The sequence below is a fragment of the Rhododendron vialii genome, chromosome 10a, assembly GCF_030253575.1.
Source record: "Rhododendron vialii isolate Sample 1 chromosome 10a, ASM3025357v1".
Lineage (NCBI taxonomy): Eukaryota > Viridiplantae > Streptophyta > Magnoliopsida > Ericales > Ericaceae > Rhododendron > Rhododendron vialii.
Genome location: NC_080566.1, coordinates 23938260 through 24082438, shown reverse-complemented (window position 1 = coordinate 24082438; position 144179 = coordinate 23938260). Strand labels below are relative to the sequence as shown.

Sequence of the window (144179 nt, the reverse complement as noted above, 5' to 3'; positions counted from 1 at the left end):
TTCCAATTTTCGCACATTTACCTTTTACCTCATCTCTCGGCTTAGGTCATATCGGGGCTCCTCACTTGTTTTCTCGCTCAAGTTTTATATGGCTCCTTACTTGTCTTTTCACCCACTCATACAGCTATGGCTATAAGACAAATTGGGATTGCTCACGGCACCGGAGGCAAACTGGCCTCATTTACCCGGTCGGATGCATCAGCGCGGGATGATCTATCCGGAGACGTCCGTGAACCAGTGGTACACGTTCATGAAGGAAATGCTACCGAATGAGATCATCTGGAGGCATGAGGCCCTAAACATTGCAGACATGGCCCTTAATTCTGCAGGTTTCGAGAGGATGGTGATAGCTGGGCTGACCGCTTTCACATTCTACATTCCCGGTCGCATTCTCCGTCAGCTAGGGATAAGTCAAGGACTGCACCGAGCGGGAATCGAAACTTTCAATATCCCTGCATTCACTACACAGAACTTGGCCGGATATGAGCACAATTGGGGCCTGCGGCAACTTGGCAAAGCAAAACCAAATTTCAGCACATAGCTCATGCACCGATGCATAGCGTGGCTAAGAAGGGAAATCGCGATGAGACAAAGTGACGACTGACTCCCGACAGACTCTAATGATCTAGAATAAACTGTGAGCCTGTTAAGGCCTCTAGCATTTTATTTTGTTTTTATGCTTAACTGTTTTAAAGGATTTGCCTAGCTGTGTAATAGAAGTAGTAGTTTGAATAAAATCGAAAGATTAAAACTTTCTCCTCTTGATCCAAATGTTGAGCACCACGCCACTTTGAATGTTGAAGAAAATTCCAAAATGGCAAACCACGGATCAAGTTGATAGAATGTGACCGAATCTCACGAAGAGACTGCCTACGTATCCTCTTTCAAGGAATCAGGTCAAAACGTAGTTCAAGCTTAGGTTTGCTCGAGTATTTTGGACTCTCCTTTTACGCTCTAACTTTTGTCTAGAACCGCCCATTCGGGTTTTCGACCTAGCGAGCTTTCGAATATTGCCTATTTCTTTTTGCTTGAACCGCCTTCTCAGGTTTTCGGTCCAGTAGGCTTGCTCTAATTTTTGCTTGGAACCGCCCACCCTTGTGGTTTTCGGCCCAACGAGCTTCTCTCAGGGGTAGTAACGCTTGAGTTGATTTAGGTTTACCAAAGTGGAGAATTCATTGCCGTCGAGGTCTATGAGTTGAGTTACTCCCCCGTAAAGGATGGTCTTGATAATGTAAGGCCCTGAATGCTTCAGACAGAACTTGCCACGGGGATCGAATACAGGCACTCGAATCTCCTTTGTAACCATGTCTCCTTCAACCAAGTCCCTAGACTTCACCTTCTTGTTGAAAGCCCGTGCGATCCTTCGCTGATACCCCTGAACATGGTATAAGGCCCGGAGTCTCCTCTCATCAAAAAGCATGAGTTCCACAAACCTCCTGCTGAGCCATTCAAATTTCGTGAGTCCGCACTCTGCCATGATTCTCAATGACGGCACCTCAAGCTCGATAGGGAGTACCGCCTCCATCCCGTAAACTAAAGAATAGGGTGTCGCGCCTGTCGATGTTCGAATTGACGTCCGATACCCCCAAAGTGCTAGAGGCAGTTGTTCATGCCAGTCCCGGGCAGACTCAGTAGACTTTTTGATAATCATCTTAATATTCTTGTTTGCCGCTTCGATAGCTCCATTTTTTTGAGGGCGATAAACAGTCGAATGATGGATTTGGATTTTGAATTCTTTGAATAATTCCAAAACCCTGCCTTTGAAATTTGTCCCATTATCTGACACGAACGCTTGAGGTACACCGTATTGATAGATGATGTTCTTCTTAATAAAATGGGCAACCTAAACTACAGTTAGGGTTTTGTAGGATTTAGCTTCCACCCACTTGGTAAAGTAATCTATCGCCACCAAAATGAACCTGTGACCGTTCGAAGCACACGATCTGATCATGCCTATGACATCAATGCCCCATACAGAGAAAGGCCAAGGAGAAGTCATGCTGAAGAGGTTAGAAGGGGGAACATGCATTAGGTTGGCATGGATTTGGCACTTATGACAACGTCGTACATAATCCACACACTGAGATTCCATCGTGGACCAGAAATAACCCTGTCGTAGGATTTTCCTAGCAAGCATGACACCACTCATATGAGGACCGCAGACTCCTTCATGAACCTCCTCCATAATCCTTGCAGCTTCAGAGCCATTGACACAGAGTTTGTGCATCCCACAATGGGATCTCTTGTATAACTTCCCTCCACAAAGGATGTACTGGGCAGCTATCCTTCGTAACGCGAGTTGATCCTTCTTAGAAGCTTCAGTCAGATACTCCCCACCTTCAACAAAATTCCATATGTTGTGGTATCAGGGTAGGCCATCATCTACATCATCGATGGCGTTGACATACTGATAGGTAAGACAGTCCCGCTGTTCAATCAAAATATGGCGGAGTTTGACACCCAAAGGAAGTTCAACCATGGAAGCCAAGGTTGCCAAGGCATCAGCAAATTGATTCTTTAAGCGGGGAATATGAGTAAGAGTAACTTTATTAAAACGAGGAATAAGAACCTCCAAGTCCTGATGATAAAGTTTCAACTTCTCTTCACGAACTTTCCAGTCCCCGTTGGCTTGAGATATGACAAGATTGGAATCACTAATGACCTCGAGTTTTTCCACACCGAGGGTAAGAGCGGCCTCTATACCCACAATACAGGCCTCATACTCAGCTTGGTTATTTGTGACATCGAACTTGAGTTTGAACGCAAGCGGAATGTGAGAGCCATCAGGTGTAATCAACAGTAATCCGATCCCATATCCCTTCTGGTTGGCTGCTCCATCAAAGTAGAATGTCCACACGTCTTCGACAACTGTTAGCACTTCCTCATCTGGGAATACAAAATCTGAGTCCTCTGGTCCAACAACAGGGTGATCGGCCAAAAACTCCGCGACTGCTCGTCCCTTAACGGATTTCCTCGTAACATACTCAAGATCGAACTCTGCCAACAAGAGCAACCAACGTGCTAACTTACCAGTAAGTGCTGGCTTCTCAAATAGATACTTGAGAGGATCCATTCGAGAAATCAATTTCACTGGATAAGCCAGCATGTAGTGTCTCAACTTCTTAGAAGCCCAAACAAGAGCCCAACATGTCTTTTCCAGAGCTGTGTAGCGTTCTTCACATCCGACCATCTTCTTACTTAAGTAATAAATGGCCTTTTCGACACCCTTATCTCCTTCTTGAGCTAGTAAACACCCCATAGACGAAGGATTCACAGACAAATAAAGTATCAAAGGCTTCCTGGGAATCGACGGCATGAGGACCGGAGGATTCTGCAAGTAATTCTAAATGGATGTGAAAGCTGCTTGACACTTGTCTGTCCATACAAATGGAGTGTTTTTCTTTAGAAGACGAAACATCGGCTCGCAAGTCAAAGTTAACGTGGCAATGAATCTGCTGATGAACTGAACCTTCCCCAAAATGCTCCGTACTCCCGTTTCAGACTCTGGTGGCTTCATTTCAAGTACAACCTCAATCTTCGACGGGTCAACTTAAATCCCACGAGTAGTGATCAGAAAGCCAAGCATTTTACCTGCTGTGACTCCTGTAGGGAGGTATTCCCGAGCACATACATTTAGTTGCCGAACACGTGATATTCGGGAGCACGTGGTGAAGTACGACAGGACTTACCACCGTGCAGTTCGGTGAACAGCGATATGGACCAATGATATGGGAAGTCATTGATCCATGCAGTCTGTTCGGCAAAATTAAAGGCCAATGATATGAGAAGTCATGGCTATAAACTGACTGTTCGGCAGTTAGAGACATTCCGATTACATTGGACCAAATTACATGTGAAGTAGCTGGTCCAAGCAGACTGTTCGGTTATGATACAGCCGAACAGATAAAGTAAGAACCAAGCTCGTGATACGAGGGATGACGGGACAGTCATCATGCAAGGCAATAGTCCAACTAATTGATAAAAGACCAGTTACAAGTGAAGTGATTGGTCCAGACAGTCTGTTCGGCTATGAGATAGCCAAACAGAGAAAGAAATCCAATCAGATGTTAGAGTAAAAAGAACACTTTGGAAGGATCCAGAAACAGTGGTATTCCGTTAAAGGATGAGATCCCATGAATATAGGATCTGAGAAAGATACCCAACGAGTATGGGATGTTCAGCTCATTATGGAAAAGAATCCAAAGAGGACTCTTTTCTAATGAGCTGATAAAGGAAACGAGAATCCTTGATATCCTGGGTTTCCTATACGAGTTGGGAATCCTATGGCAATAGGGATGCTTGGGCGCCAAGCATACCAATGTCTATATAAATAGAGTAAACCTAGAGGTAAAAGGTACGCAATACTTTGCATTCTTGCTTTCCTACTGATAATTAGGGTTTGACTGCTAGTACGTGATACTAACTTTGGCATCGGAGGGCCTTTGCCACGAGAGGCAAAGGTGCGCTCACCCCCTGTCTATTTTGTAGATTAGGGTTCCGACGAAGAATTAGGGTTCCAGTGAAGAGGCACGAGAAAGTCGTTGCAGTCCAATTGATCGGAAGCATCAATTGTTTTCATCCCCCTACAATTGGCGCCGTCTGTGGGAAAACAAAAGAGTTCCCTTTTGAAATACGACCATGGTGGAGGTAAATCCAGCAACACCGCACGACCCAAAAGATGTGTTAGATGAAGGAAGGGACAAATCACCACCTGGGGCTCCGAGAAAGCCCCAGGGTGGGCACAGGAGGACCATGAGTAAGGAGCGCCCCCTTACCGTCCATTACAACTCCAAAAATAGAGATGGAGAGGCGGCTTCGAGATCCATGAGAAGGAGTAAATCCCATCGAAGGGATGAATCGATCGCGCACTCCAGGAGTGTGCACCGTAGCGACGACGTTCTTGATAAAAAGAGGCAAGAAGTCAGGGAGTATGCTCATCTGATTAAAAAATGAGAGCATGAGATCAGAGAATTAGAAAGAATCAGGGAACATCCGGAGGATTCCGGACTATCTCGAAGAAATTCTAGAGGTAGTGGGTATGCTGTGGTACAATACAGAAAAGCTCCTTCACGAGGAAGAAGGAGCAGAAGCAGAAGCAGAAGTCCAACCCCAAAGCGACATAGGGCTTCTCCACGTAAAGAGAGGAGCAAGACCCGAACACCCGAGAGAAGGGTTTCTTCACGAAAAGGGAGGAGCAGAGACAGAAGTTCCACCCCCGAAGAGGAGGGAACAAGGAAACACCATCGAGACAGGTACGAGAGACCTGATGCTGATTGGGCCAAAGCCACGGCTCACAAGTCCAAGGAGTTCGAGGATGGGACAGTGACTGCACGAGAAGCAGCACACAAGGCATTAAGTAATATTGCGGCCTCCCCATTTACAAAGAGGCTACAAGAGGCTAGGTTGCCGAGCAGAGTGAAGCACGGTGCGTTCGTACTTTACGAGACAAATACGGATCCCGTGGCTCACATACAGCATTATCAACAGGCTATGTTTATGCATGAAGGGGATGATTCCATCTTGTGCAAGATGTTTCCCTCCAGTCTTGGCAAGGTGGCTTTATCCTGGTTTCATAAACTGGCCCCGCGATCCATACGAGGATGGAGGCAGTTGGTCGAGGAATTCACTGCTTGGTTCTTGACAAGCAGAAAAGCCCCAAAGACCTTTGAGAGTCTTTCCACCATGAAACAGGAGGAGAACGAGCAGATCAGGGATTATGCAAAGAAGTACTGGGAGACTTTCAACGAGATTGAAAGTTGCAGTGAGAAGTACGCAATTGCTACCTTCAAGACTAGTCTGCCTGTTCGGGGAGAGTTGCGTCGTTCATTGAATAGACATCCGGTAGCCACACTGGCTAAATTGATGGAACGAATAGAGCAACATGCCAGAATGGAGGATGACATACTCCGTGAGGATGGCAGGACGGTTGCCGAACAGCCGAAAGCAACTGCCAAAAAGGTGGATAAGCCAGAGCCCAAGACTTATAGAGAGAGAAGGGAGTATGGGCAGGCTAAGAAAGAGCCGTACAAGGATAAGCAAGCTCCTGACCCCAAATCTTTCTTTTCCATCACTACGGTTTGGAAGGAGCCAATTTATAGGATTCTTTATCGAATAAAGAATCAGCCATATTTTAAATGGCCACCAAGTCTAGGCGGAGACAAGGATGCAAAGCGTGCTACGAATCAGCATTGCAGTTACCATAAAGATTGGGGCCATATGACCGAGGACTGTGAGATGTACAAGAGGCACCTTGATGATTTGGTCTCTCGGGGCTATCTCAAGGAATTTATCCAAGAGGATCCTATGGAGAAAGGGAAAGCTATGGAGCTGGGTTACGAGCAAAACCCTAAAGGAGTAATCCATATGAGACATGGGTTGGCCACACCTTATACAAGAAATGAGGTTAGGCTGTTGCAAAGGCAAGTTAAGCACGGTCAGCATGTGATGCGACTGGGAAACAAAAGAAGACGAGAGAATGATGTGTGCGAGGAGAGCATATCATTCACTGATGATGACCTAGGAGAGGTCCAAATACCCCACAACGATGCATTGGTTGTAACCCTACGAGTTGGGGAATATGACATTGAGAGGATTTTAGTGGACTCTGGAAGTTGTACAGAGGTGATGTACTACGATGCGTTCAAGAAGCTGCGGTTAGCCTAGACAGACCTAGAGCAGTCTACAACACCTCTGATTGGGTTCGGTGCAGGAGCAGTCTGGCCTCTTGGAAAAGTAACACTACTTGTTCGGGCTGGGTCAGTGGTGCTGAGGACTGATTTCTTAGTTGTCGATGTTCTTTCTTCCTATAACGCGATTATAGGAAGGACATGGTTGCACAAGATGAGAGCAGTCTCCTCGACTTATCACCAGATGGTGAAGTTCCCAGGATCAAATGGGGTTGAAGTGCTCAGAGGCAATCAGAAAGTTGCTCAACAATGTTTGATCTCCATTATTAAAAAAGCCCCAAAGGTCCACCATGTCCATACATTAGAAGTACCAGATCAACCAACTATCGAAGATGTTGGAAGAAGTCCGACTGAAAAGGTGGTTGAAGGCTTGGAAAAGATTCAGATCAACGAGACTGATCCTGAGAAATATTTTTTAATTGGGGAATCATTGCCAGCAGAGGAAAAGGCTGAATCAATAAGATTTCTGAAGGAATATCTTGATGTATTTGCATGGGTACCAGAGGAGATGCCCAGAGTGGATGCAGATGTGATCTGTCATCATTTAAACATTGATCCTCAGCACAAGCCGATCATTCAGAAAAAATGGAGGGCAGCCGTGCAGCATGTGGATGCAGTAATTGAGGAGGTCGATCGATTATTGGAGGCTAAAGCAATACGTGAAGTCTACTACCCAGAGTGGTTATCCAACACCGTTGTGGTGAAGAAAAAGAACGGGAAATGGCGTGTCTGTGTAGACTTCATAGACCTAAACAAAGCATGTCCAAAAGATAATTTTCCTCTTCCAAGAATTGACCAGTTGGTTGATGCAACCGCTGGTTACGAGCGAATGAGTTTTCTTGATGCATATCGAGGATATCATCAAATTGCTATGTTTGGGCCTGATCAAGAGAAGACTTCGTTTATCACACCACGAGGGTTGTATTGCTATAGCATTATGCCTTTTGGGCTAAAGAATGCTGGGGCAACATACCAAAGACTTGCAACTATCATGTTCAAGAAGCTCCTTGCAAAGACTATGGAAGTCTACATAGATGATATGGTGGTAAAGAGTCAAGAGAAACGGAGGCATATAGCTGATTTGAAAGAAGTTTTCGAAATCTTGAGGAAGTACAAACTGAAACTCAACGCTTTGAAATGTGCGTTTGGAGTTGGTTCAGGAAAGTTCCTGGGTCATTTGGTAACCATGAGAGGGATGGAGGCTAATCCCGATCAGATTGCTGCCCTACAGAGGCTACAAAGTCCCAAAACCACAAAAGAAGTCCAAAGGCTGACTGGAATGGCTGCAGCACTTAACAGATTCATCAGCAGGTCAAGTGATAAGTGCGACCCTTTTTTCAATTGCTGAAAAAGAGGGAGGGATTTGAATGGGGAGCAGAGTGTGAACAAGCCTTCCAGGACCTGAAGAAGTATCTGGCCGAGCCCCCACTTTTGTCAACACCGCAACAAGGTGAGTCTTTAATTCTGTACTTAGCTGTTTCCGAGCATGCAGTAAGTGCAGTTTTGTTGAGGGACTTAGGGATGGAACAAATCCCTATTTATTATGTTAGTAAGACACTACTAGATGCAGAAACGAGATATCTGCCGTTAGAAAAGCTTGTCCTGGCACTTAGGACAGTCACAAGGAAACTGCCACACTACTTCCAAAGTCACAAAGTTGTGATTTACACAGAGTTTCCATTGAAATCACTGCTACGAAAAGCAAACTTCTCGGGAAGGATCTCGACATGGTCTGTCGAATTGAGCCAGTATGATATCGATTATTAGCCACGAACGGCAATCAAAGGCCAAGTATTGGCTGATTTTGTGGCAAAGTTTTCTCCCACGGTGGCTCCCCTGCCTCCTACGAGAAAGGAGCAGGCAACAGAGACATCACCCATGAAGAATCAACCCTTAGCCGAACAGGATTCTATGGAATGGAAGCTATTCATCGATGGATCAGCATGTAATACTGGTTCTGGAATTGGTGTTGTCATTTTTCCTCCTGAAGGAGTGCTGATTGATCTATCTGTTCGGCTTGGATTCAGTGCATCGAATAATGTAGCAGAGTATGAGGCACTCTTGGCTGGGTTGCGGAGTGCAAAGACCCTAAAAGCAAAACGGGTTAGGGTGTATTGTGATTCACAGCTCATGGTGAACCAGCTGTCCGGCGAATATGAAACTCGAAATAAAAAGATGATGGCCTATGTACGGGCAGCCAAGGACTTGCTTGATACCTTCGAGAGGGTGTATATTGAACAGATAAGCTCTGGACAGAATGCTCATGCAGATTCATTAGCTTGGTTGGCTGCAGCTGTCCCAACTGAGTTCAAAAGGAAGGTGGCAGTAGAATATCTTAATGAGCCGAGCATTGGGAGGGACGTAGACTTGGTCTTGGACGTGAACCAAGGACCAAGTTGGATGGATCCAATCATGGAGTTCTTACGAGACGAGATACTCCCTTCTGACAAAAAGGAGGCTCACAAGATTAGAATCAAATCTGCTCGGTTCTGGCTGTCCCCAAGGGATAAGTTATACAGGAAATCCTTTACAGGCCCATATTTGCTATGTGTGCATCCGGAGATGGTGCAGAAATTTCTTCATGAAATCCCCGAGGGAACATGTGGGAGCCATGCTGGAGGCAGATCCATTGCCCACCGAGCAATTACCCAAGGCTACTGGTGGCCACACATGCAGGAAGATGCAAAGGTGTATGTGAAGATTTGTGAGAAGTGTCAGAAATTCTCACCAATGATTCGAACACCCGTCGAGGATTTGGTACCTCTGACAAGTCCCTGGCCGTTTGCTCAATGGGGGATGGACATCGTGGGTCCACTACACAAAGCAACTGGGAATTGAAAATTCCTGTTGGTAGCAACTGATTATTTTACTAAGTGGATTGAGGCAGAACCACAGGCTAAAATCACTGAACCCATGATAGAAAGGTTCGTGTGGAAAAGCATTATCACTCGCTTTGGGGTCCCTTACTCATTGATCACAGACAACGGATCCCAATTTCAGAAGAAATTCAAGGCTTTTTGTGCCCAGTATGGAATACGAAATTATTATTCCACCCCAGCCTACCCTCAGAGTAATGGGCAAGCAGAGGCGTCTAATAAAACTATCCTTGATGGGATCAAGAAAAGGTTGGACAAAGCCAAAGGGAAATGGCCAGACGAGTTACCCTTAGTTTTATGGGCTCACCGAACAACGCCTAGGAAGTCTACGGGAGAGACCCCCTATTCCTTGGCCTATGGAACAGAGGCTGTTATACCTCTTGAAGTTGGTCTACCGACCAATAGGACTGCACTAGTCGAAAGTGGGGGCAGTGACAGGGCCCTTGAAATTGAGCTTGATCTCGCCGAGGAGAGGAGAGAAAGGGCATTGGTCCATCTGGCTTCTTACCAGGAACAGCTGATGAAAAGCTATAACAAGCATGTTCACCCTCAAGAGTTTGGTGTTGGGGACCTCGTACTACGAAAAGTGCTCGGCAACACCAAGGTGGCTAATGAAGGCAAGTTGGGGGCCAATTGGGAAGGCCCTTATCGAGTCACCGAGATTGTAGGTATAGGGGCCTACAAATTGGCAGATTTGGATGGTAATCCACTTCCGAGGCCTTGGAATGTCCATAATCTATGAAAATTCTTTGTTTAAAGAAGCATTAAGTTCTGTTTTAGATTTGCACTACGTACTTGTGTGGGGATTACGAATATAATTCCCTTGTTCTAGTTTTGATTATTATAGTTGCAAGGGGTACGAATAACGCCCTCTTGAGTTTTACAGATTATGAATACAATCACTTTTTTAGTATAACTGTTGTGTTCTTGGTATTTGTTTGAAAAATACGAACTACGAGATTAGTTTTCCTCATTTGTATTGGGGAGCAGGGTATACATTTAAGTACCTGACACTTAAACGTTTTCAACCACAGATATTTTTTGAGTACGTGATACTTAGAAATTCATGAGTACGTGAAACTTAAGATATTTTTTGAGTACGTGATACTTAGAAATTCATGAGTACGTGAAACTTAAGATATTTTTTGAGTACGTGATACTTAGGAATTCATGAGTATGTTTAAGTACGTGAAACTTAAACATGTCTTGTTTTGTTTAAATACGAGAAACTTAAACATGTCTTGTTTTGTTTAAATACGAGAAACTTAAACATGTGTTGTTTTGTTTAAGTACGTGAAACTTAAACACTTAACAAGTATGAAAAAACTTGTATATCTAAATCTTAAGTACGTGAAACTTACAACAATTGAGTACGAGAAACTTAGAAACATTCAAAAGTATGAGAACCTAGGAAAGTTTTTTAAGTACGTGAAACTTAAATTCAGAATAGGACATCATGTTTGGAGGATTTGCTAAAGCCACAAAGGGCCGAATACCTGTATTACCAAAAGTATTACCATACTAAGAGAAAGTATGGTACCACGCAGGGTAGAGATGCTATGGTCACGCAGGACCAGCCAGATAGTTTAAATCAAATAAGGAACACAAAGCCCTACCTGCTTGCTATCTTAATCCAGGTTCTGAATCTCTGGAGGGACATCAGCCCCAGCTAAAACAGCAGCAGCAGCAGTATTTTCCTCTGGGATGACAATCTCAGTGGTCACTTCCTGAACAGATGATTGCTCAACATCATTTTGTGATTCTACCTGTATTGCTTCATCAACGTCTGCAAAGTCATCAATCTGTTGGTCAACATCATCAGTTGAGGCTGCCACTTGGCGGCTTGGTAGCTCGTTCTCTTCCCATAAGGGGGAATCCTCGGCAACCCCCACCTTCGTCAGACAAGCTTCCCAGCAAGATGCCCAGATATGGTCTTGAATGGCTGGCATCTGCTCCACGTAGCTGGCCGTTGTGGCGTCAAAGCCCTTCTAGTATCCATCTTCATAGGCTGCCTTTTTGGTACTATCAATCTCGGATAGTGCTTGGCTAAGACTCTTTTCGGCAGTTTCCAGCTTCTCCTTGGTCGCTGCTGCTTCCGCCTTTGCCTTGTCTCTCTCTCTCTCCAGCCTTGTCATTGATTGAAGTTGCCTTGTGTTATCTCTCAACAGCCTGTTGCGCTCTTGTTCAACCTCTTGAAATTTTTGATTCAGTGCAACCATCTTTTGAATAAACTATGGGTTACCAGAGAGAGTGAGTAATCAAGTATAATACTAGGTTTGCAACGTATTTGAGGAAAGGTTTTAGTTATTACCTTAATACCACTGACGAGACCAGTGGACACTAGCCGGTCAGGTGCAGATCCAGATTCCTTCTGCATATCAACAGGGAGCAGCAACCCTTGAGCTAGGGCAAGTGCTGTTTCTGATGAACTAGCACTGTCCTCAACATGAACAGGACGGTCTCCCCTAGTGAATGGAGGAGTCCATGTCTGGGGAAGTACTTGAGCAGTTGGTGACACAGGGAGATGGGTTTCTGTATCAGCTTGTGAAACAGAACCAGCTGGGTCCTCAGACCTAGGCCGTTTGTCCCGATGAGCGTTAACAGCATCAAGGGAACCATCCTCTTCCCGAGGAGAAGATGACGATCTTGCTGATCCCCCCTATTGCGACGTGATCGTGGGGGCGGGGCGCCAGTTGATGCTACCCTGCTAGTAGCACCACGTCCCCGTGTGGAGACAGTGAGTAGAGAGCTAAGGTTAATGGGTTGGCGCGTCATCGTACCTGGGATTGGAGGCGATCGAGAGTATCCGGAGGAAGATGACTGGCTAGTATTGCAGAGGGGAATGGATTGTTCTTCTGGGATCACTTGCCTTCGACTAGCAGGTCTTCTTAGCACCACGCGTGTCTGAGGTACGCCTTCAGGAATTGCAACTTCGCCTGGTTGTCCGACAAAAGTAACACCAGCTTGAAGTCTTAAGTTCTGTGGTTGGGGAGCAATGGAGGTTGAAGCAGTGCTGGTGCTAGGGTGAGCAAGCCTTCTATCTATAACCCCTCTATAAGAAGGGTCGTACCCCAGTAGCACTTCCGCGTTACGACCCCGACCAGCTGTAGAGGTGCCCGGTTCACCTGTGTACTTTAAAATCTTTTTGATGTCCTCTGTTCGGACGTTGCTTGGTACACGTCTGGGACGCCTGTTAGCGTTTTCAGCTGCAAGATCGAAATTGAAACAGCAAAATTAAACACAAAGAAAAGCTACGAGAAAGCAGTAAACCAATATTGTAAAGATCAAAAATATTGAGGAGCATACGTGGGCATCCCCATATGTGGGGGCAGTGGAGGCCCACCACCTGACCATCCTCTCCTAGTGGCTCAAAGGCTCCAGTAACGTAAAGAAATTCAATCTCATGATCCCGAGCAGAATCTGGCAAGTTGAGCACGAGACGCTTGTCTGCTTTCCTAACTTTGAAGTAAAAAGTGTTATATTCAGGGTTTAGTACAATGCTGTACCACCACTGGATGTCCCAAATTCCTAGCTGGGTCCCCAAAATTCTATTCAGAGCAACTACTCCCATTATCAGCCTAAATACGTTTGTTGATACTTGCATGGGGGAGAGATGGTACCAGCTTAAGATCTGGCGGAGTAATGGGTGAAGGGGAAATCGGACTCCACCTTCGACAATGGCCACGATTGGGATACACATTCTATCCCAAGAGCCACCATCCCTATCTGCTCCTAAGGGGGCGAGTTCGAGCCCCACATTATCAGGGATGCTATACTCAGACTTAAATGCCGTCATGGCAGTTGGGGTTTCACAGAGTATCCTAAATTTACTGGGTCTAGGAGGGTTATCATTATCATCCGCCATGGATATATTCGAAGAGAAAGTAAAACTGGGAATGGGTGCGATTGAAACCCTAGAAACGACCCACAAATCTGAGAATGAGATCTCAGATGGAAACCTAAGCAGAAGAAATGGAGTTAGAACGAGAATCTTACAAGAAAACTGTGACGATTCCCTGGAATGCAATTGAATTTGCAGACGGCGGCGATGGCGGAAGGCTTAGAGAGAGAAAAACTGAAAGTTTGAGTTTTTTGGGTGAAAACCCAAAAGGAGCCCTTTCAGGGGTTTAAGGGCGAGTGACGGAGACAAAACGTCTCCTCTTACGCCGTTACAGATTAAAGTAACGGAAAGCAAAGACCGTTCTGACGCCGTTTCAAAGAACGTCAGTTCGAAATTAATGATTGGCATACAAAAACGTGCCACGTGGAGTCATTACCCCGAAATGGTATAATGACGGAGGCGCCAAAAGGTATCAATGAAATATTGAAATTATGACTGGATGGGATCAGAAGAGTCTGGTCTTAATAAAATTCTGTTTCTAATCTTCATATATTGCCCCCGAACAATGGTAAATAGATGAAGCTGGGGAGCAATTGTAGGGAGGTATTCCCGAGCACATACATTTAGTTGCCGAACACATGATATTCGGGAGCACGTGGTGAAGTACGACAGGACTTACCGCCGAGCAGTTCGGTGAACAGCGATATGGACCAATGATATGGGAAGTCATTGATCCATGCAGTCTGTTCGGCAAAATTAAGGGCCAATGATATGAGAAGTCATGGCTATAAACTGACTGTTCGGCAGTTAGAGACATTCCGATTACATTGGACCAAATTACATGTGAAGTAGCTGGTCCAAGCAGACTGTTCGGTTATGATACAGCCGAACAGATAAACTAAGAACCAAGCTTGTGATACGAGGGATGACGGGACAATCATCATGCAAGGCAATAGTCCAAATAATTGATAAAAGACCAGTTACAAGTGAAGTGATTGGTCCAAACAGTCTGTTCAGCTATGAGATAGCCAAACAGAGAAAGAAATCCAATCAGATGTTAGAGTAAAAAGAACACTTTGGAAGGATCCAGAAATAGTGGTTTTCCGTTAAAGGATGAGATCCCATGAATATAGGATCTGAGAAAGATACCCAACGAGTATGGGATGTTCAGCTCATTATGGAAAAAAATCCAAAGAGGACTCTTTTCTAATGAGCTGATAAAGGAAACGAGAATCCTTGATATCCTGGGTTTCCTATACGAGTTGGGAATCCTATGGCAATAGGGATGCTTGGGCGCCAAGCATACCAATGTCTATATAAACAGAGTAAACCTAGAGGTAAAAGGTACGCAATACTTTGCATTCTTGCTTTCCTACTGATAATTAGGGTGTGACTGCTAGTACGTGATACTAACTTTGGCATCGGAGGGCCTTTGCCACGAGAGGCAAAGGTGCGCTCACCCCCTGTCTATTTTGTAGATTAGGGTTCCGACGAAGAATTAGGGTTCCAGTGAAGAGGCATGAGTAAGCCGTTGCAGTCCAATTGATCGGAAGCATCAATTGTTTTCATCCCCCTACAACTCCAAAAGTACATTTTTGCGGATTGAGACGCATTCTATACTTACGGAGTCGTTGGAAGAACTTTCGAAGGACAAGGATGTGCCCCTCACAAGTTTTTGACGTGGCAATCATGTCATCTACATAGACCTAACTTCTTTATGCATCATGCCATGCAAAATGGTCGTAGCGGCGCGCTGTAAGTAGGACCGGCATTCTTCAAATCAAACGGCATGACCAAATAGCAGTATATATGTCCCCCATTCAGTGATGAATGTTGTCTTCTCTTAGTCTTCTGGTGCCATGAGAATCTGATTGTAACTTGAGAAAACATCCATAAACGAGAGCATGGCATGTCCCGCCGTATTGTCAACGAGCACATCAATATGCGGTAGGGGAAAATCGTCTTTAGGGCTCGCCCTGTTCAAATCCCTGAAATCGAGGCATACCCGGATTTGTCCATTCTTCTTAGGAATCGGCACAATGTTGGCGACCTAGGTAGGGTATTGAGAAACCATAAGAAAGCCAGCGTCGATCTGCTTGGTGACCTCATCCTTGATCTTCTGCACCCAATCCAATCTCATCCGCCTTAGTTTTTGTTTTATGGGTTTAGCATTTGGCAGTAGAGGAATTCGATGCTCCACTATCTCTGGGTCAATGTCGGGCATGTCTTGATGAGACCATGTGAAAATATCACCGAACTCCGTGAGCAGTTCTTTGAAGTCCTGGTATTCCTCTGGGGACAAAGTGGAGCCCACTTGAACTATTCGGGGATCATTTTCATCTTTCAAATTTAAAGAAACTAGTTCTTCTTTTAATGGCTGAGCATGCCTTTGATCTTCCCTTTCGATGAAGGCACAGACTTCCTTGGGAATATCCCCATCGAAATCTATCCCTTCATCATCAGGGTCGACACAGTTTAAGTGTAAATCATCAAAGTAGTCAGAAGTAGATTCTTTCATTCCTAAAGACCCCTCAGGGCTACCAAGTACAGCAGAGTTAAATTCAAAATAAAAGCTATGACGTGGAGGGCCAAGAGGCACAAACTCCTACTCAAAGCTAGACTCAGAAGACTCTATGTCAGACTCAGACTCAGACACATCATCAATGCAAGTTAAGCGCGGTTTGAAAATGCAATTTTTAAGGCTACCCTTGGCTTCTATGATAAGAGAGGTGGGATCCTCGAGGGCATCGGGCCCGAGCATGAGCACTTGGGCTTCTTCAGCTTCCTTGGCCAAACTGACTTGGGAGAACTCATGAAACAGTTGCTCCAAGCTTCCCTGATTGAAAGATCCCAGCCAGTCAGTCTTAACCTTCGGCTGGTTGAGCTTTTTCTTGAATTCCATCCTTGCTGGCTCTTCATTGCTATCCGACCAGGTGTCGTTAGCGAAAATCTCAAAATCCGGTTGCAGTTCCCCAGTCTTTCAATCGATAAAGGGCTCAGCCAGCCCTGTGTAAATAGTGTTTCCCTTCTCGCAGATGAAGTAGCTGTCGGGATCACCATAAAGGGTTCGAGGTTTTCCTGCACATTTTCTTCTTTTGGCATCATTGGCTGAGGCGATGTACCCCAAACCAAAGTGGCCCTCGCAGGAAGGAAAGGTAGGAAATTCCGAGATCCCTTATTGATGAACCCCTAAGCCCAACCCAGGTAGATAGGACATCCTCCTCATAATTTCCAAAGCAACAGAGCTTATGATAAAGTGTCCATCCACGTTGATGGCCAAAACAGAGCCAGATGTGTCGAAGGAGAAACCTCCGAGATCCACGTCCTCTTCATCGTGCATAATTCCCAAAACTGGAGTACCATCCTCCTTGAGTGGGCAAATGCCTGAGTCCCCGCAAATCGTTAACGTGCCAGTAGGAAGTCCTAGCATGACTTTTTGGTGGAGAGTAGATGGCACAGCCATGATTTCAGATCTATGGAGCCACGGTCTACCAAGTAGAAGGTTGAAAGTGGTATGGATGTCAACAACATGGAATTCAACATCCATTTCAAAGCCCTCCGCATCGAGCTTAAGTATCAGTGTACCCTCGACTACACGACGAGTGCTATCATATGCCTTAACGGCCAGATTGGAAGGTGCAAAATCCTTTTTAGACAACCCTAGACGGTAAGCCACCCTTAAAGGGCAAACATTGGTTGCTGAACCGTTGTCGATGAGAATAGTCGGAACCCAGAGCCCTCGACATTTGACAATGATGTGCAAGGGGCGATTGTAGGACATGATGAGTCGAGGTAGAACCAAGTCGTATAGGCTGAATAGGGTCTTCATGGAGATCACCAATGATTTCGTTGAAGAGATCGAGGCCTGTCTAGAGGAGTTGAAGAGTTGGATTAGGACGAGAGGGTTCACCAATGAACATGAGTTCTACTTCTGGCTCCGATGGTATAGTTACGACCGGTTTGGGCTGATTCATTGGGATTATATGGTCAGTGGGGTTGAATATGGTGGAGCAAAGGTTGATTTGGGTGGACCTGAAGGATATGTGGTTGATATATGGAGCAGCATTGTGCTTTGGCATGGAATTGGAAAGGATGTTTGGTTTTTGTGATGGTGCAGGTGGAGCCTGAAGGGTCCCTTCATCTATAAGGTCCTGAATCGCATGACGGAGACAAAAGTAGGAGTCTATAAACTGACCAGCCCCTTAGTAATAGGCACAATAGAGATTGGCTTTGAAACTGGGTGAAGGATTTTTGGGTAGAGGAGTTGGATCAAGGGGCTTCAGATGACCCGATTTGATCAATTTTTCCATAACAGAGGATAATGGAGCCTCGAATATGGAGAAACTACAGGGTTGGTTACGAGGACGGTTGTTCTGTGGAGTCTGCACTTGATTGACGTCGGCGATGTGATTGGTAGTGTTGGAGGAGGCATTGGTGCCACTGGTTGCTACATTGGAGAAAGTCCCACCCCCAAATAGTGCATTGGCTTTGCTAGAGTATGCCCAGATTTTGATTTCGGAGGGTTAGAGGATTCTCCTTTTGATAGAATACCACTTTGCAGCGCATCCTTGATGGGCAGGCCAAAGTCGAATAAGGTTTCAAAGTTTGCCGACGCTTGAACAAGAACCAAATGCTTAGCATAATCTGGCTGAAGATTGCGGGAAATGATGCGGAGTTGATCCCTCTCACTGGGACGCTCAATCATTAGAGCGGCTTTGGCCCTCCACCTCTTGACAAAGTCCGCGAAGGACTTTTTGGCTTCCATCTTGGTGGATTCAAGTTCTCGCGTCGTCATTTTCAGCAAGGAGTTATAACTGTATTGCGAAATAAACGCAGCAGCAATATCCTTTCAAGTCCTCCTTTTGGCTATGTCAAGCGACAAGAACCAATGGAAAGTCGGACCAGAGAGAGTCTGAGGGAACAGTTGCGACATGGCTTCGGGCTCGACTGACAAGATCTTCATAGCAGCGTGATAACTATAGAGATGAGTCTTAGGGTCACCACTGCCATCAAACTTGGCTAAGTCTGGCATTTTGAACTTGTCGGGAAGCTTGGCATTGGGATACAAACATAGATGGTCCAAGTCGATTCCCCCGGCACTGATCCTTTCAGATTTAGAGACAGATTCCTCTAGCTCGGTGATCTTGGCCATAAGAGCAGCCAAATCAGGATTTTAAGCAGGCCTAATGATAGTAGGGTTCAGGTTTGTGGCTATTGGGCGAGCTTCCCTTGGATTGGGCTGACCTATGAGCCGCCCTGCATGATTCGAGTCCTCGACAAAGATGGGTTCTGCATGAACATCCTCATCGACCTCACCTCCCACTTCTGCTACTAGTGGAAGACGAGTGTTAAAGAGGTCGTTCAAATGAGTAACATTGGCATCTGTCTGAGCGGCCCTCTGTTGCATGGTGGCGATGCTATTCTGAAGGCTTGTGAACATTGCTTCCACAGTGAGTAGTTGGGGTTGATCTGCCATGATTGGTATTTCAGAGGAACTTGATGAAGATGAAGGAGTTGGCGATGTTGAGCGTTTAACTTCCTGAATAACTGAAGACGAGCCTGACTGAAGAGTAGCCAATAGAGAACGCGGAGAGTCTTCTGTTGCGATTGACTGGGATTGTAACCTGACTAGCCTTTGAACCGGATTCTGATGCAGACGTTCCCAAGTGGGTTTGCCTTTTTGCTTCGATACTCTCCGTGGTGGTGCAATGATTTAGAACATTGCTTGCAGTAAAGTAAGAAAAGGCTCAATATGGGTCCTACAATAACTTTAATCTAAATAAAAGACTAAAGCGAAAGCGCAATCACCGTTGTCAATGTTGTCCTAGACTCTAGAGCTAGAGGGCAAGTCTGTCTTGAAATGTTCAGACACTGCGAGAATCCTCGAAAATCCTTTCGAGGGTGTATCCTTTGAATAGATTGACGAACACTACGGGATGTCAAAATAGCCTAAGCTTTGACTATTCCATTCTCAAAATTTCAACTTTGAACTTGGAACAACTCGGTGTAGATGACGTGATACCGGAACCGAGGCGGCGTAGGCGACACAGCGTCATAGCCTGAACGGTGTACGTGCTGCACACGATAACCAAGGTGGTATAAGAATCACGGCATTCTCTCCGTTGTTCCTTGTTTTCTGTTTGAAGCCTCAATCGGGTTTTAGACAAAGGTTTAGAAAGGTTTGATATCCCAAAGCCTCGCTGATCTAAGGACTTTGAAAATTGATAACATGCACCGTCGAGATGCATGACTCTTAATCGGGTCCGAAGCAGTGTCCTAACATTTTAAGACAAACTCGAAGAATTGAGAACCTAGAAGCCGCCCTAAACATGCTCCTACGTAAACGGTAGGTATGTACAGTGCATGCGATAGGGAAAGCAGTAACACGAAGACAGTATATGGGGGTTAGATGCAAGTAAGTATTACCCTGCGGGTTCCTGTCCTAGTTTGAAGAGTGCTAGTGCTTTGTATATGCAAAGGCAGGTTTTGGCTTCTAACGGGTTCCTCGGACTAGAGCCAAGATATACCTCCCGCTGCCCATGTAATCGCAGAGCAACAGTCAAACGGTAGAATGACTCATCATTGTCGAAGGTTGTTGGTCATTTGGGGTCCTCGAGCTCCGGTAAACTGTGCCGGATTGCCAAAATGATCCAACGAGGCTTATCCCACATCGATGCAAATGAAGAACGCTGAAAATTGATTTTAAGAAAAGAAGAATCACAAGATTGCAAAATGCCTTTTCAAATTTGGCTCACTTTATTTAGTCCATTTTAAAAGGAAATTACACAAGTGATCAATCAGAAAAGTCCCAGATTGGATTGGCCGGACATGAGGTCCTGTTAAATCACCATTTCGACCTTCGGCAGCGCGAAGCTCACCATTTTGATAGACTTTTAAAGGATTGTTCATAAGTGTATTAAACTTTCAAGCATGGATTAATATTGGTTCGATTATTCCCCAGCAGAGTCGCCACTGTGGGCAGCATGCCCTTCGAAAATTTTCGGTTTTTCGAATGCGAGGGCCCGGAATCGAGGGAGCGCATGCGCGGACGGCGAGCGCTCGCAAAATACAGAGTCGCCACTCGGGTTTCGAAGGTCGAACACCCAAGGAACTGTATTTTGAAGCACCTGTCGCGCTATTTGATTTGAAAAATTTAAGGAACCAGTCCGTCATAACCATATCTGGGTTCGGGAGCCAGGTTACGAGAGGGGAAGGGTTTTAAGGCACCCCTCTCGCCCAATCCGGAGATCGATCTCTACTTAAGCATTTTGCAAAAATATTTGCGATTCTTCTTTTATTTAACCAATTTTTAGCCAATTAGGGTGGGAAAACAGTTAATCGGGGATATAAAGCTATAACAATTTGCAGGATGTGAACAAGATTGCACGGATGAATGATATACGAGGAAATAAATGGGATAAGATTCAACACTGTGGCTGGACATTAAAACAGTGCATTGGAATGAATCTGATACAAGCAGTAGCCAACTTGCATGCATGAATCTGCCTGCATGCAACTCAACCGTCGCGCATCAGACTCATACCATCGCGCGATGGTCAAGTCCCTCCAACAGGTTCAATTTTACCACCTTCTGGGCTCTGGAAGGACCAGTGCACACCCAGGATCAAACCAAGCAGTTTATATGTATTAAAAGTAAGTAATAATTACAATAAGGGATAACAGGAATAAAATACGACCCCCAAACAGTGGGGGTACCAAAATAGAGGCCTTTAGACCAAGTTGCCCATGCAAGGGCCATTGCTTGAAATAGGCTGACAATCGCGCGATGGAGTCAGTTCATCGCCCGAGTGTCATGACTGGACTTCCAGGAATTGCTTTGCATGCCTAGGCTCTGAGACATGTTCAAAAGCAACCTATGGGCATTCCTAAGCTAATGAATAAGAGTTCTAAGTTAAACTACAAATTTTATCATGCAAAACAGTGAATCAGTTTTAGTCATTCTTCACAGTTATTCATAACACTGATAAACAGAAAATAAACTAGCATCCCATCCCCATAAGGACCATCGCGCGCTGAGGAGAACCGTCGCACGCGTGACTGGGTGCATCGCGCGTGGGAGTGCCAGTCCATGATTTCTTGTAACCTTGCTGACTTTAGGACCAGGACTGGTATAGATTACCAGCCTTGGCCCTGACAGCCCTCCTCAGGGATCAAAACAGTAAACAGTAGGGAATTATACCTTTGCTTGAGTGTTTTGAAAATGGATTGAACAAAGTGGTGTAGCTCGGAAAATGAGTGTATGGATGTGGTTAGAGTGAAGAGATATCAAGTGTGCTAGGGCTTGTAGAGTCTTTTTTGCTTGAGAATTGGTAACCTTAGTCTTGGAAGACCAATGGGGTATATATAGGAGATGAGAGAATTCTTGGTGGGTGGAGGGCTTGGCCTAGCAACCAGCCAACAAGGCTGGCCAGCTGCCCTTGGTGGAGAAAGAGGCCAATAAGGTGATAGGAGTATTTGTGAGGGTCGTGCAACCCATGCACCTGCAAAACGCTATTCAGTCGACAAAAATGGGGTTCTACAGATCAGTAGCCTCCTGATCATCACATAATCAAGCTGGAAAAAGGTGAAAGTGACAGGTGTTGACTATCGCGCGAGGGAGTGACTTCATCGCGCGATGGTCAAACCACACCCCGCGATGGTCAACAGTCAAAGCTTTGACTTTGACCAACACCTGGCATGCAAAGCATCGCGCTGGAGATTCAACTAATCATGCGATGGTCAATACCTAAAGTCAGGGTTTTGATTTAGGGTTTTGGGTTTAGGATACATTCCACACACTCCAAGCTCAAGCCATTTCACTCTCAAGATTGTTTTTGATCTGACTCATCATCGGGGAAACAAGAAACCGAAAAAAAACAACGTAAAACAATTGGGAAACCAGATCGGGGTGTCTATAGGTGATTGACTAATTTCCTTCTCAAAACCCTAGGGTTAGGGTTTATTCTTCGGGGGTTTGATCGTTGGATTGCAGCTGCCTTCGGAGGTTTAGGGCTTTTGTAGAGGAGATATGGGAGAGTGGTTTTGCAGGGATTCGTGGCTTGAGAGGGTGAATTGTGTTCTTAATTTTGGAACCAAAGGCCCCTTTATATAGGCACCGAATGACATCACTTCAACCAATCACAATGCATGATTAAATCGAAAGTATATATGCAGAAGATCTCTTTTCATAATCTCCTTTTGTAGCCCGAAAGCATCGGAATTTGGTTGCTAGGGTTTTGAGCATCAGATCAAACGATTGATTGAACATTCTAGAATCTAGAAAAAGGACAATCTGGGGGCCGAAGGATAGATGTGGCAGTCGAGGAAAGGATATTGCGGCTAAGGAATGGACCTGGCGGCCAAGTAATCAATATCTCAGGGAGAATTTCAAGCAACATGTTTCATGGGTGACAGAATGAAGTTGAGGCCGTGAGATCAATCTTACGGCCAACAGATGGGTTTTCCTAGGATTCTATATTTCTGTCGTAAAGGCTATATGGCTCTGAATTTGGTCCTCTAAGCGGCTAAAAGTACTCACCAAAAGTCCATGGGTTTACGAGAAGTCAATCAGCACTCACTATATCCATTCATCAATTTGAAAAAAAGGATTTGACTAGACTTGAGAACTCGTGGGAGATTCCATTCACGGATTGTCTTTACTTTATCACTGTCCTCCAAATCTGGGATCCGGCACTGGGATGGTTCCATCACTGATTAGGTCTTGGGTCTTGTGTTTTAGCCTCCAGCATTCATCGGTGGTGTAACCAAGCATTTGGTGATAGGCACAACGAGATTTTGGGTTGTGTGAGGCTAATAGTTTTTGTGGAAGAGGAGTTGGTTGGAGTGGTTTGAGGACTCCATTTTTTAGAAGGTATTCAAGTATAGTAGACAAAGGGACTTTCCAGTGAGTAAAGGTTCCAAGTTGGGTTTTGTGGCGACTGGGTTGAAGATCAATAAAGGTACGAAGGGTTTTCTTAATGGAACCTTTGCATGTATTGCCGCTTTCATTTTTTATCACACAAGTCTTGGCATCATGGACTTCCACTAAGCTTTTGAACATTTCAGGGAGCTCCATCTTTGGAGGTGAGCGCCCTTCATCAATGTCGTTCCTGGCAAAAAAGTTGAGCGCCCTTTATCGATGTCGTTCCTAGCATTTTGCCCTAGATTTGGATTCGAGACCATGAATGTGAGAAGGTTGTCCATCCTTTGCATTAGAGTCATTATTTGGGTCATCTGCTTGTCCATTTTCTGACTAATTTCCTCCATAGTCTTTTTTAGCTCAATCAATTCTATTTGATCGAAGAAGGTGGTATGGCTTTATGCAAGACAAGCGGCCTAGTACTGGTAGTAAAGCAAAAAAAAATGGATTCAGAATGTGCCCCTATTGTGTTTGTTTGAAAAAGAAAGATGGTCATGCATATGTCATCAGTAGCATTGTCCTAGGAATATGCCCCTAGATTGGACTCTATCTTAGTCTCACTCAAGGCATTGCACAAGAGCTTTGCAACAATCACGGGTAGGTCGTTGTCAGGCAGGTTAAATTCCATCTGTTGGGAATTAGAGCCAATCTCCTTATCTAAGACCATCCAAGGCAGAGCAATAAGATTGTTGCAATCAAGATGCTAATGTTCTTGAGGTTAGACCGGGCTGGAGGGAGCCGTTCAGGCACGACGAACACCGGAGGTATCCCAAACTTCATGGATTTAAGGTCTCATAGACCGTCCTTGGAGACTTACCATGATCCAAGTCTCACTTAAGGCGCTTGCGCTAAACATTTTCTGACAATCCGGATAGATCTTTATCAGATAGGTTAAATTCCTCTCGTTTAGGAATCAGAGCCAATCTCCTTATCTATGTTCATCCAAGACAGAGCAATACGATTGCCAAAATTCAAATACAGATGCACTTAAGGCTAGACTAGATCAAAGGGAGCCGTTCAGGCACGGCGAACATCGGAGGTATCTCAAACTCCCTGGATTTAAGTCTCCTAGGCTGTACGAAGCGGTCCTCAGAGGTTGTCTCGATCCTCAGTGTTTCTTTTGACGATGTATCCTATATTGAAAAACAACAAGGCTTGGGGGATGTCAGAACGAGCTGAGTCATCAATTCATTCTTCTTTCAAAGTTTCAATTTTGACTTTAGGAACAACTTAGTAAGAATAACGTGACACCATAACCGATGTAGCATGAGCGGCGTGGTGCTGTTAGACAAAATGGTGTAAATGGCACGACACTATAACCTAGAGGGTGTAAGTGTCACGACATTATCAATTGATCGTTCCCTCATTCTCGATTGAATCCTTGATTGAAAAATGTTTTGAAGACTTAACAAATTTTGATTTCCCTTAAGGCTCATTGTTTCATGGACTAGCTCAAACAATGTGCATCCCATGGGGCACAACTCTTCATCGGGTCTTGGCAACCCCCATGGACCGTAAGGGAGCGAAAAAGAAGCTCTAGGACAGATGTAACAGTAGAACTATGCATGCGTGATGCAACATGATGATGCCATGTAGAATGTAAGCAGGAAAAATGCAGAACGTAAGCAGGATACGTCACATAGTCCTAACCACGGGGTTCCTGTCATAGTTTGGAAGGTTCTATGGTTATGTACAAGGGTAGAAGGCCAAGTTTTGGTTTGAGAGGGGTTCCTTGAACTCAGAGTCACAAGTATGCTTCTCACTGCTGAACGTACGCTGAGCAGTGGTCGATGGCAGCATGACCTGTAGACACCCCAATTTGGCTCAACAGGTATTTTGGGTTCCACCTTGTAGACCATCCCGATGATGAATAGGATATGTGGTTGTTGTGGTTGACTTCATAAAAGCCTTAGGAACTTTGTGGAACTCTTATGGAGATGAAGGAACACTTTGGAACGAGTGATATGAGTGCCAAACGACACTTAGAGTGAAGAGAAATTTGTTGATACGTGTTTTAACCTCAGTAGCACTATCGATCTTAAATTAATTCTAATTTCAGCCCATTTTTCACAAATCAAACTTCCTTATTTATATGTTTGAAGTCCACCATCTTATAGTACTTTCAAAACCCTCTTTATTAATATATAATAAGCCTTAATCCAATTTAAAACGAGGGTGATATTAGGATTTTACCAAAACGATCCATTTTCTCATCCACTAAAGGTAAAATCGTTATATCTTTTGATGTACTAAATATTTTTGATTCAAACCACTTGGGTTAGAAAGTAGACTTAACAAGCTTTTCAATAGTCCAAAGGACACAAAAAATCGAGTTCGGGAGTGTCCAGAGCGAGCCCGCGAAGTTTGGTCTTTTGCTGGAAAATCCTTTTCTCAGCCGAGACATCCATTTGGCAGCTAGCAGATCATTTTTTCCAGATTCTGGAATGTGCAACAAGTTTTTAATCCGTTCGCCCAAACCCTAGCAGCCACAACCATTATTTCGGGACTACGAATACACTTACCATAGAGGTCTTAAAGCCCTAAACTTCCATATAGTTAGGTTAATCTCATCCGTTTGATCGGCCATTCGAAACCTTATAAATAGGGGTTCTCTAGAGCTCTGAAATACACATCTCTCCACTCCATCAGCCACCCCTAAATTCTGTAGGAATCATCTCCAATCAATCCTCCACAAAAGCCATAAACCCTTGTGAGTAGCCACATCCGAGAGTGAAAACCCCCAAAGAACCCACTTTGTTCTAGGGTTTTGTGAAGTTGACCACCACAATCAACCACTATTATCCACAATCAATAGCAATCCAAGGAATCAATCTTTGAAGGATGAAGGTGGTGAGGCCCAAGGGCCTATGGTTTGATTTAATTTCTGTCCTTTGCACTTAATCTACTGTTTCTATTAACTATTTTATAATTTGGTGTGAGGAAGAACACCGGCCAAGACTTTGTTTAGTCAGCTGGTACATTAATCCAGTGGGATCCCATGGCCGTGACATCCATTCACCGGCAATGGAATCCATCCGCTGGGGCAGATTTTACTTTTGTTTGTTTATGTTGCATATGGTTTACTTACTGTCTTGGGTCACCTATTAAACTATTTAAGGGCTTAATAATCGGTTTAATTGCATAGGATTAAATAAAGCAAATATTTAATTGTGTATTGAATAATTATGGGCCGGTCTTATGACCGGTCAAAGAGGGGTGCCTAACACCTTCCCTTCATCGTGCTTTTGGCTCCCGTACCCGCAATCTCTACCTGTTTTCTTAGTTTTAATAAATTAAGTGGCGACTCTATTTTGATGGTAACCGTATCGTGTGGAATATAAGCGAAAGTTGAGAATATAAGCATTTTATTTGAAATCCCATAAATACTTTTCAAGTTTGGCCCTCTTTAATCGATACTTTGAAGAGACTACACAAATGAACCATTGAAAAAGTCCCAGGTCAGAAAGGCCGGATGCAAGGATCCAGTTAGATTCGCCATTTCCTTCGTCAACAAGCATAAAACATTTTTGTTTTTGGGGGATTGTTCACGAGTGTATTAAATTCAAAGTATGGATTAATTTATCCCCAATAGAGTCGCCGCTGTGGGCTATCGCGCCTGAAAAATTTTGCCGATGGGCTCGATGTTTTCGAAATGGTTTTAGAGTCGCCACCCGGGTTTTTATAAAATGGTTTGCCACCTGAGAATCCTGAAACTTGAAAATGATATTCGAGTTTGAAAACAAACCAAAGATTTTGAGCTCAGGAGCCAAGTTACGAAAAGGGAAGGATTTTGTTCGGCACCCTTCTCGCCCGACACGAGGACCGGTCTCTACTAAATATTTGCGTAATTTTTAGAAAATGCTTATATTCTCAACCTTTAAAACACGTAGCAAGTAGAGTGCATGGTGTAGGCATGTGATCATATGAGTACAATATGCAAAAGAGTAAAAAGGAGTAAAAAGTTGCATGCAACGAATGAAAAGACTGCAAACTGTCAAAAACTACAGAAAATGGCAACAACTCCTTTGTGCTGGGGTCCTTGTGCCCAGCGCAAAGCACTTGTCCAGATTAGTTTCTAAAAATGTTTTCTTTTTATGCAAGTAGTGGAGTAATTGGTAAAATGTATGGATAATGGCTTTTGAAAATGTTTTGAGGAGTTTCTTGATGAAGTAATAAAAAAACAGTATTGAAAACGAATAATGAATACAAGAAATGAACGTAAAAGCCCCTGGACCCCACTAATATTGAAATGATCAGCGAGCCCAGGAGAAAGAGCTTTGTACTTAGGAGTGAGTGCCCAGCACAAAGCAGTTAGTGAGCCCATGAATAGGTGTTTTGCGTTGGGAAGTGAATGGCCAGCTCAAAGCACACGCGATCACATTTTTTTCATAACAAGATCCCACGATCGTGTTAGCCTGTTCGTATCTCTTCTTTGGGTTCCTCGTTTCTTCAGATGAACTGAAACCAGAAATGTAGGTAGCTTACTACCTTTTGAGTGCTTGAACAAGACTTTGAGGCTTGCTTTGGATGGTTTGATTGATGTTTTGAGTTAGAGAATGATGAAATGGAGTTTTTTACAGTGGAGTATTGAGGAAATGGAGAGTTTTTGGATGGAAATGGGATTTTTCTCTTCTAATAGTAGATATTTCAGATTTTTCTTCAAGTATATGTAAAGAAAACCCAAAATATATGTATTCTAGAGAGAGAAAGGAGCTCCAAACTTGAGAAGAGAGTTTCAAGAGTGGGGGAGGTGTAAAGTATATTGTGTTGTTTGTTGGGGGCCCTTATGCTGTGTGAATATGGCTCTAGACACCTCTATTTATAGGAAAAATGGAAGAGGAGCGTCTATACAGGCTTAGAGTTGGCTAGATGCTCTTTAGGGGTAATGATGAGATTCCTTCGGCAGTTAGAGCTTCAGAAACAAAAAAAGTGTGGGCTACCAGAGCTCGAGAGACCCCTTTTCAGAGAGGCTCCTAGCGTGCGCTACCAGATTTATTAAAAATTGAAAGAGTCACCATTGTAGGGGGATGAAAACAATTAGTGCATAGAACTGCACTAGATTGCAACGACTATTCTTGCCTCTACACCAGAACCCTAGTTCATCGTCTGAACCCTAACCTGCAAAATAGACGAAGGGTGAGCGCACCTTTGCCTCTTCGTGGCGAAGGCCCTCCGATGCCAAAGTTAGTATCACGTACTAGTAGAGAAACCCTAATTATCAGTAGAAGAATAATCGTATTGCAACGTATTACGTACCTTTTACCTCTTGGTTTACCTTATATTTATAGATTCATGGATGCTTGCTGCCCAAGTATCCGTGTTGCCCTAGGTTTCCTACCTCGTATAGGAAACCCAAGATATCTTGGATTCTTATTCCCTTTATTAGTTCATTACTTTAGCCCTCTTAGGACTCTTTTCCATAACTAGCCGAACATCCCATTCTTATTGGGTAGCTTTCCCAGATCCTATATTCTCGGGATCCCATTCCTTAGTTATGTTGATTTTCCTTCCTCTTCTGGAATGCCCCTACCGCCTTATCACTTAAGACTATCTCTCTGGAGGATCCCCTCTGGTCGGCCATCTCATTACCGAACAGACCATCTGGACCAGTGACTTCACATGTAGCTAGTCTTTTATCAATTACTTGGGCTAATGTCTTCTCAGGAGCTCTCCCTCTGTTCGGCCCTTCTCTTTGCCGAACAAGATTCTCTGGCCGGCGACTTCGCATGCCACTGCTCTTATTATATTTATACCATGGTCCCTCGTACCACGTTACTAATTATATCTGTTCGGGAATACCTCCCTACAATTGCTCCCCAGTTTTGCCTTTTGCCACTGTTTGAGGACAATTGGTAAAACTATGAATAGACCTTTGAGTTTAAGCTTTCTACTCTTTAGATTCTGTGCAGACATGCCATTGATGTTCTTCGTGCTTAAATCATTACGTCGTCTCGAGGCAAGAACTCCACGTGGTGTATTTCGTAGAACTTGCATTTAATTTTGACTAACGTCCTGGCCAAACGGCGTCTGAACAGTACTACTTTCCGTTTCTTTTTATGTAACGGCGTGAGAGGGGACGTTTCATCTCCGTCGCTCAGCTTAAAACCCCAAAAAAGGATGTTTTGGGCTTTTCACCCAAAAACTCGTATCTCATCCTTCTCTCTCTACAACCAGGCGAGAACTTTCTTCCCTTTCTTCTGCCATTGCTGCCGTCTGCAACTCAATTGCATCTCAGGCAACCGCTGCAACAGCTTTGTAAGACTCTCATCCTCGCCTTTTATTCTGAGATTCGTTCTCAGATTTAACCTTCTTGTTTTAGGGTTTTGATCACACCTAGTTTCAGTTTTTCGTCCAGTTCATTTCTTCTATGTCCATGGCGGATGATAGTGAAAACCTTCCAAAACCTAGCAAGTTTAGGAAACTCTGTGAAACCCCTACTGCTATGGCGGCATTTAGGGCTAAATATAGTGTCCCTGATAATGTGGGTCTGGAACTCGCCCTTTTAGGTGCGGATAGGGACGGTGGTTCGTGGGATAGGATGTGTATCCCTATTGTAGCCATTGTCGAGGGTGGAGTTTGTTTTCCCCTTCACCCATTACTTCGCCAAGTGTTGAACTGGTACCGTCTTACCCCTATGCAAGTTTCGGCCAATGTCTTTAGGCTGGTGATGGGGGTTATAGCCCTGAATAGAATTCTGGGGACCCAGCTAGGAAGTTGAGATATTCAGTGGTGGTATAGCATCGTGCTAAACCCTGAATACAATACGTATTACTTCAAGGTTAGAAGAGCAGAAAAGCGTCTTGTACTAAATTTGCCAGATTTTGCTCGTGATCACGAGAATGACTTCCTCTATGTTACCGGAGCATTCGAGCCAATAGGGCAAGATGGCCAAGTGGTGGGCTTCCATTGTCCCCAAGTTTGGGGCTACCCACGTATGCTCTTGATTTTCTTGACCTATTCGTAATTTTTCTCTACTTCTGTATTCCTGCGCTTTCTAACTCTTGTTTGTGCTTTAATCTGCAGTGGATAATGCTAATAAGCGTCCAAGACATAAACCAAGCTATGTCCGAACAGCTGAGATCAATAGGGTTTTGAAATATACAGGTGAACCTGGTACCCTAACAGCTGGTCGGGGCCATAACGCAGACGTACTACTGGGATACGATCCTGCTTACAGAGGTGTCATTGATAGGAGGCTTGCCAACCCAAGAACTAGTGTTGCCTTGACATCGACCGCTCCCCAGCCATGGAACTTAAGATCCAGTGCTGGAGTGACAATTGTCGGGCAGCCAGGTGAGGTTCTTATCTCAGAAGGCGTCCCATTACCTAGCTTGAGACTCCGAAGATCTTCTCAAAGATAGGCTGCTCCTCAACGATAGCCCGAACAGCCAGTTCCCAATCGTGATACCAGCTAATCATCTTCCTCTGGCTATTCTCCATCTCCTCCAATCTCAAGTACTATGACTCGTCTGCCCCTAAACCTCAGTACCCTCCTCATCGTCTCTTCTCGAGGACGCGGTGCTGGGATGTCAGCATCGACCGGGCATGCCCCGCCACCACCCCGCCATAGCGGGGGTGGTTCCAACCGGTCCTCTTCATCTCCTCGAGGATCCGACGTGATTCATGAAGCTAGTGATGCTCATCGGGACAAACGTCTTAGACCCAAAGATTCTGGGGATGCTATGGCACAAGCCGCAGCTTTAGTTCATTAACCTCTTTCATCGAATACTCAAGTGCTTCCTCAAAGCTGGGCCCCCCAACTCATTAGGGGTGACAGGCCCATTCACGTCAGGGACAGTGCTAGCTCCTCGGAAACAGCACTCGCACTTGCTCAAGGTCTGCTACTTCCTATTGACATGTAGAAAGAGTCTGGGTCTCCACCTGATCGGCTCATCTCCACTGGTCTCGTCAGTGGGATTAAGGTAAAGTATTCTTACTACTTTAAGCATGCTCCAAGTTCCCCTTGTCCTTTATTGTAATATTTTCACTATTTTTGGACATTCTTAGTTCATTCAAAAGATGATTACACTAGGCCAGAAGTTCCAAGATGTAGATACTGAGAGGATCACGTTGTTGAACGATAACACTAGGCTGCTCCATACAATCTCAAGACTGGAGAGAGAAAGAGACAAAGCCAGGGTTGATTTTGATGAGGTGAAGGGCAAACTCGAGACAGCTGAAGACAGCCTCAATCAGGCTTTGTCAGAAATGGATAGCACCAAAAAAGCTGCTCATGAAGAAGGCTACCAAAAGGGATTTGATGCTGCTACAGCCAGCTATGTGGAGCAGATGCCATCCATACAAGACCAAATCTGGGTCGCCAACTGGGAGGCCTGTTTAACAAAGATTGGTACTGCTGAAGACTCAGTCCTCTGGGTGGAGAATGACTTACCAAGTAGGTGTGCTGCAGCCTCTCAGGAACACGAGGAAACCCCAGAGGATGATGTCGAGCAGCAAATTGAAGATTTTGCAGACACCCTTGCTGAGTCTCATGATGCCCATCACGTACAATCACCTATCCAAGATACGATCAATGAACCTATTAACCTGGAGGAAAATGCAGCTAGAAGTGGTGCTGTTACTGAGATCGATACAGAGGTTCCGGATGAAACCCCTCTAGAGGTCCAAAACCTGGACTGATAGGTAAGTATATATCTTGAACTGTTGATACTTTGGAGAAGTTGACTGGTCCTGCGTGACCGTAAGCATTAGCCCTGTGAGGCACTAGTACATTTAATACTTTTGATAACACAGGTATTTGGCCCCTTGTGGCATAACTATACATTTTGCTCGGCCCCTCATGTTTTGCATGTGTTTTGGATGCAAACAGGTGTTATCTAAGTTCTTCATACTTAGTTTTGCATGTTCTCGTATGCTCCCAAAATTTCTCATATTTGGATTTACTCCTAAACGGATTCATTTTTTTGGGAAAAAAACCCAAATAATTACACTCAAATTATGACCAAGTATATTCGTACTTAGCTTATTGACTCTGTAAACATATGTTCGTTACGTTTGTAGCTGAGTGTTTCATACCTGAAGATGGAGCAATACTTGCTTGTAAGTATTTCGTACTTTAACTAAGTTAAGTCTCTTGTACTTTAACTAAGTTGCTTTTTTACCCAAGTTACTCATACTTGGTCCTGAAATATTGCATGTATTCATATGCAAATAAGTTTATTCGTACTAGTTTATTGCATATTCTCGTTATGCATTCCCAAGTTTGTTCATACTTGGACTTTCTCCGTAAGGAACTTGTGTCCAACGAATCAAGTGTTTCGTGCTTTCTCATAGCCCTAAGTTTCTCATACTTAGAGAATTAGTTTGTTCCAAGTTTATTCATACTTAGGTAAATAATCAAGTATGTTCGTACTTTTGAACACTTGAATTTGCTCATAATTCAAAAACTTGCTCATAATTCAAACTATACCTATTACCTCACTGCTCCCCAATACGTTAGCGAGGAAGGACGGTGTTAGAGCTTTCTAGCTCCGTATTTAAACAAGTAAAAATTCATAACTCCGTAAGTTTGATATAGTGCAAAAGTGATTTTATTCATAATCTTGAAACTCAAGTAGGCGTTATTCGTACCCCTTGCAACTAAGAAATAATAAAAAACAAGGGAGCTTTATTCATAACCCCCACACAATCACGTAGCGCATTATAAAAATAAAAGTAGATTCTTTTAAACAAAGAATTTTCTCAAATTGTGGACATTCCAGGGCCTTGGTACCGGGTTCCCGTCCAGATCTGCCAATCTATAAGCCCCTATGCCCACAATCTCAGTTACTCGATGTAACGCCCCGATTTTTGGGAACGTTAAAAAGGAAATTTTATTACAAAAATAAGAGAGTCTGTTACATCAAAATCAAAAGGGTACATTTATTCAACAAAAGAGGAAGCTAGGGTTCCTAATACTACTCTTCCGCCTGCTCTTCCATCCTAGCAAGCTCCTCTGCTCCGAAAGCCTCCAGAGTGTACAGCTCACCCTGTTCGTCTATGAGGTCTGACACATTATACCGGCGTCACCACCAATATAATATGTCAGGGTTACCAAAAAGGCAACACCATGAGCTACAACGCTCAATAGGATAAACCTTACCCACCAACCTTAAACTTACAGACGATTCAACATAATACATAAGATGAACGTCAACAAATAACAATAACACATCCACATTCATTGATTAGCGTTGGTGTCCATGTCTTTACGTGTTTCTCCTATGCGACTCGTCGTAGACCGTGTCATCCTTTTCATATACCGTTCAACCTTTCAAAAATCTTTTGTTCAACACACCCAACCTCGGTTCCGCCGTTCCGGGTTCCCAAGTATCCTCACAATGGTTCCGCCGCACCGGGTTCCCATTGGCACACAATTGCATTGGCTCCTCTCCGCGGATGACCAAGCCACACACCCAACCTCGGTTCCACCGTTCCGGGTTCCCGAGTATCCTCACAATGGTTCCGCCGTACCGGGTTTCCATTGGCACACACACACACACAACTCACATAATGCCACCCAAAACCAGTCATTATGTAGTTTCAAAATATTTCCTTCCTCGGAATACATTCCCTTTCATTAACCACACCCTAGGTGTCATGTTTCTACTTTCGCGGTTCTCGTGTCTCGTCTTCATGCATAGACTCCGTGGTAGGACAAAAGTAAGTATGAATCATTCATCGTAAACCAACTCTATTTTACACCACAAGTAATGCTAGAAATTTAAGTAAGCACGTTCATAACTCCTTTAAACATCAAAATACGAATACTTGGATTCACATGGTAAATAACCTACGTATTCATCAAGTAAGTATGGGTACCTACATTATACTTAGGAATAGAGATAAGGAATTCCTACCTTACTTCTTGGCGGTAGTCGGCTACGGAAGGTTAGTCGGTGGTCGGATAGAGTAACTTCCTACGATATGCCTTCGGGAGCTTCGAAAGAGAATGGTTTCTCTCGAAACTTCTTCTTGACTAACACTACTCTACTTTATGGATCGAAGGGTGGTTGGATGGCGGTTTAATGGCGGCTTTGGATGAGTTTCTTGAAGAACACGAGAAGAACTTAAGAACAAGAAGAACAAAGCAAGAACAAAGGATTTCTAGAGAGAGAAGTTGAAGAATGGAAAAGTGTGAGTTGAATGGCATGGGGGTGGCTCTATTTATAGCCAAAACTTGAGCTCCCTCTCTCTCTCTCTAAAGGCCGGCCCCCTCTCTCTCTCTCCCTATCTCAATCTTTCAAATGTCAAGCTTGATTGAAAGCTTGATGGGTTAGGTCATGGGGCTACCTAGGCTTGCATGGCTAGATTGTGTACCTTGGATGGGATTTTTGAAGATTTGGTGGATGGAAGGAGAGTTTGTACAAGATTTGGTCTTAAACAATCATAGAAGTACAATGGAGAGTTAGGTTTGGCTAGGAAGAAGATTCACCCAAGGATTTGAAAGATGTAAAAAGATCATGGTGAATCAAGTCAAGGTACAACCAAATCTCCTTCTTTTCTTCTTCCTCTCTCTCTCTCTCTCCCTCTCTCTCGGCAAATCTCTCTCTCTCCCTCTCGGCATCTCTCTCTCTCTCTCTCTCCTAGTACACTATATATATATATATATATATATATATAATAATGGCTAGGAACAAAAAGTACTAGATTTTCAAATCCAAATACCCCATTAAAGAATTACAATTAGGCACATGCCCCATTAAACAAATAGATGTTGTACTAACAAATCTAGGGTTTTGATACATGTGTACAAATGCCCAATATTTAAATATAGAAGTGGTGCCAAGTATCCCAATAAAATAAAAGGCTAGGATTCTCTCCATTAAAATAATAATAAAGTACAATTACTATTTTATTCAACAAAGTACTAGGAAATCTAGGGTTTAGATATACCCCAATATTTTAATACATAAAAGTAAATGGGAATCCAAATCTTGATTATTTAAACAAAACCTTGTACCTTGTTGGAAGATTGGGGCTATTACCCAATGGATAATAATTCCCCTAATGGTTAATAACCAATGGATAATAGAGAGGTGGGAGAATACCCAATAAACAAAGAATAAAAGTCCTTTGCACATGTGTTTAAAACATATATAATATACTATATCCATGTACTAATCCACATATTTTAATAGGAGGCCTATTGTCCAATGGACAAAGATTACCCTAACTTCTATTGACCAAAGGGTAAGGCAAAAGGTTCATCTAGTAAAACTAGGTGAGTTTGGTTGCTCGGTTCCTCCAAGCAGTCGGTTGGAATCTAATTCGATTGACCCCGAAGGACTAGAATCTAATTACGATGGATTACTGAAAGTAAAAATAAGTAATTCAAATAAAATTCAAATATTTAACGAAATTTTTACTGATAAAAAATCAGGGTTGTTACACTCGATATGGGCCTTCCCAATTAGCCCCCAACTTGCCCTCGTTTGCCACTTTGGTGTTGCTGAGCACCTTACGAAGCACAAGGTCTCCAGCACTGAATTCCCGTGGGTGAACGTGCTTGTTGTAGCTCTTCATTAGTTGCTCCTGGTAAGAGACTAAATGTAACGCCCCTGAATTTTGGTCAGTAAAAATTTCGTCAAATATTTGAATTTTATTTAAATTACTTATTTTCTCTTGAGTGGCTATATGATTTCTTGTTAATTTTCGTCGTAGTTAGATTTTGGTCTCGACTAGAAACCCTACTTGACCAATTTAGTTAGTTTCTAACCAACTACTTGGAGGAACCGAGCAACCAAACTCACCTAGTTACTAGATGAACCTTTTGGACCTTTTGAACCTTTTGGACCTTTGCCTTTACCCATTGGTCCATAATTGTTAGGGTAATTTTTGTCCATTGGACAATAAGCTTTTTATTATAATTTTTGACTAAAAGTACATGTAGTCTTTTCAAATCTTATTTTAAGTATAAAAGTATTTGTACTTCTTTTATCCATTGGTCTTTAACCGCTAGGGAAACTATTATCCATTGGGTAATAGCCCAATCTTCCAACATGGCACAAAGTTCTATTTTTATAATCAAGATTTGGATTCCCATGTACTTTTATGCATTAAACTATTGGGGTATATCTAAACCCTAGATTTCCTAGTACTTGTACTCTATTATAATCTAATGAGGAAAATCCTAGCATTTTTATTTAATTGGGGTACTTGGTACCACACCTATATTTAAATATAGAGCTCTTGTCACATGCTTTAAAAAGGACAACTTTGATTATTTTATTATAAAAGTTTCCTTTTAACTTTTGTCCATTGGACAATAAAAGTTAGGGGATTTATTATCCATTGGGTAATAGGTCCATCTTTCAACCAAGTGCATGAGTTTATTAAACTAGTCTTTTTCTTAAAACCCCATGTGATGAAGTACATATATTTTAGTATTAAAGTACTAGTAGCCTTTAAAGCCTAAGATTCTCCTAAGTACCCTTTTATTATTTTATATTGGGGTTTTGTACCCAATTGGATTAATTTATTGGGGAGTTGATCTTCCTAGAGTACATTAGTACACTAGTTTATTTATTTAATGGGACATGTGCCTAATTGGATTTCTTTAAAGGGATTTTGGATTTGGAAAATCTTGTACCTTGGTACTTCCTTATTCTTTCTTGTTATTATATGTGAATATATATATATATATAAGTGTACTTGGGAGAGAGAGAGAGAGAGAGAGAGAGAGAGAGAGAGAGAGAAACTCGAGAGAGAGAGAGGGTGAGCCGAGAGAGAGAGAGAGGGAGGGAGAGAGAGGAAGAAGAAAGAGAGAGATTTGATGTGTACCTTGATCTTTGATCTTCTTTGTACTTCAAATCCTTGGCCATGAATCTTCCTTCCTAGCTAAGAAACTAACCCTCCATTGTCCTCCATTGTCCTTTTGTATTTGTTTAAACACCAAATCTTGTACCATTGTCTCCTTTCCTTCCAACAAATCTTCCAAAGATCAAATCCAAGGACTAACCTAGCCATGCAAGCTACCTAAATAGGCCTAAGTCTATTTTGCCTAATGACAGCCTATTGATGGGCCATTATGACACAATCCTAGCCTTTATTAGCCTAAGATTTTGACTACAAGCTAGACCTAGGTTATAATTACCTAGATTCACCTAAAAAGCCTAAGATCTTACTTGATTCTATAGCCTTACACCTAAGATATGATAGGACAAGGCATGGCATGACATGTGAGGTGATTTGATAACTTAATGGAGCAAATCCATGGAGGATTTGGAGAGAGAGAGGGCCGGCCATGAGAGGGGAGGGAGAGCTCAAGATTTTGGCTATAAATAGCACCCCATGTTTCTCATTCAACTCACACCTTCACCTAGCAACTTCTCTCTCTAGAAAAATCTTGTTCTTTCTTTGTTCTTTCTTTTGTTCTTCATGTTCTTGAGTTCTTCAAGAAACTCATCCTAGGCCGCCACTAAACTGCCACCCGACCACCCTCTCGATCCAAAAGTAGTAGTAGTAATAGTCAAGGTCAAGTTTCGAGAGAAACCTTTCTCTTTCGAAGCTCCCGAAGGCATACCGTAGGAAGTTACTCCGTCCGACCACCGACTAACCTTTCGTAGCCGACTACCGCCAAGAAGTAAGGTAGGAATTCCTTATCCCTATTCCTAAGTATAATATAGGTACCATATTTACCCGATGAATACGTAGGTTATTTACCATGTGAATCCAAGTATTCGTATTTTGATCTTTAAGATGATTATGAGTATGCATATACGAATTGCTTGTATTACTTGTGGTGTGGTAAAGCAGAAGTGATTTCACTCCAAAGGTGTCCGTATATGTGGCGTTGTGCTTTGAATAAGCATAAGTGATACACTCCAAGGGCGTCCGTACATGTGGCGTTATGCTATAAGTGGTGATTGAGTATGATGAGTAGTATTGAGTCGAATGATCTTGTTAGAATGTTTCATGCTTACTTTTGTCCTACCGCGGAGTCTTTGCATGTATACGAGACACGAGAACCGAGAAAGTAGAAACATGGCACCTAGGGTGTGATTAATGAAAGGAAATGTTTTCCGAGGAAGGAAATATTTTGAAACTACATAATGACCGGTTTTGGGTGGCATTATGTGAGTTGTGTGCGTGTGTAAAAGTAAGATTTGTGAAAAACCCAATGAGAACTTGGAGCGGCGGAATCATTGTGGGGATACTCGGGAACCCGGAGCGGCGGAACCGAGGGTTTAGATTTTGAAAACCCCAAATGGGAACCCGGAGCGGCGGAACCATTGTGGGATACTCGGGAACCCGGAGCGGCGGAACCGAGGGTTTTAAAATGTGTGCGTTCCCATGGGAACCCGGAGCGGCGGAACCATGGTGAGGTATGGCTTGGTTATCCACGGTACGGAGCCAATGCAAATGTTTTTGTGTGCCAATGGGAACCGGGACGGCGGAACCATTGTGAGGATACTCGGGAACCCGGAACGGCGGAACCGAGGTTGGGTGTGTTAAACAAATGATTTTGAAAGGTTGATTTGTAAATAAAAATGTTGACACGGTCTACGACGAGTCGCGTAGGAGAAACACAGAAAATCTTGGACACCAACGATAGTTGATTAACGAATGTGGATGTGTCATTGTTAGCTGTGTATACATGTATCATGTGGAAATCGATGATTGTATAACCTGTTGTTTGTAAGTTATGGGTTAGCGGGTATGGAATTTTTTCTGTTGAGCTTTTGTAGCTCACGGTGTTGCCTTTTTGGTGACCCTGACATATTATATCGGTGGCGACGCTAGTATAATGTGTCAGACCTTGTAGATTATCAAGATGAACAGTACACCTTGGAGGTTTTTGGAGCTGAGGAGCTGGCTAGGATGGAGGAGCAGGTGGAGCTGTAGTTAGGAACCCTAGAACCTCCTTTATTTGTGTAAATATTGAACTCTTGTGAGAGTTATGATGTAATAATGAGCCAGACTCCATTTGATTTTATCAATAAATTGTCTTTTTAACGTACCCAAAATTTGGGGCGTTACACTAAATGAACCAGGGCTCTCTCTCTTCTTTCTTTGGCAAGATCAAGCTCAATTTCGAGAGCTCTATCATTGCTCCCAATCTCAACCAATGTTGTCCTGTTGGTTGGCAAACCAATTTCCAGAGGTATAACTGCCTCTGTACCATATGCTAGTGAATAGGGGGTCTCTCCCGTAGACCTCCTTGGCGTTGTTTGGTGCGCCCACAGGACCAAAGGCAGCTCATTGGGCCATTTTCCCTTTGCCTTATCCAACCTTGTCTTGATCCCATCAAGAATGGTTTTGTTGGAAGCTTCTGCCTGTCCATGACTCTGAGGGTAGGCTGGGGTTGAGTAGTAGTTCCTTATTCCGTACTGGGCATAGAATGCTTTGAACTTTTTCTGAAATTGGGACCCATGATCCATAATCAATGAATAAGGGACCCCAAACCGAGTAATGATGCTTTTCCACACGAACCTTTCTACCATTGGTTCAGTGATTTTAGCCAATGGTTCCGCTTCGATCCACTTGGTGAAATAATCCGTTACTACCAACAGAAATTTCCTGTTTCCTGTCGCTTTATGGAGTGGACCCACGATGTCCATACCTCATTAGGCAAACGGCCAAGGACTCGTCAACGGCACCAAATCTTCTACCGGCGTTTGAATCATTGGTGAGAACTTCTGACACTTCTCATAGATTTTCACATAAACCTTAGCATCTTCTTGCATGTGTGGCCACCAGTAACCTTGGGTAATTGCTCGATGGGCAATAGATCTGCCCCTAGCATGGCTTCCACATGTTCCCTCATGAATCTCGTGGAGAAACTTCTGCACCATCTCGGGGTGCACATAAAGCAAGTAGGGTCTAGTGAAGGACTTTCTGTACAGCTTTCCTTCAGGTGATAGCCAAAATCGTGCAGATTTTACTTTAATTTTATGAGCCTCCTTTTTATCAGTGGGGAGTATCCCATCTCGTAAGAACTCCATAATTGGATCAATCCAACTCGGACCTTGGTTCACGTCCAAGACCTACTCTACGCTTCTTCCAATGCTCGGCTCAGTCAAATACTCCACTGCTATCTTCCTTTTAAACTCAATTGATACGGCCACAGCTAACCAGGCTAGTGAATCTGCGTGGGCATTCTGTCCAGAACTTATCTGCTCGACATATACCCTTTCGAAGGTATCAAGCAGATCCTTGGCTGCCTGCACATACGCCGCCATCCTTTCACTCTGGGCTTCATATTCCTTGGACAGTTAATTAACCACAAGCTATGAATCACAATAAACTCTTACTCGTTTAACCTTCAGGGTTTTTGCACTTCTCAAGCCAGCTAAAAGTGCCTCGTACTCTGCCACATTATTTGACGCACTGAATCCTAGCCGAACAGATAGTTCCAACATCACCCCTTCAGGAGGAAAAAGCACAACCCCAATTCTTGATCCAATATTACAAGCTGATCCATCAACGAACAGCTTCCACTTTAGGGAATCCTGTTCGGCTGGGGCCTGACTCTTCTTTGCTAGTGGTTCAGTTTCCTGCCCCTTTCTCATAGGTGGCAGAGGTGCTACCACAGGTGAGAATTCTGCCACAAAATCAGCCAACACTTTGCCCTTGATTGTCGTGCATGGTTGATAACCAATATCATACTGACTTAACTCGGCGGACCAAGTTGAAATTCTTCCGAAGAAGTCTGCTTTTCGTAGCAGTGATTTCAATGGGAATTCAGTATAAACTATGACTTTATGGATTTGGAAATAATGTGGCAATTTCCTAGTTGCTGTCCTTAATGCCAAAACTAATTTCTCGAGTGGCAGATATATTGTTTCTGCATCTAGCAATGTTCTGCTCACATAATAGACAGGGATTTGCTTGGATCCCATATCCCTTAACAGGACTGCACTTACAGCATGTTCAAAAATAGCCAAATACAAAAATTAAAGACTCACCAGGCAGTGGAGTTGACAAAAGTGGGGCCTCGGCCAAATACTTCTTTAGGTCCTGAAAGGCTTGCTCGCACTCTGCTCCCCATTCAAATCCTTCCCTCTTTTTTAACAACTGAAAGAAGGGTCTGCACTTATCACTTGACCTGCTGATAAATCTGTTGAGTGCTGCAGCCATTCCAGTCAAGCTCTGGACTTCCTTGGTGGTTTTGGGACTCCGCAGCCTTTGCAAGGCTGTTATTTGATCAGGATTAGCTTCGATCCCTCTTACGGTCACCAGATGGCCTAGGAACTTCCCAGAGCCGACTCCAAATGCACATTTCGAGGCATTGAGCTTTAGTTTGTACTTCCTCAGGATTTCAAAAGCCTCCTTCAAATCTGCTATATGGCCTTGTCTGGTTTTACTTTTTACCACCATATTGTCTATGTAAACTTCCATAGTTTTGCCGAGCAGCCTTTTGAACATGATGGTTGCCAGTCTTTGATATGTTGCCCCTGCATTCCTTAATCCAAAGGGCATGACACTATAACAGTACAACCCTCATGGTGTAGTGAAAGAAGTCTTCTCCTGATAGGCCCAAACATAGCAATTTGATGATATCCTCGATACGCGTCGAGAAAACTCATCCGTTTGTACCCAGCAGTTGCATCCACCAACTGGTCTATCCTTGGAAGAGGAAAGCTATCCTTTGGGCATGCTTTGTTTAAATCTGTGAAATCCACACAAACATGCCATTTTCCATTTTTCTTTTTGACCACCATAGTGTTGGATAACCACTCTGGATAGTAGACCTCTCGAATTGCTTCGGCTTCTAACAAACGATCTACTTCTTCGATAACAGCGTCAACATGCTATACAGCCGCCTTCCTTTTCTTTTGAATGACTGGCTTGTGCTGTGGATCAACGTTTAAGTGCTGGCAGATGAAATCTGCATCCACCCCGGGCATTTCCTCTGGTATCCAGGCAAATACGTCAACATACATTTTTAGGAAACTTACTAACTCAGCCTCTTCCTCTGCTAGTAGTGACTCTCCAATCGGAAAATAATTATCAGGATTAGTCTCGTTAATCTGTATTTTCTTTAAGCCTTCAACTACTCTTTCTGTTGGGTTCTTTCCGACGTCCTCGATAGTCGGTTGATCCGGTACCTCTACCGTATGAACATGATGGGCCTTTGGGAGTCTTTTGATGGTGTAAATCAAACACTGTTGTACTATTTTTTGGTTACCTTGGATTTTTTCAACCCCGTTGGACCCAAGAAATTTTACCATCTGGGGATAAGTAGAAGAGACAGCTCTCATCTTGTGAAACCAGGTTCTTCCTATAATCGCGTTGTAGGAAGAAGGAACATCTACCACTAGAAAGTCTGTTCTCAACACCACTGATCCAGCCCGGACAGGATACGTTATTTTCCCAAGGGGCCAGACGGCACCTACACCAAACCCGACCAAGGGTGTTGTGGATTGCTCCAAATCCTTCTGGGCCAGACCCAGCTTCTGAACGCATCATAATACATCACCTCTGTGCAACTCCCTGAATCCACCAAGATTATTTCCATTTCATACTCCCCAATTCATAGGGTTATGACCAAAGCATCATTGTGTGGTACCTGAACTCCACCCAAATCTTCATCCGTGAAAATTATGCTCTCGTTGCATACTTCTTCGCCACGTCCTCTTTTCTTCCCCAACCGCATCACATGTTGGCTGTGTTTGATCTGCCTTTGGAGTAATCTCACATCATTCCTCGTATAAGGCTCGGCCAATCCATGTATCATATGGATTATGCCCCTTGGATTTTGTTCGTAATCCAACTCCATTGCTTTTCCTTTATCCTTGGGATCTTCCTGGATAAATTCTTTGAGATAGCCTCGTGAGACCAGATCATCAAGGTACTTTTTAAACATCTCACAATCCTCTGTCATATGGCCCCAATTCTTGTGGTAGCTGCAGTGTTGATTCATAGCATGTTTTGTATTCTTATCTCCACCTAGACTTGGGGGCCACTTGAAGTAAGGCTGGTTCTTTATTCGATAAAGAATCCTATAGATGGGCTCCTTCCAAACCGTGGTAATAGAAAAGAAAGACTTAGGATCAGGAGCTTGTCTGTCCTTGTACGGCTCTTTCTTAGTCTGCCCATAGTCTTTCCTTTCTCGATAAGTTTTGGGTTCTGGCTTATCTGCTTTCTTCGTAGGACCTTTGACCTGCTCGGCAACCACCTTACCATCCTCCCGGAGTATGTCATCCTCGTTTCTGGCTTGCTACTCTATCCGCTCCATTAATTTTGCCAATGTTCGCACTGGACTCATGTTCAGGGATTTACGCAGCCCCCCCCGAACAGGTAAACCGGTCTTGAACATTGCTATCGCGTACTCCTCACTGCAACCTTCACTCTCGTTGAAAGTCTCCCAATACTTTTTTGCATAACTCCTGATCGGCTCATCCTCTTCTTGCTTCATAATAGAGAGGCTCTCAAAAGTCTTTGGGGCCCTTCTGCTAGTCAGGAAACGGGCAGTGAATTCTTCGGCCAACTGCACCCATCCTCGGATGGAGCGTGGTCCCAACTTATGAAACCAAGATAAAGCCACCTTTCCCAAACTTGATGGGAACATCTTGCACATAATTGCATTATCCTCTTCATGCATAAACATTGCTTGCTGGTAGTGCTGGATGTGTGCCACAGGATCAGCATCTGTCTCGTAGAGGACAAACGTCCCATGCTTTACCCTGCTCGGCAACCTAGCATCCTGTAGCTTCCTTGAAAAGGGGGAGGATGCAATATTACTGAGTGCCTTCCATTCTGCCTCTCGTGCAGTCATGGTCTCGTCTTCTAGTCCCTTTATCTTGTCGGATCTATTCTTTTTCCAATCGAAATTAGGTCTCTCGTACCTGTCCCTATGATCTTTTCTGGTCCCCTCCTCTTCAAGGATAGAACTTCGACCCCTGCTCCTCCTTCTCCTTGAAGAAGCCCATCGCCGTTCTGGTGATCGACTCTTACTCCTATTCTTCTCCTTTCGTGGAGAAGTTTTATGTCGCCTTGGGGTGGGACTTCTACTTCTGCTCATTCTTCCTCGTGAAGGAGCCTTCTTATATTTCACCATAGTACACTAATCTCCCCTGGAATTTCTCCGTGAGAGTCCAAAATCTTCTGGGTGTTCTCGAATCCTTTTCAACTCTCGGATCTCGTGTTCTCGTCTTTTGATCAAACGAGCATACTCTTCGATTTCTTGCCTCTTTTTATCGAGGACATCTTCACTGTAATGCACACTCTTTGAGTGTGCAACTGATTCTTCCCTTTGGTGGGATTTACTCCTTCTTGTGGATCTTGAGGCTGTCCTTCCCTCTCTGCTCTTAGAGTTGTTATGAATAGTAAGGGGTCAGCCCTTACTCGTGGTCCTCCCATGTCCGCCATCGGGCTTTCTCAGAGCCCCAGATGGAGATTTATCTCCTCCGCCAGCCAGCAAATTCTTTGGATCGAGCGGGCGTTGCTGGATCTACTTCCACCATAGTTGTTCTTCAAAAGGAACTCTTTTGTTTCCCACAGACGGCGCCAATTGTAGGGGGATGAAAACAATTAGTGCATAGAACTGCACTAGATTGCAACGGCTATTCTTGCCTCTACACCGGAACCCTAGTTCGTCGTCGGAACCCTAACCTGCAAAACAGACAAAGGGTGAGTGCACCTTTGCCTCTTCATGGCGAAGACCCTCTGATGCCAAAGTTAGTATCACGTACTAGTAGAGAAACCTTAATTATCAGTAGGAGAATAATCGTATTACAACGTATTGCGTACCTTATACCTCTTGGTTTACCTTATGTTTATAGATTCATGGATGCTTGCTGCCCAAGTATCCGTGTTGCCCTAGGTTTCCTACCTCGTATAGAAAACCCAGGATATCTTGGATTCTTATTCCCTTTATTAGTTCATTACTTTAGCCCTCTTAGGACTCTTTTCCATAACTGGCCGAACATCCCATTCTTATTGGGTATCTTTCCCAGATCCTATATTCTCGGGATCCCATTCTTTAATTGTCTTGATTTTCCTTCCTCTTCTAGAATGCCCCTACCGCCTTATCACTTAAGACTATCTCTCTGGAGGATCCCCTCTGCTCGGCCATCTCATTACCTAACAGACCATCTGGACCAGTGACTTCACATGTAGCTAGTCTTTTATCAATTACTTGGGCTAATGTCTTCTCAGGAGCTCTCCCTCTGTTCAGCCCTTCTCTTTGCCGAACAAGATTCTCTGGCCGGCGACTTCGCATGCCACTGCCCTTATTATATTTATACCATGGTCCCTCGTACCACGTTACAAATTCTATCTGTTCGGGAATACCTCCCTACAACCACCCGGGTTTTTTTGTAAAATGGTTTGCCACCCGAGAAATCTGGAACTTGAAAATGATATTTTAGTTTGAAAATAAACCAGAGATTTTTTATTCGGAAGCTAAGTTAGAAGAAGGGAAGTCTTTTGTTTGGCACTCTTCTCGCCCAATACAAAGATTGGTCTCTACTAAATACTTGTGGGGTTTTGAAAAATGCTTATATCTTAACTTTCTAAACACATAACAAGTCGAAAGTGAGGTGTAGGCATGTGCTGAAGTGTGCAGTATATCTACAGGAATGAAACAAAACACAAAATGGCATTTAATGAATGAAATGGATGCAAACTGTCAAAAATCTTTAGGAGATAGAAATAACTCCTTTACGCTGGGACGTTAGTACCCAGCGCAAAGCACCTTCTGAGACAACTCCTTTGTGCTGGGGCCTCAGTGCCCAGTGCAAAACCGTTATCTAGATTAATTTCTAAAAATGTTTTATTTTTTTATCGAAACAGTAGATTAATCGGTAAAATGCATGACTAATAACTTTTTGAGATTATCTTGAGGTATTTCTAGATGAAGCAATAAAGAGACAGTATTGAAAAATATTGAAAACGACTAATAAATGTTAGAAATAGACGTAAAAGCCCCTGGACTCCATTGATATTGACATTATTAGCAAGTCCAGGGGAAAGTGCTTTGCGTTGGGTAGTGAATGCCCAGCGCAAGACACACGCGATCACATTTTTTTGTGACAGAAGCCCATGATTGCGTTAGCTAGCTAATGTCTCTGCTTTGGATTCCTGGTTTCTTTAGATGAACAAAAACCAGAAATGTAGGTAGTTTGCTACCTTTTGAGTGCTTGAACGAGACTTTGAGCTTTGGTCTAAATGATTTAAGGGTAGTTTAGTGGTTGACGAATGACAAAGAGGATAGAAATGGAATTTTTCTCTTCAAATATAAGACATTTTTGATTTTCCCTTAAGAAAACTAGAATGTGTATATATTTTAGAGAGAGAAAGAGGTATATTGTTGAGAGGAGTGGAGTGGGGGTGTATATGGTTGTTATAGTGTATGTATGGGTATCGTGTGTGTGTTGAAATGGCTCTAAGTACCTCTATTAATAGGCGAAAAATGGAAGGGGACATTTGTGCAGGCTTAGAGTCGGCTAGATATTTTGTAAGGTCATGATGAGATTCGTGCAACAGTCAGAGCTGCCAGTAACAGAATTTGATTCCCAGCACTGGGAGTGAGTGTTTGGCGCTAGAAAGTGTGCTAGACTCTTTTGCGCTGGGCAATGGTTATTTTGTGCTGGGCACTTGATGGATTCAGGTTCTGGGATGTTCAAAAGTCATTGATCAAGCCTTCAAATTTATGGTTCTGTCCTATATCATCATTGGAGATCTAAGGTAATTCGGGGAATCTCAATTTGGGGTGTCTACAGCTGCCCCTCTTTTGCAAATACTCGAGTGCCACAACGAGATATGAGTATGCATCAAAGATCAGGACACCCCAATAGGTCACTTTCTAGGAGCTGCCTACGTACCTCGTTGTAGGGATCAAACCTGCGTAGTTCATTTGGGCAAATGCAAATGGATAAACAGAATCATGCTCATGACAATGTTTATTATGAAAGCAAGTAAATGGGATGGACCCTTGAAAAATTGGAAATGGGACGGAACCTTGAATTTTTGAAATGGGACGGACCCTGGAATTTTTGAAATGGGACTTTGAAACTGGCCCAGGAGTCAATTGGACCTTTGAAAATAGTTTTCAGACCATGGTGGCCTAAAAGGAACGAAGTGGGCTCAGACCTCTTATATTCTAGAGAACGTTTTCAGCGCTGGTGACCTGGTCTTTAGTGCTGGGCAGTCGTTTCAGTTTCCAGACTTTTTAACTCCCAACTGCCCACTTTCTAGGCATGCCTTTTCGCTTCCTGTGCACAATTATGGCGTTTGGGACGTCCCAAAACGTCTTGTAAAAGGAAAGGATTATTTCCCTTTTCAATACCCATTTATATTTTCTCAGGAGAAGATTCTTCGGATTCTTTTGCTTCCAATGGCAGACCTCAGAGCTCGAGTGCAGATTCTGGAGGACGAGGTAGCCCACCTTCGAGAGGTGGTCACGCTTGTAGACACCCCAATTTGGCCTAACGATTATTTCAGATCCCACCTTGGCGACCATCCCGATGATGAATAGATACATGTGATTGTTGATTGACTTCTTGTAAACCTGAGGACTTTTGGTGAGTACTTTTGGCCACTTAGAGGAACCAATTCAGAGCCAAATAGCCTTTTAGATAGAAATACAGCATCCTAGAAAAATACATTTGTCAGATGCAAGATTGATCTCACGGCCTCCACTTCATTCTTTCACTCGTGAAACATGTTGTTTGAAAATCTCCCTGAGAGATCGATCCCTCGCCCGCAAGAACCATTCTTCGACCACCAGATCATTCCTTCGGCCACCAGATCATTCCTTCGGCCGCCAGAACATCCTTTTTCTAGATTCTGGAATGTTCTATCAATCGTTTGATCCGATGCTCAAAACCCTAGCAACCATTCTCCGATTCTTTAGGTCTACAAAAGCATATTTGACTAGAGATCTTATTACCTTAAAATTCCATTTCGATTCACGCCATTTGATTAGCTGGAGTGAGTCATCCTATGCCTATATAAAGGGGCACTTAGGGTTCAAAAATTAACAATAACAATCCACCTTCTCTAGCCAAGAAATTCTGCATAAATACTCTTTCATATCTCCCCTACAAAAGCCCTAACATCCCGAAGGCAGTTGCAACCCGAGCAATCAAACCCCAAAGTACAAACCCTAACCGTAGGGTTTCGAGAAAGAAGTCAGCCAATCACCCTCAATCCGAAGCAATTGTGCACTGAGGGATCAAGGTGGTGAGGCTAAGGGGCCTATGGTTTGGTTTATTTCTAGTTCTTGTACTTTAAATCGTAGTATTTTGATTTCCTAATTAACTGTTCATTCTGGTGTAAGGAAGAACATCGGCTGGGACTTAATTCCCACAGCCAATAGATTAATCTGGAAGGATCCCTTGGCTGTGACATCTATTCACCGGCTGTGGGATCCATTTCCTTAGGATAACCTGTTGTGTTCTGCTTATTCTGATGTTTGCTTTTGTTACTGTTCTGGCTCACCTTATCAACTATTAAAGGCTAAAAATAGATTACGTGTTCATAATTAAATAAAGCTAGTACTAAGGAAATGGATCCCGTACGTGAAAGATTGGGCAAAATGGATCCCGTACTAAGGAAATGGATCCCGTACTCACGACTGGGCAAAATGGGGTGCTTAACATTTTTCCCTTATTATTCTCTTGGCTCCCGTACTCGGAATCTCTGTCTATTTTTCCTAGTTTTTACAAACTAGGTTGCAACTCTATTTTGATGATGACCGCCATCGTGTGGAGATGTTCCTAGCCATGGGATTGTCCACGATCTTGGTCTATGAAGTGGAAATAAGCAAACATGATCAATCTGTATGGCGATGCCCCGTTTGGGAGGTGTCTACTATTTTTGGCGACTCCGCTGGGGAACTTGAGAACCATAACCAAAAAATTTGACATAAGACTAGTACTTGCTTTATTTAATTCTTGTATCATATGCATCGAGTGGGCAACCTCGTTGAGTTCACCTAATATCTCAGCATGTCACGGGCTATGTTAGGGGTTCCAGCAAACTCCACAATCACCTGTACCTAGTGGTATATCAAAGAGGGAATCACCTGATCACCACCTATGATGGGCTGGCGAAAGGACTGGTGCCCTTTGATGATGGAGCACCCTAGAGACCACCCAAAGCATACATGTGATTAGAAGAGCCATAGAACTTATCAAAATAAGACAGGAACCCGCAGGCTAGGAATCTACTTGCATTTATTTGTAAAAGTTCTTCCTCACACCCATTGTACATATGTATGTTGTAAAGTTCCTTTTTGCAGGATAACCTTAGGGGCTTTCGAAATCATGAAAAAGGGGTTAAGTTAACCAATCTAACTAAAGGAAAATTTTTTAGGTGAAAATGGTTGCATCGCTGTTCATGTTCGATTCGCACTTTCAAATTGTCACCAAGCTGTCTGGCCTGTTCAATCCCACTTTCAAGATTCTTGACCCTTCCAAGTACATCACCCAGATGAATCAACCTAAGCCTGCGATAATTATCTTTGAAGATAACCACATCATGTTCACAAGAACGGTCAACGACGAAGAGGTGGAAGAAATAATTGAAGAAGAAGAACTTTGTAGGGTCCTGATCTATTTCTATGACCCTTATGCACCTACCGATGACTACTGCCCAATAGAAGAGGTGGATAACCTCGAAGTTGAAGGAACAAATGAAGAAGAGTCTGTTGACAATGATCCACTAGACGAAGTATCGCTAAACCTCTTTGATGAGGGGGTTACCAATGATGAAATAAAGGTGATCCACCCCATCATGGATAGGTTTGGCAACTGGTGGGGATTTGTTAGCACACGGAAAGCCGACAATAGCGATGAAGCAGAAGTTGAAGCTCAACTAGTAGAAGCAACAACAGTGGCAAACCAAATAGCCCTTCAACACTTGCATGGTGACAATAATGAAAGTGCGAATCAAGATGGCAGTGAAGTGCTGGTGATCAACCTTGGTGAGGAAAAAGATTGCTCTGAGCTGATTGTGGATGTTGCAGAAGGGGCTTACCTGAACTGGACCGTGGAACACACTCTAAAATACAAAATAAAAAATACTGACTCCGATCTTAATTCTCATTCTGATTCCGATCCTGAGTCAACCCAGTCCGAGTCTAGTTTTTCGTCTTTCCAAACTACTGAGTCTAGTGAGGAAAGTCCAATCAAAACACCAAAGCAGAGTATCTATTTTGAATTTGACTCTGAACTGTCTTTTCACGATTTAAGTAATGAGAAGGAAGTTTATAGTATTTCACTTTGCCTATGATTAACTGTGTGGATTTTGATAATCCAATTTTTGAGGAAGAAGTTCCAAAAGAAATTCTAGAATTCCAAGAGAGAAGAAGAAAGGCACGCCAAAACTTTTTTTGAGGAAATAATCACTGCAAACATAGGCTCTGAAAATGAGCCCAAAAAGATTAAAATTGGTGCAACACTATCTTCTCAAGAAAGTGAAAAACTAAACCTTTTGCTAAAAGAATACAAAGATGTCTTTGCCTGGTCTTAAGAGGACATGCCTTGAATAGACCCCGAAATTGTTTAGCATAAAATTCCTCTTTATCATGATGCAAAGCCTGCTAAACAAAAGTTAAAATGTATGTGCCCTGATTGGGTCTTAAAAATAAAAGAAGAAGTCACTAAACAGATCAACGCCGATTTTCTCATTGTCACCGAATATCCACTGTGGGTAGCCAACATTGTGCCAATCCCAAAGAAGACTGGGGCAGGGTTTGCATAGATTTCTGGGATCTCAACAAGGCCAGTCCGAAGGATGACTTTCTGTTGCCACATATAGATGAGTTAGTGGACAACACTGCGGGACATGCATTGCTATCTTTCATGGATGGATTTTCTGGGTATAATCAAAATCTGATGTCCCCTGAGGATAGGGAGAAGACCACTTAGACACCCCAATTTGGCCAAACGATTATTTCAAGTCCCACCTTGGGGACTATCCCGATGATGATATGGATACAGTGATTGCTGATTGACTTCTTGTAAACCTTAGGACTTATGGTGAGAACTTCTAGCTACTTAGAGGACCCAATCTAGAGTCATATAGCCTTTTAGACAGAAATACAATATCCTAGGAAAATCCATCTTTCGGCCGTAACATCGATCTCACGGCCTCAACATCATTTCTTCACCTGTGAAACTTGTTGCTTGAAAATCTCCCTGAGAGATTGATCTTTCAGCCGCCAGGTCTATCCTTTGGCTGCTTAATCGTTCACTCGGCCGCCAGATCGTCTATTTTCCAGATTTTGGAATGTTTTGTCAATCGTTTGATCCGCTCACAAAATCCTAGCAGCCAAATCCCAATGCATTCGGGCTATGTAAGGAGATTACCATGAGGAGTTTGTGTTGCTTTATAACTCCAATTCATTCGATCAATTTTGATTGGTTGAGGTGTGTCATCCCTTTGCCTATATAAAGGAGCCCTCAGGTTCTGAAATTAATATACCAACACACCCTCTCATGCCACGAAACTCTGTCAATATACACTCTCAAATCCCTTCTGCAAAAGCCCTAATCTTCCGAAGGCAGCTGCAATCTAACGATCCAAATCCCGAAGTTCAAACTCTAACCCTAGGGTTTACAAGAAGCAAATCAGTCAATCACCCTCAATCCAAAGCAATCAACCACTAAGAGATCAAGGTGGTGGGGCCTAAGGGCCTATGGTTTGATTCATATTCTATTTTTATACTTTAATCATAGTGTTTTAATTCCTGATTAACTCTTCGTTCTGGTGTGAGGAAGAACATCGGCAAGGACATCATTCCCATGGCCGATACATTGAACTAGTGGGATTCCATGGCCGTGAGATCCATTCACCGGCCGTGGAATCCATTTAGTAAGCATTAATCATACGTTGAATGTAACGCCCCGATTTTCGGACACGTTATTTAAATCATTTTCAACTGATTTAAAAATTTATAAAAACTGAGATATAAGAAATGAAATTTTATTAAATAGAGTTTAGCAGCGGAAACTTCAAATACCAAATTCAAACCTACTTAATAGTCTTACAAACAACAAAATGAAATAGAGTTTGACAAATGTGATAACACTTAGTACGTCAAAAAGACAGAGCTTCTAAGGGTATGGCCTCCAAGGCTCAACAAACTCCCCTTCCTCAGTTGGGAGGTCCTCATTCTGGTACGGATCATCTTGTAGCGGATTCTGCTCTTCAGTCTCCTGATTACCTGGCATGAAACGCCAGCCCAACGGCACTATAATGAGTTTTGAAACTCAGTAGATAATCTCAACCCTACTAACCCCTTACCTTACAATTAACATTTAATAATTTCAATAATATCACAATTGATAACATACGAGAGGTACAGAATAATACCACATTGTCCATTTTCTTTACTATCCATCATCTTACATGTAATCTAAGGATACTCTCCACGAGATCCTTTCCTCCCACATCCACTAATTACAACCGTCTCATGGGTCCACCCTTCCTCTTGCTTATCCTGCACCAGGGTCCTAAGTGAGCGCACCTAAGTTATGTACCGAGCATGTTCTCACTTAAGACCATAACAGGAGAATCAAGTCATCCCATGACGTATCGTACATTAGGGTCGGACATCCACTACCCCACGCTAACTATAACCGTCTCATGGGACCCATTCTCTTTCTCCAAGAGAAACTTTCCATGACGTATCATACATTAACATCTCACTAACTATAACCGTCTCATGGCACCCATTCTCTTCCTCGAAGAGAAACTTTCCATGACGTATCATATGTTAGTGTCACAACACCGGGCCCCGCAGGTAACCCATTTCAACACAGGGCCCCATAGGTTACCCTTGCCATCACCATGGCTCAAATCACAACTCACATACTCACACTTCCAACACTTTACCAATTTCCATTTACTTAACATCGTCTATATAAGTCACTACTCGTAACCACCCTGTGAAACCTATTTGTCCAATCTACAACTACAACAATAACACTTCATAATAGCTTAATCAACAAACAACATGTATCTCAAAATGAAAGCAAGCATAGCAATTGGTATTGTGCAAGTATGTAAACGCATAATATTTTATGATTGGCCGATGCCCTTAAGGTTTGTTGACAAGTAAATTGATATTAGTTTTTTTTTATTAATCTCTTTTTAGGGTCGTTAACAATAAAAATAATAATACCCAAAAATAATTTTATTCTTTTCTAAACCTAATACTTTTAGTTACTAGATCCTTTAGAGGTTAACATATATCACAGATCCCAAAGAAATAGTCATAGGTGTATCCTAAAAGTTTAAAAATTTAGCACAAGTAGTAAAATAATTAATTTCACATAGTTTAGGATCATATTTTAGTACAAACCAAGACACAGGGGGTAAACTGTAATTTTTGACGGATGGGGTTCCTATGACGTCAGTGTCTTCCACCTTGAGTACTGTACGCACACAGTTATACATATAACGTATATATATGGTTTAAATCCGGAATTTCGAATGGGTCGTGTGATCAATCCCGACATCGAAAATGGGCTTATTATACCTTTCCGGAATCGTCTCGACAAGACGAACAAGATGAATGGATCAGATTTTCCATTTGAATAGTTTCACAAAAAAAACAGATCTGAACAGAAAATGGGAATTTTCGATTTCTTCAACGCACAATGCATGGATTTGTTTCTTTTCAATTCCTATCATTACAACTAATATAATAGCACATTTATATACTTAGGAGAAAGTAGGGGAGCGATTATACTACCTCGAATTCGGTTACAAGCGAAAAAAACGGATTCTGGATGGTTTCAGAAAAAGGAAAAAGACGGTGGCGGCGGAGAACTTGGGGCTGACTTTGGTCGAGCGGTGGGAGTTTCTCTCCACAATTATGCAGCTACGAAAATGATCTGACTATCAATTTTCGGATTATAAGAGGTGTGGGTTTTGTATAGAGAAGTGTGAGAGAGAGGGTGCAAGTGTAGAGATAGTAGGAGTGTGGGGGATAAGTGTGGAGGTGATGGAGTATGAGAGGGAACTAAGAGAAGGAGAGAGAGTGAGAGAGAGGGCTACCGAGAGTGGTGAGAGGAAATCTTATAATTTATGGGATGGAAAAATGTTAGGGTGTGGGTGAGTTAGTTAGGAGAGAATACAAGATAAGTATAAATGCATTATAAAAGGTTTAGAATTATCTTGAATAAATACTTATGATTAATTCTAATTATACATTTAATCAAGTAGTCATATTTATGAATCTAATTAATTAACGAATTAAACATTAACATTTCAAATTTTTATTTATCTAAAATTTAGGAATGTTACAGAATAATTATGGGCCAGTCTCACGACTGGGCAAAGAAGGGTGCCTAACATCTTCCCCTTATTGTACTTTTGGCTTCCGTACCCAGAATCTCTATATGTTTTTCCTAGTTTTCTATAAACTAGGTGGCGACTCTATTTTGATGATAACCGTTATCGTGTGGCGATGTTCTTAGCCATGGGAATATCCACGATCTTGGTTTATGAAGTGGAACCAAACAAACTTGATCAATCTGTATGGCGATGCCTCATTTGGGAGGTGTCTATAGTTTTTGGCGACTCTGCTGGGGATTTGAGAGCCATAATCAGAAAATTCGACGTAGGATTAATGCTTACTTTATTTAATTCTTGCATCATATGCATTGGGCGGGCAACCTCATTGAGTTCACCTAATATTTCGGCATGCCACGGGCTATGTTAGAGGTTCTAGCAAACTCCCCCTTTGAGACTACCCGAAACCTTGCATATTGTGGAAAGCCATAGAACTCTTTCCAAACTAGGACAGGAAATCCCAAACAGGTTAGGACTACATGTTGCATCATATCTCAAACTCTTGTTTGATTCAATGATTATCACTCTCTAGAGTTTTAATTGTTGTAGAAGATGAATTCATGCTCATTTTATTTAGAGTTTGTGATGAAGTCTATCTCTCTTGAGATAAAGAATAGACCTTGCATAACTCTGTCTCTCTTTGAGATAAGTTTTAACTTGTGAAAGGTTGCCACAGTCCTATACTGTTAGGAGTTCTAAAAAAAAAAAACAAAAGTCTTCTTTTTTCTCTAGATTTTATTTCTTTCTTTCTTGATAGGATGCTTTCAACAACAAAAAAAAGAAGAAGAATCTTTCTTTTAATTTCTTTCTCTTTTAATCTTTACTAGGATCTTTTCAAAAGAAAAAAATATTTGTAACAACCCTGATTTTAGTAAAGTAAAAATTTCGTTAAAAATTTGAATTTTAATACTTGAATTCGCTTCCAAAAATTCCTTTTGTATTTCTCATAATCTGTCATAATTAAATTTTAGTCTTTTAAAATTATATTTTGTGGCTAGAGATTCTACTTGGCAATTAGATTCTAACCAATTAGTTAGAGGAACCTAACTACCAATTCACTTAGTTATGTTCTCCTAACCTTAGATGAGCCTTTTAAACCTTCTTGAACCTTATGAGCCCTCCAAACCCTAGTGGAACCCTTTGGACCTTTAACCTTTACCCATTGGACGATAAAAGTTATGAAAACTTTTATCCATTGGACAATAGATCTTTCATCCAAGATCTTTTGATAGATTTGTTAAAGTACAAGGATATAGTTATATATAGGTATATATACACATGCCTAAAGGACATATGGTATTATTCTAGTGTATATAGTACCTCACCCTTTTATCCATTGGTCAATAACCGCTAGGAAAATTATTACCCATTTGATAATAGAATTAGTAAGTATTAGGGTTTTATTTAATAATCATTTTCTAGATTTCCCATGTGATGATATATTTATATAAATATATATGTGTGTACTTTATAATATATACCCTAGATTTCCCTAAGATATCCTAAGTACAAAAGCTAGTATTTTAATAAGAAACATGTGCCAATTTGGACTATTTTAATGGGGAATTTTGATCTTGTAATTTTTTATTGGATTTGGAAATCTACCTAGATTTCATAGTACTTGTTATACATACATATATATATATATATATATATATATATATATATATACACTTGGTCATATGTATATAAATATTACAAAGTACACATGTGTTTCTTTGTATAGTTTAATAGAAAATCTTGACTTGAAAATCTAGTAAGATTACATAGTACTTATATTTATATATACTTGGTCATACTTATATATATATATATATATATATATATATATATATATATATATATATTGTACAAGAGAGAGAGAGAGAGAGGGAGAGAGAGAAAGAGAGAGAAAGAAGGAGATTAGGTGTGTACTTTGACTTGATCTTCCATGATCTTCTTACACCCTTTGAATCTAGGGTTGTTTACTTCTTTCAAACAAAATCTATCTTCCATTGTCCTTTGATATTCTTTAATCATAAAATCTTTGTACAACCCTTCACCAATCTTTCTATAATCCTATTCAAAGTACCAAAATCTAGCCTTGAATGCCTAGAACTAGGTAGGAGTTGTACAAGCAAGCCATAACCTAACCCATCAAGCTTTCAATCAAGCTTGACAAGTGAAAGAAAAGTGAGATATATATATAGAGAGAGAGAGAGAGAGAGAGAGAATTCGGTTGAGAGAGAGAGAGAGGGAAGCCTTGGGCTATAAATAGAAGGTCATTCCAAGCTTAAACTCACACCTTCTCCATATGCTCCAACTTCTCTCTAGAAATTCTAAGTGTTCTTAGTTCAAAAGTCCAAGTTTCTTGTTCTTTCTTTGAGGTTCTTGAGAAATACCACCAAACCACTCCAAAAATCACCCCTAGATCTTTAAAGTAGCCTAGTTTAATTAGCAAAGTTGTTTCTAGGAAGAGAAAATCCATTTCTCTTCCTTTCGAAGCACTTCGGAGCCGTTACGCCGCCGATTCGCAAAACCGACGACCAATTCTCAAAAACCGACCAACCGCCAAGAAGAACGGTAGAATCCCTAGACCACTAACTCTACGTATAGAACCATATGTTAGAAAGTAGAATGTCCTTACTCTTTAGTTCAAAGTATAACTTGAAGTATTTTTAAGTAGATAAGGTTATCTATCGTTTATTATGTTTAGAATGCATGATGGTTAAGAAACTCGTTTTGCTAATGGTGGTATGAACATGTTGAATAATTGACTTTTACTTCAATAATCATATGTTGTTTAGAACTTGCCAAAAAGGAAGAAAGAACGGCTCTCGAAAGATAAAGACTTATCGTTGATAGAAGTATTCGTATTTTGATCTTTAGGATGGTTATGAGCATGATTACTAATATAGAATTGGATGATCTTGCTAGTTGAGTTTCAAGATTTCAATGAATGATTTATGTATACGTGAAAAGTCCTACCGCGGAGTCTATACATGAAAACGAGACACAGAAATCTAGAAAGTTAGAAACATGACGCCGAGGGTGTGTTAATGACAAGGCGTGTTCGGAAAAGGAGAAAAAGTTTTAAACCCCAATGTGGCCAGACTTGCCCATTGTGGGAATGTGTGTGTGTGTTCCAATGGGAATTTGAAAAGCGGAACCCAACCATTGTGAGGTTGTGTGTGTTCCAATGGAAATCCGAAAAAGCGAAACCATTGTGAGGTTGTGTGTGTTCCAATGGGAATCCGGATCAACGGAACCATTGTGAGGTTGTGTGTGTTCCAATGGGAATCCGGAGAACCATTGTGAGGTTGTGTGTGTTCCAATGGGAATCCGGAAAAGTGAACCATTATGAGGTTATGTGTATTCCAATGGGAATCCGGAAAAGCCGAACCATTGTGAGGTTGTGTGTGTTCCAATGGGAATCCGGATCAACGGAACCATTGTGAGGTTGTGTGCGTTCCCATGGGAACCCGGAGCAGAAAAATCATGGTGAGGAATGGCTTGGTTATCCGCAGAGAGGAGCCAATGCAATTGTGTGCCAATGGGAACCCGGTGCGGCGGAACCATTGTGAGAATACTCGGGAGACCGGAACAGCGGAACCGAGGTTGGGTGTGTTAAAACCGATTTTGAAAATGTGATATGGTTATGGAAATGTTGATAAAATGTTGACACTGTCTACGAGGAGTCGCGTAGGAGAAACTCAGAGAATCTTGGACACCAACGCTAGTTGAATAATGAATGCGGTTGTGTCGTGTCTGTCAAATATGTTTGATCTATGTGAAAATCTTTCATTTTATGGTTTAATGTTTGTAAGTTAAGGGTAAGTTGGTATGGGTTACTCTATTGAGCTTTTGTAGCTCACGGTATTACCTTTTGGTGACCCTGACATATTATATTGGTGGCGACGCCGGTATAATGTGTCAGACCTCATAGATGAACAGGGTGAGCTATATACATTGGAGGCCTTCGGAGCCGAGGAGCTTGCTAGGATGGAAGAGCGGGCGGAGTAGTAGTTAGGAACCCTAGTTCCTTCCCTTTTTGAATAAATGTACTCTTGTGAGAATTATGATGTAATAACGAGCCAGACTCCATTTGATTTTATCAATAAAATGTTTATTTAACGTACCCAAAATTTGGGGGCGTTACAATATTTCCTTATTCTTTAGGTTTTCATAAATTTCTTTCTTTTTTTGTTTTTTTTCTAGGATCTTATAAAGAAAAAAGAAAAAGTGGGGGTTTCATCAACCTTTTATCTTGCATGGTACATCATATATATGATCACTTGATTACATAATTGTCGCATGATTGCTTGCTGTATTATATTACTACATGATCACATCACTTCATAGTACTAGTACTTTGATCAACCACTTGGTTGCATACATGGTACATGGGTCATTATATTAGGGGCAATGGGTGTGTCAAATAAGTGCACTGCACAATCACTTGATTTGGGATGTCTCGATATGAACGCAATTGAGCTTTTGTTTCTCTTAGATTTGCTTTTGGACTTAGATATGACAGTTGTGGCCGCCGAATTCTTAGAAGCCCTTTCCTCCAGAAGTTGACAGCCTCATGATCATAATGGAAAATAATGAGCTTACTCAACAAGTCAAGGACATCAAAGCTGCCTTGGCTCGCTCACGAGGAGATCAAATCCTTGATTTTGATGGACTCTGCCTTTTCCCAAATGCCAAATTGCCAGATAAGTTCAAGATGCCCGATATTGAGAAGTTCAATGGCACCGGCAATCCCACCAGCCATGTCCGCCATATCATCAACACCCTGAAACCTATGGGCCTGAATGATGAACTCATTGCCCAACTTTTTCAAAGGACTCTCACAGGTAGTGCTCTCGACTGGTTTCTCACTCTGGACTTCACCAAGTACAAGGGGTGGCAAGAAATTGCCAATGCTTTCATCAATCAATATGCCTACAATGTCCAAATTGTGGTAACCACTCGAGATTTGGAGATGCTCAAACAAAAGCCAAATGAAAGCTTTGCCAATTTTCTTACTAGGTGGAGAAAGAAGGCTGCACAGATGAAAACTCTTCCCTCAGAAGAAGACCAAGTCAGAATGGTGGTAAGAAATTTACAGCCACAGCTCCTAAGGCACATGTATTCCCAAGCAATTTCTACATTTAAGTGCTTCTACACTACTGGATTACAAGTTGAAGACGGCCTTAATCAAGGATTACTCGACAATGGAGAAGTCAACCACAAGGTAGAGACAAGCACAAATACCAACAATGATAGTGGTATTAATATGGTGAGATCTCATCACAAGCGTAAGAGGGAATTTGATCCTCTTGGAATGAAGTTAGAAGATGTGTTCCACATCTTAGAAGCAACAGGCGATCTGAAACCATTGCAACCAAAATTTCCTAGTAATCTTGCACATAAGGGTGAGGAGTATTGCAAGTATCACCAAGTGACTGGTCATTCCATTGAACAATGTGGGGCTCTCAAGAATGCAGTCCAGGATCTCATCGATCAAGGGATAGTTGAGCCAACAAAGTTGGATGATTGAGAAGCGGTGGCCAGATTCTGTCATGTGTTTTGAGTCAGTTTTTTTTATCAGTCTCAATTAGCTAATCTTTGGGCCTTTCTTTTGGCCCTTATTTGCTTCTTTCTAGGGTTTGAATCTCGAGCTTGTTCTTCTTTAGGATTTGAGTCTTGAGTTTATTTTCTCTTGAAATTAAAGTCATTTTGTTCATCATGGTTTTGAACCAACTCTTTGCACTCAACATGAAATGTGAAACTCTCCCGGAATATGAATCTCCTTAGACATGAACTACGAATGACCTAATTCTCTTTAGAGATACGTAGGCACCTTAGGGTTATCCACATTTTTGTAAATATTTTCTCTTGTGCTAATTTGCTGCCATGGAATACTCATGATAACATTAAGTGTTGAAAACAATCCTCAAGGGTTTCAAAGTGATCTCATGATATCACTTGAAACACATCATAAATCACTTGAGTTGTCAAATGCAAAAGAATGAGTTATGACCCATGTCATTCATGTTGAGTTGAAGGGGAGTTGAAAACATTTGTGTGCTCTCATCGAGCCGCTCATAGGAGAAACATGTTGTTGAAAATAAAAGGGAAAAAAAATGACCTTGCTAGATTGAAAACCCTCAAGGGCGGTCTAGGCAAAAGTTAGAGCATCAAAATAAAATGAAAATTTAGCTAAGTCTCCATGCACCCACTTTGAGTCTCAAGACTTGTCCTCGATTTTGAGAACCACTTGGTAAAACATCAAAGCCTCTTAATCTCTTGGTTAGGATTCTAGTTGCTCTGTCACGTGATTCAAAATGAAGAAAGGCCATCATTTCTCTATTTAAACACTTATCCCTTGCTAGCCACATTGAGCCTCTGAATAGTTTCTTTCAAATAAAGCTTGCTAGACAGCCATCCCCCACACTGGGGTAGATAAAAATGCAATAAGAGATGACTACAAAACGGAAAGTAAGCATCCCATAACACAAGGGGGTTTTGAAAGAAGAAAAACATCATCCCTTCCAATCCAAAAACAGGGGGCATTTTGAAGAAACATCTCCCTCTCATACAAAACAGAGCGATTAGATGGCTGCTAGCTTTTGAAACCCAAGCATGAGTAGAAAGTAGGTTTGAGCCATTATATCCCTTCCTTTCTTAAGTCAACACCCTAACCTACAATATGGTCCGTAATAAAGTCCTCTCGGATTGAAGAATGCGAACGAATTAGCAACAAGGTCTTAGATACTAAGGGCATAACCAATGTGGAAGGTATGGACAAGGAAAAGTAGTATGAAGCAAAGGGGCACAACTACATCCCCCTTTTTTAGAAGCTCACAATCTTCTTTGAGGCGCGCAATGGTCACTTATCAATCCAACTCAAAGTAGTCAATTCACCTTGAAGCAGTAAACTCGCTAGGGTCATTGGTTCGTAGAACAGTTTTGCATCTCTTAATGATTGAGTGGTTTGAATGTGAATCATGTAGGTAAAATGATGTGGTTTTGAAATCCTCAAGGAGAAATTTTCAAAATTGATTTTATCCTAAGCATTTTTGACACAGCAATACAATCACAATTACTTATTTGCAAATTTTCACGGAGATAACAAGGGTTTCCCATTTCATGAGGAGTGTAGCTAGAAGGTCCCTTGGCCATACAGTGTGTTAGCATCATTGCTAGAGTGTTGCAATCTTTCAAATCTCTTGGATCTCATCATCTTCTTTGTCATAGCCATTTGGCTTGTATAGAATTTGTTGCCATTTTATGGTGTAAGAGAAGCACTAGCTTGAGTACGCGAAAGTTGAGATGTCCCAAAACACTTGTTTACATATCACCACAATCACATGGTTGCTTGAAGTGTAGTTTAGGCAGTTGCATTGGCCTCTTGGCCCGCACAATTGATTTGTCTACATGAACACCCCACTGTTTAGTCTTATCTAGACATTTCCCTGGGCCTCTTTGGCCCACGCATTTGATTCGCTTTCATGTCTTTGTGGTTGTTGTGGTTATTTGGTCTTGCATTGGTCTCTTGATCTGATACTTGATTTTGTCTTCACTACTACATGTTGCTTACATTATGAATGTGTTTGATTATATGTTAATATGATGCCTCTTGGCTCTGAAAATAAAAAAAAATAGGTGCTATCTTTTGATACATTAGGTTTCTCGATCACTATGCCTCTTGACATTTGCATCTCTCGATGTATTGGGTCTCTCGACCACTATGCCTCTTGGCAATGCATCTCTCAATGTATTAGGTCTCCCGACCACTATTCCTCTTGGCATTACATCTCTCGATGTATTAGGTCTCTTGACCTATACACCTCTCGGTGTTGTGTCCCTTGACGCCTGAGTCTCTTGACCTACATGCCTCATGGCCTTGCATCTCTTGATATGTTGTGTCTCTCGACATGTTGTGCCTCTTAGCCTCTAAATGATGTGGTGTACTATGTCTCTTGACATATTTTGCCCCATGGCATCCTTTATTATGTAATGACCTATTTGACTCTAAGCATACTATTAACAAAATAATGTGCACATACCTCTTACACCGTTGTGTCTTGAATAATATAGCTTACAGTGGTTGATGTCTTTGTTGCATGTCACTTGACATAAGCTAATCATATGTCCAAGATTTGAAGCATGAGGTGTAATAGAATAAGTGTTACATTCTAAATTCCAAATAGAGTGCACAGAAGTCAAAATTACGTCTCTTGTCTTGTACGCCTCATGGCATTGTATCTATTGATGATTTATATTTGTGAGTCACTGGACTTATTTTTCCTGAGCATTCCTTGAATGAAACCTGGTGCTACACTCATAGGATTCACTAGCTGAGTGTATTTTGCTATCAAATATACCCTGTGTTTGCATTTGAAATGGGTAACAACCAGCTCTACGCCTCGATTCTATCACTTCAAGCTCCAAGCTCTAACTCCTCGGGCTTTTGCCTTATGATTGATACCGGCTCTATGCCTCAGTTCCATCACGTCAAGCTCCAAGCTTTGACTCCTTAGGCTCTCTCCTCATGACTGTAACCGGCTTTGCGCCTCAATTTTCTCACCTCCAGCTACTGGCCTAGTGCCCCCATATTCCAAAACCGGCATCCAATCGTCTCCAGAAGAAGGTTTGGATTCCACCCAATTACATCAATTCCATCCAACTCATTCGCAAGGATAGGCTACACAACTGAGCTCCCCTTAGTTAAAGTAAGGATGATCATGAAAAGCAATCGACTCACCCGCTGTGTACTGGTCTATCCCAAAATACTAAAGACGCTCTCCGCCAAACTCCACTGGCAGCTCAGTGCTCCTTCAACTACTTTTCACCAAAATCCTGGCATAGCCCAGGTACGTTGCACTATGACTTTCAAAGCCCGAAGGTACCCTCTACTATTTTGTTTTCTTTATTGCCTCCAAACTACGGTTGGTTTGAATTTCCTTAGTGGAATATGTAGGCAGCCTCCCGGCTCGACCATAACGAAAAACTTTTTCAAAAAAATAACCCCTTGGAGTACTGGTTGGACCAAATTGAGTTGCTTTTATAGCTTTGTGTAATGCCCCCAATCTTGGGTACGTTAAAAAGACAATTTTATTGAAAATTGAAATAGAGTCTAAGAGTTTGGCTCAATATTACAACACAAAGTCTTACAAGAGTACTTTTAAACAAATAATGAGGGAACTAGGGTTCCTAACTACTGCTCTGCTTCTTCCTCCATCCGGGCTAGCTCTTCGGCTCCAAAGGCCTCCAAGGTGTAAAGTTCACCCTGTTCATCTCTGAGGTCTGACATATTATACCGGCGTTGCCACCAATATAATATGTCAGGGTCACCAAAAAGGCAACACCATGAGCTATAACGCTCAATAGAATAATCCAAACCCTCTAACCCTTAACTTAAAAACAATACATCATATAGTCAACAATTTCCACATAGTGCATGCTTATCTAGCCAAATTAACTAACAATGACACATCTGCATTCGGAAATCAATCAACGTTGGTGTCCAAGATTTGTGAGTTTCTCCTACGCGACTCCTCGTAGACCATGTCATTATTTTTCCACATTTCATAACCGTATCACCTTTTCAAAAATCGTTTTTAACACACCCAACCTCGGTTCCGCCGTTCCGAGTTCCCGAGTATCCTCACAATGGTTCCGCCGTCCCGAGTTCCCATTGGCACACATTGCATTGGCTCCTCTCCGCGGATAACCAAGCACACACCCAACCTCGGTTCCGCCGTTCCGGTCTCCCGAGTATCCTCACAATGGTTCCGCCGTCCCGGGTTCCCATTGGCACACAAAACACACACCACACAATGGGCTACCACGTCCAGCCACATTGCGATTTCCAAAACATTTCATCCTTTTCAAAACATGCCTTTTCATTAACCACACCCTAGGTGTCATGTTTCTAACTTTCTCGATTTCCGTGTCTCGTTTTCATGCATTGACTCCGCGGTAGGAATTTTCACATACGACATCATTCATTGTAATCTTTAATCTAACAAGATCATCCAACTCAATATTATACCTCAAGCAATTCTTGTATGCATGCTCATAACCAACCTAAAGATCAAAATACGAATACTTCTAAACAAGCGATAAGTTTCTATCTTTTAAAAACCGTTCTTTCTTCCTTTGAGGAAGTTCAAAACAACATATGTTTATTCGAAGTTAAAAGTTGATTATTTCAACATGCTAAAACTTCCATTTAGCGAAAATAAGTTTGTTAACTTTCATGCATTTCAACCATTCTAACAAATGATAACCTTATTTACTTCTAGAAAGAATGATCAAAGATACTTCTATTTGAACTAAAGACGTTCTACCTTTCAACATACGAATCTATACCATACATAGAGTGAATGGACTAGGATTCCTACTTTACCTCTTGGCGGTGGTCGGCTACGGGGAATTGGTCGTCGGTTTTGCGATTCGACGGCGTAACGGCTCCGGATTGCTTCGAAAGGAAGAGAGATGAACTTTTCTCTTCCTAGAAACAACTTACTAACTAAACTAAGCTACTTTAGAGATCTAGTGGTGGTTTTGGAAGTGGTTTGGTGGTTTCTCTCAAGAACTCTCAAGAAACTCAAGAAAACTAAAACTTTTTGAACTAAGAACACTTAGACTTTCTAGAGAGAAGTTGGAGCAATGAGTGAAGGTGTGAGTTCAAGCTCGGAGTGAGCTTACTATTTATAGGCAAGGCTCTCCCTCTCCCCCTCAAGGCCGGCCCCCTCTCTCTCTCTCCATATCTCATTTTTTATTCCAAACATCAAGCTTTCTTGGAAGATCAAATTCTAGTCCTAGGCTTGCATGGCTAGGTTTAGTCCTTTGGATTTGATCTTGGAAGATTTGTGTAAGAAAGGAGAGTTTGTACATAGTTTAAAATTGATAAATGTACAAAATAGGACAATGGAGGTTAGATTTTGCTCGGAAGAATATACAACCAAGGATTTTAAGTACAATGGAAGATCAAGCCCAAGTCCAATCCAATCTCTTCCTCTTTCTCTTCTCTCTCTCTCCTCTCTCTCTCTCTCTCTCTCTCTCTCTCTCTCTCTCTCCCTCTCGGCCCTCCTCTCTTTATCCCTCTCCTCTCTCTCATGTACTAGTACATACACACACACACACACACACACATATATATATATATATACTATGTACAAGAAAACAATAAACAATAGGTACTTTTGGTACTTGTGTCAAAGAGATCTAAAGGCCAAGATTTTCTTATTAAACAATAGAATTAGCACATGTGTACTTAGCAATATAAATATTCATCCAAGTACATATATTTATATATAACTAAGGTACTATGAATCTAGGTAGATCACACCTCCCATTAATTTAAACCAATTGGGTACAAAACCCCAATAGAAAATAATATCAAGGTACCTAGGAAATCTTAGGCTTTAAATCTAATAAGTACATACAATATAAAATATAGGTACAACATCACATGGGAATTTAGAAATTGACTAGTTTATTAAATCCTAGTACTTAGTAGGAAAATTGGAGCTATTACCCAATGGGTAATAAATCCCCTAGTATTTATTGTCCAATGGACAAAAGTAATAAGGAAATTTTTATAGTTAAATAATCAAAAATGTCCTTTTAAACAATTATAAAATTCTATTCTTTTTTAGATATTAGTACTTAATCAAATCTTTCAATGAATACTTTTAATATAAAGAATAGGGTTTCTATTACCCAATGGATAAAAGTTCCCCTAACTTTTATCGTCCAATGGATAAAGAAGAAAACCAAAATAATAAAAGAAAATAAACAATTTCAAGTCTAGGGTTGAAAAGGTTCACAAGGTTCAAAGATGGCAAAAAGGTCCATCTATGGTACCTAGGTGACTTCCTAGCTCGGTTCCTCTAATTGGTTAGAAACTAACTAGACTTGCCAAGTATAGCTTAAAGTCAAGAAACGAACTCTGAAGGGCTAAAGTGTAATTATGACAAACTACAAGGAAATAAAAGAAAATTAAATCAATCCAAGTAATTTAAATAATAACTCGAATATAATTTTTTTTTTATTTCTCAAAATTCAGAGTTATTACACTTTGTCTCTTACTTAAACATGTCTCGCGATCCGTCTAAGTTCAGTCAAAGAGGGGCATATGTAGTCACCCCAATTTGGCCTAACGATTATTTCAAGTCCTACCTTGGGGACCATCCCGACGATGATATGGATACAGTGATTGCTGATTGACTTTTTGTAAACCTTAGGACTTATGGTGATAATTTCTAACCATTTAGAGGACCCAATCTAGAGCCATATTATAGCCTTTCAGACATAAATACAGTACCTAGGAAAATCCATCTTTCGGCCGTAACATCGATCTCACGGCCTCAACATCATTTCTTCACCTGTGAAACTTGTTGCTTGAAAATCTCCCTGAGAGATTGATCTTTCAACCACCAGGTCTACCCTTCGGCCGCTTAATCGTTCACTCGGCCGCCAAATCGTCTATTTTCCAAATTCTGGAATGTTTTGTCAATCGTTTGATCCGCTCACAAAACCCTAGCAGCCAAATCCTGATGCGTTCAGGCTACGTAAGGAGATTACCATGAGGAGTTCGTGTTGCCTTATAACTCCAATTCAATCAATTTATTTTGATTGGTTGAAGTGTGTCATCCCTATGCCTATATAATGGAGCCATTGGGTTCCGAAGTTAATATACCAACACACCCTCTCAAGCCACGAAACTCTGTCAATATACACTCTCAAATCCCTTCTGCAAAAGCCCCAATCTTCCGAAGGAAGCCGCGATCTAACAATCCAAATCCCGAAGTTCAAACTCTAACCCTAGGGTTTACAAGAAGCAAATCAGTCAATAACCCTCAATTTGAAGCAATCAAGCACTGAAGGATTAAGGTGGTGGGCCCTAGGGGCCTGTGGTTTGATTCATCTTCTGTTTTTATACTTTAATCGTAGTGCTTTAATTCCTGATTAACTCTTCATTCTGGTGTGAGGAAGAACATCGGCAGGGACACCATTCCCACAGCCGATACATTGAACTAGTGGGATTCCACGGCCGTGAGATCCATTCACTGGCCGTGGAGTCCATTTATTGGGACAGTTTGTTATTTTGATGCATGTTTTATTTATTGCCCTGGCTCACCATATTAATTATTTAAAGGCTAAAACCAGTCTACTTGTTTAGAATCAAATAAAGTAAGCATTAATCATATATTGAATAATTATGGGCTAGTCTCACGACTGGGCAAAGAGGGGTGCCTAACACCTTCCCCTTATTGTACTTTTGGCTTCCGTACCCATAATCTCTATATCTTTTTCCTAGTTTTCTAAAAACTAGGTGGCGACTCTATTTTGATGATAACCATTATCGTGTGGCGATGTTCTTAGCCATGGGAATATCCACGATCTTGGTTTATGAAGTGGAACCAAACAAACTTGATCAATCTGTATGGCGATGCCCCATTTGGGAGGTGTCTAAAACCACCTTCACCACATCGTGGGGAACCTACTGCTATTGAGTGATGTCGTTTGGGTTGAAGAACGCTAGAGCTACTTACCAAAGGATGGCTACAATGCTACTACATGACATGATACACAAAGAGGTGGAGGTATATGTCAATGATATGATAGTCAAATCAATGGAAAGGGAAGGACACTACGAAGCACTCCGAAAGTTCTTTAAGAGGATTAGACAATTTAAGTTATGTCTTAATCCTCAAAAATGCACTTTTGGAGTAACTGCTGGAAAAATGCTGGGATTCCTTATCACTCAATGAGGGATCGAAGTCGATCCTTCTAAGATACAAGCTATCATGGAGATACCACCACCAAAGATAGAGAAGGAGGTGAGAAGCTTTTTGGGGAAAGTACAATTCATTAGTTGGTTTATTTCCAAACTCATAGCCACTTGCGAACCTCTCTTCAAGCTTTTGAAGAAAGACACAGATTTTGAATGGAATCGAGACTATCAACAAGCATTCAAGGCAGTCAAGGAGTACCTTCAGAACCCGCCTGTGTTATCCCCACCCATCCCTGGAAAACCATTGATTCTATACCTCTCAGTGACGGAAACATCCATGGGATGCATGCTAGCACAAGAAAATGATGCTAAAGTAGAGTGTGCTATATACTACCTTAGCAAAAAGATGATGGATTATGAGACAAGATACACTTCTCTAGTGAAGACCTACTGGGGGCTAATATGGGCCACGAAGAAGCTAAGGCATTACCTATTAGCACATCCGGTAGTTCTAGTTTCTCGATTAGACCCAATCAAATATCTTTTCTAGAAACCAGCACTTATTGGAAAGTTGGCTAGATGGTTACTACTGTTAGCAGAGTTCAACCTCAAATACATGACAAGAAAATCAGTAAAAGGAAAGGCTGTGGCAGAATTTTTGGCAGATCACCCTGTGATAGAGGCTGAGGCAGAGGACTTCATGTTCCCAGACGAAGACATCTTATGTCTTCTAGACGACACTTGCCAGCTTTACTTCGATGGAGCATCAAACCAATGTGGGTATGGCATAGGGGTATTGCTAGTTTCCCCAAACGACTTTCATATCCCTCTGTCATGCAAACTAAGGTTGAGGTCACCAACAATCAAGCTGAGTATGAAGCCTACATTGCTGGAATGGAGGCAGCACTGGAACTAGGGATAAAAAGGGTAGATGTCATTGGAGATTCAAACCTAGTGGTGTCCTAAGCAAGGGGAGATTGGAAGGTTAAAGAGGACATGCTGAAATCGTACCACTCTGTGCTGGAAGCTCTAATTCCACAATTCGACTCCGTTATCTTCACGCACACTCCATGAGTGAGTAATAGGTTCGCAGATGCATTGGCAACATTGGCCTCTACGGTTGAAATACCCATGGGATTCACAATGCGGCCGCTAATGATCGAGCAAAAGGTCAAGCTAGCATGTGAGTGTACTTTCACTGAGGAAAGTTGAGACGATAGAAAAAGGATAAAATGGCTCTGCGAAAGTATGCCGCCCGATTTGTGGTTTGTGGTGGAGCATTGTATCAAAAAGCCCATCTAATCCCCAATCAACTATGCGTCACGATAGAGGAAAGTCAAAATGTAATGGAGGAAATACATAAGGGAATTTGTGGGTGTAAACACCTCCCGAAAACTGGGCATCACCATACAAATTGATTGTTGGTGTTTGTTTGTTTGCTACTTCATAAACCAAGATCATGGATATTCCCATGGCTAGGAACATCACCACACGATAGCGGTAATCATCAAAACAGAGTCGCCACCTAGTTTATAAAAATTGAAAAAAACAAATAGAGATTCTGGGTACGGGAGCCAAAGGTACAATAAGGGGAAGGTGTTAGGCACCCCTCTTGCCCAATTGTGAGACTGGCCCATAGTTGTTCAACATAAGATTAATACATGCACTATTTAACTCTAACACATAGTTTGTTTATTAGCCTTTAAACAGTTAATGGTGAGCCAAGACAGCAATTGCGACATGCATCAGAATAAGCAGAATAAAACTAACTATCCCAGGGAAATGGATCTCGCGGCCGGTGAATAGATGTCATGGCCGAGAGATCCTCCTAGTTTGATGTATCGGCCGATGGATCGAAGACCTAGCCGATGTTCTTCCTCACACCAGACTTTACGACTAACAGAAGATCAGAAAGCTATGATTAACATAAAAACAAAAAATAAATTGGACCAGAGGCCCCTGGGCCTCACCAACTTGATCCCTCAATGGCTTGATTGCTTCAGATTGAGGATGATTGACTGATTGCTTCTCGAAACCCTAGGTTTAGGGTTTGAACTTCGGGGTTTGATCGTTGGATCGCGGCTACCTTTGGGAAGTTGGGGCTTTTGAAGAGGGGATGTGAGAGAGTATTTTTGCAGAGTTTCGTGGCTTTTGGGAGTGATTGAGTGTATTCTTTGTTGTATTTTTTGAGCCCTAAGGGCTCCTTTATATAGGCACCGAATGACATCACTATAACCAATCACATTGCACGATTGAAATTGGAATTATAGGGCAACTCTAACGCCTCATGGTAATCTCCTTGCATAGCCCAAACGCATTAGAATTTGCCTACTAGGGTTTCGTGAACGGATCAAACGATTGACATAACGTTCTAGAATCTGGAAAATAGACGATCTAGCGACCGATTAAAGGATCTGGCGGCCGAGGAATTGATGTTGCGGCCAAGGGATAGACCTGGCAGCCGAGTGATTGATCTCTCAGGGAGATTTTGAGATAATAGGCTTCACGGGTGAAGAAATGATGCTGAGGCCGTGAGATAAATGTTACGGCCGATAGAAAGATTCTCATAGGATTCGGTATTTCTATTGGGTCCTTTAAAGTGGCTAGAAGTTCTCACCATAAGTCATAAGGTTCATGAGAAGTCAATCAACAATCACTATATCCATATCATCATCGGGATAGTCCCCAAGGTGGGACTTGAAATAATCGTTAGGCCAAATTGGGGTGTCTACAAATGCCCCTCTTTGACTGAACTTGGACGAATCGCAAGACATGTTTAAGTAAGAGTCAAAGCTGTAAAAGCAACTCAATTTGGGCCAACCACTATTCTAAGGGTTTTTTGAAAAAGGTTTTAGTTATGGTCGGACCGGGAGGCTGCCTACTATTCCACAAGGGAAATTCAGACAAACCGTAGTTCGGAGGGCAATAAAGAAAAATAAAAAGTTTGGAGGGTTAGAAACAGAAGATGTACCTTCGGGCTTAAAAAGCCGTAGTGCAACATACCTGGGCAATGCCAAGATTTTGGCGAAGAATAGTTGAAGGAGCGCGGGGCTGCCGGGGAAATTTTTGCGAAGAGCATCATTAATATTTTGGGGTAGATCAATACACAGCGGATGAGTCATTTGCTTTTCTTGATCATATCCTTACTTTGACTGAGGGGAGCTCGGTAAAGTAGCTTATCCTTGCGAATGAGCTTGATGGAATAGATGTAATTGGGTGGAATCCAAACCATCAGCTAGGGATGAATCGAACGCCGGTTTTGAGATATGGGGTGGAACACAAGCCATCTTCTGGAGATGAGTTAGATGCCGGTTTTGAGATATGGGGCCACAAGGCCAGTAACTGGAACATGGAGCATTGAGATGAGGGAACCGAGGCGCAGAGCCGGTTACAGTCATGAGGCGAGAGCTTACAGCTTAAGGTGATAGAACTGAGGCGTAGAACTAGTTGCATTCTGAAGGTCTGTGCACGGAGCTTTCCCATCATAAATTTTTGGCGTAGAGGCAAAGGATCGAGGCGCTGGACCGATCAATAAAATCGAGGCATAGAGCCGGTTGACTACAGGATTGACCTGTTTTATGAGTGAAAGAGAGATGCAAAATATGTATATGTGATTATTGTTAGATGTAAGTTGATATAATGATGCTGATGGTTATGCAGACTCGATGTGATTATGCAATATATGAACGGGCCCGTGCATGTGTGTTTGATTTAAGCATAGAGCTTCTTTCAAGTTCTGGACCTGAGCATTCAGAGCGTAGAGCGTAGAGCATTCGGAGGGTAGAATTCGAGCATTCAAAGTACAGGCTTTGAGCATCCAGTACGCAGTGGTTGGGCATTCAAGCATAGAGCTTGAGCATTCAAGTGTAGAACTTGAGCATCTAGTACACAGTGGTTGGGCATTCGAAGAGCTTCGAGCATTCAAAATGTTGGATTTTGAGAATTCAAGCATAGAGCTTGAGAACTGATGATATCTTGGTGGTTGGGGCGGCGTGGAGCTCGTTGAGAATTGTTATGGCGTAGAGCCAGTTGAGATAGTGGGTGTAGAGTCGTTGGGATGATGAATACGGGCGTAGAGCCGTTTGAGATAATGGGCTTGGAGCCGCTGAGTAGTGGGCATAGAGCCACTCAGATAATGGGTTGGAGCCACTAAGTAGTGGGCATAGAGCCACTAAGATAATAGGCTTGGAGGCGTTGAAGTAGTCATAGTTGCTGAAGGTGCAAGGAGCGTGAAGTAGTGAGCTTGTAGGCATGGAGCCTGCTGAAGTAGCGAGCGTAGAGCTACTGAGGTGGTTAACTTGGAGCGAGCATAGAGCTACGGGGATGGTGAGCATGGGTGTTGAGCCGCTGAGAGTAGCTGAAGTGTGAGATAACGAGCTGTTGATTGTGAGCTGTTGACAGTGAGCTTGCGAGCTTAGAGCTGCTAAGTAGTGATTATAGGCACAGGACCACTGAGATGATTACAAGCATAGTGTTGTTGTGATAGCTGCTGATAATGATGAGTTCATGGGCCTAGAATCGCTGAGTTGCGGACTTAGAGCCGCTGAGTTGTGGGCTTAAAGTCGTTGAGTTGACAAACTATTAGGAATGGTAACTTTGAGAACTCGGGGCTGACAATCCTTGATGGTTAAGCGACCGGTAATTGTGAGCTTTGTTGTGATAGAGAGAGGGTCTTGATGGTGCTTGATCTTTCTCATGCTCGGGTATGCCCCCAAAGTTAGTCCTAATTGCATTGTATTTGTTCAGGGGTGCCCCTAAGACTATTCTGTTGGTCGATGACCCAGAATATTTGAATTTGGTGCACTGAGCAAAATCTGATGTGGCTGTGGGAAATCGATTAGGAGGCCATGAGATAGATCTAGCGGCCGAATGATTGATGTTTCGGCCGAGTAATCGATGTCGTTTCGGCCGAGTAATCGATGTCTCGGCCGTGAGAAAGTTAAAAGTTAGAAAATCGATTTAAGTTAAGTTTGATCGATTTCACAGACCATTTCATATTTCTTCCTCTAACTCTCCTCCCTCCCTCTCGTCTGAGAAACCGAGATCACCCCATCTCCCGACTACCACTGTTGCAGTCGTTCTCCGTGGTTTTCTCCGATCACTACCATTCCAGCCGCCATTTTTCTTGGTTTGCCATGGCTTCTTCGCCTCCTCCTCTGGCCGACACCACTACTAGTGCCCCTTCATCTTCTACTGCCGCATCGAGGAATTCGGGCAAGGCTCCGATCGTTGAGACAACAGTTTTGGGTGGGGTTTCGAGTATTCAGGTTCTTTGCTCGAGTCGCCGTACACCCACTGTCAGAGGGAGTTCTTTGCAACCCAATCCTCCTGAGATAGAGTTTGAGACTCCTTCTAACATGGGCAATGATGCTTTGTCGCTGTTTGACGCCACCACGTATGTCCCTCAGGTTCACATAATCGGGCGTGGTGGTTCATTACGATATCGTCCTCTTTTTAGCGATGTTCTGCCAGAGGTTTTGCACAGAGAGCCGGAGCAGCACTTTGGCCTTACTAACATGAAGGTAAATTTTTCCTGCCAATGATTTTGTTTGTATTAGAATTTATGAAGCAATGATTGATAAATGAAATTGGGTTCTTAGAAATTGCCCCTTGTATAGGCATTTTGTATTGATCCCTTCTTTCCGTTTTGCCAGGTTAATGAGAAGTTACGCCTGTGGGGGAGCGGTCCCCAGGTTTTTGGGTGGTACGAAAGACTCTCCCAGGATGCCAAAGATGCAGTTGCTTTAGTTGGCTTTGAGCAATTGATACTTGGCTTGCACCTTCCGAAAGCAAAGCTGGGATTGACCACAGCACTGGTGGAATGGTGGTGGGACACAACCAATACTTTCCATCTTCTTGAGGCCGGAGAGATGACAATCACACCATGTGATTTTGCTTTGGTTATGGGTTTAAGAGTTGGTAGCAATCCTCTTTCGATAGATCCGAGGATTCACGAGCGAGAAGGAGCCCTCTCATACATTCTAGAGAAAGTTCTTGAAGTGCCAGCAGATGGCCACATTACTTATACTTGGCTTTGGGAACAGTTTGATCGTGCGGGCATTGAGTCTGAGGTATCGACGCAACAGTTGGTAAGGGCTTTTCTTCTTCATCTCCTTGGCCAAACCTTGTTTTGTAACAAGGAGAACTCGGTACATATTCAATTCTTGGCTGCTTTGGTCAACTTGGAGACCATAGCAGAGTTCGACTGGGGGACTCCTGCCTTAGCCACGCTATATGGACACTTAAGTGCTTGTTCTCGAGGCGTTAGCCTCTTACTGGGTGGGCACCACCGTATTCTTGAGGTATATGTTTTTGCCTTTTTTATCGTTCTTTTACTGTCTTGATTTCTGTAAGTCATGCTCATCTTTTATCTTTGCTTGTAGCTCTGGGCTTTTGAGCACCTGTTACAGTTTCCTCCTCCGACGAGGCATAGGGAGCCAAGGTTTGTTCTGCGAGTGGCCTATTGGCTGAAAGGAGTTCGGAGGACGCGATTGCCTGCTATGGATCTACTAACTTGGAGACGGGTTCTCGATCGTTTGACGGTGGATCAGGTAAAATGCATCCTGTCCTTTCATCTTTACATGGTCTCTCCATTTTATTATATTGGTGTTATTTCCTTGATCACAGGTGTGATTCGATCCGTGGGATACCTTGCTTGATGATGCTCCTTTGGAGTTAACTTCGGCCCGAGCTTTGGACAGCCATCACTTCCTTTTGGAGGGGTCGTTCTCGAGGGCTTGGTACCTTGGAGAGAGAGTGGCGAGTCAGTACTTCCCGCATTCAGAGGCATTGCAGCTTGTTCCTCTTCCTCCTCCAGCCAGTATGAGGTCGACTCATCTTTTGACAGGGGAGAGCTTGCTACTTGCGCTGGAGAGACAGTTGGCCACAGATCTTCTTGTAGCGGGAGATTACTCAGCCTTTCGCCTGGCCTCGTTGACCTTGCATACCACTACCATTGCTGCTGCTCCTCCTGCTTGGCCACGGGCTCCTAGCTTCATTTCTTTTCATAATGTTAATGGAGAAGAGGAGCGTTTGACGCTAACACCGTGTGCTACTCAACTTTACGTGCTACCCACTGGGATTCAACAAGTAACTTTATGAGTTTTGGTTGCCTTTGGTATCCTTCCTATATGCTATGAATAACGCGACCTCCTTTGTAGGTGCCGGCAAATGTAGTTCAGGAGTGGCTGCGTTCATTTCAGAGTGCAGAGGCCCTGGTTCGACGACAGCGAAGCCGGATAACCATGGTATGTATCCTTCAACCTTCTTCTTTCCATTCTGTATCCTCACGTGAATCTGAACATTCACATTTTGTAGCTTGAGGCAAAGCGAGCGCCAACGATGTCTATTACCCAGAGTGCTGACGTTGGCGAAGGTAGGAGTACAAAAGCTGGTGATGAAGGTGTCAGATCTGACGATGGAGGTGAGAGATAGAGGATCAGTATCCTAGTTCCTAAGCACTTTCGTCGTTCCTCTTCTCGACATGCACCCAAGAGGGGTCGTGAACAGTAGCTTGCCCTTTTCTTTTTACTTGTATTTGTTAGTTCCATAACAAATAATGATATGTATTTTTATGAGGCAACTTCAGCACGCTTGGCAAGTTTGTAACTAAAATGTAGTTAGCTTCCAAAATTAAAGTCTTCACATCTCAACACTCGATGCAGACACGCTATTGACCGACATTCGAACCTGAAAAGAAGGATTTTGTTGAGCTATACTAGCCCAGTAGGAAAATCTCTACTAAATCTATATCTAATGAGATGATATACATGGATACGGTGAATCAAGCTAGATGGCGAATTCAATGACAACATATATCAACACCATTTACTAATATCGAAACACACACACACACACACACTTCTTCCAACCAATTTCCACCCTTTGCGACTTTATGTTTCCACCCCTTCTGTCACAATAAACTCCACCCTTTGCGACTTTGTGTTTCCACCCCTTGCGTCACAATAAACTCCACATTCAACTTCACATCGACAACCACATTATCAACACTATCAAACACGTCATAAATAACTCATGGATCATAACAATCGAGAGGAAAATATAGCATTCATACGCACTCCTCAAGCTTTAAAGTGTTCCACCGAGCCATATATAGCATTCAAACACTAATATCACACAAGTTCACCACAAAACATGTAGAGAAAGAGAGAAATTCCTACCAAAGTGGGTTTTGAGCAAAACCCTAGGTCTACCGAGAGATATTTGCTTGAATCCTCCAAAAACGAGCACCACCCAAGCTTAGATACAAGATCTAGAGTGAATACAACCCAAAGACAAGATAAATGAACAAAGATCAACAAGTGATTGAGAGGAGAGAGAGAAAAACGTGGGTGAGAGCCCAAAGGTGAGAGCAAGAACACAAAACCTACCCCTTGTTCTCCAAATGCAAGATTCAAGTGATTTTGAGGTTGGAAACCCTTGGATCTTGAAGTTTTAAGGTTGAAATCAAGAGTTTTGGGTGAGATTGGAGTTGGGTAGGTGAGAGAGGGTGTTTCTAGGGTTATTTCGTGGGTTTGGTTGTGAAAAGTGACAAAAGGGGGTATTTTATAGGCGTCTGAAATGCGTGCTGAAAATTACAAAAAAACACAGCATGTACCGGTACTGGGACCCAGTACCGGTTCAAAAGCCTTCAAAATGCCAAAAACACAACTTCTGGTCATAATGTACCGGTACTGGGTGACAGCCAGTACCGATTCAAGCTGGACAGAAAATGAATTTTTTTGTAACGGTTATCGAATCAACCCCACTTGTTACCAACACTTCCAGACATCATCACAACATCAAAACTCACATTTTACCATTCTCCAAGTGTCCGATACACAACCGTAAACGAATATCTGTACACCCCCACAAACAAACGTACTACTTTATTAATAATACGATCCTTTTATTAATAATACGATCCTTTCACGCATTAAACGATATTCAAAATTTATGATAAATTTGCGAGTCTCTACACGCACGACATCCTTCATGATCGGGTTCAATCGTCGTTGAGGTTGGCGAGATGGCTTGACATCATCTTCAAGATAGATGTGGTGGGAGCAAAGGGAGGCATCAATGCCTTTGATGTCGGCTATAGACCACCCGATGGCCTTGGGATGCTTCTGTAGAAAGGCAAGCAATTTCAACTCTTGAAGTTCACTTAGGGCGGAGGAGATCACCACTGGGTATGTTTGGCCATCGCCAAGATAAACATACTTGAGTGTGACCGGTAGTGGCTTAAGTTCGAGCGTCGGGGGTTCCACACTAGACGGAACGACTCGCTTCTCAATCGGGGGTAGCTCCTCAAATTTCGGGATCCATGGGTTGATACCAAACACCTCCTTCTCATACAGCAAGGAGCACAAGTACGCAACCTCGGGAGTATCAAGAAAATTGGCTTCAGCGGACATAAGTGCTAATTCCAACTCGTCATTGCAAATAATTTCATTGACATGGTCTTGGACGAGTGAGTCAATCATGCTAACTCCGCATACGTCATCATCATCCCCCATTTGGCTTCCAATATGGAACATGTTGACTTGAATCTTCATGTTACCAAAACTCATATTAAGTCGGCCATCCCGGCAATGGATCATGACATTGGATGTTGCTAAAATGGTCTCCAAAGAATAATGGGAACAGATGATTGAGCAGCCGACACTAGGCACGTATCTAGAACCACGAAGTCAACCGGGTATACAAATTGGTCAACTTGAACATGCACATCTTCCACCATCCCCTTCGGAACTTGGATACTCCTATCCGTCAATTGTAACGTCACCTGAGTCGGCTTTATTTCCCCCAACCCAAGTTGTTCATACGCCGAGAATGTAAGAGATTCACACTCACACCCAAATCAAGGAGAGCTTTTTCCACGACTTTGCCCCCAATGGTGATGGACATCTTAGGACACCCCGGATCATTATATTTAGGCGAAAGGGTCGACTGAAAAAGCGAGCTCACTTGCTCGGTCAAAAACACCTTCTTTTGCACTTGGAGCTTGCGTTTGTGAGTACACAAATCCTTCAAAAATTTAGCATATAATGGAATCTGTTTGATAGCATCGAGCAAAGGAAGATTGACCGTCACTTGCTTAAGCACGTCATAGATATCAATATTTAGATTTGGCTTGGCCGGCATCTTTAGCCGGTTGGGATATGGTGCGGGAACAGTGAAGGCTTGTGGAACATCATTCTCCTTTGTCTTTCCTTTCTCCTCTTCCGTAGGAGCTGGCTCGGGAGATTCCCCATTTAGTGTTGTTGGCTTTGGTAGTCCTGGATAAGGTAGTAGGACTGGCATAACAGGCGGTTTCACTTGAGCATTGTCTACTGTCTTCCCACTTCTCAATGAAATAATGGCCTTGGCTTGCTCGGAGAAAGGCACCGAAGAGCTGCCAATCAAATGTTGACCTTGTGGATTTCCCAAAGGTTGAGTAGGAAGCTTTCCTTTCTCTTATTGTAGAACGCCAATTGCTGTGGTCAATTTACCCATTTGATTCCTAATATTATTCATAGCTTGAGCCATTTGCTCGTTGGTGGTCGTTTGCATCTGACAGAACGCGTTCATGGTATCCTCTAAAGATCGCCGTGGAGGTGGTGTATGCTGTTGTTGAAATTGATTTGGCCCTTGAAATTGGCCCAGTGGTATGAATCCTGGCGGGCCTTGGATTGCAAGAAAATGGGGTGGACCTTGAAGCTGAGGTTGCCGCCAAGTTTGATTCTGAATGGGAGGAGCTTGCGAAGTCGATGACGCGCCTGCTTCATTCTGATTACCCCAATGGAAAGCCGGATTGGTCTGCATCCCCGGATTGTAAGTATTAGAATATGGATCCCATCATTGGTTCAATGCGCATACCTCTTCCGCAGGAAGTTGACTATAGTGGTGCCGGAGGGTAGGAATGGTATGGCAGTTGTCGGTAGAGTGACCCACGGTCTCACAAATGACACACACTTCCTCTATTTGTCGAACTTCCTTCACCTCCTTAACTTGGGTCGAGTCTAACTTCATTTTATCCAACTTCAACGATAACTCGTCCAACCTTGTCTCGAGACCATTATGCTCGCTCACCGAAAACTTGCCGGAGCCTCCTGGACCTTGATTTCTCATTGCTTGCTAACCTGGATTGATGTATTGCCAAGTTTGGGCCCTCTCCGCCATAGCGTCTAAAAATTCCCAAGCGGCATCGGGATCCTTCCCTATATAGTCACTGCTCCCCATAGTATCAAGAAGCTACTTGGACTCCCGATCACAACCCAAATAGAAATAATTGATCACTAGGTACATGGGAAAATTATGCGTGGGACAGCTGCTAGTAAATCCTTATACCGTTCCCAATACTTGTAAAAACCTCCCCATCTTTTTGCTTAAAATTCTGAATTTGGTCCATGAGGAGCTTGGTTCGGCTAACCGGGAAGAACTTTGTGGTAAACACATCCTGAACTTCCCCCCACGTGAGCAAAGATCGGGGCTTCAAAGAGTGGAACCACTGCTTGGCTTTGTCTTTGAGTGAGAAAGGAAACAACTTCAGACGAGCTTGGTCTAACTGTCCCGGCCTTGTCACAAAAGTGCTAACAATGGTCTCAAATTCCCGAATGTGAGCATAAGGATCCTCAAGTTCACGCCCCCGAAACTCTGGAGTGAAAGCAAACGCATTAGCGGCAGTGCAATTTGGAACGGCTATCGGTGATACGTGTGGACCTCTTTCTGGAGTTAGGTAATCATGCAAAGTACAAGCCGGTTGTTCTGCCATTGGTCGTAACGGTGGTGATAACTCGCGCAGTGGAGAATATGCCTGAATGATACTACAGACCCTCGGAGGAGAAGCAGATCTATGCAACCGATTTGATAAAGGGCTACGATAGACGTTGAGCATACGCCCTACACAAGCTAGTTAGCAGACTAGAGGGGCTATACCGCCACCTCGTTCTCAAACAGTCTTGTGGGGTTATGCCACCTCCACGGCTATATACCAAAAACAGTAAAAAGGCAATTGATGCTCAAATTAGCTTCGTTAAACCTCAAGTCGAATTGGTGGCTCAGTTAGAGGTATCCGCTAAGTTGAGTTCAAATTACACAAAAGAAAAATAAATGGAGTACTTATGGTGGTTTGTCGATCCTCCAATATAAGCTATAATAAGAATTCCCCGGCAACGGCGCCAAAAATGCTTAACTCCAAACCTTGCCTTCTAAAAAGGTTGAAAACCCCAAGCGTAGGGCTAGATCGTCGGTAGCATAATAACCGAAAAGTCCGGGATCATACCTACAGAGAATTGAAAATAGCTTAATCGGATTGTAGGTTTTATATGGTGGATTTCGGCGTTTAAGTCGGCCAACTTGGTTTTGCTTTAAACGGTGGAAAACTAAGGCAAAAGACTAGAAAAGTGCTTTATGAACTAAAAAGGGCAAGTCTAGGGATCATCTATCCCTTAACAAAGGCCATTATCGGTTCTCAATTATAACTCAAACAAGAGACATGACTACACGCTCTGGCTCGGAGGATTTATGTGATAGTCAAAACATGGCTTTTAAAATTGTTTTGAACAAATACTTGCTATTTTTGGACAAGCAACTAGAGTTGTCAATTCTAAAAACATACAATAATCTGTTGTTGGACAGATGTGAAACGAAATACCGACCCAAGAATTGATAACATGGCTGAGGAATCGATATCTTGGCCATACACCAATCCTTCGGCCATTAGTTCCATTTTCTAAAGGTAGCTAGATTTTGTTTTAGCCAAGTTGCATCTCTTTTCTTTTCCTTCTTATGCTTGACTTCGATTTATGCCTTTCATTTTTGCCATATTCTATAGTCTTTTTACCAAACTCGGGAATTTTTGAGACGTCCTGCCTATTGCATCAAGGACCTTCAAGTTAGAGGAGATGAACGATAATTCTTATAACTTTTGCTATTGTCGATCCCTCGAAAGACAACATACTCATCTTTTGTGAGCTCATTACGCAAAGTTAGCTATACCTATCATTTAGTACAAACCCTTTGGCAGTTTCTTTCTCTCCATATGCTTGGGCCGCATCTCGATATGAGATTGCCTACGTACCCCAATCAGGGAATTAGGACTTTTACGTAGTTCCAAGATCACAACTTTTGGGGTTGGGTTTCCACTCTTGGTTTTTCTCCTCACATGCTCTAAATTTTGCCTAGGTTACCTGATGGAGGTTAAGTCCCTAGCGCGCTTTTCTTCAAATACCTTATCTTTTGCCTAGGCTACATTTTTGCAATTTCTTGTCTTAGCAGGCTTTTGCTCTTACTTTTGCTTGGGTTCTTACCCAACGAGCATCTCTCAAGTCTTCTTGTGCTTTAGGAGAGGAATTTGGTGGAGATATTTTTCTGAATCTCCTCAATGTTTGTACTTTCATAATAGGCAAGCTAACTCTAAGTGTTCTTACAAAGATAGTGCCTTCTTTCTAAGTTTTGACAAAAACCTAGTTTCTTAAGCAATCAAAGTTCATCCCTACTTTTCCTTTAGTCAGTGGCACAAAGACTTGATTCTTAAAGTTTCCTTTCTTTGGCAAAGTGACCATAGTATGCAACATTTGCAATTTAGGAACCAAATCATTTACTAAGCATAATGCTGAAGATAAAACAGGAATTTACTCAGCAGAAATAAAATGCCCAAACAGGGGCCCAATATATGTTCTAGCTTAATTTAGAAAACAAAAGTAATGTTTATTGCCCCCTTTTTTTTTTTGCCATGACTTCTCAGCTACTACAGCATCTCGGGGCTATCTTTCCTTTCGCAGTTTTATACTCTTCTCCACCCTCTTCTTTACCAAATAGAGTCTTTAAACCAAATCCATCTTCAAAGCTTGCACAATGGCTACTTTCTTCAAGGCATGAGTAGTCCCCAGATAGAAATATTAGCCTGGGTTTTCACCATATCTTCCTTGAGTCCCACCTCTTGACTTTCCTCTTCCTCCTCCTCGTTGATTGTGCAGACGTAAGGGAGATCAGTTCCATTTGGCTAAACAATGATGCCAAAGAGATCCCATCAAATGGATCATCACACTCTCCTTCCATTTCATTAAAGTCGCTTTCTCCCATTCTATATGTATTTGTGCATATGAAATCAAGATCCTCTTCTTCCTCCACCCACTGGCTGTAGTCGCATTCTTCATAGGAATTGACCCATGGTTGCATTTGGGACTCCTCCGCTTCTTCTATAAGATTGATTGTTTCCCAGACAATGGGAGGCATTGGAGTTTTAGGACGGTTGAAAGGTACCACTATTTGAGCGGGCTCAAAGCAGGCATGCCTTCTTATCATAATGACTCTTTCCTTTTCCTTCTTCCTATTCCCAAACCAAATGCGCAACCATTCATCGTTTTCTACGACCGGAATATCTAGATCCTCCAAGTTATGTTTCACCCAGGAATGCTCTTTCCACTTCCTTAGCTTTTCCTCTTTTGCTTGCTCCTCTTCGTCACTTTTGTTAGACATGTCGGGAATGATCACCTCTGATTGATCGGACTCACTATTTTCCTCTTCCTCTATCATGAAACACCCATCCTCCCTTGAGAAGGTGAGAGTTGGTTTGGCTTGGGTAATTTGGACAATGTATTAGCTAGGATTAATGTGAGGTTGTGAGATAGGTTTATAAGATTGCTATTTCGGGGTGGTGGTTCAGCATTGTGAGTAGGGAGCGAGTTGGCTTGCACATCGGGTTATGGAGGTTTTATGGCTCGGCTATCAATGAGGTCTTGGATGTCATGGCAGAGGCACATGCAACAGTCTGTTTCATGCCCAGGATGTTGATGGTAAGCACAATGTTTGTTGGGGTCGTGGTTTGGGCCATAGGGTGGCTGAGGAGGTGGTTTGTTCAAGGGTTTGAGATGCCCTTGACGGCTTAGAATGGTTAAGGCTTGGGACAAAGTCATGTAGAGAGGGTCAAAGTTGCGGCGAGGGCGGTTTAAGTTTTGGGAAGAGCTAGCTTGGAAAGGGTCTTATGGTAAGGCTGGGTTAAGGGTGTTTACGGAGACATGAGATGTACGGGTAGGGAAGGTTTTCTTGGGTGGAGGAGCTTCTTCTTTCCCAATGAGTTTCAACTTGATTCCTTCCTCAATCTGCAACCCAGTAGCATGTAGACGTTTGAAATCGGTGATAGCCTGAGTGTCGATATGCCTGAGATACTTGGGCTACAAATTCTTGACAACTATCCTCACTTGATCTTCCTCAGAGGGATGGTTCTTCATCTTGTCGGCCTTTTCTCTCTGTCTAGCCACAAAGGTAGCAAAGTCTCCATTCTACTCTTGCTTAGTTATTTCCAAATCTCGAGTGGTTAACTCAATCTGGACATTACATGCATACCGTTTGACAAAAGCATTAGCAATTTCAGGGCAAGTATGATAGTGCACAAATTCCAGGTTGAGAAACCAATCAAGAGCACTTCCAGTGAGAGTCCTTTGAAACAATTGAGCGATGAGCTCATCACTCAAGCCCATCGGATTCAGGGTGTTGATAATAGGGCGGACATGACTGGTAGTGTAGAGACCCGTAGTAAAAACCTTTTTATTTTTAATGTTGGGGATATTAGAGGACTCTTTTTAAAAGAATTGATTATTATGGTGGATAATGAATTGGGGATTGATGTGCAAGAAGTTGAAAATTCGGTGCAATTGTGAAATATGTGAGTGTATGGCATGTGATAGATGTATGTGCGGGTGTAGGAGATAATTTTCTCCTCAATTATAATTCTCTCTTTTCTCTCACAGTAAACACAACACACACCTACGCCACTCTCTCATCTCTCCCGCGGCTTCTCTCTCTCATACCCTTACCAAATTTCTTCCCCAAATCTCAAATTAACCAAGGGATCTTGGAGCATTCTTCTCCTAGAGTTGAGTTCTAGCTTTTGATCGCGTTGGAAAGCTCGGAGGAGGTGTTTTCGGGAGAAGTTTTGCCTGGAGATTCTTGAGGTTTTAATTTCAACCTTCGAGGTAGGGATCTCCTGCCTTCTTTACATGTTTAAGTGTTAGTTTGATGTACAAGAATCAAGTTTGTTCATCTATTTTGAGTCTGGAATAAATCTAGTGTATGCTGAAAATTTCGTGGATTTTGGTAATCTGTCTATTGGGGGCCCTTCTGCTAGGAACCAATTTTTGGTGTCTTCATAACCGTTAAAGTACGTTTCAATACAAAGATTTCGGTACCAAGATCATGCAAAACCGATAATCACACAATTAGTTATGAATTTTTGAATACTGCCGGTTTGCTGGATGCGCGAATCTGTGCGTGGCTGTCTTCTTTTAACTTTCTGGGCATGATGAACTTTTTGGGTGGCTTTGGGTCTTTTACAGGAGCTGCATATTTAAGTTAAGGAGAGATTGGCATTGGAATCAAGTAATTTGTTTAAGTATACAATTTTTGGTGAATTTCTAAAGCAGGGTTGGTTGACTGGTGCGAAAATGATTGCGAATCGGTTTTTCTTTTGATTGTTGGGTTAACCTCCTCTCGTTTCTGAACTTGAAATTTTTATTGAGTGTAGTGCTTGTTGTGGTGCAACATTTGGTGGTGGTTTCAAAATTTTTGGGTTTAAGATGAAAAGGTTATGATTTTTCTAAGAGAGTATGGCAAATTTGTTCAAAGAAATTTGTGGTGCCTTGTGTGCCGGGACTTTTGGGGGTTTTGGAAGAACTGAGTTTTAATCTAGGGATCTCTCTCTCTCTATGCTTGTTTATGTGGTAGCTTAGTACATTATCGAGTGTCTAAACCCTATGCTTGAAGCAAGTATGTATATGCCTTGGTGTGCACTTAATCCGCGTTTTTGGTAGAGTAATGAAATTGTGAGCCAAGCCCTAATTTATATGTTTGGAATTGTGTGCTATACATGATTTTTGGTGAGGGATTTTGTAGATATTCATGGTTAGAGTAGATATTTTACTGCTTTTGGCATACTTGGTCCTCATTAGTAGCGGGTTCACCTTTTAAGTGATCAAAATCATGAATTTAAGTGATACGAGGATATTAGCTAGTTTATGCACACTGTGTTTGAGGAAATGGAAGTAATTTATATGGGCACAAGTCTATACCAAGTATACTTGTCTCTTTGCATTTAGTAACGGGTGAAAGAAATTTCGTGATATATGGCTTGGGATACTCGTTGAATACACGTACGTAGCTAATGTTTTTATTGTTGAAACTTCATTGAATTTTTGTTCTACATTCATTCATTCCGATGAATTTGGGTAAGTTATTCAAGGAAATTTGGTCGATTTTAGTTGATTTGGGCTTTAAGGCCAAGTATTTGAGATATTTTGGAATATAATAGTTTAGTGATTTTCAGTTGGGTCACCGGGGAACTTGGGTCAATTGTGACGCCATCGGTGAAAGTCCGTAAACTTACTCGGGTCAATTGTGACGCCGTCGGTGAAAGTCCATAAATCTACTGGGTCAATTATGACGCCGTCGGTGAAAGTCCGTAAACCTACTCGGGTCAATTGTGATGCCGTCGGTGAAAGTCCGTAAACCTACTGGGTCAATTCTTACGCCGTCGGTGAAAGTTCGTAAACCTACTCAGGTCAATTGTGACACCGTCGGTGAAAGTCCGTAAACCTACTGGGTCAATTATGACGCCGTCGGTGAAAGTCCGTAAACCCGCGCGGGGTAGGTTTCTTCGTCCTTCGGGTTAGTAGCCTGTAAAGTGCATGTGCTAGAGACGTCTAGTACGGTTGTCGGTTGATTGCATTGGTGAGCTACTCATATAAATTTTATGTCTCTGTGTTGAGTAAATTTAATGTTCGATTTGGTTGGTTATTCTATTATGAGCTTTGTTATTTTCCGTATCGACTTTTATAGGTAATTTCCTTTATTAGGGACTTGATTTGAGTTCGTGGTTTAATATCATTCTTTTGAGCATTTGAAGGAAAGGAAAAATTGGAAATGCTTAATATAATGCATAGATTACTTTTGCTGTGTTGGCTTGACTTTGGATTGGGATTTTATAACTTCATTGTAAGTATTGAAAGAGAAGAAAGCATGAAAGACTTTTCAATACTTATATGTAAAAAAGTATATTTTGTGTATCAAGCTTTGCATGTTCATGGTGAGTTTCCTTATTGTCGAGGTGCGGTATTGTTCGATGTGTCATTGTTACTTCATATTCTAACTCTACAAGCGTAATGTGTATTTTTGGTGGGAGGTTGGCTAGTTGTTTAAGAAAAGAGAAAGAAAACATTTTATTAAAGAACTCAGATAAATCTGTGGGTCACTGAAATGGAGATTGAAAGAGTAAAGATCGATTTGGTAGTAAGGGTAAGCTGAGGTTTCTAGCACATTCGTGTGTGTGGGTGAAAACGTCAGTATTTGATAAATGGAGTTAAATATTTGCCAGCATGGGTATGGTATTTGTGTTCTACTTTTTGATAAAACAAATATGCTTTCGGAAAAAATGTTTTTTCTTGATGTCTATCTTCACTTCTGCATATAATTTAGGTATGGATATCTCTACGAGCTAGTGTAGCTCACCCTATCCTTTCAGGTACTCGCCATGGCACTTAGCTTGGGTTGCATGGAGTGCACATTGAGACGTCTCTTGAGAGCTTCATTGGTATCGTTAAGTGTTTATCATCTAGTCTAATTCATGTTATGTACTTTACTCGAAATTGAAGGTTGTACCTTTTGGCTAGAATATATGTAAAGCCATGTATAAATTCCTCTCCTCGATTATTATGAAACTCATTTAATTGTAAATGTTTGGGAGACTTTTTGAAAAAAAAAATAGAGAGAAGAAGAAGAAGAGACTTTGATTCGTTGTTTGGATTGGCATGACATTTAAGGGTAAATATAGTTAGAGAGAAAGACTTTTGTTTGTGGAAAATGTATTATTATTTTAGCTGAAAATTGAGGGCATGACAACTTGGTATCAGAGCATAGGTTTAGAATACTTTAGGATCGTGGGAAGACACTTAGTCTCATGGGTCTATCAGTTGCATTGGGGCATGAATGGTGTGTGTTTACTTGAATAGCTTTCAGCTGTTTACATGGCATTGCAATTGCATTTGTGTAGGGTTGTATAGACTTGTTGACCCGTGTTGAGATTGATAAAATGGATAAAAATTGTGTAAGGTATTATGAGACTGAAATGAACTTGATTACTATTGGACTTCCTAGAACCATGAGTTGCGAAGTGTTGGGTATGTGTGAGCCTTCTAGATCTTGTGCGATGTGATGGTTGATGGTAGTTTTTCTTCCCTAACTGTTTTAGTAGTTGGAAATTACATGTTTTAAGAATATGTATATTTGTAGAAAGTTATCTATTGATGTTTGCTCTATGTATTTGCTCATGATTTGCACCATTATGTTTGGTGACTATTTTGTGTTGTCCTAAGTGGTAAAACTTGAAATGATGGTGTATCCAATATGTGCATAATAAGTGATATGTTGACTGCTATGTGAAACTCATTTTTCTTGGACTTGAGGATCTACTTCCGGATATTCAGTTTGAAGCGCGGCTGGCCACCGCGACTTCAGGATTGAATACCTAGAATAGAAGCTCTTTGAACAAGATAAAAGAAAAGGATTTGCCTTCTGCTATGGAAGTATGGAACTGGATAAGGATAGATCATGTGACGCTATAGTTAAAGATTTGTATCCCTTGTCGATTTTATACCTCTAAACATGGAATTATTGTATTGTGAAGGGTATGCATGTCTAAGTAACTCAACTTGTTTTGTCTTTTGTAAGTACGTGCCCTTGTATCTTATTAAGAATTGAGAACAATGGAGTAAAGTTGTTAAACCCTTTTGGAATTGAAACTCTTTCTATTACCCTCGTGAGATTCAGTTGGTACGTGTGTCCCTGAAATTAAGTGATGTTAAGAGTATGATTTGGTGATGTTATTTGATTAACTAGAACTCTAGTGTGAACCTTTGATTTATGTTAGTTTCATGTTGATTCTACACTGAAAGAAATGTTGAAATGAAAGGTTAGGCCTTGAAAGGAACGCTTGGATATGTAGAACATGATGGGGTTATTCTGGTGTAAGGATTTTGAGTCACAAAGAAAAGGAAAAGAGGAATCCATGTGGGTAACGAATGATGAGATAGAGGGAAGTATTTGGACTTGTTTTTCTTGTGATCGATGTAGGTCTCTTGGATTTAGATTTTGTGGTTGTTGACTTGTTGAACTTTCTCGGATGTTGTGCTACATGTGGTGACGGTGGTATTGTGCGTTTCAGGTGTTACATGACATGGTCGACTTGGTTTATCCTAATTTCGTGGACGAAATTTCTTTAAGGGGGTAGGATGTAGAGACCCGTATTAAAAACCTATTTATTTTTAATGTTGGGGATATTAGAGGACCCTTTTTAAAAGAATTGATTATTATGGTGGATAATGAATTGGGGATTGATGTGCCAGAAGTTGAAAATTCGGTGCAATTGTGAAATATGTGAGTGTATGGCATGTGATAGATGTATGTGTGGGTGTAGGAGATAATTTTCTCCTCAATTATAATTCTCTCTTTTCTCTCACAGTAAACACAACACACACCCACGCCACTCTCTCATCTCTCCCGCGGCTTCTCTCTCTGTCTCTCTCTCTCTCTCTCTCTCTCTCTCTCTCTCTCTCTCATACCCTTACCAAATTTCTTCCCCAAATCTCAAATTAACCAAGGGATCTTGAAGCATTCTTCTCCTAGAGTCAAGTTCTAGCCTTTGATCGCGTTGGAAAGCTCGGAGGAGGTGTTTTCGGGAGAGGTTTTGCCTGGAGATTCTTGGGGTTTTAATTTCAACCTTCGAGGTAGGGATCTCCTGCCTTCTTTACATCTTTAAGTGTTAGTTTGATGTACAAGAATCAAGTTTGTTCATCTATTTTGAGTCTTGAATAAATCTAGTGTATGCTGAAAATTTCGTGGATTTTGGTAATCTGTCTACTGGGGGCCCTTCTGCTAGTAACCAATTTTTGGTGTCTTCATAACTGTTAAAGTACGTTTCAATACAAAGATTTCGGTACCAAGATCATGCAAAACCGATAATCACACAATTAGTTATGAATTTTTGAATACTGGCTGTTTGCTGGATGCGCGAATCTGTGCGTGGCTGTCTTCTTTTAACTTTCTGGGCATGATGAACGTTTTGGGTGGCTTTGGGTCTTTTACAGGAGCTGCATATTTAAGTTAAGGAGAGATTGGCATTGGAATCAAGTAATTTGTTTAAGTATACAATTTTTGGTGAATTTCTAAAGCAGGGTTGGTTGACTGGTGCGAAAATGATTGCGAATCGGTTTTTCTTTTGATTGTTGGGTTAACCTCCTCTCGTTTCTGAACTTGAAATTTTTATTGAGTGTAGTGCTTGTTGTGGTGCAACGTTTGGTGGCGGTTTCAATATTTTTGGGTTTAAGATGAAAAGGTTATGATTTTTCTAAGAGAGTATGGCAAATTTGTTCAAAGAAATTTGTGGTGCCTTGTGTGCCGGGACTTTTGGGGGTTTTGGAAGAACTGAGTTTTAATCTAGGGATCTCTCTCTCTATGCTTGTTTATGTGGTAACTTAGTACATTATCGAGTGTCTAAACTCTATGCTTGAAGCGAGTATGTATATGCCTTGGTGTGCACTTAATCCGCATTTTTGGTAGAGTAATCAATTTATGAGCCAAGCCCTAATTTATATGTTTGGAATTGTGTGCTATACATGATTTTTGGTGAGTGATTTTGTAGATATTCATGGTTAGAGTAGATATTTTACTGCTTTTGGCATACTTGGTCCTCATTAGTAGCGGGTTCACCTTTTAAGTGATCAAAATCATGAATTTAAGTGATACGAGGATATTAGCTAGTTTAAGCACACTGTGTTTGAGGAAATGGAAGTAATTTATATGGGCACAAGTCTATACCAAGTATACTTGTCTCTTTGCATTTAGTAACGGGTGAAAGAAATTTCGTGATATATGGCTTGGGATACTCGTTGAATACACGTACGTAGCTAATGTTTTTGTTGTTGAGACTTCATTGAATTTTTGTTCTACATTCATTCATTCCGATGAATTTGGGTAAGTTATTCAAGGAAATTTGGTCGATTTTAGTTGATTTGGGCTTTAAGGCCAAGTATTTGAGATATTTTGGAATATAATAGTTTAGTGATTTTGAGTTGGGTCACCGGGGAACTCGGGTCAATTGTGACGCCGTCGGTGAAAGTCCGTAAACCTACTCGGGTCAATTGTGACGCCGTCGGTGAAAGTCCGTAAATCTACTGGGTCAATTATGACGCCGTCAGTGGAAGTCCGTAAACCTATTCAGGTCAATTGTGATGCCGTCGGTGAAAGTCCGTAAACCTACTCAGGTCAATTGTGACGCCGTCGGTGAAAGTCCGTAAACCTACTGGGTCAATTATGACGCCGTCGGTGAAAGTTCGTAAACCCGCGCGGGGTAGGTTGCTTCGTCCTTCGGGATAGTAGTCTATAAAGTGCATGTGCTAGAGATGTCTAGTACGGTTGTCGGTTGATTGCATTGGTGAGCTACTCATATAAATTTTATGTCTCGGTGTTGAGTAAATTTAATGTTCAATTTGGTTGGTTATTCTATTATGAGCTTTGTTATTTTTCGTATCGACTTTTATGGGTAATTTCCTTTATTAGGGACTTGATTTGAGTTTGTGGTTTAATATCATTCTTTTGAGCATTTGAAGGAAAGGAAAAATTGGAAATGCTTAATATAATGCATAGATTATTTTTGCTGTGTTGGCTTGACTTTGGATTGGGATTTTATAACTTCATTGTAAGTATTGAAAGAGAAGAAAGCATGAAAAACTTTTCAATACTTATATGTAAAAAAGTATATTTTGTGTATCAAGCTTTGCATGTTCATGGTGAGTTTCCTTATTGTCGAGGTGCGGTATTGTTCGATGTGTCATTGTTACTTCGTATTCTAACTCTACAAGCGTAATGTGTATTTTTGGTGAGAGGTTAGCTAGTTGTTTAAGAAAAGAGAAAGAAAACATTTTATTAAAGAACTCAGATAAATCTGTGGGTCACTGAAATGGAGATTGAAAAAGTAAAGATCGATTTGGTAGTAAGGGTAAGCTGAGGTTTCTAGTACATTCGCATGTGTGGGTGAAAACGTCAGTATTTGATAAATGGAGTTAAATATTTGCCAGCATGGGTATGGTATTTGTGTTCTACTTTTTGATAAAACAAATATGCTTTCGGAAAAAACATTTTTCCTGGATGTCTGTCTTCACTTCTGCATATAATTTAGGTATGGATATCTCTACGAGCTAGTGTAGCTCACCCTATCCTTTCAGGTACTCGCCATGGCACTTAGCTTGGGTTGCATGGAGTGCATATTGAGACGTCTCTTGAGAGCTTCATTGGTATCGTTAAGTGTTTATCATCTAGTCTAATTCATGTTATGTACTTTACTCGAAATTGAAGGTTGTACCTTTTGGCTAGAATATATGTAAAGCCATGTATAAGTTCCTCTCCTCGATTATTATGAAACTCATTTAATTGTAAACGTTTGGGAGACTTTTTGAAAAAAAAAATAGAGAGAAGAAGAAGAAGAGACTTTGATTCATTGTTTGGATTGGCATGACATTTAAGGGTAAATATAGTTAGAGAGAAAGACTTTTGTTTGTGGAAAATGTATTATTATTTTAGCTGAAAATCGTGGGCGTGACAGGTATGGTTGCTAGTCCCAATGAACTTCTTGATGTTTGGCATATTGAATCTTTCAGGCAGTTGAGAGTCTAGGAAGAGGCAGAGTCCTTCAAAATCCAAAATTTGGTCTCCTTGTGAACGGGCCAAAGCATGCTTGATTTTTTTGACTTGCTTGGCCAGCTTGGGATTTTCTGTTGTTACCACTTTAAGAGGATTCTCATCTTCCTCCTCGTCTTCCTTGTCCTCAGCGTCCCTTGCTGCATTCTCGGCTAGCAAAGTGGCAATTTGAGCTTGGAGCTCGGCAATGATGGCATCGTTGTCGGACATTTTCAAAAGTGGTGTGGGATAGGAGCTTGGCAAAACTCGGGGATTGGCAGATGATCAGGTTTGTTGAGAGGATGACCGTGAGGACCCAGAGAGTGATTGAGACCACTGCGGTAGAGGTGTTTTGACAGGCGAGGATGACAGATGGGATGATTGCGAAGATTTCTGCTTGGCATATCTTCGGGTGTTGTAAGAGTATAAAACTGGCTATGGTTGCTTCCTTGACCTACTTATTGTGTCTGCTTAAAGATAGAATACCTGCAAGTCAGTACTTGGCTATATAGGGTTAGAATTTGGGCTGAAAATCCTAACCCTTCTGCACAGAAAGAAATGTTACAACAACATTTTATATGGGTGTGAGGAAGAACTTCAAAGTTTAAATGCAGGAAATTCCTTGACCTGCGGGTCCCTGCCTTATTTTGATAAGTTCTATGGCTCTTTAATCACATGTAAGGTTTGGGTAGTCTCAAGGGTGCTCCGTTGTCAAAGGGTACCAATCTTTTCACCAGCTCATCATAGACAGTAATCAGGTGATCCCATTTTTGATATACCACTAGGTACGAGTGACTGTGGAGTTTGCTGGCCCTTAACATAACCCATGACATGCTGGGATATTAGGTCAACTTAACGAGGTTGCCTGGTTCTGGCTCTCAAGTCCAAGCATTAATCTTATGTCAAACTTTCTGGTTATGGCTCTCAAGTGCGCAGCAGAGTCGCCAAAAATTGTAGACACCTCCGAAACGGGGCATCGCCATACAGTCATGCTCTTTGATTGGATTCCACTTCATAGACCAAGATCGTGGACATCCCCATGGCTGGGAACATCTCCACACAATAGCGGTCATCATCAAAATTGAGTCGCCACGTAGTTTTTAAGAACTAGGAAAAAGCGATAGAGATTCCGAGTTCGGGAGTCAAAAGTACAATAAGGGGAAGGTGTTAGTCACCCCTCTTTGCCTATCGTGAGACCAGCCCATAATCATTCAACATACGATTAATGCTTGCTTTATTTAATTCTAAACACAAAATCTATTTTTAGCCTTTAACAATTAATGATGAGCGAAGACAATAATTAAAGCGTGCATAAAAAATAAGCAAGAAAGACTGAATTTCCCAGCAAATGGATCCCACGGCCGGTGAATGGATGTCACAACCGTGGAATCCTACTGATCGATGTACCGGCCATGGGAACGATGTCCCAGCCGATGTTCTTCCTCACACCAGAATAAATAATTAACAGAAAATCAAAACGCTGAAGTTAAAGTACAAAAATCATAAAATGAGTCAAACCATAGGCCCCTGGGCCTCACCACCTTGATCTCTCAGTTGCTTGATTGCTTTGAGAGCGATTGACTGATTTCCTTCTTGAAACCCTAGGGTTAGGTTTGTACTTCAGGGTTTGATTGCTTGGAGTGCGGCTGTAACGCCCCAAGTAGACCACTGGCCCTATACCTAGATTTTTATCCACAAGCCACACCACATGGCCCAAGGTTTATTATATGCGCAAGATCATCCATGTCGACTTTCGATGTAGGACAGGGTATTACAATCTCCCCAACTTTATAGCCTAGCTCCCTCGAAGGGGTTGAGCACTATAATCACCGATACTAATCAAACCAATAACCAAATCCAACCAAACTCCAAAGGCCCACATGGTCATGTACATGGATGGCTCTAATACCACCTGTAACGCCCCAAGTAGACCACTGGCCCAATACCTTGATTTTGATCCACAAGTCACACCTCATGGCCCAAAAGCTTAAGCCTAAGGTACTAGTAGTAGCCCACAAGGTTTATTATATGCCCAAGATCATCCATGTAGACTTTTGATGTGGGACACGGCTGCCTTCAGGATTTTAGGGCTTTTGAAGAGGAGGTGTAAGTGAGTATTGTTGCAGAGTATTATGGCTAGAGAGGGTGAATTGTGTGTATAATTTCGGAACCCTAAGGCTTATTTATATAGGCATGGGGTGACTCACTCCAACCAGTCACAATGCACGGTTCAAATTGGAAGTGTAGGGCAACTCTAACTCTGTGTGGTAATCCCTTTACGTAGCCTGAAAGAATCGGAAAATGGCTGCTAGGGTTTTGAGCATCGGATCAAACGATTAACAAAACATTCCAGAAGTTTGGATAAAGACGATCTGGCAGCTGTTAGAAGGATCTGGCAACCGAGGAATCCAACTCGCGGGGTGAGGAATCAATCTCTTAGGGAGATTTTCAAACAACATGTTTCACGGGTAAAATATTGAAGTGGGGGCCGTGAGATCAAACTTGAAGCCGACAGATGTATTCTCTTAGAATGTTGTATTTCTGTCTGAAAGGCTATTTGGCTCTGAATTGGGTCCTCTAAGTGGCTAAAAGTACTCACCAAAAGTCCATGGATTTACGAGAAGTCAATCATCAATCACTGTATCCATTTATCATCGGGATGGTCCCCAAGGTACAACTTGAAATAATCGTTAGGCCAAATTGAGGTGTCTACAACTTTGATTTGGTGTATGCAGTTTGAGGTTATAGTTACGGTGGCTTAGGATTATTTTAGTTTAGGTTTTGTTCTTTTTAGGTGGTCCTAAATTATTATAGAAAAGTTGTATTTGCTTTATAGTTAGTAATTGTATATGATTATTTTGTTCAGGTTAGCATCGTTTTGTGAGATTCAAGTTGCATTACTTTTTGGCTCAAGTGAATGGTTAAGAATGTTACGTACTTTCAAACTTCCTTGTCCCTTAAAATTAGGATCTTCAAAAACTTATGATTGTTATTTGGAAACACATAGTTGTTTATAATTGTTTCTTTAAATTGGCATGCAGTAAACATTTGGTGAAATCATTTATTGTTCTGATAATCTTTTGGTGAGAACTTTATGGATATTGTTGGGAACATAGTTTGGAAAGTCCAAGGAAATTAATCCTCTATGTGAGGGTGACTCTGGTCATTAAGGAAGAGACCGGGTTAGGCCGGTGACCCTAATGCTCAACGATTGTCATTGATCGGATCGTTCTTATGGAAATGTTCCACGGGCAACCTACTCGTGGTGACTCTAAGTTTCGATATTGGATCCAATTATGAGATATTTATTCACTGGCAATTGGTACTATTTGGTATTGGTTGTGGTTCCCCATTGTGATTGGATATTGTATTGTTATCACCTTTAAGAATTACTGGTTAAATTGTTCATTGGGTTGGTTTATATTTTGTTGTTCTCCACATATACCAAACTATGTTGACATGGTAAATTATTTTGATCCCTATCTTAGAACTTTATTCTAATATACATGCTTTGCCATTCACTGAGCTTGTCAGCTGGCAGATTTATTTCAACTTCTCTTTCAGACAAGTTGGGGAGTTAGGTAAGGACTTTGGCGGTAGCTTGGGGATTTAATTTTGGTGGATCTCCTTAGGGTGCCTCATTATAATTTAGTGTTTTATTCATCGCTTCCGCACTTTGTATATTCTTTGAGTAAAAATCGAACTCTCTTTTATTGGTGGTAAATTTTTATTGTTTGGTTCATGGCATGGTTGTGCCCCATGCATGCTTATCATTGAGAATCGTTTGGCTTGGGTTTTGTTTAACAACGAAAAATCATTTATTTTTCGATGACATTATTTTATTCTAGGCTTCGTGTTCCATGGTCTGGTTTCGTGGTACACGGCTGATCACTTCTTATTTTTGGGGGGTGACATTCAGTGTTCAATGTTAGGGTCCCTCCCAAGATGGTATATCCACTGTTTGACTGGTTCCATTCCCATTCCTTCCTCTGTAGCTTGACAATAATATGCAAACTCTGCCACTGCTTTTGCACTGATCCTCCCTTCCTCTTGTCTTAATCCATTGAAAACTTTATCATCCTAGATTTCCAAATGTTCCAGCAAACTAGCGCAAATGAACCTAGATTTTTCCATTTACGTTATCCTATATTAAGGGTATATGTACCCAATGTGCTCCAAACATCTTCAAATTCGGTGGTAGCCATCACTTCCAGTCTAAATCAAAAAGGCGACACCAACCACACTCGAGCAACCTTTTCACATTGGCACAACATATGGGCAAGTGTTTCTAGCTCCAAACCGCAATCCCCATCAGAATTTCATCCAGTAAGAACAAGTCCTCCCCCTTTATTTAATCAGAGTAACACTTTTTTTCATTTGTAGTGCAACTTCTGCTCCCAAATTCCCCTCTATTTATTTTTGTCAATACAAGTTGATTGGATTCTTCATTTTGGTTCTTGATTGAGGTTATTGGTTTATCTTAAAGCTTTTTCTAATGCTAGTTCACAAGTAAAAGTTTATGGTCAATGGCGGCATTTATTTTCCAACGAAGATGTTGCGAGTGAACTATTATCATCGATTTTGTTTATTGCCTTGGTAGTAAAGGCATGAAAGTGAGCCCACTCAAGGCCCAAAGTATTGGGTGGTTGGGTTTTTCAGTTTATGATTGAATTACTTTGTGTTGTGGTTTGGCATAATCCCTTTAGTTAATTTTAAAAAGATGATGAATGAATGTGAGGGTTGTGAAAACCCTTCAGATTGAAGATTGAACGCCTGCATTCTAAAGGAAAGGAATTCTTTTGATTGGATTGAAAGGAAAGTCATTCCAGGTAGAAAAGAAAAAAAAAATCTCTATTTCAAGATTTTTTTGTTTGGGGTTTCTTTCCCGATTTAAGTTGGGCAACTCTATTGCTTAATTTCTTCCCCCTATTTCAATAAGTTGTTTCTAAAGTTTCTCTACGCTCATTTTGTTGCATTTTGCAGGGCTTCAGACACACTCAAAAGAATCCTAGGACTTCGACAAATGTGGGTGAGGAGAATCCCCAATAATCTCATGTCATAACCAAATTTGCTTCTCATGCTACGTATTGTTTTTCTCGGGCTGCATTTTGACAGTAAAACGTGTTCTCTATATCTATTTTTTTCATCACTGATTTTATTGCCAATTTTTTGTGTTTATATTATGTTACTTTTTTTTTTTCAAACTTCTTTATTTGGTTTGGTCAACCACAGTGGTTGTTGCTAGAGAGTGGAAGGTGGTTTCAGATAAGGTTTAGGCCACCATCAATATTGGTACAAGGTTTCATCAGCTAGGTATGTTCGCCCGTTTCTGGAGTTGAAATTAACTCTGCTAGGTTCAGATATTAGTTTTTCACTTTTTCCAATAAACAACATCGGCATTGTGATTTGTGGTGAATGGGAGGGAGATGCTCTATGTAGTCTGTAAGTTCCAATTGTTCATGAGTTTCCCCTTTGATTTCATCCTAAATGCAAATATGGAGTAACACTAGGGATTGGAATTTTCTAGTTGGAATTTTTTTTGATTTGATTTTGCTTGCTTTTCATGTGGATTGTCTGTTAGATTTTTTGGAGGGTTCCAACTTAAAACAAATTGGCAATAGATGGAGTAGTCTCTAAAATATATTAACCAAGCTTGGGTGGCTTAGATGAGCGATGTGAGACAAGTCCAATACTCCCCCTGACATGCAGCCCGGATGCACGTGGAGGTGACAGACCAAGAGCTAAGTGATTGACTCAGGGACGAAGATAACAGAGACTTTCCCATGAGAGGTGAAGCCACCCAAGACCTGGCTTTGATACCATGTTACACGGTCTTTGTGGTAGAATTCAAGCTTAAAAGCTAGCTTTTGAAATAAGGGTGCCCTCATGCTTATATTATTCATATTACTTTGGTACCCAAGCAATGTGGGACTTTGCTTCATAGCCTCCCTCACGCCCAGCATACTCCCTCGGTAGGCCAAGGACACGGACCCTACCCATCCTTGGCATACCTGACTTTGATACCATGTAAAATATGACAAAAGAAATATTTTATTGAATTGAATTTTACTGTACAATGAGCTCTCTCTTTATACAGCAGATAGAGCCTAATTATGGAAGGAAACCATACTAATTAACTATGAAAATTATCCTAATTACAATCAAATCACAATCTCAATGTCATGATATTACTGTTATACCTATTTAATTGTTGTCCTCTTCTAAGTGTAATTTATGTCTTACACTCCCTTGACTTGTACTTTAATCTTGGGTATTCGAGTGAAGGAATAAATCCAACCAAGTTAATTTGTCATCACATGACTTTTGTTTGATGAACTCTTCAATTAGTTATGGTAAAATATTTTCAATTTTCAATTTTATACCTTATCTTTTTATTTGTTCATGAAGAATTTTATATTTATGCTTGGGCACCTTTGTTAGAAGAGGGGTGGTCCACCGTTTTGATGTAATCGTGCTATCGTTGTCAGAATAATAATATCTCTACCGTGTTGACGAAGAAACTTCTACGAATTCGATATGCGGGATCGGGATTTAATTGGGTTGTTTCAATCAATCGATAGTGTTCTAAAAATTGGCCTAGATGGTACCCCGCGGTGCCTAGGGGCCTAGGAGTTTGTCTAGGCGTCGACCGCTATACAGGATTTATTGGCGATCAAACGGCTAGGAGGGCTAGGTGGCTAGGCGGATAAGGTGGGATTACACAGCTAGGCAATGTGATCTAAAGAAATTAAGGGCTCTAGTGTCGTGGTAATGTAATATAAGGAGCTTTGGTGTAGTATTACTATGATATATATACATTTTCAGTCTACCTAGTTCTCTTACATGGTTGAAAATCTCAAAACTTGGGGAGGGGATGGGAGAATATTTGAAAAAAAGAAGGGGGGAAATCTGCCTAATGTTTAGGTGTCGATTAATCAGCCTAGGCACTAGGCGGTGCCCATTCACCCGACTAGCACCTAGCGACCTTTAGAATCTTGGTTTCACTATAAAAACAAATAATTTTGGTTGTTTCTCGACTACTAAATTCTTTTACATGTTCAATGTTTGTTTTGTTGATGCTGTTAAATCTCCTTTTCAAGTTTCATAGTGCTCTCCTTGTTGAGTTTTGTAGCATTTTGCATATGCTCTCGATGTGAATACTCTATATCCGCAAAATAAAGTTTCTTATCATTTTGATTTCATGGACATTGGGTATGCTTTCTATTTTAATACTCTATAGCCCCAAAATAAATTTCCATATCGTTTTGAACTCACAAACACTGGAATCCAAATGGAATAGGAAAATCATTAATCCATGCCTTCAGGCCCATGCATATGCTAGTGTACTTGAATACAAGGATGTAGTTACTTTGATGGATGAATTCCATTGCCATATTTGATAAAAGGATATTTAAGACTGGTTGCACAAATTATCAAACCCCATGTATTCTTGATTCTCCAGCTTCTGGATCATATTTGCTATTCCCACCCCACCTGAAATTCACAATGAAAAATAACTGAGCACCATACTTGTATTCAAGAATATTGAGCAACTTTCATATTACACTTTGCATTTGACAATAATATCTCCATACCTAAACTGATCGCGCTCACAAAGATTGTCAGAGAAAGTATGAAGATGATTATGGATGCTCTTCCAAGTAGTGCTATAACCCTCCTTACTACATGCTGACCAGTAAAGGCAGCAATTGTAGCAACTAGAACAAAATAAGTAGCTGCATATGTGATGTACAAGTATGATGTTACCTTGAGGGAGTTATCATCGTCAGTCATCATATCAAAAGAATGCAACATCCCAAATTTACTATTGGTTCTATATTCGCTGTGAAAATTTGTTACAGCATTAAGAATTGATTTTTGAGATTATTATATACGTACCATATGGGACTGGAAAACGTTTCAGAACGTAGTATTGTACAACTGACATAGAGGAAGAAAAGACCATTGCAAAGGTTGATGTTGCACTTGCTACCTGCTAAACAGAATAAATGTGTCAAAAAAAAGTATTTGTACATGTTCCAATTATTTGAGCGAGCAAATAATAATTCAATATCCTTTAGCTGCTCAGTGCTTGATGTGATCCAACAGGCTTTGTCATTGACAAGGTGCCAATAATCTCATTTGCTTTCTCTGCATAACTTTTCCATCGGCCACTTGCTCTGTGAATACAGAATTTTATTGTTGGCCCTAAACTGAACCCATTGTATCCTAACTTGATGACAATTGCATTTAACAATGTTTTACAACAACTTTGTGATTGGTCTAGGTAATGCAAATTTAGAACCAGTGATTATTCGTTCTCCAGAGAAACACTAAATAACATGGTTGAATGATATTTGTGATATATTCCTTATAATTTGTGTTGTCCATTAATGTTTGGATATAATTTAACCAATTCTTTTTTCTCATGCATTTTGGTGAATGCTTTGCAGTATTATATGCATGATTGAGCCATAAAACATACCTGAGGAGGAATTCCCAATTCCAGGAAAAGGGGCCCTAGGATGAAGCCTCCTCCTAGACCAAGCAATCCACCTACTACACCAGCTATTATTCCGCAGCAACAGTAAAGAAAAAGCATATGTGCCTTCCAGTTTGTGATTTCCTTGCCCTTAGATGTAATCACCCTAGTGCCTTTGTACAAGCACATGGCTTCATAAAGCGATACTGAGACAGCAATAGGTACCTACAAATTATAGAACTGTTAGTATGATAAGATCTAAAAGTTAAAAGATGATCCAATATGTTTTATTGATATCATGCATTTTACATATTCCTTTAGTCACTTCCCCCAAGTGCCTAAAGTAGGAGGTCTGGTGCCCATATTAAGTTTCCTCGAATAATTATTGCTCACTCATTTTTCTTAAACATCCTTGTCATCATTCATTAGCTGTTTTTTTTTGTTTTTGTGACAAACCCAACATTTGTTAGACGACTAGAATATGGGGAAAACAATTTAAAGAGATGGATACAGACACATGACCCAACAGTTCCTAATTAATTGGGACACCAGCAAGGTGGGGGCAAGACGGAAAATGAGAAAATATATCTATGCTTATGTAATAATTTTTAATTGTGATTAATAAGAATATTGAATCTGCATATAACCAAACTATCATAAACCAACTGTTAACGTAGAAGAAAAATGAGATTTAGCGCTTCCTCTACATAATTAAGAGATGATCTATAAAAAAACAAATCATGAGGCTCAGGTGACATGTTTGAAATAAGTTTCTAACATTATGAAGTGAAACCACACTGTGTCCCCATGTTTTGTTATAAATAATTGGACACGACGCTTGACGTGTTCCATAGGGCATTCCCGTGTGTCTTCAGTGTCCCAAATGGGTGCAGAGAGCACCTAGTTGTGTCTATACTTCATGGTGGTTGTTGATATGACTTGTGCTATCTTGCATTGTCAAATGTCAATGAATACATCATTAAATGCCTGTTGTGGTTGACCTGTGTAAATGGTAAGAAGTTGGGACCATCTTTTGCCTCTATTAAGGATTCTCATTGTAATTTTGTAGTGCTTGGAAGAAAAATGCTATTTTCTTCCCTCACTTCATTAACTTAGCAATAACTTGGTTACATCTATATGGACTAAGCCCATATAGATGCGCAAAGCCTTCTTTGAGTGAGTATGGCTTCTCTGTTGCAAACGAGAAAAGACATGTGGCAAACGATCATACATGCTCGACCGATCATTGTGCATTGTAGTCAAATGGAGAGGATGTCACAAGGGCTTACAACTCTCTGTAGAAGGCTTTGTTAGTGGATGTGGGGCTCCACATGGTGAGTTTTGGATTCGGTAGGACTAGCATGTGTTGTGGACTTGCGGTTATCTCAACCTAATTGGCAAGCAAGGATGGCCACACTATGTGGATCATGATAACCTTAAAGGCTAGGCCTACTTCCCTTCATACCTGCCTTACTTTTTGTACTACTTGAGCATCGAGTGTCTTCTAGGCCAAACTCTTGATAGTCAGAACTAGCAGACTTTGGCTGGACAGCACAAGCCTTGACGCTCTTTGGCTTCCAATTCTATGTTGCTGAATTCACCGGGTGCAGTTGGATAAGTAATTCTAAAAATATAAATATGTGCACTTCAAAAGAGTCATTATGTTGGTTACATATCTATAAAAATGAACATGCATAAGTAGTTCTATTTCCTTTTCATTTTCCTTTTCCTCGATATATTTGAGATCTAAACATGGCAACTTATTTTTCATAGAAATACAAATGTTTTTGCACACGTACATGTGCATGAATGTTGTTGATGTGTTACAAAAATACGACTACTTCACATAGGAACTTTACCTGCAAGGAGTTCAAAATCCAGTATTTGACAGAGCAGGTTACTGTGTATGTCTGCACATAAATTGAATTATGCAATGTTAAGAGATCAGCTACTACAGATGGCTAGCCCCCCAAAAGAAATGCAAGAAAAGAAAATCAAAAGATTCAATGATCTCTAGTAAATCATATAACCACAAAGAAGGAAGTAAACTTTTCTTGGCTGGTCAATAGAATAGAGCCAATGGTGTTCAATAACACTTTATCTTGGATATCATCAAATGCTCAATTGGGTTGTGCAGTTAAAATTTATTCCTAAAGACTTTTCTCTTCAGTTACTGAGAGTGCAAAAATCTCAAAGAAAACTTGTAAACTACCAAAAGCTTTGGAAAAGCTAACGGCACAAGTACTTTCTATGGCGGTGCTCGGGGGAAAATAGCTTACTTTCATGATCTGAACTATGAGGAAAGCTACCCAAACGAATACTAGTAGTCCTAACTCTTTCCATTGGATATTGTATAGTAGGGAAACCTGTATGGAGATAATTGAAAACATAAGGGAACAATTGTAACGAAGATTATCAAAAATTAAAGCCTGATAGCATGTTGAGACATTCATGGACTTACCTCACCATCTGCCGAAGCAGCTGGACCACTGGCTAGTGGTTTGTATTCCTCTCCTGATCCATCTGCAATTCAGCAGGTTAGCATGATAGTTTTTCCATTACCAGATTCTTGAAGGTAAAATTCTTGTTTTGGTATTTTGCTTTGTAGACCTGTAACCCTATACTACTTATTGGAAATTATAACCTAATGGACAAAGCAGGTGATTATGGGAAGTTGCTACATTTCATAGGTTGAAAGTTAAAAATTTATAGAGGAGAGAAACTTGAGCAACATTGGGTCTGGTACTCAGGGTTGTTCAAGTTGCCTGGTAGTGCTTTTAACTTCTGTGACTCAAGACTGATCAAGTTAACATAAGATCCAAAGTAATTGTTTAAAGTGTAAGCGAGGTTGTAAAATGTGTAATTCTAATTTTCTTTTGTGCTCAGATAACTGATCGTAACTCTACACTCTGCTAGATGATTTTGGGTTCCATCCTTAGAAGTACTAGAATGAAACTTGGTTTGTTCGCTACCTTTCTAGCAGAAGTGTATGTAAGAATTTATCTATCGTTTGCTGAGACAACAGGGTATTTCTTTTCTTATTATTGATGGAACTCTTCTTATTGTTCAGTGGAAAATATTATATAAGAGGTTATCTACCATCTATGTTGCACACATACAAACACGGATACCGAACATGAAAATTCTAAAAAATGGGGACTGGGACATGGAACTTTTTGAAAACTTTTGTTTGGTTACTGCAAACATACATTGTAATCACTAACTATTTAGTTTAGGACTCCTATCGAATACATTATCACCGATGATGTATGCTTATACTTGTTGGAGTTTGTTCCACATCAGTTAAGTATCTCCTCCAAAACTGGTATATGAGCCTGGGCAGCCTCTCCACTTATTGCTACTCATTTCGTCCCAAAATGTTGTGCATGTTTCCTTTTTTGGACATCTCAACAAAATTTCTACATCTTTAAATTTATAATATTTTATATGTTTAATATGGATCTTATTTGATAGATCTCAATTAAAATTTTTTAACAAAGATTTGAAAATCATCAAAAATATTATAGATTGTGAGATATTGACAATTTTTTGTGAGGTCCCAAAAAAGAAACAGTCACAACAATTTGGGATGGAGGTAGTAATTGGTTGGTAATAATTGATTTTGAGGTGGATGCTTTAACATGATATTAGAGCTAGAGTTTTGGGAAATTTATTTCCCCTTGTTTGTGCCATAAGTGTACTCATCAGGGCTGGCCTAGGCCCAAGGCCCAAGAGGCCTGGGCCTCGGGCATCCAAAAAAATTTAAATTTTAGGGACACTACAATATTATTTGTAAATTAGTAAATAAATTATTTGTTCGTTTTATAACAAAAATGTATTTGTTAGCTCAGTGGTAAATTGATTTTAGTTTATGAGGAGTGTCTGAGTTTGAGTCTTCTGTGTAGCTTTTTCTTTTGAAATATTTTTTCCCCAAAAATAATGCTATTGTAACTGTCAAGTTTCGAATCCAAAGTCAAGTGGTAAAATTCAAGCCAATCACTTTGGCCATTGGTGCCAAAGCAATTAACATGCATTATAAAGTCTAAACTAGTAATATAAAGAAACATTTCTATCATTGTTTAATTCTAAAAATACATAGGGCACCACCCCACAATCTAGCCTTGGGCATCCAAATCTCTTGGGTCAGCCCTGGCACTGATGTTTGTTGTGATCCATGTGTTATCGATTGTTTGTTTACCCCTGTGTGAGTCAGGGGTCGCACGTGCAAGGGAGTGTTGGAGTTTGTTTCACATCGGTTAATTATCTCTTCCAAAACTAGTACATGGGTCTAGGCTGCCTCTCCACTCGTTGCCATTTGTTTTTGAGGTGGATGCTTTAACAATAGTTATACACATGTTTTATATTGCAGTTTTGGCAAAATATTTTCGTTGTTTTCAATATTGTACACTGGAAAAGCTTTTAAATGTTATAATGATTGCCCTACAAATCTCTAAACTCTTTGTCCAACATGAAATAGTGCGATGCTAGTTTAATTTTGCATATTGTTAGGAATAGTAGGATCGTTGTGGAATTGAGTAGTTGGTCATGAGATGAGACACAACTATGTCAGTCCAACTTGAAAATAGGAAATGTCCTACAAATCACTAGGCTCCAGTTGGGCTGAAAAAGGGATTCTAGTGCTTAGGCTGACTAGATGGCACCCTTATATTAGTCAGCCTTTCCATTCTTTTTAAAAATTTATATTTCCCCTTAACCGATTACACTTATAATATATTTTTTCTTATGTATCAGAAATAGCCAATTTAGAACTTTGATATTCATGATGAAGTATATGCAGTGTTCTAAAAGTCGACAGGTGCTAGTCGGACGGAAGAGGGGGCGCCTAACGCCTAGGCGCCGGCTAGACCATTTCTAGAATAGAGAGTATTTCCTTATACTTTGTTGAAATAGCACTTAACATCAATGTACTATTTAATCTCATAATATTATTGATCAAAATTTATGAAAATATACCTCGCCGACTTATCACCGCCTGGCCAATTAATCATCAACTAATCACTGAGTAGCTCACTAAAGGAAAAATGCCTAGTTACAACTTAAACTATAAAATCTAGTCGTTGGGTGTCTGCCTAGTGCCGGGAGAATTTTGGGAGGTCCACTTTAGCATATTTCTAACCCCACTAGTCCACTTTTAAAGTTCCTAACCCCTCTAGTCCACTAGCTTAATAAAACAATTCCTATGACTAAAATACCAATCCTATATAACCACTCATAAGAGCATCCACAGTGGACTAATCAAAATTGGACAATCAAAAGTTGCCACATCACTTTTTGATTATCCATTTAAAGGGTTGCTAAGGTTAGCAATGTAGATGTCTACAATGGCATAACCAATATTGAATAATCAAAATTTGCCACATCACATTTTCAACCTGTAAAAATTTAAAAATTGTGACCATATAAAATAATTTTTTTAAAATAGTTTCAAACTAATAAAAATAGGTTATTAGAAATAGAAAATAACTTTTGGAAAACTTTTATTTTGAAAAAACACTTTTCCGATAAAGTTTTAAACAAATAGTTTTTGAAAAAAAAAACAGTTTAAAAAAAAGTTACTAATAAAAAATAGTTTAACTGTTTTTGGAAAAAAAAAACTTCTTTTAAAAATGTTTTTCTTAGAAATATTGTTGAGAGAGAGAGAGAGAGAGAGAGAGAGAGAGAGAGAGAGAAGGTTTTGGTTATTGGCAAAAGCTTGCTAATTTTGATTATCTAATGGCCAAAATTTGATGAGTTGCTTATAAGAGGTTGTTAAGTTTGGTTAAACTGTGACCATTTTTTTTAGTAAATATTGCTAACTTTAGCAGCCTAATGATTTTGGTTATTCCATTGTGGATGCTCTAAAGAGAGAAACCCTATTTTCCTATATTTGGAGCACAGCCCCCCCCCCCCCCGTCTCTCTCTCTCTCTCTCTCTCTCTCTCTCTCTCTCTCTCTCTCTCTCTCCCCCTCCGATTATTTGTCGCTGCTACCGGTGCACACTTACTCCCCCCTCACCTGCTCGCTGTCGGTGCGTCCATCCTCCTCGTTGGCGTTGCCCCTCAAAACTGAGATCCAGTCCTCCATCGCCGCCACAACTGCCTCCCCAAGTAGTCATCTTCCTGTCGCAGTCCCTCCATCGTTGTGTACATCAGACCCCGTTACCGTCGCTTATAATCTAGAGTTTGGTATATTTCAGGGCTTATTTTTTTTGTTTATGAGGCTAGTGTTCACGCCACAGTTGGGTCTCCTTTTTTGATTTCTTAATCTAATGACTTTTGGCCTTGTTCTTGTCATTATTGATGAATATGGAGTAAATTAGTAACTACTAACTACCATTGTTACGATTCATTTATTCGATCATTATTTTCAAATTATATTCATAAAATTAGATCTGGACCCTATTTTTGTTTTATTTGTATGTTTTGCCTTTCCTCCACCGTCGTCAACATCGGTCACCGTCACCATCACCTTCCCTCCGCCATCGTCTACATCAGTAGCCATTGTTGACAAATACGGTTAGCATTGTTCATGTTTTATTTAGGGTTTCTGTTCTTTGCGTGACATATAGGGCTATATGTGACCATCTGTGCTTTGTAAATCCAAAAAAAAAAAAAGATAACATATAACGTTTAGGGTTTCATTTGATAGTTACAGTTAGCATTGTTTAAGATTTGATTAGGGTTTTATATATGGTTATATGTCATATACTCCCTCCGTCCCTTATTTAGAATCTAGTATTCCATTTTGGGCTGTCCCTTAATAAGTGTCCATTTTGTAAAGTTAGTGGGTAAAAAGTTGGTGCATTGTCTATTTTGTCTCTAAAAGTATATTCCATTTTGAAAAGTTAGTGAGTAAAAGTGTAATGATGATGGGTAAGTAGGGAAAGTGAAGGAAAAAGTTGATGTGAAAGGTATAATGATGATGTCTTTTTAATAAGTTGAAGTTACAAAGCAGGACACTTAAAAAGAGATGGAGGGAGTAATATTTATATATGGTTATAGTTAACATATAACTTTTGTGAATATATATGGTTATATGTCATTTTGTTCTGAATTTTTTGAATGTGTGTGTTTGACTGACATATATGGTTATATGTAACTCCGAAAAAATAAAATAAAATAACATATAACGTTGTATATGAGATTTTGCCCTGTGAAACTCCAAAAAAAAAAAAAATAGAACTGATAACGTTATATGTGAACTCATGTCCTGTGTAACTCCAACAAATAAGAGAACATATAACAAAGATAGATATGAGACATATATGGTTATCTTAGGATATCTGGAGTGTGTGTTATGCCAACAAAAACACATAAAATACTATATGTGTATATTTAAACTTTGTATCATGCCACCATAACAGACATATATGGTTATATATCAAAATATTAACCATTTATCATGCCATCATTTTAAAAATATATCGTTATATGTCCAAATCTGTTCTCTGCATGTTATCAGAAGCAAGTCAGTGAGGCCGCTTTGCAGACCAATTCAATAGGTGATGACAACAAAGTATGATTTCATGAAGTGCCTAATCCAATTTATTGCAAATTGGAGTATCACCACAATGACACTATGGTGATGGAGTTCAAGATGAACTCCAACCTTAGAAGAGCCCTCCACATCAAATCCTTCTACCAAAGGTACTTGATGAAGTTAAAGAGCGACATCAGGATCGTTGAGCCTGACAAGACAACCAACGCTGTTAGATTTAGAATTTTAATTTGGTTGAAGTCTTTCAGTGTAATTTCTTTATCTTGTTTTCATATTGCTATTCAGAAGACTCTGATTCCATTTGGTTGATCTTTCGATCAAATTTATAACTATGTAAGCCTCATAAATCAATAAAATTGATATTTTATTCATGTTCTGAATAATACCTAAATAATGGTATGTTCTATTGTTTTTGGAGTTTCACTACACAGAAACTCACATATAAGTTATATGTTCTACTTTATTGAATTGCTCTGCACAGCGGCCTTACTGACTTGTTTCTAATAACCATATATGTGTATTTATTTATGTGACCAAGTAAAACATATAAGATTCTTTGTTTATTTTTGCATTGTAAACATATAAGATTAACATATATATCAGATTATGTTATATATTCTTGCATTATAATAAAAAAGATTTTTGAAACTCATACATAATGCATATATGAGTTTAGATATAAACATATAACATTAGTTTACCAAATCATAAGCAATGCTAACAAATATGGTTAGATATACATAACATAACATAACATATTACATACACATGTATGGTTATTAGAATCAAGTCATTAAGGTCGTTGTGCGAACCAATTCAATAAATTAGAACATATAACGTTATATGTGAGTTTCTGTGTAGCTAAACACCAAACAAAAATAGAACATATATCCATTATATGGAAGCTGCTGACCTATGTACCTCCCAACAAAAAAAAAACATATAACAACCAAATCAATGACATAACAACCAACCGAACAACTAATCAAATGTCGATTTCAAATAGTAATATAAAACGGATTAAACACATTAAGTCATGTATATGTTTTAACTTAAGAAGTAAAAATATAACATTAGTATTAGTAGATCGAGAGTAAGAATGAGAATTGTCAAAATTCTAAAAAAAGAAAAGAAAAACCGGCAAGGGCATTTTTGTCTTGTATTAATTCATTTTTGGCTTGACAAGGGCTCAGTTTGGCTAATACAAAAAGAGAAGAAGAATAAAAATACGCTTTTTTGTCTTAGCCAAATAAGGCCCTTGTCTGAGTGGACCTAGTGGGTTACAAATTTGGACAAATTTGGGAGGTGGACTTGATGGGTTACAAATATGCTATAGTGGAGCTTAGACCAATTTTTTATATCTGAATTCAGTTGGTTAACTCATAGAATTGATCAAGTTTCAATCATTAAAGAATCGGTTTATTGACATTCTTGGTCCCCAAAGTATTACTCACGTGCTGTTTTGGTCCCCAAAATACCAATTGTAACAATTTCATCCCCAATATTTCAATCGTTTAAAAGGTCCCTGTGGCTAGCACCGTCACCTCTCTCCTTTAAATTGGTTGAATAAATTACAAATGTCATCTTTAAATTTTTGCATAACAGTAAAGCCCCTACTTAATTTCTACAAGGTTTACATAAAGAAAAATTTGCATCTCTTTGATTTCCATCAACCTTTTTTTTCCCAATTATTGATGCCTTATTCCTCTAAGGTTCTTATTTTTTAAGTACTTATTTTCCGCTTTACAATACAAGTCATTCTCTCACAATACATCACCTTTAATTAAAAAAATAAGTACTTATTTTAGATAGCGGAACGAGGCCTGGTTCATCTTGACGAGAGGAATCCGAAAAATCACTATCGAAACTATTTTTTTTGAATAAATTACAAATATCACCTAGCAAAACACGAACCCCTGGCACAACCACCTCTATTTTTTTTTCCTTTGAACAATATCTACCTACAAGCACTTACTATTTTCCTATTGGGCTAATTTTTCATGAGGCCACTAATTTTTTTTTTTGAAATTAACAAATAATGCGAAACACTTGTGTGGAACCCAGAAGTGGGCCCCACGGTCCGATGGTCAATACTTGAAGACGAGTTCACGCCAAATTCTATTTGGAATAGAAGCGGAGAAATTGAATTGATTATCTATTATACAAATCACAACAGTGTTGGGACCACCAAAAATATGTTCCCAATTGAAAATAGTTCACTTTCTTATTCTCTTCTGCTATCATAGTTGATTTTGAGCATTTAAGCTAGATTTAGTTATTGAGAAGAAAAAGGGCCGAACAATTCGTAAGATCAATTTTTTGTTTTGGACATTCATGATTAGCTAACATTGGTTTTAGCTTAAAAGGTGGGACATCCGTCATTCTCATTTTACTTTTCTGATTGAATCAAGACTATTTTCGGTTATTTTTAGCCTATATATTCTGCTTTGTTTATTGTATTCTTTTGGTACTATTCAATAACAATAGAAAATGTAGGGTTTCGATTTATTGAGATCTTCATCGTGGGTTGGTTTCGGTTCCTTCCTCCGCTGCTTCGCGCGCTCGCCACTAGACCTGCAACAAGTCACTAGGGCTGTGGAAGCCCCGTGACCCTCCAACGATCAGGTTAGATGTAGGGAGAAGTGTATAGGTCTAGGGCTAGGGTAGAATGGCATACCTCTCTAAGTTAGAGTCCCTTTGTATTATAGACCTTGCTTTGCTTGGCCTCCAAGCTAGCACGTGGAGGGTACGCTCAAGTAACCGCCTCAGGTGACGTCATATGTGACGAATGGGGTAAGGCGGTTATGGAGCACATGGCCATGTCAGATCCCAATGATTACTCTCCTAACGTAACTGAATGGGGCCCTTCTGGTGTAATCGAATTCCTTCAGGCAGCCACGAGGCGTCGCCTCGTGCCCGGGTATACTCCGCGCCCCTAGGCAGCGACAGAGCCCCGACCAGAGTCCCCTTACCAAGCAGCATTCCAAGGGTGGCGATGTGGTCTTCAGATCCTCATAGTGAATGTCGAGCAGGCACCCACGTGCTCTCACTCAGTGCAATGCGGCTCAATGAGCTGCCCGAGCCCCAGTTCCAGAGCCACTACTATAGCCCCTCAACTCGCTGGAGTGTCGTCTTTGAGCTCGGGGGAGTTGATTATGCTCGTGCACTGCCACATTGATGGAGTCCTTTGTTCGTAAATAACCGAAGCAACAATCTACTTCGGTCATCGTCAGATGCATAGCCCTAGTAGCCACGTGTCAATCATTGCTAGGCTATCTCGCCACATGCCGCGTCAATTGATTGGTATGAAACGTCCCATCGGGGACATGCATCAACCACCTAGTGGCTCGATAAGTGGCGCGCCTACTCTCGTGTAGGCTTTTCGGTATGGACCGTCAGATGATTGCCACATGTCAAGGATCTAATGGCTCGGTGCGCATTGCTTCGTTTCCCGTGCGCCCCTTTGAATCTTCCCTTATTAAAGGGTAGATAGAGAAAGTGATCGTCTTCTTCTCTCTCTCCGCTCTGTTGCTGCCATCGTTGTTCTTCATTTTCAGATCGAGTTTTAGAGTGCTTTGGCAGTGGATCTTCTCATGAATCTCAGGTGCGCTAATCCCTTTGCATTAATATTCTGTTGTTGATTGTTTTTCTTGCGTTTTACACCATTTCTTGGGGGCGACAAGGCGGAGACGCCGTCTGAAACATGCCTAGCACTATTCACTACATTGTTCATATTTTTCGTGATGCGAATCTCCTTCCCGAGGCGTATCTCCTTCCCAAGGCCATCGAAATAATTACTGGCCCCAGATGTTCTTCCCGAGGAAGGATATCCTATTATTGCCTGTGACCTAGAGGTTCCATGGAGTGATGCCCTATCTGTCCCGAGCGCAATATCTTTTAAACCCCCCCCCCCCCCAAGCATATAGCTAACGGATCTTGCATATCCTTTTTTGCTAGGTTGGGGCGGATAGTCGTTGACATCTCCTCGGATAGTTCAAGTAGCTCGACTTGTCCTCCCGCTGCTGACGAGTTGATACGAGAAGCCCTTCGGATCCGAGCATTCTACCACACTCTGATTGATTACATAAAGCCCTTCGACCCATTGAGCATCCCACGCCCGGTCACGGCGTTCGATCCTCTAGAGATGGAAACTTTGAGTACTTTCGATCATGGGTCGGGGCCATTTGCGAACTCCCCAGAGGAGGTTCAGGGGCGAAGAAGGATGGTGAGGCCATGCCCCTATCAGAATCAATTCTTTAGTGGCGTACCTGGAGCTTATGAAGAATTTAGGAGGGTTTACAGCATTCCACCGGACGTCCAAATTTAGTTATTGCCCGTCACCGACCCCGTCAAATGTTGCACCACCCAGGGGAACTAATCTTTCCCCTTATGGCGATCACCAAGGGAGGGATTAGGTTTCCCCCTTCACCAATTTGTGCGCCGGGTGCTAAACCATACCTCTTCTCAGCTCACGGTTAACTCCTACCGGGTTATAACGAGCATCATAGAGCTGAGGAGGCAGTACAACCTGACGTTTGGCCTAGAGGAGCACTTTGGAGTTTATCAGGTCGGGGTTCACCAAGACTACGACCGTTGGTACCTATCCTGCCGGTTGGGATATGACGAGTTCCAAATCGACCACCTTCCCAATTACGAAGAGTGGGTGAGTATTTATGTCTAGGTAACCGGGAACTTCATGTTTGGTCCTGGTGAGAATCTTGACACGGCTACGACGGTTCAGTTTGGGACCAATACACCTGGTCAGTTGATCTCCCTTTCTTTCCAAGTATTGCATACTACTTTTTCTCCCCTTTGCACATGCAGATTCCTTTTTTTTGGTGATCTCTCACAGGCAAAGGGGTCATGCAAAGCTATCTGGAAAGAGTGAATAGAGGCTTGATTAATGCTGCTTACGCCATCCCACTCGCAAATCAGCTTGCCCTAGATCTACTCAGTTACGTACCGACGTACACGTGCTACCTGAAGAATAAACTGAGACAACAAAGGGTCTCGAGGGTAGGTAGAGGGAGAGGAAGAGGAGAAAGAGGGAGGGGGCTCGAGGCAAGCAACTCTCCTCCCCAGGGTAGTATTCGCGAGGAGGTGCATCGAAAGACTCCCGAGCGAATCGAACTGAGCGGAGAAATGATGACGAGGCCTGTGAGAGTGATGCAAGATCCAAGGCGAAGGCCGAGGGGGCAAGGCGTCAGCTCACGGCTCGGGGCAACAGGCGCTGGAACCTTGATGGCCACTTCCATTTCGCTAGAGGAGCCAACGGCGAAGGTGCCGAGGACCGAGCTGGGAGATACTAGTCGACAAAGAGACAAAGAGATGATTGAAATCCTAGAAGGAGTAGAGGAGGAGCAAGACTGGGGGTCTATCGGGAAGGAGTCCGAGGCCGAGGGCATGGCTCGGGCGAGGGACGTCCCCTAGGTCCCCGAGTTTCGTCATTATAGTGGTCGCTTGATCCATCAGGCTGACATTGCATCTTAGAACATTAGGATGGCGTATGGGGTACTCCGAGGTTGTATACTTCAGAGGGATGCCAAGCTTGTCATTGGGAGCACCAAAGATCTAGTGGGGGAGCTGGCACAATCACTTCTCAATGTATGTTCCCATATCCCCTTCTTTTTCCTTCGGCTAATGCAAAGCTTTTCGTAATGTTTTTACCATTTTTGTTGGCAAGCTGGCACTTGGGCTTTGGCTATCCATTACAGGTATGAGGAGCAAGGCTCGGATATTGAAGAGCTAAAGAAGGCCTTGGTAGGGAGGGAGGAGGATCTAAAGGTGGCTCAAAAAACCTGTGATCTTTACCAGGCAGACTTCGGGAAGGCCGAGCAAGAGAGGCAAGCTGTAGAGAATCGAGCCAGGAATGCCGAGGAGGCTCGAATGCTCTAAGAGCCACTTGTGCCGCGGAGATCGAGGCTATAAGGAACAAGGGATTTGATGAAGCCACGGTGGAGTACAAGCAACAGGTCCAGGAGATTGAGGCTGATTTGCACGTCAACCGTTTCTGGGATGGAATGCGGTATGGTTATGAATTTTTGTTGAGCAAGCTCGATCTTCCCGAGGATTCAGAGCTTCGCGCTGTCCCCGAGCCGCCTCTTGAAGAGCTCTTATTGCTGAGGAAGAGGAAGAAGAGGTTTCAAATCCCGAGGATCAAGCGAACCCTCCGGATCAAGCCGACCTTAATGCTGATGATGCTCCCGACATCTAGACTGACTCATTTTCCCACCTTTTTGAGAAACACAAAGATTTCAATCGTACTTTTGACTGGACAGCTACGTACATTTGGATTTTGTCGTTCCAAAGTTGTGTAATTAATTTGGGTGTGACTGGCGCCGAACGATTGGCCTAAGCCAGATCATTGTCATAGTTGAGCAGGACTGGTGCCGAACACTTGGCCCGAACCATGTCCTCAATAGGTTTTAATTGGTACCTTATGCCTTGTTTTGCATTATTGCACATAAATGCCTTTATTCCCAGTTGTTGTATTGTAACGCCCCTGAATTTTGGTCAATAAAAATTTCGTTAAATATTTGAATTTTATTTTTACTTTTTATATTCATTTTATATTTCCGATATTTCGTGATAATTAGATTTTCGTCCCTAAATTTTTACCATTGACTAAGTAGTTTCCCGAGCACATAGAACTAGATTCTAAACCGATTAGTTAGAAACCAACTACCTAATTCCTTGGATCCTTTACCCATTGGGTAATAACCATTACGGAAGTTAGTGACCCTTGGGTAATAGAGTCTTTTGACCAATAAAGTACCGATGTGACTAGGGAATCTTGTACCTTGTTTCCTAGAAGCCAACCTTGTCACTTCAAACTTTCTCGGCAAACTTACTTTATTCTTTATCCATTGGTCCATAATGTTAGGGTAATTTTTGTCCATTGGTTAATAACCTTTTCATTATTATATTTTGTTTAAAGTACGTATAGGACATGTAGTCTTTTAAGAAATCTTATTTTAAGTATATAAAAGTACTTGTACTTCTTTTATCCTTTGGTCTTTACCCGCTAGGGAAATTATTGCCCATTGGTTAATACCATTAGTCATTCTTTAATTGACTTGTACTTGGAAGACTAAAAGATTTAACTTGTACCTTGAGATTCTTTTGTACTTTAATATTATAGTTTAATAAAAACATGTGCTTATTTGATTTCTTTTATGAGGGAATCTTGTACTTGCAATCTAGAAAGATTCATATAGTACTTAATTGTAGTTGTACTTGGTTATATATACATATATATATATATATGTGTGTGTGTGTGTGTGTGTGTATACTAGCATGAGAGAGAGAGAAAGAGAGAGCTGTGGGAGAGAGAGAGAGAGGGAGGCCGGTTGGGAGAGGAAAGAGAAAGTGAGGTGTGTGCTAGTGTGTAGTACACTCCAAGCTACTTAATAGCCCTAAGCCTATTTGCCTAATGACAACCTATTGATGGACCATTATGACACAATCCTAGCCTTTGTTAGCCTAAGATTTGACTACAAGCTAGACCTAGGTTGTAATTACCTCGATTCACCTAAAAAGCCTAAGATCTTACTTGATTCTATAGCCTTGCACCTAAGATATGATTGGACAAGGCATGACATGACATGCGATGTGATTTGACAACTTAATGGAGCAAATCCATGGAGGATTTGGAGAGAGAGAGGGCCGGCCATGATAGGGGAGGGAGAGCCCAAGATTTTGGCTATAAATAGCACCCCATGTTTCTCATTTAACTCACACCTTCACCTAGCAACTTCTCTCTCTAGAAAATCCTAGTGTTCTAGTTTATTCTTACTTTGTTCTTGAGTGTTCTTGAGTTCTTCAAGAAACTCATCCAAAGCCGCCACTATACCGCCACTCGACCACCCTTCGATCCATAAAGTAGAGTAGTGTTAGTCAAGAAGAAGTTTCGAGAGAAACCATTCTCTTTCGAAGCTCCCAAAGGCATACCGTAGGAAGTTACTCCGTCCGACCACCGACTAACCTTCCGTAGCCAACTACCGCCAAAAAGTAAGGTAGGATCTCCTTATCTTGAAGTAAGTTATCTTTATTTACTTTCCATCTCAAGTATAACGTATGTTGTTTTGATCTCCAAGAAAGAACGGTTTTTCGAAAGTTAAAACTTTACTATTTGCATCGAAGTACTCGTATTTTGATATTTCAAGGAGTATGAGCTTGCATACATGAATCGATTGTGTTACTTGTGGTATGTTATAGAATTGGATGATCTTGTTAGAATGTTTCATGCTTACTTTTGTCCTACCGCAGAGTCTTTACATGTAAACGAGACACAAGAACCGAGGAAGCAGAAACATGGCACCTAGGGTGTGATTAATGAAAGGAAATGTTTTCTGAGGAAGAAAATATTTTGGAAACTACATTATGACCGGTTTTGGTTGCATAATGTGAGTTGTGTGTGTGCGCGTGTATAAAAGAAAGATTTGTGAAAAATCCAATGAGAACTCGGAGCGGCGGAATCATTGTGGGATACTCGGGAACCCGGAGCGGCGGAACCAAGGGTTTTGAATTGTGGCTTGGTTATCCGCGGTACGGAGCCAATGCAATTGTGTGCCAATGGGAACCCGGCGCGGCGGAACCATTGTGAGGATACTCGGGAACTCGGAAAGGCAGAACCGAGGTTGGGTGTGTGGCTTGGTTATCCGCGGTATTGAGCCAATGCAATTGTGTGCCAATGGGAACCCGGTGCGGCGGAACCATTGTGAGGATACTCGGGAACCCGGCGCGGCGGAACCGAGGTTGGGTGTGTTGAACAAATGATTTTAGGAAATAGTGATTTGTATATGAAAATGGAGACACGGTCTACGATGAGTTGCGTAGGAGAAGCTCGGAGAATCTTGGACACCAACGATAGTTATATAGCGATTGCGGATGTGTTATTGATATTGTCTTTTGTAGCTGTGTATACACGTATCATGTGGAAATCGATGTTTTATTATAACCTATTGTTTGTAAGTTAAGATAGGTGGGTAAGGATTTTCCTATTGAGCGTTGTAGCTCACGGTGTTACCTTTTGGTGACCGTGACATATTATATGGGTGGCGACGCCGGTATAATGTGTCAGACCTCATAGATGAACAGGGTAAGATGTACACCTTGGAGGCCTTCGGTGCCGAGGAGCTTGCCAGAATGGAGGAGCAAGCGGAGCAATAGTTAGGAGCCCTATTTCCTCCCTTGTTGGATAAGAGTACTCTCATGAGAGTTATGATGTAATAATGAGCCAGACTCACTTTTGTTTTCGTAATAAAATGTCTTCTTTAACGTACCCAAAATTCGGGGCGTTATATGTATGTTGTTCCGAATTGCTTGTATATGCTTGTGGTTGTTGCTAGAGTATGCCTATGCTCCCTGCTTCAGGTGAGATTGGGAGGCATGGGAGCAAGCACTAACTGAAGCATTAATCGAAGCATAATCAGTAGATCAAATTTTTGAAAAATTGAATTCTCAATGCCCCCTGTGTCAGGCGGGCTTGCCATGTATGCTGGCAAGGTCAGAACCGAATTAGAATAAGAGGTTTTTGAAATAATGATTTTTCGGTGCCCCGGCTTCGGGCGGGCCTTTTGGAACCGAGCGAGCTAAGACGAAGTATTTAGATGAATTTTTTTTAAATTTCTCGGGCCCCTGCTTCGAGTTAGGTTGCCTTGGTTATCCAACGGGGCTGCCTGAAGTACGGTGATTGACGAGTAACGTCACACGCCAGGTCAGGTCTGCTAGAGGATATGTGCTAAGGTCCCGCATAGGGCTTGCATCGACCAGGGGTCCGGGACACAGCGTATCCAAGCAGTGAGTGGCTTTATGATGGATTGTTGTAAGGCACTCAGGAAAAAGATCGAGTATCCATAGGACAATTTGTCGAAAGCCCAAAAGACCATGTTGGTCGGGATGACTTGGTGGGAAATGCGCCGGAAGGGTTTTACCTTTTGAAGGGCCAACTCCCGAAAGTCATGATAAAATGGTTTATGTGAGAGTAAACTGAGTGATGGATAGTAAAAAATAAGGACAAGTGCTAGAAAAAGAAAGAAGAGATAGCTTCTCATTGATACTTGTCCAAATACTGCCATTACAATGAGAATTTTCTCAAAAATAAAGAAACTAAGAAAGCAAGGGAACATAGGGGGTCCCAACGGGCTCTGGACCGAGGCAACTGTTAACCATAAAACTTCTTGAGGTTATTAGCGTTCCAGGACTTCACAATAGGACTGCCGTCCACTTTTTTGAGCTTGTAATTTCCCGAGCCTAAGTGTTTTGAGGACGGGGAATGGACCCTCCCAATTGGGCATAAGCTTCCGTTTCTTGGACTTCTCGATCACTTTTTTCCAGACAAGGTCATCGGGCTTGAACAATCGGAGGTGGACGCTTCGATTGTAGCCTCTAGTAACCTCTTGTTGATATGAAGCAAGCTTAATCCGCGCGTTTTCGCGCTTTTCTTCTGCCAAGTCTAGGTCCGGGGCGATTGTGTCGCTATTAACCGCCTTGTCAAAGTTTTCAATATGGATCGTGGGAAGCTCGACCTGGAGGAGAATGACGGCCTCCTTCCCAAATGCCAAGGAGAAAGGTGTGCATCCGGTAGAGCGTCGAGGGGTAGTTTGGTAGCCCCAGAGTACCCTTGGTAATTCTTTGGCCCACTTGCCCCATTGAGATTCGAGTGAGCGCTTGAATTCGACTGAGATAGCCTTGTTGGTGGCCTCGGCTTGTCCGTTGCCCTGGGGGTACGCCGGAGTGGATGTGTCCCATTTGATGCCATACTTGTCGAGGAGGGCCTGGTATTTTTGCCTGGAGAACTGTTTCCCATTGTCAGTGATGATAGCGAAGGGTACGCTGAAGCGAGAGATGATGTTCCTCCAAACGAAATGAATGACATCGGCTTCCTCGATGGTCACCATGGGCTCGGCCTCGACCCATTTGGAGAAGTAGTTAGTGGCGGTTAGGAGAAATTTGAATCCTCCGGGAGCAACTGAGAGTTTGCCCACGATGTCCATGCGCCACTACGAGAATGGCCATGGACCGGTGAGAGGACTGAGGTCTTGGGCGGGCTGATGGATGGTGGGAGAAAACATCTGACACTGCAAGCACCGTTTAACATACTCCTTAGAGTCGTGCTTCATCATGGGCCACCAATAACCCTGGGTGATGGCTCGGTGTGCAAGGGAATGACCACCGAAATGACAACCATTGTCGCTAGTGTGAAGCTCCTCAATGATTCCAGGCACCTGGTGCGGGTGTGCCACCAACAAGTACGGGCTAGTGAAGGACCGTCGGTAGAGCTAGCCATTGGGGTTCAACCAGTAAAGAGCAGCCTTGTTTCGGAGTCGGTGAGCTTCCTTTTTTGTCAGAGGGGAGGATATCATCCCGTAGGTAGCTGACGATCTCGTCCACCCAGCTTGGTCCAAGCTCGATATTGAGGACTTCGTGGACAAAGACATCGAGCTCGAAGATGGGTTTGTCGATAGTATCGAACAAAATAGAGCGGGGTCTCGAGGCTGAGCATGTTGAGGCAAGTCCAGTGAAGGCGTCGGCGTGCGTATTTTATTCTCTAGAAATGTGTTCGATTCGGATGGCCTTGAAGCTTTTAGTGAGTTTGATAGTCGAGCTGAGGTATGTACGCATGCGCTCGTCCCAAGCTTTGTACTATTCGGTGAGCTGATTGACAACCAATTGGGAATCACTATAGACGATGAGTTCATCAATGCCAAGTGCCTCGACTGTTTGAGTCCTGAGATTTGGGCTTTGTATTTGGCCTCGTTGTTTGAGGCTGGGAAGCTGATGAAGAGGGAACTTTCATATAGGATGCTGGTGGGAGAAATGAGTACGATCCCAGCCCTAGCGCGTTGGCTATCTGAGGCTCCGTCGACGTACATTTTCCAGACATCACCGTGGAATAACTTCCTGGCGGTGCTGGGGTTAGCTTGAAGCATTGCTTCAGGATTGGGGGTCAGGCCCGGGACGAGGGAATCGCTCGGTGTAATCTCTGTGATGAAATCAGCAAGGGCCTGAGCCTTGATAGCTGTTCGAGGCTGGTAGTGAATTTTGAAGTTCGCGAGTTCCACGGCCCACTGGGAGATTCGGTTGGAGAGATTCGCTTTCAGTGAGCCTGAAAGTATGGAGCGAGCTTCCGGGAGGCCAAGACTAGGGCAAGAATGAGCTTTTAAAAGGGAAATAATGCGTCTCAGCCAAGGTCATCGTCTTGCTTGAATAGTAGATGGGCTGGTGGTCTCGACCCTCCTGGCAGACGAGCATCGAGTTTATGGCATGGGGCCAGACAACTAGGAACAAGAATAAGTCTTCTTGGTCCCGAGGCGTGATGAGGAGCGGAGGCTCAGAGAGGTAAGCCTTTTTGTTGCAATGTGCGGTCACACTCCTCGGTCTAGTTGAAACTACGCCGGCTACCTTTCAAAAGACTGAAGAATGGTTGGCACTTATTAGAGGACCGACTAATGAACCAGTTAAGAGCAGCGGCCATGCCGGTGAGACACTGGACATCCCTTTGTTGTGCGGGGCAGAGAGTTTCCCGATTGTAAGGAGTTGTGCGGGGTCTGCCTCAATGCCGCGTCGGGAGACGAGATAACCAAGGAATTCTCTTGAATTGACTCCAAAGGCACATTTTTTCGTGTTAAGACGAAGCTTATGCGTCTTGAGGATCTCGAAAGCCTCAGTGAGATGGGCTAGGTGATCACTGGCCAGCTTGCTTTTCACCACCATGTCATCAATGTAGGCCATCATGGTCTCTCCCAACAATCATTCGAACATTTTAATTATCATACGCTGAAATGTAGCCCCGATGTTTTTGAGCCTAAAAGGCATGACGAGATATCCGAAAATACTATGTGGGTTGATGAAGGCTGTATTTTCAACATCGCCTTCGCTCATCGCTATTTGATGAAAGGTTCGGTAAGCGTCCATAAAATTGAGTTGGGCATGACCGCTAGTGGTGTCAACAAACTGATCGATCCGCAGTAGGGGGAAGAAGTCCATCGGGCAAGCATCATTGAGATTGGAATAGTCGACACACACATGCCACTTGCCATTCTTTTTCTTAACAACCACGGTGTTGGCCAACCACATGGGGTATTGAACCTCTCGGATGGCCCGAACATTGAGGAGGAGGCTGACCTCTTCGATAACAGACTCAGAATGGACCAGAGAGGATCGTCTTGCCCTTTGCACAACCAAATGTCTGCTTTTGTCGTTATTGAGCTCGTGGCAGATGAACGAGGGGTCATTCTCGGGCATCTCGTATGGGGTCCAGGTAAATACCTCGATGTTGTGCTTTAGGAAATCAACCATCTGGTCCCGTTTGACATCGCTAAGGGAGGATTCGACAAGGAAGAATCGAAAGCCGTCCTCGTTGATGGGGACGGTGATGAGGTCTTCGATTGCCTTTTCGTCGTCCCTTCTGCCGACGTCTTCAAGAACTGGGGCGTCGGGGACCTCGATGAGGTTGACCCGCGACGTCTGTTTATTGTTTCCGACAGCATTGACATAGCACCTCTTGGTAGTGGTCTAGTCTCCGTAAGTGTCTTCCTGACGACCGTAAGTGCCAATGAACGAGACCACCTGGTGATAAGTAGAGGCGATAGCCTTCATCTTGTGAAGCTAGGTGCACCCGACGATGGCATTGTAAGGGCTAGGTACATCCACCACGACAAACTCCATATTGTGCATCATTGACTCGGCGCGAACGAGAAGGGTAATCATGCCAAGGGGCCATAATAGAGCCCCATTAAAACCAATCCGAGGGACCTCGGAAGGGCAAAGGTCGGACTCCGGGAGCTTCAGATCTTTGAATAGAGAATAATACATAACTTCTGCTGAACTGCCCTGCTCACCGAGGACGTGCCGAACGTTAAAGGCTCCGATGCGTAGCGTGACCACGAGGGCATCATTGTGCAGGAGATGGACACGGTCTAGATCTTTCTCGGTGAACGAAATAGTCCATTTGGAGCCGTCGTCGGTTTGAGCGCACTTCGGCTCGGGACCTACTAACATGACTTGTTTGGATGGAGAAGCATCGTTAAACTTGGCACGAATGATAAGTGCGGCCTTGGCATCCAAGGGACCGTGGATGACGTGAATCGTTTAAACTTCTTCTTTAGTCTTGGCCTCGACTCGCTGTGCCCGAGCACTAGTTTTTTCATGGTCGATGAGATTACCGAGGCGGCCACCCGCGATAAGCTGCTCCAAGTAAGCCTTGAAGGGCTTGCAATCGGTGGTGAAGTGGCCTTGCTTGTTGTGGTAGCTGCATCAGACAATTAGGTTCTTGATCTTCCCGTTCTCAATGCCAAGCTTCTGGTTTGGGAAGGAGAAGAAAGGCTGGTCCTTAACTTGGTCACTGATCCGATAGATGGGGATGGTGAAGATGGTTTTTTCGGCGTTGAAATCGCTCAACTTCGGTCCCTGCTTCGGTGATTGCTTTATGTTGTTGACCTACTTTTAGGGGTCAAGACATGCGCAGCGGCTGAGACAGCTACTGAGATGATAGGGACCTTCAGACTCACTAGCTTCCCGATTCCCCGCTCAGCCTTGGACTCAATTAGCTAGCACCACCCTTCGATACGGGTCATGAGCTTTTTCATGGATCCTGGTTTGTTCCGAGTCAGGTTATCGTACACCTGCTCATCCTGCATGGTGAGACCGAGTTTAAACCCTCGGGCCGAAATAACTTCTTCGCATCCTTCAATTTCGTTAAAGAGCTCCCAGTACAGACCGACGTACTAGCAGCGCGTCTCATCGGTCTGTTTGCGCACGGCACAGAGAGAGTTGATTTCCTTTTCATGCTTATTGCTGGTGACGAACTGAGCCATGAAGGTGTCGCAAAGGGAATCGAATGAGGAAATGGACCGGGAAGGAAGTTGGTTGAACCATGTAAGGACTAGGTTCCCAAGGCTTGCGGGAAACACTTTGCATAGGAAAGTATCATCTGAGGGCTCGTTCCGGAGGAATAGAGACATAACGTGCTTGTAGTATACCAAGTGAGTGTAAGCTTCTGACTTACTGTCGTACTTGGCAAACTTGGGTTGGGTGAATCCTTTCGAGAGGGTCACTGAATCGATCACTTTCGCACATGGAGAGGTCTTGAGTCTCTTTAGACGGGTGTTGCGATGAGGTCGGATTGAACGGTCGAGACTGTCTGGACGCTCGGTCATGGAACGCTTCTTTGGAGTGTGATGGTCCAATCTTTCATAATCCTTTCGCTTTGGTGGAATGCTTCTCGACTTTTGAGGGGAGTGTTCGTGCCGGTCCTTTCATTTATCAGATTTATAGCTATCTCGAGGGTGGTGCTCAAGGCACTCGGTGACCGGTCATCTGTCACGACCATTTTAGGGGTGCTTGATGATCGGGCTTTTTCCATGTCCATTTTTAGGCATTCGCAGTACCCCTTGGTTTGGATCTCCATGAGGCTATTATCCTCCCTTGCAATTTTCATGAAACTAGGGGTGGGCTCGATGTGCCCCTTGCTATTTTTGACGGAATGGGTGGAGGAGGCGGAGATGCTTCCGACTCCGAGCCTCTCAAAGGCAGATCACTTCCCAAGGTGTCTTTTAGGATTTGGGTTAGGGGAACGGGAGCGCTCCTTGCGACGTCCATTCTTTCCAGTGCGGCCTACCTCCTCCGAAGGGTCAAGGCGATCTTTTGCTAAGGGCCGAGATCTGTGTTCTACCAAGGGGCCTCCACCATGGCTGCGGGGAGGGTTGTGGTGGCTCCTTCGCCCGTCACGACTTTCGACGGAGTGAGATGGAAAGATTTGGAGGAGGTGCTTTGTAATACCCTATCTCACATCAAAAGTCTACATGGATGATCTTAGGCATACAACAAACCTTGTGGGCAACTACTAGTACCTTGTGCTTAAGCTTTTGGGCCATGTGGTGTGGCTTGTGGATCAAAATCAGGGTATTGGGCCAGTGGTCTACTTAGGGCGTTACAGGTGGTATCAGAGCCATCCATATACACGACCATGTGGGCCTTGGAGTTTGGTTGGATTTGGTTATTGGTTTGATTAGTATCGGTGATTTGGTTATTGGGACGGGATATTACAATCTCCCCAACTTTATAACCTCACACCCTCGTGAGGGGTTGAACACAATAATCACCGATACTAATCAAACCAGTAACCAAATCCAACCAAATTCCAAAGGCCCACATGGTCGTTGTAGAGACCCGTAATTTTTTTTTTATAACAATAATTCCTATGTTTAGTAAATGTTAAGTTACGGATTTAATGTGAAAGGTGTGGTGCTTATTTGATGTGGGGGGTTAATGTGGTGACATTATTAGTGGAAGGGGTACTTGTGTAATTTGCCTATGTAGTAGTATATATAGGGGAGTGCATGTATAACACACACACACCCCTCCCTTTCTCCCCAACGTTTTCTTTTTCTTTTTCTCTCTCTCTATATTCGGCTCTCTCTCTCTCTCTTACTCTCTCACTCCACCACTCCATATCCACCCAAACCCTCCACAAAATTGACATCCTCAAGTGTTCTAAACATCGGGTTTCGTTCATTCAAGCGCAAAGGAGGCGTATCTTGCTCGGTTTCAACCTTTGTAGAGCTAGGGCTTGCTCAAGCCAAGTGGGTTTCAATCTTTGACTCGAGGTAGGGATTTCTTACTAGTTCTATGCGTTGATGAGTTGAATTTGTGCCTAAATCTCAGGTCTGATCATTGTTTTGAAGTGTATTGTTAGTCCTTGAAAACTGTGTATCGCGCTAAAATTTCCAGGCGCTACCCGTAGTCCGTTTTTGGTCCTACCCGTGGCCACTGATCAGAAACTGAACATTTGTTCAGCTACCCGTAGTCTGTTTTTGATCCTACCCGTAGCACTACAGATCTTTGTAAAAACTCTTGTTCTCACATTCTAATGTCGTGTTTCGTTTCCATAAGTGATGGTATGTATCTTTATGAGTTCAATGACGTTGATTTACATTTAACGGGAAGTATGACTATAGATTGATGTATACGATTGCCGAATGCTGAACTGAGAACTTAAGACACTATGTGAGGAATATGATTGAAATGGAGCACACGAACACCGAATGCAAGTTGTGAACTTTGTGACTTGGTGATGTAATAAGAATCGATGACATGAGTAATGAAATGGCTTAAGGGAAACTTGAACAGGGCAGTCAATTGGCGTGGTGACTGGCAGGGGATGAACGGGGTCCTAAATACCCGGAATGAACGGGTCCACCTATTGGTGCGATGACCGGTAGTGAATGAACGGGTCCACCTATTGGTGCGATGACCGGTAAGGGATGAACGGGGTCCCAAATACCCGGAATGTGCACTTGGAACAAAAGACTTATTAACTATGAAACATGGGACACCTTGAATGTGACAGAGAACTAGTTGATTGTTTCATTTTTAGTTTGTCGTTTCGTATGCTCGTTGATTCGTTGAATTCTTGATCTCTTATCCATATATCTTCCTATTGGTGCATGATCATCTCATTGAAATATAGCATGAGTATAGAATTCTCTACTGGGCGCGTGTTTGCTCAACCTTATTATTATTTCCAGGTACACCGCAGGGACATTGACATGACGTGCATGGAGTGCATGGTTGATCATTCTTTTGAAAACTAACATGGGAAATTACTTTAGCATCTTTTTGTAAAACCCCTTTCGAGATTTAATTGTAATTTTAATTATCATTTTTGTTTTGACTATGGATGACTGTAAACTCTTAACTCCTTGCTTTAGTATAAGTATTATGTTACTTTGGGCCGTCAAGTCGAGGATGTAACCTTTGAACTTAATTTGCTTATTTTGGGAATGAAGTATCTTTTGGGGTATAGTAGCATGTATTTGAGAGAGTTTGTTTATTAGAAGTCATTATTAATCATGTTGAAAATCGAGGGCGTGACAGTCGTGTACATGGATGATCTTGGGCATATAACAAACCATGTGGGCTACTACTAGTACCTTGGGCTTAAGCTTTTGGGCCGTGTGGTGTGGCTTATGGATCAAAATCAAGGTATTGGGCCAGTGGTCTACTTGGGGCGTTATTGTAATATCTCGTCCCACATCGGAAGTCTACATGGATGATCTTGGGCATATAACAAATCTTGAGGGCTACTACTAGTACCTTGGGCTTAAGCTTTTGGGCCATGTGGTGTGGCTTATGGATCAAAATCAAGGTATTGGGTCAGTGGTCTACTTGGGGCGTTACATGTTTGATCTCCGCTACCTCGTCCCTAACGTGTCGGTCCCGCTCTATGACTGTTGTGAGGTTGTCGATCTTTCGCTCTAAGTGACGGATGTTGGTATGGAGTTCAGAGGACGGCCCTGCGTTTGGCGTTGAGGTGCCGGTTCCGACTCCGATGGAAACATGGTGTTTGCATCGGACGTTGGCTCCACCGGAGCCCAAGTGGGGATCTCTGAGGGGTACGAGTTCGAGGGTTATTTCGCTAAGAGGTGGATCTGGAACCTCCACCATCTTGGTTCAGGAATTTTGAATGGAGCTTGGTAAGGAAAAGAAATGGAACCCTGAGAAGGCGATCAGATCCCCAGCAGAGTTGCCAATTGTAGGGGTTCGGTTTATCGGGATCTTGACCGTGGGTCGATTCAGGTTCCTTCCTACGCTGCTCCGTGCTCTCGCCGCCAAACCTGCAACAAGTCACTAGGGTTGTGGAAGCCCAGTGACCCTCTAACGATCAGGTTAGATGTAGGGAGAAGTGTATAGGTCTAGGGCTAGGGTAGAATGGCATACCTCTCTAGGTTAGTCCGTTTATATTTATAGACCTTGCTTTGCTTGGCCTCCAAGCTAGTGCGTGGAGGGTACGCTCTGGTAACCGCCTTGGGTGACGTCATATGTAACGAATGGGATAAGGCGGTTACGGAGCACATGGCCAGGTCAGATCCCAATGATTACCCTCCTAGCGTAACCGCATGGGGCCCTCTTGGTGTAATCGTATTCCTTCAGGCAGCCTCGAGACATCGGGCTCGAGTATACTCCGTGCCCCTAGGCAGCGACAGAGCCCCGACCAGACTCCCCTTACCAAGCGACATTCTGAGGGTGGCACTGTGGTCTTCAGATCCTCATACCGAATGTCAAGTGAGCACGCTCGTGCTCGCTCGGTGCAATACGGCTCGGTGAGCTAACTGAGCCTAGTTCCGGAGCCACTACATAAGAGTTTTTTTTCTTTTTTTTTGGGAACGGAGGAACATACCTATAGTCAGGTCACTAAATAAACCCGACTGTGCAACTCAAATCTCTGAGGGAGCAAGCGCGGCCACCCCAATCATGGCCCCCCACTTACTTTAGGGTAATCATTCGGTGTGGAATCAAATCCAAACCATGAGGAGTACTCCCAAAGCCTGGGCATCCACCCGAACTACTGGGGCAACCCCCGAGTGTGTAATAAAGAGTTTGTGGTGATAAAATTATGGTTGTATGTGCCTTTAGGTATGATTAGTTTGCTCACACCTAGCTAAGGACACTCAAAATCCTATTAAATAACGAATTCTTTGATCCGTGCCTTTAGGCACAAGTAAGCCCTAGTGGGTAATACGAAGACTTGCATAACAAATCACTATTTTTCTATATCTCCAAAAAAAAACGCATTCCTGAGGTGGTGACACACTTAAAGATAGACTAATAGATGAGGATGGCAAACGTGGAGAGTTACGGATCTTTGAGGTGGTGAGTTGAATGGCAGCTATGGTGGGTTGAAGTGGTGGCGGCGGTCGGCGACTGTGGAGGTAAGTTGCTTATCGGTGGAGAGTGATAATAGACAAATTGTTTTGGATTACTTTTGTGATCTATTAAAAAAATATATTGGAGAATAATTTTTTACTTTTTGGATTTGTCCCGTTTAGACAAATCAATAATTTAAGAAAAACTTACGCAAAAACAAACAAATATGAAAAAGATTTGAATACACCATACAAAAATTGGGTAGAGGGCTTAACCATTATGCAAATATAAACCATATTGACAATTTATTAAGCTGATTTACACAAAAGAAGAAGAAGAAGATATTTACAATTTATCCAACTAATTTAACGGAGAGAGGCGACGGCATCAGCCACAAGAACCTTTTAAATGTAAAATTGAAACATTGGGGACGAAATTGTTATAATTAGTATGTTGGGGGACCAAAATAGCATGCGAATAATCATACTTTGGGGTCCATATATAAATGTCAATAAGCCTTAAAGAATCTCCTCATTGGTCTTTTAAGGCCAGTTGGAAAGCCAGACTACGTTGAGGTCAGATTATTTACGTGAGCATGTCCTTAAACAGAAACAGCGTCAAGATTTGAGGAATCTTTGGAAGTTATCTTATCCCTTATTAGTTCATGGCCGTCCATTTCACTCATTAATATCTGAGCAAGGTTCAATAAATTATGAGGTTTTTTTCTGATTCAGAGAGACTCATCACCTTGTTTGGATTCCGATTCCAACACCTTGGCCGCTTCCTGAAAATGAAGTTCAGTCTCATAGTACTCAACATCAGTGAGAAATTGATATAGGACGAAGTAAAGGAAAAAAATCCATTAGAGCTCACAAATTAACAAGCAACTCAACTTTCCAAATCTTACCGTCTTCATCATAGTCTCTTTCTTCCATGTATCTATTCCTTTGAGTAACGCTTTAGTTGATGTACCTACCATGATCAGATTTCAATTTGTTAGCATCTTAATTTTTTGCTGCTCCTTTTATTGTCTTTTTCGCAATTTGGCAAGTTATTTAGCTTCTTTTGTTGAAGCAAAATGACCCAAGATATGGAAGATGATTAATACTCTCAAGTATCCCCTCAAGTCCTATCCTACCTCATACCTCTTTCGAGCATTGCTAAACTTATATGCGGGGTAAAATCTGTTTTACCATACTCTAACATCAGCACTTTCACTTTATGCTGTTCTATTCTACCTCATCACTCTTTCGAGTGTTTCTAAAGTTATTCACTGTAAAGTTTGTTTTAGCCATTCTTAACATCAACTCTTTTGGTTTTACGCATTGATCAAAGTTGAAGGAGAAGAATGACACATTTAGAGCTGCAAAATAATTAACACGGTGATCTTTCTTTTATATGGGCTGGTATATTAGTTAGTGGACACGTCATGTAAACAGATTGACAGGTTCTTAAATTTTCAAAGGTTGTACCTAACAAAAGGCTGCATGGGAGCATATATAATACTAATCCAATGAGAAAACTTACCTAGAAAAAGGAGGATGAGAAGAACAGTGACCATCCAGTCGGCAAATATTACATTGAAGGCAACGCCAATGCTGATACCAAGCATGAGCATGGGCTGGAAGAGTAATGCGAGGTCATAGTCGATTAGGGGCATGTCTAATGTTGGGTGTCTTAGTCTTAGATTGTAGTACACTGTTGACCCTGCTGCACCCATTATCATACCTGTGGTCCAATCATGTTCACTGTTATTTCTGTAATCACAAAATTGTGAATAAGCTTGTAATGTTTCCGCACAAGTGTATATATATTTATGTTAAATGACATATTTTTAATTTCAGATGCCTCCTGGGAAAGAAATATGTGAATTGTATGTTGCAGGTTGGAAAATGGTTAGCAAATATAATTATCATAGAAAATTTCCTACCTATAAAGTATTTTTGAATGGAAAATGATGTTCAAATTCTCTCTTTAGCCTCCCACAATCCTTTTTGAAAGGAATATGAGCCGTTAAAGGAGTTGTTATTTTTGGAATTGATGGGACGACAATGAGCCATATCTTTCTTGCTAGAAATATCAAGAGTTCATTGTCTACTTATTGGAGGTCATGCAAGATGTATGTTTATGTTCTCGTTCATGATGCGCTCGTGTATGCTCATCCTTTAATTCCCAGAAAATGTGGATGTTACCTACAGGAATGGATGAACGATTCGGTAGATATCTCATGCATATTTGTTAAGTTATATCTAACTTATAAGGATGTTGAAAAACAAATTAAAGGAGTAATGTACGTTCAAGTTGCACTGTTCTGTTCTTATATATATTATAGATATATAGCTGTTTCAAATTTCTAGTCAAAGTTACACACATTTAGAAATGGCTGTAGAAGACTTTGGATCGAAACCGATGATCAAAGTAAGCATTGGTACAAAAATTCCTCCACCTCCAACCCCTCCAACGCTCCCTAATGCCGCACCAAAGAATCCAATTACTGATCCGACAGCCAGTCTCCAACTGAACTCCATCTCCTAGTCAACCAAAGAATTTGTTTGTCAACAAATGATATCAGAACTGTGTGTGCGTGTGCCCGCGCCTGTGTTTATATGTGGGTGTGAAGATTGTTGACAATAACAGACACAAAGATAATTTGTTGTAGTAAGATTGTTGTGCATTTGAAGGAACTTGGATGAACTTGGATGATATGAAATATAGGAACTCAGTTGAAGATTCTCTTTCTAGCGTCTTATGGATGAAAATCCAGCACTCTAATGTTTCCCTAGCAGTAGTCAAGTATGAGGGAGTTGAAGACTCACTGGCCAAACATGTTCATAAGAAGATTTTCCACTCTGCCAGAAGAAATGCAGCATTCTGACCGCAAAACCGAGTCCCATTTCTTTCTCGACCAAACATCCTGGCTCGGTTGCTCTCAGGAGTCTCTCTGCACTGCCTACATCACACACTGTGAAAAGCCCCCAACATACCACCCATGCTGCTGATGCCACTATTGCCTTTGCTCTCTGGTTCACCTCCTCCATGGCCGTGCAGATGAGGTGATATTATAAGCAGAAGGAGCGATGATATAATATATTATTTTTCTTACCAAGAGCTCAACTATATCTCTGAACGTGATATGTGATCGGTATTCTTTATGTCCTTCCACATTTATAACCTACTTTCACAAGCATGCAAGTGGATGAAAAGATGGGAAATATTGATGAGTGTGCACTCATTTTATGTTGCTGTCAACATTAGTACGAGAGAGAGCGCATTTTATGAGGGATCCCTCATTTTTTCTACGTTGCGGACCTTTCATTTTCGGGTCATATTTTGATAATTCAAACCATTCAACTTATTTAAAACATGTTTTTAAGAGTACTCGCAAGAAATCGGCAAAAAATATGACCAAAAACTGCTTAATCCAAACTGTCTTCCATAGCCCGAAAATGGGAGGTCCATCCCTCATAGGAAGTATATATATACACACACAACATATATAATACATATAAAAGTATTTTTGTTTTATGTTTGTGTTTTCACTGAACCCATTCTTGTGAACTTAAATGGTAAAGTGAAATTGCTGTTCTGCTTATTTGGTAGCCGAGAGTTTTTCCTTTTCCTCTTTTCCAGGTAAAGGGGTGTGATACGTTGTCTGGTAAAGCTTGCGAAATCCAATCCAAGCCACGTACATGAGTTGGTTTAAGTGGTTTGTGCCTTTATCGGAGAATTTAATTTTGTTCATCGTCCACTTAAGAGGGTGAATATGACCCTCCTTTATATTTGTTGAAATAATGTGGATCTCACAACAAATTGATGTGAGACTTACCAAAAAGTGTATTGTAGGGGTGAGACCTACATCGTTTCAATCAATAAGAGAAAAAGTAATGTTAACCCTCTTTTAAGGAGGGCGAACAAAATTACACTATTGTTCGGAAGCTTTTTTGAAAATTTTTAAATTTGATTTTTGAGGTAATGAGTGGAGAGAGAAATTAGGGTAATAATTGATAGGAGTAATAAGTGGAGAGAGATAAAGAGAAATGAGAGTAATAATTAGACATTGGGATAATGAGTAGAGAGAGAAATGAGAGTAACGATTGAAAGAATGAGTAATGAGTGTTTTTAGAGTAAGTAATATTTTTTTTTTCTAGTTTACATCCAAACAAGCTGGCAGCAATGCCTAAACCTAGAGTTGATCGCTTTTTAGGTTGCCTGAATCGATAATACTCCAATAGCTAATCATAGGTAAAATGGTGAATCAAATCACTTAAAATTTCTTGGATTCAATTTTTTTCTTCTCTTTCTTTACTTTTTTGTTGTTGGGAAAGAGTTCAAACTATTTTTTTAAAGGTTTTTTCTATTGTTATACGCCATCTTTTTGTCTATGTTTCTCAACTTATGTAATATCATAGGTAATGAAAAAAGGAAGATTTACTACTCCCTCCGTCCCTTATTTATAGTCCGGTATTCCATTTTGGGCTGTCCCTTAATAAGTGTCCATTTTGTAAAGTTAGTGGGTAAAAGTTGGTGAATTGTCTATTTTATCCCTAAAAGTAGATTCCATTTTAAAAAGTAAGTGAGTAAAAGTGTAATGATGATGGGTAAGTAGGGAAAGTGGAGGAAAAAGTTGATGTGAAAGGTATAATGATGATGTCTTTTTAATAAGTTGGAATTACGAAGCAGGACATTTAAAAAGGGACGGAAGGAGTATGAGATTGAATTGAAAATGACAGGAAAATTAAAAATAGAATACAACCACCCTATGGATTTTTTAAGGATTTGTTTGGGACTTTTTAACCCTTTTTCACCAAAAGAACAATGAGTAAAATTCACGAATCCTCATTTCTTGAAACTTGCAATAGAAACAGCTTACTTATTATGTCACATTATTATGAAATTATCATTTAGAAAAAGTCTTTATTAATTTAGGTCTAAAACTTTCATTTATAGTCTTTTTTTTTTTTACCCTAATTATTGAAGAACATATGTTCCATGCATCATACAAATCATAACCTAATCGAAGCACGATTCATGATTCCAGAACAGACCATTTTTCGATTCTCGATTCATGAATCACGATTGGACAATCCTGCATGAGATAACATTAATTTTCAATTTAGAAAAAATTTGAATAAAAACTAAAAAATTATTCACCAAAATTATTAAGCGAAACCACCCACCCCTTTAGTTGGTTACGAAAAGAAACAAATTAAGCGTCAAGAAAATACTGTACATATTCTACTTTTGGGATCATTGGTTTGAGTAATCATTCAGTGTATTGGGGCACTAAGTGACGATGCTCTAATAGCATATCTTGGGTCACTAAGTGACCATATTCTAACACCCAGCTCTATCATACATTTTTGTGGGTTCATCCATACATTTAGTTTTGAGCTCCACAAAAATTTGTGATGAAGAATGATGTTGGGTCACCACGTAACATGATTTTTCATTTGGGTTCGTCCATACACTTTGCAGACTACGGAGTCATATAGTGCAACTCCCTTGCACTGTATGGTCATAACTGTCTTCATTGATACATCCAAATACTGTATTTATTATATATATATATATATATATATATATATATATATATATATATATAGTATTTGGATGTATCAATGAAGACAGTGCAAGGAAGCTGCATTATGACCATATATATACCTCCTTCGTCCCCCTTTAAAAGTTTTTTTTTATGAGAATTCGTGCATTTTCGAATCCCCAAAATATATATATTTTTGAAAATTTTTAACACCAAATTAAAATATTCAATGGGTACTTCAATTTAGTGTAACAAAATTAAAAAGATAATACTCACTTCGTCCCAAATTGAATGTCAATTTTTTGACTTGTTTTGCACACCAACATTACTGAAAGCAGCAGTTTTGTCTACAACCTCAGCCTTCCAGTGTACTGCCTCAGAAACTTCCTGGAAGCCGGCCGGAAAGTGTTTCAAACGATCTGTATAGCTTCAAAGCTCTTTTTTCTGCGTGCTACTGAATTCTCATCTTACGTACCTAGTTTGCCTCCTCTTTGAAGGCCTCCAGATGAAACTTCCTGGAAGATGAACCTAGCTAGGCGTATAGTTGTTAAGAACTTTCCTCGAATTCTTGGAATGATGTTTAGGTGAAAATCTTTGGTTTCTATTTTTCTACAAAATTCGATTCAAAAAAATATTTTTCTACAAAAACAAGCAGAAAAAAAAAAAACAACTTTCTACAAAAACAAAGGATGAATTAGACGATAAATCTGTCCACACAGACAATTTATGCACAGATTTTGCTCTGGGGCCCACTAGGGGTTCCACACAAACAATCCGAGCCGTTCATTAAATGTAAAACATGTTTTCAAAGGTTGCTGTAAAAAATCAGCTCAATCCAATACCTATAGGTGCTTAATCTAATCATCTAACTTTTCATTACCTGAAAATCTGAATGAAAATTTAGATGATTGGATCGAGTACCTATAGGTATTAGATTGAGCTAATTTTTAATGGGGACCTTTGAAAAAATATTTTACATCTAATGAACGGTTCGGATCATTTGTGTGGGACCCTTGGTGGGCCCCACAACTAAATCTGTGCACAATCTGTGCACAGATGTATGTGTGGTTAGCAAGGTTCTGCATTAGATGGATTAGTTTTTGAACAAGTGGTAATGGAAACGTTGTTGGAAGTCTAATCCGCCTAAGGTTTTCCCGTGTGGGTCTAAGCCCAATCTATTAGGGAGTATCCACGGAATTCACACATCGCATGGAACCAATATACATTGAATAACTCGTATCCACTTAAAAGGTTAAGCCTTGTAAGTGGTAAGCCATCCAATTGTATATTTAGGTCCAATTCTTTTCTTATTTATCTGATGTAGAACTCAACCTTGCACATGCTCCTAACAATCTACCCCTCATGTGTGAACCATGCATTGGACCTAGCTTCCCCTCGATTTTGATCCACTTGACCCCCCCTTGATCTGTGATCTTTTTACTTTCCAACACCGATTTAACCCTGGACTTCACCGCACCCCTCCATCGATCAAGAGCCATCCCTTTTACTCCATCGAGAGCCTCCATGCAACAGGCTTTTTTTCCCATCTGCCTGCATCCTTGCTCCATCGAGAGCAACCTTGGATTTTTCTCGCTCCATTGAGAGTCTCCGTGCCAGCCCACTAATTCGGTTTGAGTCTGCATAGTCAACCATCAGCTTTGATACCACTTGTTAGGAGTTTGTCTGATGCATCGACCCACCATAGCGTGCTCAAGACCCAATTTTGTATGAGTGTAATAGCAAAGAGTCCACTACATCACTTGGGCCCAATATACATTGAATAACCCATATACACTTAAAAGACTAGCCTTGTAAGTGCTGAGTCATCCAATTGTATATTAAGGTCCAATCACTACTACAATAATAGATATGCGTCACACTAAGAAGATTCACAAAGATCACGGTTTTCAATGAAAGCGTGATAAAAAGTAGTGCTTAAATTTTTTTATCTCAGTTTAAGTCCAAAACTGAGATAAAAAGTGAGTTTTAGCGCGAAATAAAAGATCTCGCTCTTGTGGCGAGATAAAAGAAATACAACCTCACCCTTGAGGCGTGATAAAAGATTTTAGGGCAGAAAAAAATGAGATAAAAGATCTCGCTCTTGTGGCGAGATAAAAGAGAAAAGATCTCACTCTTGTGGCGTGATAAAAAAGAGAAAAGACCTCACCCATGTAGCGTGATAAAAGATTTTAGGACGGAAAAGAATGAGATAAATGATCACATTCTTGCGGCGAGATAAACGAGAAATGACCTCACCCTTGTAGCGTGATAAAAAAATTTAGCTCGGAAAAAAGTGAGATAAATGATCACACTCTTACGGTGAGATAAAAAGCCTACCTATTTAGGCTCGCAATCTAAATTTTCACGTAGGCGGGCTGATACGCAATTAGGTAGACTTTGAAAAGTTATGTGAGAAAAACGATGTCGTTTAAGAACTTTGAAAAGTTCGTTTTTTCTTTTTTACAAAAGGTAAGAAGATAAGCCCTAATTGCACTCATCCCAAAAAATCTTTACATTTCATCTTTATCTTCACACCCAAAAAGATATAGAGAGAGAAGGCAAATTCCACAACTGGGTTCCACCAGTGCCCAGTTGTTTCTTCGATGACGGGCGAACTGTTCCACTAGTGCCCGATCTTTACGTGGGCGAGCCGTGATCGTTATGATTTATTGTAGTAGTGAAATTTAGTTATTTCGGATGTCTTCCAAGTATACGTTTGACACATTAGGTAAAAAAGCAATTATATTATTATGGCTTAGCTTTATTTGAAAAGGATTAAAATCCAATTGAGAAGCCACCATTGAAATTGAAATTCAATATAAACACAAAATCTATGTGAAATGGTTAGTTTATAATAAATAAATAAAAATCTAAAGTTTGTCTATAATGTTACAATCTGCAGGTTGTGATAATTTTCATAAAAATACAAAGCTTACACTATAACAAAAAACAATATTGTCTACTAAATTTATTAGCTAAAACTAAAATTTTCGCCCCAAGAAAATCTTTTGGTGACCAATAACTAATTTTGATTAGCAAAAGATTTGTTGTCATATTTTTAAAATTTTTTAAATAATGTTTATATATGTATTTTTATATATTTTAATATCATGTTAATTGCATTTCAAAAAATTCAGCAAATTTTAAGGGGAAAAAAAGTTTTCTCACTTTAGGAAGTAAGTATAAATATTTTTGTTTTCCTAATGTAACAGAAGTTCTTGGCTAGCTTAGTGGTAAGGGCTTAGAAAATCAACTAAGGGTGCATGGGTTCAAAACTTGGCAATGACAAGAAAAGATGGTCTAGTAGATACAAAGAATAGATCACACACAATGGTTTTCCATCTCAATTTATGGTGATGTGATCATTTTGAACTTTCAATCACGGTTATAGACCGTGATCTAAAGTGACATATAATCACACCCAGAAAGAGAAATAATCTCGCCTAAAAGAAACAATCACGGCTTATAACCGTGATAAAAGAGAAACGATCACGCCTTTTGGCCGTGATTGTTTCTCTCTTTCAATCACGGTTTATAACTGTGATAAAAGAGAGTGACTTACAATCACACCCAGATCCATCACGGTAGCAAGAGTGTGATAGAAAACTTACAATCACGGCCAATAGCTGTGATCTTTATGGTTTATTGTAGTAGTGAATTCTTTTTCTACTTATCTGATGTGGCAACCTTTCACACATGTTCCTAGCAATCAGGAGATAGAACCTCAGGTTGTTGGGTCGAGACTAACCCCGATCCACACCTCTATGAGCGCACACACACACGAGAGATTGAGAGAAAATTTTCACTATGTATATAAATCACATATATATTAAGCTACCTAAAAACTCTCCAAGAACTACAGCCGGTTTCACTCCAGAGAGCCACAACCAGCCCCCCACACTCTCGTCACCCTCTCCCTCACATTGTGCCAAACTATCACCCTCCTAGGGTTTACAAATGATCAAGGTATGTATACTAGCTCCAAGGGAGAAATACACATAACACCCACAACTTAGGGTGTTACTCAAAAACAACCCCACCACTATGGGTGGATCCCAACAATCACTTCCTCCACCCATAGTGGGTGACCGTTGCATCTGTCTAGCGTCTCTAGCAAGCATCTGTGTCACTCCAACTCTAGCTTCCAACAGCCCCACACCGGAGTACCCCTGCTTGACTAAATGTCCTTGCTTGACTAGATCTTTCGAGGCTAAACCCGCAGAACTGTCCGGCTGCAATTTTAAACCCCCTGACCGGAGTGCCCACATCCTCACCTGGATGCTCGTCATCCACGTTTGCCAAACCACGAAGACTTGTGCCCAATCATAGGACACAATCCATGACTCCATCTCTTCTGACTACAACAAACAAGGCCTATTATAGCATTTTTTTATAGTGTTTTCCCGCCCACGCTATAATAAGTGGGCTTCCATTCCTTTTCTTTTCAGTTCAATAGCGTTTCATTAAAACTCCTCTCCCTCCAGCGTTTTCTTCCCCTTCCATAGCGTTCCAAAACACAGGAAAAAAAGGCACCCAACTTTTCGCGCTCTCGCTCTGATATTTGCCCAAATATTTCTAATTTCCTCCCAATTCCCAGTGTGTACTTCCTTTGCACGATAGCTCCCAAATCCCAAACTAAATCGCTTCATCCCACGATAGCTCCCAAATCCCAGACTGAATCGCTTCATCCCAGAGTGAATCGTTTCATCCCCAGACTGAATCTTTTCCCTTCTCATCTACTTACTCAGGTAAGAGAAAACCCAATCGATTATTCCAATTGTTACACGAAAATCATTGGTGCCAGATCTGTTAATAATTTTGTGCGACTGGTTCTAGGGATTTCAAGTTGTGCGAGCTGCTGTTGCTAGCTAATGGGTCGATTTTGGGTATTCTAGGGTTTCACTCGTGAGCACCAAGTTTGTTCTTCTTCTTCTTCTTCTTCTTTTTCCCTCTCTCTCTCTCTCTCTCTCTCTCTCTCTCTCTCTCGTTCCATCAAACAGCAGATTCACATTTAATGAAAAGAAAACGAAGATAGAAACATAGACCAGTTTGAGAGTCTTTCTCTCTCGTTCCATCAAATAGCACATTCACGTTTAATGAAAAGAAAACGAAGATAGAAACACAGACCAGTTTGAGAGTGAGAAGCTTTCGACATGCACAACCCTAGCCACTTCGAAAATGAAAATTTTGAATATTTGACTACATATATGTACGATTAAGCATTTTGAAGGTTTGATTTTCGGGTTTGTGATTCTGCATTGTTTATGAAAGTCATGATTTGTTGTAAATTGTAAATTTATTTGAAGGACAATTTTCATTTTCCAGCCATGATTTGTTGTTGCAGATATGGCCTCCAAAAAGTGTTAAAGATTCTGGATCTCGACTTCATTCAAAGCTTAAGGAAGCAATCATCCAGGTAATGCTCATTCTTGGTTTTTTTGTAGTCAATCTTAAATATATGGTTACATCATGCTAATCTAACTGACACTAAAATTACTATTTCTAATTTAGATAACCTTTCTTTATTTTATTTATTTATTTTTCAAATGGCGATGCATTTTGTTTTTTAATTGTTGCAACATATGATGTCTTCATGATGATAGATAATTACCCAAGTTATAATGGCAATGTGGAAGGAGTGGCTAGGGTAAAGAACCTAACCTTTTTGTCACTGTAAGCGCAAAGTGGCTACCCTCATGTTCATACCTATTGCCTTGGCCTTAATAGGTTACCATTTGGTGTGACTATAGCCAATTAATTATTAGTTCCACAATTGTGTTGATTTCATTTTGTTTTGACCATAATAAACTGTGCTGACTGGATGATATGAATGAAAAGCGTATTAGCTTAGGGTCATTTTTTTTTTCATGTACTATTTTCTTCCTCCGTCTAGTGAATTTGTGAAAAGAGATAAGAAAGTGCCTTAGTTTGGAAGTTATCTAATTTTAGGGACTAAGATTTGATGTTGACATGAGACAGAAGTGAGATACATGGGAAGCTTTGTGGACACTTTTGTTTGCACAACTAATTCTGTCCAACCAACACAAGCGAGGGTGTGTATGATGGTGGGTGGTGGGGAGGAAACAGGTAGGCCTACTTATGCGTTCCCTTATCTATTATAACTCACACATGCACCAATTCCACTGTGATCTAGAAACTGCCCCTCCTTACCGGTATTGATAGGAGACACTACTATCTTTGCCAGCTGGTGGTCCAGGCTTCTATGACTAAGTATCAAAGAAAAGTCTTACCTTAACTCAAAGGTTTGTTTCAGCAACTAAAAGTTTGTAACCCCACAAGATGACAAGATACTAGAAAATTTCAGACTAGTCCTGGTGGTTTTCCCAGGTGAAAAAGGTTGAACGTCAAGCTGAAAGTTCTCTCTCTCTCTCTCTCTTTCTCTCTCTCTCTCTCTCTCTCTCTCTCTCTCTCTCTCCCTCAAAGTGACATGATATATGCTGGTCAAAAACCTCAAATTGGCCAAAATGGGAAATTTGTATGGATAATCTAGAAAGACTTGGAAAGGGCCAAAATATATGCAATATTCATAAGAGAGAGTTACCAGGTCTGGTTTCTTGATGGAGTGAAATATTTCACTAAGATTCTTCCCCCTCTATCTTTGTGTTGGTGTTAGTAAATTTAACTAGTCACAATAGTAGATGACGGAGAATATGCAAGGGATAGACCGGTCTTATCCTGTGCTGTAAGGCACATTAGGGAATGTGAAACCTTTTATTCACCTTTTTTTTGGTGTTCACCAGATTCTTTTGATGAAAGCTAATATGGTAGGAAAGATCTATATAAGACCCTCTTTGGATCCTCTTGTTTTTGTTGATGTATTGCCTTAAAAAATAAATGGAATCTTGAGGATTAAGAATAACTTGCTCAAATTTTTGCTTTGTGACACCTTTTTGGTTAAATTGGCAATTGCATTGGAAGAAGCAGCAAAGGAGGTGCAGTCCATCTGCAAAAAGTAGTAGACCAATACTTATTATTACAATATATAGAAACTTACTCTAAGGCCGTAATAATACAGAAATCGAGGACTTGAACTCCTTTCTATTTTTCTTTTACTTTTTGCTAGTTGATCCTTTTTACTAGTACTATGCAAAATGCTTCTACCATTGCCCTTTTTTGTTTTCTAGATTTTAAGGTGGCTAGATTTGAATCGTGGGAAAAAAATGCTTTTTATTCAAGTAATGTTGATATTGGAGGTCAATATATCCCAAGGATTTGATGTCATTTGCTAAGCAGACTAGCGTAACTTTTGTTAGCTTTTGCATGGTTTAATATTTCCAATTGTCTTAAAGACCTCGCTCAGCGGACCCCAAGTAATTGGGACATAAGGCTCGGTTTGGTTTGGTTTGGTCAAAAAGACCTTGCTCACTGGCTTTGTGCCTACTTTAGGCACCAGGCACTGGGTCTTAGTCTATCTGATTATCTCTCGGTGGAGGAATTGTTTGTGATTGCTACATATGATGATTCTCATCTCCCAAGTGTATGAGGACTTTAGATGTGTGAATTTAGTGTCTTTAACAACCATGACAATATACCATTAGTGATAACCTCAGGAAGTTATTGCCTATCCTATCAGTAAGAAAATGTTATTTTGGATATCTTCTTCAAATATCATGTCTTCAAGCCGTACTAACTTTCGCATAATGCTCATACATTTCAATGATTTCACTATGTGTTTATTTATGCTGAGGGTGTCATCCTAATTATCATTGTTCTATCAAATGTACTATATACGTATCAGTCAAGTGAGAGCAGATTAGTTTTTGTGTTTTTCCATTAGGTAGTGGTACGAGAGACCTGGTATCATTTGTTTCAATCACAATTGTGATGATTTGTGGTATGGTGGAGGGCTATCCCCTAATGGTCCACAATTGTTTTTTGACTTTGGGGGAAGTACTATGGTGAAGCTGGTAACAATCTGGCAAGTCATCATTGTAACGCCTCTGATTTTGGGAACGTGAAATAGACATTTTCATTGAAAAACTAAATAGAGACTGGCTCGATATTACATCATAATCTTAACAAAAGTACTTTTATTCAACAAAACAAGGGGGAACTAGGGTTTCTATCTACTGCTCCGCTTGTTCCTCCATCCTGGCCCTCGGCTCCAAAAGCTTCCAAGGTGTAGAGTTCACCCTATTCATCTATAAGATCTGACACATTATACCAACGTCGCCACCAATATAATATGTCAGGGTCACCAAAGGTAACACCATGACCTATAAAAGCTCAATAGAATAACCCATACCCACTAACTTTTAACTTACAAACTTTAGGGCAAATTCTACTTAGTACATGCATATCAAACAGTTAAAAATGACACATCCACATTCACTATTTACTATTGTTGGTGTCCATGATTTCTGAGTTTCTCCTACGCGTCATTTCATAGATCGTGTCACTGGTTACACCTTTCATTAACCAAATCAACATTTTCAAAATCGTTATTTTAACACACCCAACCTTGGTTCCGCCGTTCCGGTCTCCCGAGTATCCTCACAATGGTTCCGCCGCACCATTGGCACACTTTGCATTGGCTCCTCTCCGCGGATAACCAAGCCACACACCCAACCTCGGTTCCGCCGTTCTGGTCTCACGAGTATCCTCACATCATAAATCATTCATTGTAATATTAAAACTAACTAGCAAGATCACCCAACTCTATATTACTAATCATGCTCAAATTCCTACTTAAAGCATAAAGCCACATGTACGGACGCCTTTGGAGTGAAAATCACTTATGCTTTACACAAGACAAGTAATACAAACAATTCATAATACATGCTTATAACCATCCTAAAGATCAAAATACGAATACTTCTATCAATGATGAAGTCTTATCTTTTGAAAAACTGTTCTTTCCTCCTTTATGAGAAGTTTAAAACAACATATGTTTATTAGAGTAAAAGTCGATTATTCCAGCATGCTCATACTTCCATTAGCGAAAATAAGTTGTTAACTATCATGCATTTCAAACCTTATAGGTGATAGATAACCTTATATACTTAAAGATAGGGTATAAGAAGATTCTACGTTATACTTTCCAACATTCGGTACTATGTTATACGTTGAGTTAGTGGACAAGGGACTCTACCTTTCTTCTTGGTGGTAGTGATGACTACAGAGAGAGTAAGTACATCGGGTAGAGTAACTTCCTACGGTAAGCTTCCGGTAGCTTCGAAAGAGAAAGGTTTCTCTCGAAACTAGTTCGTGACTAAAACTTCTAACCTTCATGGATCGAAAGGGTGGTTTAGGATGAGTTTCTCGAAGAACTTTAGGAAGAACTCAAGAACACTCAAGAACAAGAAGAACAAAGTAAGGTTTCAAGGATTTTCTAAAGAGAGAAGTTGAAGGATGAAGGTGTGGGTTGAAATGGCAAGTAAGAGGTCTTATTTATAGCAAAACATTGAGCTCTCTCCCTCCCTCTCTTGGCCGGCCCTCTCTCTCTCCAAGTCCAATGGATTTGCTCCATTGTGTTGTCCAATCAAGCCTTTCAAGCATGTCATGACTTGTCTTTTCTAATCTGGGTGTAAGAATAGGTAATTATGGAGATTTTCTAAGACTTAAAGGCAATCCTAGGTAATTATACCCTAGGTTGGTAAGTCTTGCAAGTAAGAAGAAAATGATGGCTAGGCTAATGTGTAGTCTTCCCATTTTTAGTCAATCCTAGGCTAGGTTGTAGTTAATTTCTAGGATGGTTAAAGGCTAGGTAGTGTGCTTGAAATTGACTAGAAATGGGTTGTCAAGTCATAAATAGGCTTAAGGCTAAAGGGGTAGCTTGGAGTGCACAACACACAAGCACACACCTCACTCCTCTTTCTCCCTCTCTCAGCCTCCCTCTCTCTCTCTCTCTGTCTCTCTCTCTCTCTCTCTCTCTCTTGTACTATGTATGTAGGTATGTATATATATACCTAGAGAAAATCTACGAAAGTAAGCCTTGGAGGGTAATTAATAGGTTTAGGGCTATTAGTCTTAGGTTGACATGCATGGCAAAGCTAAGTTTGCTTTCTTTTGGAAGCAAAATTGTCGCGTCCTCGATTTTTAACATAAATATAAATGGATTTCATAAATAAATCCTCGCGATATTCCCTACGATACCCAAAAGATTACTGTATTCTCATTCCCAAAGCAAATACTTCCAAGTTCACACGGTTTCAAAATATTACAATATTGGCTCGACAGCCCCAAATTAACGTAATTATCAGGTATCAAAATAGTTAAGGGTTTACAAATGTTCCATAGTCAAGAGAATTATAACTTAAGTTACAAATACATCTTTCAAAAAGAAATTTACAAAGATGGATGAATAACTCCTTTTGTCAGCTTTCAAAATAATGTCCACACTCCAAGCACTTCAGGCATTCAAGCTATGGTTTCAGATTAGCGCCAGAAAATGACATAAGGCTTGAGCTACACTAGCCCAGTAGAAAAGTCTACGCAAACTCTATATGCAAATGAGTTAAACAAAAGAACACATGATGCAAAATCAAATGACAATGGAGGAAGCACAACTATCATGATCGAGTGTCTCAGTATCGCCATTCCTTCTCTTATTCAAACTCATAAGTCATATTCGTTCAATTTGTGTCTCAACATGTCGTATCATTTGCGTGTCTGAGCCGAAGCTCCCGCCGGGCTATTTTTGGGACCCCGATATCTCCTGCCAAGCACCCACCTTGAAGATTAGGCCTTGAGTGTTCAATATGAGCATAAGCTCCTGCCAGGCTATTTATAGGACCCCGATATCCCCTGCCAGGCACCCACCCGTCGATGGGCCTCGAGTGTTCGCGCATCATTCACATTCTCAAGTGTACCGTTCGTACAAGTGTCGAGCAAGAAACTCACATTTAACATTCCATAGTTCTACCAATTCGAACAAAATCAATGTACATCACATTGTACATGAAAACAGGCTGGACGATCTGAATTCCCATTGTATATATTAATAAATAATCAAGCAAACCATTTGAAAAGTCTATGGCCTTAGGACAATGA

At 41.4% G+C, this 144179-nt stretch overlaps 3 protein-coding genes and 2 long non-coding RNA genes across 9 annotated transcripts; 3 read left to right on the top strand and 2 right to left on the bottom strand.

Moving 5' to 3' along the window:
* Positions 1 to 43486: 43486 nt before the first annotated feature.
* Positions 43487 to 44044, bottom strand: LOC131303018 (uncharacterized). Its single transcript, XM_058329810.1, has 2 exons — positions 43880 to 44044; positions 43487 to 43789 (listed from the first exon to the last, which is right to left on the bottom strand). The coding sequence occupies exons 1-2, from the start codon at positions 44042 to 44044 to the stop codon at positions 43487 to 43489; spliced, it is 468 nt and encodes a 155-aa protein (XP_058185793.1).
* A 15108-nt stretch (positions 44045 to 59152) lies between these two features.
* On the top strand, positions 59153 to 60100 carry LOC131303017 (uncharacterized). Its single transcript, XM_058329809.1, has one exon. It carries the CDS (start codon positions 59153 to 59155, stop codon positions 60098 to 60100), a length of 948 nt encoding a protein of 315 aa, XP_058185792.1.
* A 23863-nt stretch (positions 60101 to 83963) lies between these two features.
* LOC131303379 (uncharacterized) lies at positions 83964 to 100589 on the top strand. Of its 3 annotated transcripts, none has more exons than XR_009192002.1 (5): positions 83964 to 84252; positions 86793 to 89052; positions 96983 to 97028; positions 97581 to 97789; positions 100453 to 100589. It is a non-coding gene; the product is annotated as an uncharacterized LOC131303379 (long non-coding RNA). The 3 variants fall into 3 exon arrangements; XR_009192000.1 differs by having other exon boundaries at positions 83964 to 85619; positions 85833 to 89052; XR_009192001.1 differs by lacking the exon at positions 83964 to 84252 and having other exon boundaries at positions 88913 to 89052; positions 96983 to 97024.
* Positions 99215 to 130883, bottom strand: LOC131303378 (sulfite exporter TauE/SafE family protein 3-like). Of its 3 annotated transcripts, none has more exons than XM_058330226.1 (12): positions 130444 to 130883; positions 129999 to 130158; positions 129155 to 129355; positions 128535 to 128599; positions 128375 to 128411; positions 102943 to 103004; positions 102761 to 102847; positions 102341 to 102391; positions 100485 to 100706; positions 99899 to 99992; positions 99595 to 99735; positions 99215 to 99493 (listed from the first exon to the last, which is right to left on the bottom strand). In XM_058330226.1, exons 1-12 carry the CDS (start codon positions 130663 to 130665, stop codon positions 99411 to 99413), a joined length of 1425 nt encoding a protein of 474 aa, XP_058186209.1. In that variant the 5' UTR covers positions 130666 to 130883; the 3' UTR covers positions 99215 to 99410. The 3 variants fall into 3 exon arrangements, with proteins under 3 accessions (XP_058186209.1, XP_058186208.1, XP_058186210.1); XM_058330225.1 differs by having other exon boundaries at positions 99595 to 99766; positions 130444 to 130855; XM_058330227.1 differs by lacking the exons at positions 99215 to 99493; positions 99899 to 99992 and having other exon boundaries at positions 130444 to 130856.
* A 6645-nt stretch (positions 130884 to 137528) lies between these two features.
* LOC131303380 (uncharacterized) lies at positions 137529 to 140284 on the top strand. The gene is made up of 3 exons (XR_009192003.1): positions 137529 to 137914; positions 138003 to 138082; positions 138511 to 140284. It is a non-coding gene; the product is annotated as an uncharacterized LOC131303380 (long non-coding RNA).
* Positions 140285 to 144179: the final 3895 nt, after the last annotated feature.

Coding starts and splice junctions, on each gene's coding strand:
- LOC131303018 (XM_058329810.1), bottom strand. CDS start 44,044: ATGACTGCACGAGAGGCAGAATGGAAGGCACTCAGTAATATTGCATCC. Junction 43,790..43,879: donor ACATCCAGCACTACCAGCAA/GCAATGTTTATG, acceptor TGGTTTCATAAG/TTGGGACCACGCTCCATCCG.
- LOC131303017 (XM_058329809.1), top strand. CDS start 59,153: ATGGAAAATAATGAGCTTACTCAACAAGTCAAGGACATCAAAGCTGCC.
- LOC131303378 (XM_058330225.1), bottom strand. CDS start 130,665: ATGGAGGAGGTGAACCAGAGAGCAAAGGCAATAGTGGCATCAGCAGCA. Junction 103,005..128,374: donor GGAATCGGAATCCAAACAAG/GTGATGAGTCTC, acceptor GCTGAATTGCAG/ATGGATCAGGAGAGGAATAC. Junction 99,494..99,594: donor TGTGAGCGCGATCAGTTTAG/GTATGGAGATAT, acceptor TGTGAATTTCAG/GTGGGGTGGGAATAGCAAAT.